The sequence below is a fragment of the Lactuca virosa genome, chromosome 8, assembly GCF_052849685.1.
Source record: "Lactuca virosa cultivar CGN04683 chromosome 8, Lactuca_virosa_CGN04683_v6, whole genome shotgun sequence".
Lineage (NCBI taxonomy): Eukaryota > Viridiplantae > Streptophyta > Magnoliopsida > Asterales > Asteraceae > Lactuca > Lactuca virosa.
Window position 1 is genome coordinate 267,362,728 of NC_136433.1, and position 144,179 is coordinate 267,506,906.

The window sequence follows — 144,179 nt, forward strand, 5'->3', positions numbered from 1 at the left end:
CTCGCCCAGAATCACCAATCCTTCCCCACTTGGGGTCCGAACTCTCACTAGCTTCTGCTCGCAGTTGATCATTGCCCCATTGGGGCTGAACCAATTAATACCCATGATAATCTTATTCCCTCGCAGGGGAATAGGGACTAAATCCACGGAATACTGCTCATCGAACAACTACAGTGTACATCCTCGGTTAACCCTCGCGACCCAAACGGCCCTATCATCCGCAATCTCTACATCAAGGGGGTAGTCCAGCTCCCCCGGAGCTCCAACAAATCGCTTGCTAAGCGCGAACGATACAAAAGATCGGGTAGCCCCCGAATCGAATAATACTAGAGCAGATATACCGTTCACTAAGAACGATCCTATAACGAAACACATAAACATAAGCGACAAATCAATATAAATAAAAAGATAAGGAGAAGATACATACATGTCACAACATTGGGAGCTGCACATGCCTCCTCTACTGTCAGCTGGAAGGCTCTGCTCTTTGCCACAGATGCCTATGTCCGGCCCTGACGGCCGTCGGTAAACCTCAATGTAGCAGGAGCGGGTGCCGCCACCTATCCTGTTGCTGCTAAACTTGAGCACTAGGTTCTCTTGTGTCCCCTCTGATTGCACTGGAAGCAAATCAGATCAGATACTCTGGTAGTGGTGGTAGTAGTACAATCACTGCTGACATGACTAGTCCGGCCGCACATAAAGCAGCCTGAACTACCTGCCATGCATGTAGCCTCATGCATCTTACCGCACTTGCCATAATGGTTGCGTACTTGTTGGCTCCCCGATCTGTGATCCGAGACCTTATGCTTTTTTCCCGAACTCCCTGTCTGAATGCCATCTGGTTTCCTCTTCGTCTCCATCTCCAAATCCAGCTCCTTCTCCCGAGCCCTCGCTATCATATCCTCCAGCGTCTTGCAACCGGATCGGCAAACAAAATGTTGGATATCGCTCCTCAACATCTCATGGTACTGGGCCTTCTTCATCTCCTCATTTTCCACATACTGCGGAACAAGAAGGGCCCTCTCCCTAAACATGGCGGTGATCTCGGCCACCGTCTCCGTAGTCTGCTGGAGGTCCTGCAACTCCCATGCCAGCTACTGCACATCAATCACTGGTGCAAACTCTGCCCTGAACCTGGTCGAGAAATCACTCTAGGTCATCGCATCGATAGCGCCATCATCTCCAATAGCTCGTCCAACCTATTCCCACCAATCACGCGCCCTGTCCTTTAGATGGCAGGAAGCAAGTCGGGCCTTGTCCCCTTCGGGACAATGACTGGTGCGAAAGGCGTTGGCGACATTCGCCAACCACCTGCAGCTAGCAATGGGGTCCCTAGCCCCATGGTAGTCTAGATCTCCACAAGCTCGGAACTCCCTAAACGTTAACGTGTGCATCCCCGTCATGGCCGCCATCCTAGTGCGGAATGCCCCCGGCCTCTTATCTAAGATCTCCAAAATACACTCCTTGACCGTACCGAAGATCACAGGAGTCTGTTCCATGATACTGCGTGTGATCTTAGAAGAAATGAACTCCCTCATCCAGTCATTGAGATGCCCGACTCCAGAGCCGGCGCCCGATCCCTCGCCGGCTCCAAAACTGCCAACTGGTCTAGTGCATAGCGTCACCATACTAAAAATACACCATAACAATCATCATAACTCGAGGGATCTCACACACTAAAAGTTCCCCAGTTTCATCTCAGCCTTCCTTGACTCGAGTACGGATCCTCTGCTTTCAGTAGTACGGGCCCATACTACCTTCCACATTTATCCGTACTTTCCTCAAGAATTGCCTTGACTCCACCAAGTCCCTTTCACTACTACTGCTCTCATTGCTAATCTTATCCTAGGCTTACACTAGGGTAATCTCCGACACACTCTCCGCCATCAGCTACATAAGAAGTCCTTGCTACCTTTTCCTAACTAGCTCGCGAATAGCATTACATATTACTAAGACTAGATAATTCTTCAAATGAGAGGTCTCTCCCTACAATGGTTGGACTCAAACGAGAGCTGTGCAATAGGGCTAAACCTAACCTTCTTAAATTATTTAGTCCTAGTAATATCTAACTTAGTGTATTCGTTTACTAGTTGGTTAAAGATGGCTAGAACTCCTAAAAGCACAAAGCAAGCAACATTCAAGCATTGAGTAATCAAAACCAAGCATATCCTAATCAGGCCATCATATCACTGACAAATCAGTACTAGCATGCAGTTCAATAAGCTCATACATTAGGCATACAAGGCATCCTTCCTAGATCCTTAGCCCTAATCTAGCATGCAGTTCACATATTCACAATTCATATCATAACATAAACGTGTATGGGTAATTTGGGAGAACTTACTTGAGCTCGGCTGATTGCATGCACCACACCCTTTTCTATTTTAAAATTCCTTTTTATAAGAATAATTTCCTTTTGAAAACTTTCATACCAAGTTCTCAGTTTGAGTTCAGACATACCTAAGAGTGTACCCGACTCTCTCAAACCAAGGCTCTGATACCAACTTGTAACACTCATAAAATATGGTACCAAAAATTTCATTTTTAAATTATAAACAAACCATAGTTATTAAAATCATCTCATCAAAACATAAGTCATAGTATCTCAAAACTTCATAACCGGCATATCCATACGTTTATATGTCAAATATATCAGAGTAAACATCCCAGGCTAAAACATCATGGTGTGTGCAATGCAGTCATCTCGAGCTCTTCCCTTTTCTACCAGAAGTACCTCAAACCAAAACTGAAAACTTTAAGCACGAAGCTTAGTGAGTTTCCCCAAACTACCACATACCATACACATAATCACATAATCATATATAAACATATCGTGGGCCCCTCCCGGTTCCGGGCATCGCCCGACATCGAGCAAAGATCAGTATACATATAACCATATCAACAAATACATATAGAATACTCACATAACATAAGCATATAACCATTCCTTGGGCCCCGCTCGACTTCGGACCGTAATCCGGAAAGCATACAAACATTCCTCGGGCATTGCTCGGCATCAGACCGTAATCTGGAAACATACAAATACAGACACATGCAAGAATCACGAAGACATCAAGCATACAAACATTCCTCGGGCACCGCCCGACATCGGATCGAAATTCGGAAAGAATATAAACATACATCAGGCACCGCTTGGCATCGAACCTTAGTCCATAATACACACAGTCATAAATATGGGACGGCATTGGTGCCTTCGATCTGTTCATACAGGAGGAATACTCACCTGAATGCTGAATCTCTTGGTAATAAATTTCTAGCGGCTGCTCTAAAGACTCCCCCGAGCTATCAGTACAAAATAACACTTAGTCAAAACCCAATAATCCTTCTTAGGGTAAAATTACCATTTTACCCCTTATCTAATTTGGTCCATGCCTAAAGCCCAAAACCATAACATGAAAGGCCCAATACTAGGTAGACTTCCCAAGCCCACTAATGGCCCACCATTGGCCCAATTTTCTAAATTGGGCCCAACCCATCTAATAGGCCTTACCCTAAACCCAAAATGAGATATAGTCCGATAAAGCCCAAAATGATGATCCACTAAGGCCCATAGTAGTAAAGTCCAAGAAAATAGCCCAAGGAAGCCCACTGATGTAACGAACGCAGGGCGTTCCCTTGTGGAACGCTGAGCATTCCTCACCAGTCAAAATCGCGAGCCCCAACTGGAACGCAGGGCGTTCCCAGACCTTACGCAGCGTGTTCGCGTCCAGATTCCAAAAACCGGCCATTTAGCACTTAATTCTTGATCCATGCTACCTAAAACGTAGATCCAAGCCATTTAGGACCTCTAGAACTATAAAGTCACGGACTAGGTGACTTTGCATGCCCCTAAAAGCTCCAAACTCCAAAAATGGCATTCTTCTTCCATGAAAATGGCCTTGTCTCATGCATGAACACATCAAGACCTTCAAGATGGCAACTTTCTGTCTTAGGGACTCAGTTAGAACCAAGGGTGGCAACCCTAATCCTAGGAAACGTATTTAAACCAAAAAGCTTCATCCTAGGGACCAAAAAGGTCCATAAAACCCAACACAAAGATCTAAGCAAATAAACACCAAGTTCAAAGCTTTATACCTTATATGAGTGCCAAATGTTGATAAGGTTCTGGATCTATAAGCCTTTGATCCATTGATGATGCTTCAGCAATGGCCACCTTCCTTCAAAACACCAAGATGCACTCCAAAATGGTCTTCTAGGCTCAAAACACACAAACAAGGGATTAGGGTTTCGTGGCATCTGCTTAAGGGTGAGAGGGTGACTGGACTTTAGGGCATAATGTTCTTTATATATAGGTTAACCCTAAATTTTAGGGTTTACACTTTGCGCGTGAAAGCAGTGCATTCCCCAGGGGAACGCCCCACGTTCGGGCTCCGCCTCCAAAAATCCAAAATTGGCAGTAACGGTCCCTCCTTTCGTCAAACTTGCAAACATAAGGTGCAAAAGTAGTAATTCAACATATACGAGACCAAAATATAAATGATACCTGGACTAAGAATTACAAAATGGGCCCACCAAGGACCAACCCTAACTTAAGTTCAAAATGGCAAGCCCAACACAAGGGTCCAAGACATACATATTCCTCTGACCAAAAATCCCCAATACAGCAAGCCTACAACCAAGACCCAAACACTTAAGGCCCAAAAATGAGATTTAGCCCAGAAAGCTGTCACACCCCGCTAAAGCGGAAATACGGGGCGTGGCAGTACAAATGGTCTCATAGCAAAAGTTAGAAGACAACACCAACCATAGTATTAAAAGGAATTACAATGTACAATGACTTTGAACAACTTTTTAAAATAAATTACAATGTAGTTAAAAGTCAACACATGCAAATGCTCCTACAAGTGTTTTGTCTCTACGTGCCTTTTACTAGATGATTCCTGAAAAAGCATGTAAAACGAGCGTAAACTATAAAAATAGTTGGTGAGTACTCACAGATTAAAAATAATATTGGTTTTATGAATCGAAATCAAAGTTTTGATAAAAGTTTCCATAAATAAAAATATATTGCAAAAATGAATAAATAAGTTTGCATAATCAAAGTTCGTTGTCAACATGAGTTATAAAGTACGTTGCAAAAATGAGATGCAACATTCATATCCTCAGGGAAATAAAGTTTGTTGCTAAAACGCGTAAACAAGTTTCATTGCTATAATGAGCAATCAAATTTGTTTCTACAAGGAGCAAACAAGTTCATTGTTATGACAAGTAAATAAGTTTCCACCCCAAAACATAAAAACCTAAAATAGGGGGAGTCGTGAATACTCACAATGCATTGAGATGATGCAAATGGTGCCTTGAACTACATTCCACTTGTACCACTACCAATTCCTACAATAATGATATACACTAGTGAGTCTCTAATCGAAATCTAACACTAGTATACTTACTACTACAATAGAATTGTGCCAATATTGTGTCAATATTTAATATTGTTAAGTTACAAACATTTTTCTATAAAATTTAGATTTCTATGAATCAATTTGTTGTATAACAAATTCAAGTGGAATTTCTCATTATTGAAATGTTAAAATTTAACATTTTTGGAGGTGTTCCAATGCTTAAGTATTTAAAAACTAAGTCAATTTAGTTCCAAAATTTCTCAAACTTTGTATTTCAGTTTCAACTGAAGTCGAAGATGTTAAGATAAATTTTCTTGTATTTTTGATTTGTCTAACTTCAGATTTTGTTACTAACGGTATTAAAAGAGTTCCAGATAAATTTTCTTGGATTTCAGATATGTATAGCCATTTTTCTTATATTTAATTATCTTCATAGATAAAAATTCATGAAAAACAGCAATCAGTTAAGAAAATTCTCCAAACTTGTAAAATCATTGATATGTAATATATATAATCTGGGAAAAATATAAAAATGTATTTTCAAACAGTTTAACATGATTTTTCGTATTTTTGTGTATTTATTCTATCAAAATAGAGATAAAAAGAAAACAATTTAAGAATTTCCCCAAACATTTTGTACTAATGTTATTAGACATACAAAATCTGGGAAAAATAAAAAAAGCTGGTTTCCAGACAGTTTAGATATTTTTCTTTATTTTATTCAATTAAATAAACATTAATTCGAGAATAATTATTAATCAGTTCATGAAAATTACAAAACTTTTTTTAAGCTTTATATACAGTATATATAATCTGGGAAAAATACCAAAATTGGTTTTCAAATAGTGTTTCCCGATTTAATGATTTTTGTGCGTTTGTTTTAGTAAAAATGAGGAAAAATAGAAAACCGTATGTAAAATTTACGAAAATTGGTTTTCCACTTTTATTAAATATATATCAGCTAGGAAAAATGCCAAAGGTGAATTGCATATATGGGAGTCTGATTTTCATAATTTATGTGTATTTAATAAATAAGAATTAGAATAAATAGTAAACAGTTAGGATAATTCTTGGAATTTTTTAAAAAATTATTTGATGTTGTATATAATATGGGAAAAAAATCAAGAGTCATTTGTAAACAGCGGAGTCCGATTTTTGGATTTATGAATGGTTAATCTTAGGAAAATAGAACAAAAATAACATACAGAAGAGAAAAATCATCTAACTTTTTTCATAGCATCCTAATGTAATATAAGATTTTTTGGTGACTTTTCATCAATTTTGGATGAGTAAAACTATTTTTCCCGATTTTAGTCCATTATAAACACACAAATCATGGAAAAATATAAATACATTATGAAAAATACCCAAAATATATGTTCTAGGTATGAAACATGACCTAGAAGAAGCGAAAATTATTAAATGCTCTTTTACTATCTCAAAAATATGTTTTATGATTTATTTGTGTTAATCATAAAGAAAACTAAAAAGCATATAAAACCGTAACAAAAATTGATGAAATTCATGAGAGATTTTGTATTTGACTTTAAGGGTCATCCACGAATTTATTCTGGATTTATGGACCTCGGAAAGTATTTTATATGAATTATTGCTCTATTTTCTTGCAATAATTATAATAAATCGAGAAAAATGAATTATTTTCTGAAAATTTACAGATCATATTATTTTGTTAGTGGGATTCTGGGAAAAATCGTATTTGATCATAAAACGAATTTTAGATATTTATTTGAGAATAAATCATTTATGAACATATTTGAATGCTTTTAACAACAAACTTTGATCATCTAGTATCTAAGCTTGAAGATCTTCACATGCATATTGGGTTGAAGCCCATTCATGAGTTTGAAATGTTTTAAAGTCGTTTTTGAAAGAAAACTTAGGGTGCATGTGGTGTTTTTCCACCAAAACGTGTAGAAAAGTGCATTTCCTTGAATTTGACTTAGGTTTAGGTCATGGGACTTTACCGTCTACAACATGCATGTTGTTTTTGGGTGAAATTCTACCACAATCATCATCAAAAACATGAGTAGGTACAAGTGTTCATGATTTTACAAAAGAATGGAGTAGAAGAAGGAGAAAGTGCAAGAAAAATAGTAAAACTTGAAGGAAAAATGAAGTAGAAATCGATTATACCTTCAAGAACACCACAAGATGGTGAAGATTTCGAGTTTAAGGAGTGTTTTTGGGTTCATTTTCTGGAAAAAATTCGTGAGTTAGGGTGAGGGTGAGAGAAAATATGGTGGTGTGTGTGAGAGAGAGAGAAATGAGAGAGATGAGAGACGAGTGTGGGAGTGAATAAATTGATTGAGTGTTTTTGGGAAGAGATTTCTTGGGAGGTGGAGGCCGACTTTAAGAGGGATTAGAGAGGGGTTTAAGAGGCTTTTAAAGCTTTACTTTTGATAAATATGGCCTCCTAATCATTTTTATAAAAATCATCTTTAGTTTTTATAAAAATCATCTTTAGTTTTTATAAAAATCATCTTTAGTTTTTACAAGGTTCAATTGTATTTTTTTTTTCTTATAAATTATGGGTAAATGTCAATGACTTAATTTTTATTTTCCTTGATTGAATTTTCATAATTTTAATTATTATAAGATAATATTATAAGGTTCATAATACTTTTTATAAAAACTTTAAGGTTAAAGTTTATAAATATGAGACTTCAAACTGTTTCAGAGTTTCATAACTCTTATTCAAGCTAGAAATACTGTTTTTAATTTATTTTTATCGGTTTATTGGCATTCTATGTAGTGGTTTCGAGATTCAAGCAAAATTGAAGAATCAAGTATACTAGTCCTAGTTTTCTACTTTGAATTAAGATCCTACGAGACTCGAACCTAATTTCTAATATTAGGTCAAATGTATGATATGTCTACATAATTCATGAAACTATGTTCGAGTCAAAGAATGACCCGAATATAGATAGTCATTACAGTTAAGTAGTTGTAAAATTCATATACCAATGTGAAATCTAAGTACACTATCCTTCGATTCTACTTGTTTCCTAGTTTTTAGTAGGTTATAACTTAGCTTCTAGTTACTAAATGTAGTATGTGTTATGCCTATACATGCAACTAAGTTTATTCAAATCTAGAACTAACTCGAATTTTGACGGTTGTCACAATCTCCCCTGGTTGAAAGAATTTTGTCCCGAAATTCAATTCGTTACGCATTCTATTAGAACTCAGCCGAATACAATTGTATAATTAGAGAGATGGTAACTTGAAGAGCTCTTTGATTATTTTGGGTTAATTCCTCAAGGGAAGAGCCCAACTATTTAGCTATAATCAAATTAGTGTTTCATTAATTCGAGTTCTACAGTCTAGATTGTGGGAAATTTGGTTCATGGAATCATGATCCAACCATGGCGACCTAGACAAAAAAGATTATCTAATTAGATATTATCTGAATTAAGAGAGCGTTATAAGTTTTGTTGAAGAAACAAGTGCATTGAACGTTAAGTCCGCATTGATCCTTAAGTCGCGTTCTAAATCAGCAGTAAGTGTAAAAAAAATTCCCGCCTGATAAAGAAGAGATTAGGAACAATTTGTTCACTTCCAGGTTGGCTACTAAATCTGGAAAATATATATTCCAAAATAAGAAGGGGTAGCACGAATGATAGAGAAGCGATCAAGGGTAAGTTTCTAAAGATACGTACTAAGGGTAGGTAACGAAGCTTTGGTACATCTCAAATGTAAAGGCTATTTAAGTGTCGTCTACAAAATAAATTACGAAATGACCAAGGATTTCCGAAGATATATTTACTACTATTGTAACTCTTGCTACAATAAAACCATATTCGAAGAATATATATAATCAGAGAGTCATTGTTGCAAATGGAGGCGATGAAAGTTTATGATATTTTAAATCACATTATCAAGATAGCATTTTCAGTGTTTAGAAACGATAAGTAATCTCACTATTATCAAAATGTGTAATAATTACAAGAAAATGAAGATACATTTGTGGCGATCAAACGCAGTAGTAAAATAATACAAGATTAATTAAGGTTAAAGGTTTAACTCGTCATTAAGGGAAGTGGTAGAGAAATATTTATATTACAATTTTTGAAAAAATTCCAATTGTTTAAGTCAGGACAAATTCAAGTTTACGAGTAAGAATATTTATGAAAACAAGGTTGAGAGTTTAGGAACTCACTGAAAATTACAAAGTAGAATGCTATTTTAAGAAAGGTGTAAAAATGTCGATCTTTGAAAATACTGCATTCTTAATTCAGTGATTCTACAAAAACAATCATTTGAAGGATAGATAATCGTAAAATTTAAAACTTTATATGTTTTTAAGAAGAAGAAACATAAGAAAATATATCATTCACATGTACTTTCCGGTTTTAGAAAATTGATAAGCACAAGGGTATTATTCTTGTGTATTAATTGTAAGGAACGTACAATGAAAATTACATTTTAAATCAAGTTTCCGACTTTAGAACGAAAGAGGAAATGTAAATAAGGATCACTTGTTTACATTAGATTTCAAAATAAAAACAAAATGTATAAGATAAATGGCGTATTTGAATACATCAAAGTTGACTAAATCGAAATCATGCCTCACGACTGTACGCACATTAATCGCTCAGATTGATAAGAGTAGACTTTTAGTCTGTATGCATATGAATATGGTACTAAGGGAAGAAAAATAGACAAAAACATGGTTAGACCATGTATTATGTTATTATTATGGGTGTGTGAGATCTCAAATCAGAAGGAGAGCAAGAAATAAAGTTTGAGGAAAGAAAATGAAGGTAGCAGCGGCAATGATTGCTATTGTTAAACTTTTAAGATCAATAATTGTATGTGGATTTAAAACTTAGGTTGAGATATATTTCAAACTTCAATCCTTGATGTATGTTGATGATTAAATAGAAATGTAGAAGTTTTAAAGTGTTTCCTAAAATCATGAGTTATCTTATTAAGTTAAACTCCATATGTGAAAAAGAATAAACACTAAAACTAGTAATTAAAAATATGACAATTTGACTTTTTATAATGGAGTCCAACTGTAACACCCGCAGATTCGGGCTAGTCAATTTAAGGACAATGAGCGTCAAAAATACTTTTTTAATGGAAGATTATTTAGAAGGAGTAATCTTAACTAATTTGTAGTATATGTTACAAGGATTCCGTAAATAGAAGGAGTAATCATGGAAGATTATGACCCGTCGAAGTTTCGCGACAAAACCGGCACGACACAGCGCGACGTAAATAGTGAATTTACGATAGAGCGATATTTGGCCTTAGCGATCTAAACGAAAGTCTTAGAATACGTTAAACCGAGAGAGTGCATAAAAAGAACGCCAAAATCTGACTTCGTATGTGGAGGTTATGATTTTTCGAAGTTTCGGCTTAGCAGTATGCAGCCCGAGATTCGAATAATAGATCGAGCGGTTTTTAGCCGACACAACCTAAACGAGAATTGAAGATCTCGTTAATAGTAGCATAATGATAAAAAGACAGACAAAAACGGACATCGGATGAAGAAGTTATGAAATTTTAACGGACTTTTCCTGTCCCGGCCCGTTAAAAATATAATATAATATAATATTAAAAATAAATACAATTAGCTGACGAAGTCTAAATGAAAGTTGTAGAGCATAATCTCACCTACACGTGGATATAAATAACGTCAAAAACGGAGCTCGTATGCGAAAGATATGGATTTTTGAAGTTCGGAGCACAAACTTTGAGAATTTGACTGCATTCACGACGTAAACACAGTGTTGACGACGTGAACTCAGTGAACGACACCTTTCGAGCCTAGAAGACACACGGAAAGCCTAGGGGATGACCAGGATCAAAATTCACGAAGTGAATATACCTGGTTCATGACGTTAAAGTCGAATTTTCAGCCTATAAATAGAAATCGAGCCCTCCGGGTTTATGTTACCAATTCTCATTTCTCTTTCACTTTAAACACTCTTTTAGCCTACTTTTAACCCCCCGAAGTCCCGGTCTCGTCCCTAACACCCGAAGCAAGTCCCGACGCCCCGAAGATTCCGAGAAAAAGAGTTTTCGAGCCGAAACTCTGCCCGCGTGAAGCCCGGTTTTTGAAGAAACATCCCGGTTTCATCGAAGAATATTGTTTTAAGGGACGAAGCGCTGTCCAATCGTCATCTTATCAAGTGAGTGTATAGTCACTTTCATCTTACACATAGATATTAAGTGTTTTATATAAAATACGTGCTATGTGTATATATGTTGTTTGTTTATTTGAGATAGATGTTGAATGAATGTTTTATACATGGTTAAAATGATTTAAAATGTATATGTATTTTTATCTACAAATATGTTGGGTAAAACATGGGTAGATGAAAGAATGTTTTATACAGATTTTTGAACTTTATATGTATTTATATCTACGAATATGTTGGATAAAACATGGGTAGATAACGAATGAGGGATGAAAGACAGAATAGATGTACGTTGGTAGCTATGGATTTAGTATCGTATAGATGTACGTTGGTAGCTATGGATTTAGTACCATATAGATAAATATTTATAGCTATGGAATTAGTATCTTGGCAGCTATGGACTTAGTGCTTGTTGTATAAATCTTGGGCAGCGATTGTGACATCCCCAAATTTCTCGGCCAGAAAAGACCAATTTAGGTTATGTTTTTAAAATAAAATCAGAGTAATTTTCCAAGATATGTTGCGGAATTTGTTCCCAAAAGAAAATATAATAAAAATTTATCAAAACATTTCTTAAAGAAATATATTTTCCATTTCAAAACAAAACCTCGGGATGTCATGTTCCGATACAGATCAAAAGCATAAAAAATATATTATAATCCTTACAACATTTATTTACATCTACTGGTCTATAATCCAAAATCTCTCATTAAGTCATCCAACTATACTGTACTAAATTCATAGCTACTAACGTACATCTATACCGTACTTTTATCCCTCATTCTTTATCTACCCATGTTTTACCCAACATATTTGAAGATAAAATATATATACATTTTAAATCATTTTAAACATGTATAAAACATTAATTCAACATCCATCTCAAATAAACAAACAACATATATACACATAGCACGTATTTTATATAAAATACTTCATATCTATCTGTAAGATGAAAGTGACTATACACTCACTTACAATTCTCTCCCCCTTAGGATGATTCCGTCCCCAGAATCACACATCAGCAAACAAATGCGGATAGCAACTCATCATATCACTCTCCGTTTCCCAGGTGAGATTTGGCCCATTCGAATGTTTTCATCGCACAAGCACTAAATCGACCATTTTGCGTCGCAACTTCTTAGTCTTACGATCAACAATTGCCTCTGATTCTTCAATTAACCTCTTACTTTCATCGAATCTTAATTCAAAATTTGGAATTCCGTTGGGAACTTCTCCCGTGAACTTCTTCAAATAACACACGTGTAAAGTGTTATAAATACCATCTAGTTCTTCTAGAAATTCTAGCTTGTAAGCTTGGTTCCCAATCCTCTGAAGAACCTTCAACGGTCCAATAAACCTTGGACTAAAATTTCCCCGAACCACGTAACATACCTATCTTAGTCGGACTCAATTCGATATAACCTCTAGGGTCGGAATATCAATCATCTTCTTAGTTATTACCGAAACAATGGTAATGACACACTTCAATAAAAACAAAATCAATTACTAGCTCCTTGGTAACCTCGTGACTTTCCCTGATCCAAGTGCGAGTCCTGTGCTTCCAGTAGTATAGGCCTCTACTACCATTCACACGTACTCATACTCGTCCTAAGTATTGTCTCGCAGTTCTCCAAGTCACCATACATGGATTTCACATAGTCATTAAATACATCAGATAACAAAACCAGGGTTTATATTATTTCTTGAAATGATTACACAGAGTTTCAAGTTTACCCTATACTACGCCTATAATAGGCTACACCACATGTTACTAACTACATTGCTACTTTATGTCTTGATTTTAGGAATATAAGGTCCTTACTTCTGATCCCTTGTACTTCCATCTGCTTCATCAATGATCATTTTGGAATGCCCTTGATTTTGGTTTTGGTGGAACATTGGGCCTTGCTGCCTCTTTCTTCTTTGGGCAGTCTTTCAAAATGTGCCCTTCCTCGTTACATCCATAACACATTCTCTTGTTGGACGGACACTCGTTGGCGTAATGCCCAGTCTTCCCACACGTGTAGCAGGTCACCTCTTCGCTACATTTCCCGAAGTGCTTCTTTTTGCACTTCTCGCACCATTTTGCTTCGCCTCCTCCTCCTCCAGACTTCGAGAATTTTCTTTTCTCGTTGGACCCTGAAGTTCCTTCAAACTTTCTTTTATCGCCAACTTCAATCTTGTTGGCGGCTGTTCCATTAATCATATCTTGAACAGACTTGGAAGCCCAGATCGTTGCCTCCAAAGTAAGTGCTTGACGCACTGGCATTGCATACTCCCATGGAAGTCCCTTTGCGTACCTGTCTATTTTCGTTAGCTTATCTGGGACAATACGCAAAGCAAACTCCATTTTGTCTGTGGAGTTATTAGTGTATTCATCAATGGTCATACTTCCCTTCTTCAACGTCAGGAATTAGTTTTATAGCTCAAGCACATTTTGGGCCAAGTAGTACTTGCGCTTGAATTGCACCAAGAACTCTGCCCAAGTCAGTTGCAGTGGCTCATTAAGGCATAGAGTCTTCCTCGAAGTGTTCCACCAGCGAACAGCGCCACCTCTGAACTGACGCACCGCAAATAAGGTTTGTAACTTGCCTTGACAACCACATGTCATGAAAGCCAATTCCATTTCCGAGATCCAATCCATTACTCCGACGGGATCTTCTTTTCCAGTAAAATTTGATGGCTTGCAAGTCATAAAGTCTTTATACTTGGATCCATTTCTCTTCACTCCATCATCATGGTTATTCCTCCTAACCACAAGCGGTTCAGTTTGATCAACAAATCTACTATAATTTCCTTCCTCAGACTGATCATCATTGAGTTTAGGTTGTTCAACAGCCATTAAAGGTTCATTCCTGTTGTTCAGCAATATTTACCTTATTTCCTCCCTTTGATCAGCCATCATTTTCTGAATCATGGCTCGTACTCCAGCCATGGTGATGGGTTCTGGTGCAACTTCTACCACAGGCACCTACTTAATCACTTGTGGTTGAGGTTGCTGATTTCTATTTACATTTCCAGCTCCACTTCGGGTTCTTGCCATTATGATCTATACGCCAAATTAGGTGAATTTAAACCTTTATCCACGACAGGTATTTAAATTCTCCTTATCACTTCGAAACGTTACATGTTAGTTCTAATATCATAATTGTACGCTTAGAATCCTACACACATCAGGTTTTTCAGATCCGGTCGGCAACAGACCATAGATCCGAACAAATAATATCATATATGGCAAACATATAACATTGTTGGGTATTTTATGTTGCGTCATGGGCTTATTTTTGTATGTCTGGATTGGGCTTTTCCATCCGTGATTATTATGTAGGGTTAAGCTATAAATAGTGCATGCATGTATGCATTAGATACGTTCTTGATTATTATTCTTATTGTTTTGTAACCCTAAACACCTCTACAGTCGAAGTTCTTAATCGAGCTCTTCTGAGCTGTTAATGTTTAATCATTCGACATCAGTTAAACCATTCTTGTGTTCATCATTACGTCCTTAATTGTTTTTCTGCTTAGAATCTATCGATCCTACTAGAACTTTGTTCTAACAATTGGTATCAGAGCAGGAGACTGTGTGATCAATACACATTCCTTCTGTGTTAAGAATTCTTTAGGGTTTCTGCTTTTATCGAATATAAAGAAGTCGTCTTCTTCCTGTCGACGGTAACTCTTGTGTTTGATAAAACCCTAATCTCAAATTTACAGGTCTATTCTAGTGGTTCTAAGGAAAGGCTCACCATGTCTCACGAAGATTCTCAAACTAATCCTGTCAACATCTCTAACAACATTGGATCCACTACAAGGATTCCCATTCTTTACACTCAAGACTACGAAGTATGGGCGCATCACTTTGAAGATTACGTGGTTGGATCTGAAGATAATGGTTATCTCATCTGGGAAGCAATCACACTTGGGCCGTTTGTCCACTCTGGAACGAACACGACAGTGAAGACTCAAAAAGAATATAACAAGCTTGTGGCGGACGTAGATAAGATGCCTCAGGATGAAAAGGACAAGTTGTTATGTAATGTGAAAGCCATGAGAATGATCAGATTCGCATTGCAATCTGACACTTTTCGGTTAGTTGGTTCATGTACCACGGCTAAAGAAATCTGGGATAGACTAAAAGAACTCTACTCAACCGATGAGAATCTGGAACACTCCATTCAAACCTTGTTGCTCTCAGAATTTGGTGTTTCGAACAGAAACCGGAAGAGAAGCTGATACAAACCTTCGATCGCTTCAACCATCTCCTTAGCAAGATGATCAAGCATGGAATCAAAAAAATTGATCGAGCAAAAGGTAACTTTCATGAACGGTTTGAGACCAGAATGGATGGCAGTGGTTTCAATAGTGAAAGCTCATGAACAATTCAAATCGTACTCGCTAGCGAAACTGGTGGGTATACTTAAATCCCATGAAAGTGTGGTAACCAAGGAGGCGAAGGTAGTCTTTGGCATTGGATCGTTGGCCCTTGTCTCAAAAGGCAAAAGTGTTGCAGAAGAAGAGGAGGAGTCAGATATGTCTGAGTGTGACCTTATAAGCGAAGAATATGCTATGATGGTCACCAACCCAAATAAGTTTGCAAGAAAGAAGTTCCCTGCCAATAAGAACCGAAATTGGCAAGGAAGTTATAGTTCTGAGAAGGTGAAAGAAGAAACGAAGAATTCCTCTCAGAAGGATGACAACAAGAAGGAAAGCAAGCTTGCATGAGACTCTGGATTCGACTGCAATTACTGTCATGGCAAGAACCACTTTGCCAAAGATTGCATGCTGAGGAAGATGGATGAGAAAAGAGATGGTGAAGATGATGAAGCATATTACATGCAAAAGTTGAAAGAAATCAAGAAAAAGAAGGCAACTAACAGTTCAATGAACGCCTTAATTGTGCAGGAAAACATGGATGAAGATGAGTTCGGTGGCGTAGAAGTCTGGTCAACCGATTATGAGGATGAAGAAGTAAGAAAGCCCACACATGGAAGAGCTTATGTGGTGAGGGATAATGGTTCGGGTGGAAAATGCTTGGTCACAGCTAGTGGACCAACCGAAAGTGAGTGCAAGAAGCCGAACCTGACTGAGGACAAGTGCTTTGCAGCCAAGCCCGTAAGTGAGAAGATCGACGACTGTGATCGGCTGATCAAAAAGGTACAATCCATCCTTGAATCGCTTAAAGTTCCAGTAACAATTTATGAAGAAGAATTAAATGAATTAAAATTTAAATTTTCTAACTTAAGTAGTGTTGCAGAAGAAGAGGAGGAGTCAGATATGTCTGAGTGTGACCTTATAAGCGAAGAATATGCTATGATGGTCACCAACCCAAATAAGTTTGCAAGAAAGAAGTTCCCTGCCAATAAGAACCGAAATTGGCAAGGAAGTTATAGTTCTGAGAAGGTGAAAGAAGAAACGAAGAATTCCTCTCAGAAGGATGACAACAAGAAGGAAAGCAAGCTTGCATGAGACTCTGGATTCGACTGCAATTACTGTCATGGCAAGAACCACTTTGCCAAAGATTACATGCTGAGGAAGATGGATGAGAAAAGAGATGGTGAAGATGATGAAGCATATTACATGCAAAAGTTGAAAGAAATCAAGAAAAAGAAGGCAACTAACAGTTCAATGAACGCCTTAATTCTGCAGGAAAACATGGATGAAGATGAGTTCGGTGGCGTAGAAGTCTGGTCAACCGATTCTGAGGATGAAGAAGTAAGAAAGCCCACACATGGAAGAGCTTATGTGGCGAGGGATAATGGTTCGGGTGGAAAATGCTTGGTCACAGCTGGTGGACCAACCGAAAGTGAGTGCAAGAAGCCGAACCTGACTGAGGACAAGTGCTTTGCAGCCAAGCCCGTAAGTGAGAAGATCGAGGACTGTGATCGGCTGATCAAAAAGGTACAATCCATCCTTGAATCGCTTAAAGTTCCAGTAACAATTTATGAAGAAGAATTAAATGAATTAAAATTTAAATTTTCTAACTTAAGTGGTAGTCTCATGCAAACTCGCTTAGCGAATTCTAACCTAACTGACCAACTCAGCAGGGTGTCTTCAAAGAGTGAGGGGCGAAGGATGTGGATTGAGCTGAAGGAGACGGAGTTAAATAGGGCTAGGGATGAAATTATTTATTTACAAAGAGACAATTTAAAGTTTTTGAAACAAAGGAATGTTTTTTGTTTAATTGTTAAACGCTTATATACAAATATTGCTCAGTTGCACTTAATTTGTGAAATAGGGAAAAAGATTCATAAGATGATCTTACCCTTCCTTGAATTTAAGGAGGATGAGGTCATCGCTGAATGTGAATCCATAATGTCCTCAGAAGAAACATCCATCACTTATAAAATCAGACCAGACAAGATTAAGACCTTCATTGACTCTAAGGAACATAAGTGTATGCTCAAAAATCTTTTAGATGAAAATGATTGGTTAAAAATGAAGTCCGAAACCATTCAATCATTTGACTCGTCTAACGCCAAATTAATTTCAGAACATAAAATGAATATAGAAAACACGTCTGAATTTGATGAGGAAAGTGAGATGAGAGAAATCTCGGTAGAAGACGTAGTAGATTGCTCTGAATTCACGAAGAGCAAAACCGAAAGTGAGAAACCCCTCATATCTGAAAACTCGGTTGAATACGCTCGCCTGTCAAAGGACAAGCCACAAAAACTCAAAGAGAAGGCAATGGTATATCAAAAGGTTCAAACTGTGCCCAATCAGGTATATGTTGTTACAGGGGTCACTGCAAAAACAAACAGCAGAACTGAAAAACTTGGTAGACGAAGACAACGCTGAAGGATGTGATGATTATTTCTGGTCCGCTCCTATCGATAATGCAGATGAAACCATCGGCTTATCTGAGCAAACTTCTGTTGGATTAGTGTCTAACTCCATAACTATAATTGGTATGTACTTGACCCGACTCGGCATGGTCCATTTGGGTTGCATGGCATCGGAACATTTGGATAGACCGTTTATGAGGAAAAGACATTTTGTGACATATTAATATATTATAAGTTCTAATATATTAATATGAAATCATGTTATTTAATTAGTATTGATCAAGAATTAATTTGGACTTAATTTAGTGATCAAAAAGAGACTAATTAAATATATGGGGATTGATTGTGTAAATCATTCATTCTTATATATGTGGGCTTATGATCCAAGATTCCTTTATGTTGGGTTTAACCCATGTGTTGATCCATGGATACTCCATGGAGGTTAAAACCCATGGAGCATAAGGAATGGGTAAAGTCATGAGTTACATGGTGTAACCCTAATAGCCACACTATATAAGAACCCCTTTAGTTCAAGAAATTGGCACTAGTGATACATATTTTGAGGGCTAGCCAATTTGAACATGTATGTCTTCTTCTCATGGTTATTCCAAGAGTTCATGATGTTGTGTGAACCATTTGAGGTGTCACACTTGGGGCACTAGGCTCTCAAGCTTCATGGAGTCAAGCAACAACAACAAGGTATGTATTCTATCTATTTTATTATCCTAGTATCAATGTTTTGGTATGCTAGCAAGGATAATACCTTGGATAATCATATTTGCATGTATAATAGAGAAAACATAGATCCAAGGTATTTAGGGTTGCATGTACACTTAGGAGTGTTAGAATGCTCAAAACCCATCAGTGGTATCAGAGCCTAGGCTTGTTTTCAATTATACTTGATGCAAATTGCTGAAAAATGCTGAAAAAGTCGAATTTCGGGCATTCTGGGCACTGTACTCGCCGAGTCCACTGATGAACTCGCCGAGTCCATGAAGAAAATCATCCTACTCGGCGAGTAGGTTGATACACTCGACGAGTAGGAGCCCCAGACAACATATTTTCGAGGTTTTTGGCTAGAAATGGACTAGGAACATTACCCTAAGCAGTTTTTGAACTTATAAACTTGTTTTTGATGTGGTAATGCTCATACTAATCCAATTTCAAAGATAAATGTCAATAGATTCATGTTTTGTATTAGTTTAGTGATTAGGCTAATTACATGAAAAAGTTTGATTTGAATTATCTTGTTCTTATGAGTTGCTTAGATTAATAGAAAAGTTAATTGATTATGTGTTTTCAATCCATTTTAATCTAAGATTTGATTCTAAAATGTGTTTTTGTAACTTGTCCTCAAGTTATATGAAAAGTCACATTTAAGTTTCATAAAACTCATAAAAGTTGGTAATGGTTACAAAAATGAAGAGTCTTGTCCTCAAGTGATGGAGGTTCAAGAGTCACTTCATTAAGTAATAAAATGTGTAACCTTAATTAATTCCATAAATTACAAAATAAAGAAAAGTTACTTTCTTTTATTAGTTTAAAGTCTTCCATAACTTGTCCTCAAGTTATGGAACTTGAAGAGTTTTTTAATTAAAACTAATTTAAACACATAAGTTATGGAATTAATTAGTTTTGAATAGTTTCAAAACTTGCCGTCAAGTTTTGGAATTTGAAAAGTTTCACTTATGAATACTTTATTTCCAAGTTAGCCCTTAGAATTTTAAAAGTTAAAATTCAACCCTTATACTATTATTATAATTTTAATTATATAGATATGTATAAGATAAAGTCAATCTTACCGTTAGTAGGCCTCATTCATGAAGCCGGTCTATAAGGGGGGTATAAGGTTACTGCCTATAAAATGGCAGTTTAATGGGTGTCCATTCTCACCCACCGCTTCCTTGACTGGTGGAGGGTCGTTAGCCGAACGGGTAGGACAAAGACTATAATTCTCCCTTCATTAAAAGTATTAATTATAAATACTAAGTAACTAAACATTTATAAATTCCCAATCTTAGTTACTTAGGAAAATGTGAATTTGGTGCTAGCCCATAAAATTACACTTTGTACCTTACCAAGTCGTTAGTGGAGCGTGTGTGGTTAACCGGCACACTAACATGGACTACCAAGAGTGGCAAAGGGTAACTTAACTTTATTATAGATCGGTGGAGCGTGTGTGGTTAACCGGCACATCGATTAGGTAATATTGTTGAGGGTACCAAGTCAATTTGTATGGTTATTCACACCTTGTTTGTGATCCTCGGCATCCCAGTCACAAACTTGAGAGGGCACAATCGAGATTCAAACATGCCATTGAAAGTTCAATGTATCTCAAAAGATCTAGGAGTTTCAAATCCAATTAAAACTTAATTATATTTCATTTTTCTATGGTGGAAATTGGTAAATCGTCATTTACCTACCTTTAACTATTTTATAACTTGGATTACGGCATCCCTCTTCCAGTTATAAATAGGTTATTGGCTCCTAGCCTTAATATTTCATATTGGGTGTTATATTAAGGACTCCAAATCAACTATCTTGAATATCTCCCAAAAGATGATCTTCCCAAATCTCTTGAAACAAGCTTTCCTAGATGTCCTATGGAAATCATACTTCTTTCACCTCCTCCAATTATTCTCCCTAACCCACAAGTTCCTGAAAAGTTTAAGGTCACTCAAGCCCTATTGGTAAGCAAAGGTCTATGTGTGATCACATCTTGGAGATGTAGTCACATATTGACAAGCCGGGAGAGTTGGGTGTCAAAGTCTAGAGGAAGCTGATGATCAATCACTTTCTAAGTCACATAGTGAGTTCCTTTGGGACTCCTATGAAACAGAATATGACAAGACCTTTAATGATCTTATCTATTTGCTAAGATCAACTTCCTAAAACCATATGGACCTTGACAATGATGACATTGGATATCCAGTAAAGCTCTCTCTTCCCAATGGAAAGGGATCGGCCATAGTCAACTCAGTTGACCAAATGGTAAAGAGAAAGGCTAAGTCTGAGATAGTCCCATTATCAAGGGTCCATCGCCAAAGAAAGGGGCATTGGTTGTGAAGCTGCCAAATTTACCTAAGGATGTTAAAGTCAATAAGTTTGATTCTACTTTGGGTAAAGTCCACTATCTAACTCTGATAAGTTTCTATTATGAGATTCTTGATACATGATGTGACTGGGTCACATGTTGATGTTTTAAGAATCAAATAAAAAGTGAAGAAACTTAAAGAAAGAATATGCTGAATCTGATGGCATAGAAGGATTTCTATCGCATAGTTTGAAGATCGGATTCTTGAGCTACTTCTTAAGAGTTATGATATATTGCTTAGGAATAAATAACAACAAAGTTTTCATGTGCTTTTGCATTGTAAGGATAGTTTTTCCGCAAAGTTTTAAAATAAAAGGTAAATCTTTTGATTTTATTTATTTTAAAATATCCTTACAATGGCATTTGTGAAAAACTGTGTTGCTTATAAGATTCCATTAAGAGCAAGAGTGGAAATATGAATTTGATTCTTTCATTTGTGGTAGTGTCTAAATTTACCAAATAAGGAAAGATTCTCATCACCTAAGTTTCAATTGGATAGAAACTTGGAATCATGCAAGTTGTATAGCATGATGAATAAGAACTTTCAAGCATTGGAAAAATTAAGACTAACTACTTGTTCACATGGATGTGTGAGTAAAGTAAAGGATCGAGTACACATTCTTGTGCACTGATCAAGCCCACCACAAATAATCGTTAAGACTATTCGTCATTATTTACTAAAATTCAGTATATATGGTTATACTTACAAGCTTAAGTGTAATTCTGAGACATTGGAAAAGATTTCAATGTATGGCAGAGCGAATAAGAAGAATCAACTTAGGCAGAAAGATAAAAGTTTCTCAAATCTGAAAGGATGGGAGAGTACTTTAGTATCATGTTATATAATCATCTTAATGATTAAGAGACCTTATCACAATTCATCCTCTAAGTGCATTCTGGTAGCTAAGAAGAGGAGCTATGAATTGTTGAAGTGGTTAAATCAAGAAGATGATTTATACTTCGTTCCAAAAACAATTCTTAGAGTTATACTCTAAGATTGTAACATGAGTGACATGTCCTAAAGAAGGTTTAAAACACTTGTCAAATGTAAGAGTAAAAGTTTTCTACTCTTGTACATTTGAAATTGGTAAGTTGTGATGTTTTTGGATAAAACAAAGACCAACTAAGGCCAATTGTGTGAAGTGTTTGTCTTGATTAGAATCCACACTATCTCTTGAATATTAGACAAGAGAGTCTTATATGTCAAGAGGACAGTGGGAGTCTTAAAAGGTCTTGAAAGTCTCAAGAACTAATCAAGAGTAAAATCTGAAGTTCTTCACTAGTACACGACTTGAGGTTTATAACCTATCGTGTCGACATGTCTGTGCCTATTCAAGTTGGCTTTGCATAGAAGTTCTGAGAGTTCTCAATTGGTTGCACAGCTACTTGGAAGCAATGGCAGGCCCTTGAGCTGCCAAATGGCAAGAATTTAAGATTGCACGAGTTTAATCCATATAAGTGTGGATTTGTCAGTAACCTTGTCTTGTGATTATGGTTTTGACAAAATTCATATGGATAGGAACTCATACACCATAAAATCTAAGTTTCATAAGGTTTCTCTCCGATTCATGAAAATGATGGTGAGGAAACGCTTTCAGTGAGTAGATTTTATATAGATAGCAATTGTGATATTTGCATTCTCAAAGTCCTTAGTGGAGCGTGTGTGGTTAACCGGCACACTAACATGGACTTGTGAGAAGTGGTAAAGGTATAAACAATCGAGACTATGATTACGGCATCCCTTTTCATAGTTCTTAAAATTGTTTAGACACACCTGTGAGCTATCTAAGATAAGGTGTATGATATTGATAAAGTTTTATCAAAGGAATCTAGTATCAGAAATCTGAACTTTGGTAAGAAAGTCAATAAAGTATTGATTTCTAGAAGTCCAGCTGATTTCTGATTACATGTCAAAGCTAGTGGGAGCATGAGTGTTATGCTAATAATCATCATGTTAGTGGGAGCATGATAATTATGATAAAGATTGCAAGTCAGCAATGTTAATTATAGAAAACAAAAGTTTCAATTCGTGAGGCTGCAGGGGTTGGAAAAGTTGTTTTGCTATAATTAAGGGAGAGGAAATTATACTTCATTTCAATTCTAAAAGCTTAGATTGAGATTTTAATCGTATTTAGTCAAGGATATATATATGAATTTCATGTTGGAATGGCTCAACATAAGGAAATTCTATATATGGGTCCATTATTTGCGTTCTAAAATTCGATTATGATTACGGCATCCCTTTTCATAATCTGATTTATGAGAACTTGGCAAATAGAAATGGAAATGTTATAGCAAAAGAATGGTTTAGTCTTTATGTGAGACATCATGACTCGTGTCCCATATGCTTCGGATATAGGATCGATTTCATGTGCTATATTCATCCTTTCTAAAATTTTCCAAATGCCTGGGGCATCAAGAAGGGAAAAGGTCTAGAACTGGATATGACTAAAAGGATTAAGCAATTGTCGAGGACAATCTAAGGTTTACCAAAGATTGGTTGCTCAAGGACAGTTGGAAGTATAGTGATAATTCTGGAAGGACCATATTGACATAATCTGTAAGGAGGCAACTCTTGTTCAGAAGTGATAGTCAAAATGGAATATGGAAATGTTTCAAAGTTGGAAATTATTCAATCTGTGTAAGATTAGGTAACTTAATGCAAGAAGGATATTTCCAAGGAGCTGAACTCCTTTGGAATGCTCTGTAATGGTTGTTGTCAAGTCTTTCTGACTCTGTGCATAATCATTAAAGGAGGATCAATGCATATAAGTTTAGAATCTTACAGATCTCAGTAAATGGCATGAATTTGGAATTCTTGCATTTGCAGTAACGATTTGGGACTGTGAAAGAGGATCATTGGAGTTATGTTCAATTGATCTAGTTCACAAAGTGAGGATCATAGACAAACATAGTATGCATACTTGGTGTATGGCATGACTAGTGTTTAGAAAACATAGTGTACATGCTTGGAGCATGGGACAACTATTGTTTTAAATTCAAGAATAAAGTTGATAGCTGTAACAGTATACAATGAATAATGTGTAATCATATGGTGATAAATAAAAGGTGTTTTATTTATGTTCATAGGTTTTGATACCATATTAGATTCTATTATTCTTGTGTTTCATTTTGCATGTTTTGACTTCCAGAATAACTAGGTCGTTCTTCCTGATTGACTAAGTTATTCAAACTATCCACAGTCGGTCATATGTTGGAAGTAGATATGAATCAAGACTGTCATGGGTTGGCTTGTAGAGGTCTAAGATGTTGGACAAGGGGCTACAACACTCATGAGTGCTCATAAGTTCTGAGTATTGGAATCAACCCGCTCTCATTGGAATCACTTCATGGATTTTATCACGAGTGATCATGAGACGATAATATCTTATATTCTTCAAACTTAGAGATATGAGTTGTTACTATGAGTTGGTTGTACATTGATTGCATGAAAACGCATTCTGTAACTCGGTGTTATAAAACATGCCTTTGTGTATGATTCAACAAGTAGTAGAACAAGCCATATGAGTAAAAGTTTATCCATTCCTTTTACCTTCAGGATAAAATCGATATATGTGGGCCCCTCGATGATTTGATGATGACAAATGGAAGTGCTCGGCCGAGCCAGGACTGATTTGATTTGTTCAATTAGTCAGTCGTCATAAATCGGAAATCGGGAAACAACAAATGGACAGAGAGAATGATTATAATCCATGTCTCAGTCCATATGATATCTAGAATGGAGGAATATATGATCCCTTATCTAATGGACAAGTCATTGACAAAGGTCAGAGTTCGACAGCGACTTTTGAGAGCTACGATTGCCAGTTGGTTCCTGAAGTCATACGCAATAATAGTTTTAGACTTATCCAAGTGGGAGACTGTTGGATTAGTGTCTAAGTCCATAACTATAATTGGTATGTACTTGACCCGACTCGGCATGGTCCATTTGGGTTGCATGGCATCGGAACATTTGGATAGACCGTTTATGAGGAAAAGACATTTTGTGACATATTAATATATTATAAGTTCTAATATATTAATATGAAATCATGTTATTTAATTAGTATTGATCAAGAATTAATTTGGACTTAATTTAGTGATCAAAAAGAGACTAATTAAATATATGGGGATTGATTGTGTAAATCATTCATTCTTATATATGTGGGCTTATGATCCAAGATTCCTTTATGTTGGGTTTAACCCATGTGTTGATCCATGGATACTCCATGGAGGTTAAAACCCATGGAGCATAAGGAATGGGTAAAGTCATGAGTTACATGGTGTAACCCTAATAGCCACACTATATAAGAACTCCTTTAGTTCAAGAAATTGGCAGTAGTGATACATATTTTGAGGGCTAGCCAATTTCAACATGTATGTCTTCTTCTCATGGTTATTCCAAGAGTTCATGATGTTGTGTGAACCATTTGAGGTGTCACACTTGGGGCACTAGGCTCTCAAGCTTCATGGAGTCAAGCAACAACAACAAGGTATGTATTCTATCTATTTTATTATCCTAGTATCAATGTTTTGGTATGCTAGCAAGGATAATACCTTGGATAATCATATTTGCATGTATAATAGAGAAAACATAGATCCAAGGTATTTAGGGTTGCATGTACACGTAGGAGTGTTAGAATGCTCAAAACCCATCAACTTCGTGGAGGGTAAAAGGAAGATATGTTGCTGAACCCATCAACAAACCCTCAAGTTTTGACAAACCAAGCACAAGTGGAACAAAAGAGATACCTGAAGAACCAAAGAAAATACTGAATGTTCCTTCCAAGACTGCAGAAACTCAAAAGGAGAAGCCAAAATCAAGCTTTAATATTCATAAATCTCAAAAGCAGTTGGCTGAACAGAAACGCCAAAGAAATCAGAGACACATGAAAAATCTGAATGAGCGAAAACGGTATTGGCAATCTCAAAACCCCAACTACGTTCCTTCCAAGAAAGAGTTAATTGTCAAAGAAAAGGAAAAGCCAAAAGAAAAAGGAAATTTTAGTCCAAGCTCCTACTATGCTAAAGCTCAGAACCGAACGTCTAGTTTCGGTCCCAACACCAAAGCTCAAAACCAAACGTCCAGTTTCGGTCATAATGTCAAGACTAACAACCGAATGTCTAATTTCGGTCCTTCCTTTTACCAAATAAAACCAAACTCAGGAAAGGACATCAAAGAAAGGGAAAGCTTGATTCAGATTCCGATTTCAATAATAAGAAAAAGTCAGCTAACCCTAGGACTAACAGGAAAATTCCAAAACCATCTAACAACAAACCATCTGAAACACAAAAATCTAAATTAGATAAAAACAAAATCAAAGGTGTATCCCTTAAGTTTCTTGACATTATGAACGCAAGGGAGAGATGTATCCCTTAAATCTAAGGAATAGCAATCCAAAAGGGTTCTGTTGAAGTCCGAACGCAAGGGAGAGATGTATCCGTTAAATCTCAACCTAATTCGAGGAAAACCAGCAATATGCCTGCTGTCAAAGGCGAACACTGATGAAAGCTGGTTGTGGCATCGACGCCTATCGCACCTAAACTTCAAAGACATTAATAAGTTGGTGCTTGGTGATCATGTTCGAGGCCTTCCTCTTCTCAAGTTTGATAAGGAACACCTATGTGCAGCATGTGAGATGGGAAAACAAAGCAGAAATAGCCATCCTACACGTATCAATACAAAGATTGTTGAAGCTATTTAACTTCTGCATCTTGACCTATGTGGACCTTCGGCTATCGAAAGCTTCGGTGGTAGTAAGTTCATTCTTGTCATAGTAGATGATTTTTAACGCTTCACCTGGGTTTTCTTTCTTAAACAGAAATCAGACGCAACTCCCAAGATGAAGACGTTCATCAAGCAAGTGGAAGTGTAGCTGCGAAAGCTGGTGAGGAACATTAGAAGCGACAATGGGCTTGAATTCAAGAATAAAGATTTTGAGGATTTTCTGGCTGACAAGGGGATATCTCACAACTTCTCGGCTCCCTATACACCACAGCAGAACGGAATTGTTGAAAGGCGAAACCGTTCTTTATGTGAGGCAGCCAGAACTATGCTAAGCTTCGCTTCTCTTCGGCTATATTTCTGGGCTGATGCAGTTGCAACCACGTGCTATACTTAGAACCGATCATTGCTTAACAAATGTTTCTCCATCACTCCGTATGAGATTCTGAACAATCGAAAGCCCAACGTTAAATTTTTCCACGTATTCGGTTCAAGGTGCTTCATTTTCAACTCGAAAGAGAACCGAAACAAGTTTGATGTCAAAGCCAATGAAGGAATTTTTCTTGGCTATTCACTAACTTCAAAGGCATACAGAGTTTTGAACAAACGCTCCAAACGTATTGAAGAAACATATTATGTAACCTTTGACGACAACTACATGAAGAAAGTTCAAAGGAGCGAAAGTGCCTTGGGGGAAATATTTCCTGAATCAGGACAAGTCTCGGTTCCCATTTCCAACTTGTATGAAGAGTACATTAGGCTATTTGATGAACCAGAGAAGGCTATGCACTCAGAGGCGAAAGCAACAGATAACAAAATCGACAATCTAAAGAAGATCATTGATGAAGCTGCCAAAGAAATGGAAAATGAACCTCCTAAACCAACTGGTGGTCAACCCTCAACTGACCCTCCAAACAACGGCTCAAAGTTCAAGGGGGGTGGTTCGTCTGCACCTAAACCTATCGTTCTGTCTCTCGGAGGGGAGAATCCAACTCAAGCCTCAACCCATAAAAGTCCAGTCGAGGGGGAGAATCCAACTTCATCCCCAACCAATGATAGTCAAATCGAGGGGGAGAATCCTGCTCCATCACAGGAGGAGAATTATGAACCTGACAAGGGATACGCTTCGCCATTTGAGGGGGAGAATGAGAATACAAATGACGAAGGCGATCAATCAAAACTTGAAGAAGAGGTAAATGCGGAGTTGGATCCAGCCTATGACCCAAATTACCCTCCTCTAACGAAATGGACTAAGGATCATCCCAAAGCACAAATAATTGGTGAATCATCTGAGTGAGTTCTAACACGTTCTCAGTTGAAAGCGAAACAAACTGCATTATTCTCTAATGTTGAATTCTGTATGTTTAATTTGTTTGTCTCCAAAGTCGAACCGGAGACTGTTAATGTTGCACTTGATCACTCTGATTGGATACAAGTAATGCAAGATGAACTCCATGAGTTTGAACGAAATCGAGTTTGGAGGCTGATTCCCACTCCAAAGGATGCTTCAGTGGTCGGCTTAAAATGGGTCTTCAGGAATAAGTTGGACAAAGAGGGAAACGTTATACGAAATAAGGCTCGGTTGGTGGTGAAGGGATATTGTCAAGAAGAAGGAATAGACTATGAGGAGACCTTCGCTCCTGTAGCAAGGTTGGAATCAGTTAGAATCTTTCTAGCATATGCTTCTCATAAAAACTTCGAAGTTTTCCAAATGGATGTAAAATGTGCTTTCTTAAATGGAGAACTAGAAGAAACGGTGTATGTTGAGCAACCACCTGGGTTCGTGAACGAGAAATTCCCTAATCACTGATATGTGTTGGATAAAGTTGTATATGGTCTGAAGCAAGCACCGAGGGCCTGGTATGAAACTTTAACTTGCTTTCTGAAAATGTCAAAATTTAAGCAATGTTCGGTTGACCCAACCTTCTTCCGAAAGAAAGAAGGCGAACATCTAATGATAGTTCAGATTTATGTCGATGACATCATCTTCGGCTCCACGAATCCTAGCTTAACGGCTGAATTTAGGAAGTTGATGGAGACTAAATTTGAAATGAGCGCAATGGGTCCGATTAATTTTTTCCTTGGTTTGAATATTAGACAGGGACCAGAAGGTATTTTTATCAACCAGGAGGCCTACACAAAGAACTTGCTGGCAAAGTTCGGTATGACGGGAGATTCGAAAGTGAAGGTTCCTATGGAATTTGGCACTAAGTTAACACCATCTCTGGAAAAACCTGTTGTTGACATAACACTATATCGTCAAATGATAGGGTGCCTTATGTATCTAACAGCTAGTAGACCGGACATTATGTTTTCTGTTTGCTATTGTTCCAGGTTTCAAGCAAGTCCTAGAGAACCTCACATGGTGGCAGTGAAAAATATTTTCCGTTATCTGAAGCGAACCTCATCTTTCGGTCTCTGGTACCCTGCTAGATCTGGATTCTTTATTCAAGCTTTTTCTGACGCCGATCTTGGAGGATGTGGTCTGGACCGAAAGAGCACAACTGGTGGATGCCAATTCCTTGACGGTAAACTTGTTAGCTGGCAGTCCAAGAAGCAAACATGTGTGTCTCTTTCAATAGCCGAAGCTGAGTACGTAGCTGCAGCATCCTGTACCTCTCAAGTGATTTGGATACAAAGCCAACTAAGAGACTACAGACTAAGTATGAAGAAAATACCTCTCTATTGTGACTCAGAAAGTGCGATAATAATATATCACAATCCAGTGCAACACTCAAAGACAAAGCATATTGCACTGAGATATCATTTCATCAAGGACCATATAGAAGATGGGAACGTGGAAGTACATTTCGTTCGGTCCTCTGATCAACTAGCTGATATATTTACTAAAGCCTTACCAGAAGCAAGCTTCAATAAAATTTTACAAGGTTTGGGAATGATGGAAGCAGAGTCGGTACCGAACCCTCAAATCTCTCTCTAAATTAGACAAGCGAAATAGAGTGAACGCTCGGTCTATTTCGGTTCCGGATTTTTCGGGAACCGAAATGAACCGAACGCTCGGCTTATTTCGGCTCCATAATTTTCGGGAACTGAAATGAACCGAACGCTCGGTCTATTTCGGCTCTGGACTTTTAGGGAACCGAAATTAACCGATCGCTCGGCTTATTTCGCTTCATTCTTTTAAGGTTTGGTTTCGGCTGTAAATTTTGTTTTATTTTTTTTAAGTCTGTTTTTTTGTTACTCTATTTTCACTTTCATTTTTTTTTAATTTTTTTTAGGAGTGTTTTGTGCTAATTTCTTTTACTTTTATCTTTCTGTTTTTATTATTTTTCAGAAAACTTCAAAAATCCAAAAAAAAAAAATTTTGTTTGTTTTGTTTGTGTGGTTTGTTTGTTTGCTTGTTATTTTTACTAGGTCCCAAGTACATCAGTGCAACATAATTGGGCGCTAAGGCAGGTATGATTCCTTTCATAAGAACTAGTTAAGTGTCCCTAGAAACATGTTACTGCATGTCGACCGAAGCCTCTAAGACTAAGAGAAGGCCTTAATGATACGATCTATACCTATCGTTTCTTCCCAATCAGGCTGTTAAATATACTCAAGTCTCGAGCTACCTTACTCTTCTCACAAGAGTTAAGAGTTTTCTGCTTTGTCACGTTTATATAGCAGAGGTACTTTTGGTTCCTTAACCACCTTCCTAATATTCTCCATCAACTTTCGGTTCACCACTGTAACCCTTGAGACTCTCAGCTTTTACCACAGAGGTTTATGGTTGCATAAAATATGTGTTTATGATCTTAGATACGTACACCACGTGCTGAGTGAAACCCAATATCCAGCACCAACAATGAATTGACGGTGAATCTTAATATTCAAGCTCTTACTTGTTACCTAACGAAATCTCATTTTATTTTTGAGCGGTCTTTTATGAAATTGTCTAACACCAAGCGAAATAGACAAGCGAACGCTCGGTCTATTTCGGTTCCGGATTTTTCGGGAACCGAAATGAACCGAACGCTCGGCTTATTTCGGCTCCATAATTTTCGGGAACTGAAATGAACCGAACGCTCGGTCTATTTCGGCTCTGGACTTTTAGGGAACCGAAATTAACCGATCGCTCGGCTTATTTCGCTTCATTCTTTTAAGGTTTGGTTTCGGCTGTAAATTTTGTTTTATTTTTTTTAAGTCTGTTTTTTTGTTACTCTATTTTCACTTTCATTTTTTTTTAATTTTTTTTAGGAGTGTTTTGTGCTAATTTCTTTTACTTTTATCTTTCTGTTTTTATTATTTTTCAGAAAACTTCAAAAATCCAAAATTTTTTTTTTTTGTTTGTTTTGTTTGTGTGGTTTGTTTGTTTGCTTGTTATTTTTACTAGGTCCCAAGTACATCAGTGCAACATAATTGGGCGCTAAGGCAGGTATGATTCCTTTCATAAGAACTAGTTAAGTGTCCCTAGAAACATGTTACTGCATGTCGACCGAAGCCTCTAAGACTAAGAGAAGGCCTTAATGATACGATCTATACCTATCGTTTCTTCCCAATCAGGCTGTTAAATATACTCAAGTCTCGAGCTACCTTACTCTTCTCACAAGAGTTAAGAGTTTTCTGCTTTGTCACGTTTATATAGCAGAGGTACTTTCGGTTCCTTAACCACCTTCCTAATATTCTCCATCAACTTTCGGTTCACCACTGTAACCCTTGAGACTCTCAGCTTTTACCACAGAGGTTTATGGTTGCATAAAATATGTGTTTATGATCTTAGATACGTACACCACGTGCTGAGTGAAACCCAATATCCAGCACCAACAATGAATTGACGGTGAATCTTAATATTCAAGCTCTTACTTGTTACCTAACGAAATCTCATTTTATTTTTGAGCGGTCTTTTATGAAATTGTCTAACACCAAGACATTTCTACCCAAAAAGATCCAGTTTGTTTTGTTTTTGAGATTTTTATAATATCTTTCGTCACTACAAATAATATCCAGCCTACTTGTTCAACAGACTATATCGGTCTCACAAGTACTTCATCCAACATTCGGTCTTATGTTGAGAATAGATGTTCGGTTGAAAATAAGCCACCCATAGACTATTATTTAAAAGATGCCTTTCGGTGTTTCTTTATAAGCACTCGATCGTATTTTCTCGGGAAACCAAGCAAGCACTTCAAGTCTCTCTTGACTTTGAAGGAAGCGATTCTTGCCCGGAATCATCTGCTTTATGTCTTCTAACAGACATCACTCACATCCTATACACATTTTGCTTTATTTCTTTATCTTTTGTCACACTATTGCACGAAAATTCTTTGTGATTTTCCAATATTCTGGTTGCTGTTCCTTTGGTTCGTTTATTGTTTAAATTTTGGAGCAACAGTGGTTATCCTAATTTTTGGAGGGAAGATGAATTTCAAACGACAAATTGTGGATAAGATTTTGGGCGCGTGAATTTGAACGGTTCCTAAAACCACGCGTGCTGACGTATACCTAGGAGAAACCAACCTGTCACATCGCGCTTTTTCAGGCGACGTTTCAGTGACCACATCATTATCATGAAGATTCTTTCTCTCTCCTAGCAACGGTATATAAAGGGTTTCTAATATCATTTGTCTCTTTTACCAGCAACAAATTCTCTCATTACACAAGGCGATTTGCAACTGTTCATCTTCTTCCTTACCTCAACAATGGCAAATTCCTCATCTGCTCAGGATCAAACGGGTTCGTCCTCATTGCTCTCGATCAAACCAAACCAGAACATGATCATTCAACTCAACCCTTTTCTGTATGATTCATACATGCTACAAGTTATTGAATGCTTGAAGTACTCTCCTCTGGTTCTCGCATTCACACAGGTGGAATCCGTCCCGATGTCTCTCTTATCGCAAGTCTACACTACTGCATCATATGACAAGAACAAGGAGAGGATCTACTTCCAAATCTTCTCTCACAAGGCTTCGATTTCAAAAGGACGATTATGTTCGCTATTTCGGCTGGCTATGGATTCTTCTGTTATCTCACCCGTCTTCATCACCACAACCCAACTCTTTACGATGCTCTACGAGATGGGATACACTGATGTTCTTACCACAGTAACCAAATTTAAGAAATCGTGCTTGCCTCCGCAATGGAATGGGTTTCTAACTCTTATCAACAAGGGTTTAGCGGAGAGGGTTGCTAGGTCTGATGGTACCAGTAAGGGTTTTCTGACCATTCTCTATGGTCTTTACAATGGACTTAACCTCGATTATGGGTCCATCATCTGGTCGCAACTGGTGCAAAGTCTCAACACCTCGACGAGGCACTCTGAAATCTCCTGTGGTCGTTTCTGGACCATCGTCACACGGAGAGCCATTGACACTTTACAAATTCCGATAATGAAGGATGCTTTAGTCGCTTCAGTGGCCACTTTCCATACGAAGAAGATCATCTTCTCCGATGCCTCCAAATTCTCTCACAACGGTTCTATTCTTGAAACGATGTATCGATGTGTGTCAGTCGAAAGTAACGTTATGGCAGACTACCGAAAGCTTCCTCCCAAAGAACCGAGAGTACTGACTCCTGAACAGCAAGTTGCATTAGATGCTGTGGAGAAGCCAGCCAACCGAGGCAAATGGGCCAATACCAAGAAAGTAACAACCGAAGGTCCTTCGTCCAAGCCTGCCAAGTCTAGAAAACGAAACGCTGAAAAGGGTGATTCTTCGGCTAAAAAGAAGGTTAAGAAGATGGCAAAGAAATCCAAACGTCCTTCTCCTTCAAGCTCAGAAGATGACGAGGAGCGAACGGCAGACGAGGAAGAGGAAGTTCAGCGAGGCAATACACCTCCTCGTTCTCCAACTCCAACTGAACCACTTCAAGATAAGATTCCTACTCCTCCTCCATCTCCACCGAGAACAACTGTTTCAGTTTCGGTTGCTCCCGTTCCAACACCCACTACATCTCAAATCCCATCTTCTGTCCCACTACCACCACCAGTTAGTACCATACCCATCTCTACAACTCCTCTACCACCACCTATATTTTCAAACACAACTACCACAACCACACCTACCACCACAACAACTGAAACTCCAGTCAGAGTCAACGTATCTGATACGGGGGCACATCCTGAAACCGAACCTCCAGTTACTTCTAAACCTCTTTCACCCTCATCTTCATCAGATTCTGGTGCTAGTCTAGGAGGTGATAATGTTGAGTTTGATTCAACTTATTATAGTCCCTATCGGCTTCCCATAGATGAAGATGAAGAGACTCCTGTCACACGCCAACAGTTGCAGAGCATTGATGACAAGCTTGATCAATTGCTTGCCTCTTCCAAGTCCTATAACGATGTTGTGCTCAAAGCTTTTCTTGACACAACTCTTGAGCAGTATACGGGAGCTATTGACAGGTCTACACAAGCAGTTGAAGCATCTACTTCTTCTTGCAAGAAGGCCACTACAGAAGTAACAGAACTTGTTCACAGTTCTCAGATTTTTCTTGAATCCCTCAAAGGCCATGCTGATTCAAATGCTGCCAAAGTGAACGCTTCAGTTGATTCTTTATCCAAGTCACTTCAAGAGGAGCAAGCTAAATTTGAAGTTGTTCGTTCTTCTATTCAGGCTGAGAACACTTCTCTCATTAGCTTAGTGACTTCTCGCCTTGAAACACTCCAGGCTGATTTAGCTAAGGAGAGTGCCTTAAAAGAAGAACTTGCACGCCCAGCCTCCACTATTGAAGTCCAAAAAGTTCAATTGGCTAAAGCTGAAAAGGAATTTTCCTTGTTGAAGACTGAGCGAGCTGTATTCAGGAGCTGTGTTGGTGATGTAAAGACTATGCTTACAGATCTTCTAAGTGCTCATGATCCGATCCTTACTCTGACCATCAGGAATCATTTGACTTCCAAACTCCTTCCTGCTCTAGCACTGCTACATGAAATGAAGGGTGTTTCGGAGAGATTCGTACCTCCAAAACAAGGGGGAGAAGGTGTTCAATCTACTCAACCGAAGGTTACTGTTAAAACTGAATCTACTCAACCGAAGGTGGTCAATGTCAAAACCGAACCGAAGGGTAATGAAGCTTCGGGTTCTGGTACTCAAGATAAAAAGAAGGGTCTGGATGATGATAGTGAAGAAGAAGAAGAAACAATTGCCGAAGCCCTGAAAAGAAGGAAAAGGGATAAGGAATTGGATGAAACCCTTCGGGTTACAAAGGAAGCGGAAGAAAGCGAGAGAGAGAATAAAGAAGAGCAAGATGCCTTGAATTGCAAAAAGGCCTTGTTTCCTCTTTGGACGAGACAAACGCTCATCAAAGAAGCAATAGAGTTTCCTAGCGTATACTGGCTGGAACCTGTAGCCTCTTTTGATTGTGAGAATTCAAGGGACTCACAGTTCGATATGCCTATAACACGAAAGGCATTTATTTTTCATTGCTTTGATTCGACTGTTCAAGTTCCCTCCCCTCATCCTAAAGTTGATCGTGAACTCATCGACTTTTATCTCAAGTTTGGTCAGCCTCAGTACTTGACATGGAGTGCTCAGAAGATTATTACTGTCAAGGTGCTGAAACCTTTGCCTGCAGGGAAGTTTATTAAAGTCAGTTTCAAAATAACTCGAGGTTCAGCAAACTCGGTTTCGGTTATCTCCCTGGCAGATCTTCCAAACTTGAATCCTCATGATTGGATCTTGTTGTTTAATATTCTGCTCACTAATGCGAGAGAATATGAGCCGATCCTGGATCATTTGAAGAGGATGTTGGCTTCTTATATCCATGAAGTTGCTGTAATGGATCAAGAGATTGCGAAAGTCTTGAAGAAGAAACCCACTGTCAAGCCAACTGAAAAACCTGGAGATGTGAATAAAATGAAGATGGTCCAAATTGATTCAACACATCTTACAGTGATGTTTACAAAAGGTGAAGCTAATCGATTTCTTTTTGCTCTTGTTGATAAGAATATGTTCTCAACAGACTGCTTGAAGCATATCATCAATATCATCCATCGGTGCAAGCAGAATTCTGATGCAGACAAGAAGAACTTCACAGACATGCTTCGGTGGTATATCACGTTTCGTCATACTCTTTTGGCCATCATACCGAAGGTGTTTAAGACTGTCAAGAAGTCTTCAGTAGCTCAACCGAACTGAGCTTTCGGCTCCATTGACGCAAAGGGGGAGATTGTTGGGTATTTTATGTTGCGTCATGGGCTTATTTTTGTATATCCGGATTGGGCCTGTCCACTCGTGATTATTATGTAGGGTTAAGCTATAAATAGTGCATGCATGTATGCATTAGATACGTTCTTGATTATTATTCTTATTGTTTTGTAACCCTAAACACCTCTACAGTCGAAGTTCTTAATCGAGCTCTTCTGAGGTGTTAATGTTTAATCATTCGACATCAGTTAAACCATTCTTGTGTTCATCATTACGTCTTTAATTGTTTTTCTGCTTAGAATCTATCGATCCTAGTAGAACTTTGTTCTAACAAACATTTAGCACATAAAAGCATTTTAGGTATCTTTCCTAAAATATACTAGTGCTCATGTCATAAAATATGGTAGACACTCATCTCACGATCATCACTTAGCATTCTAAGTTTAAGTCTAGAAATCCTACAAATTCCTAGTTCGCTTAAACTAATGCTCTGATACCAACTGTGACATCCCCAAATTTCTCGGCCAGAAAAGACCAATTTAGTTTATGCTTTTAAAATAAAATCAAAGTAATTTTCCAAGAGATGTTGTGGACTTTGTTCCCAAAACAAAATATAATAAAAATTTATCAAAACATTTCTTAAAGAAATATATTTTCCATTTCATAACAAAACCTCGGGATGTCATGTTCCGATACAGATCAAAAGCATAAACAATATATTATAAGCCTTACAACATTTATTTACATCTACTGGCCTATAATCCAAAATCTCTCGTTAAGTCATCCAAGTATGCTCATGCCACTACCTGTAATACAAGAAACTGAGTGGGTCAGGCTTGGGAGCCTGGTGAGCATATAGGGTTTTCAACCCACAAATAATAAATTTATTAATTTCATCATTCAACAATAAATTTATTAATTTCATCAACCAAAAATAATCGTGATTACCCATTCCCGTTATTCTCATTTTATGTCCCTAAAACAACTGTCACAAGGGGCCTAGCCTAAGGATTTTCATCACGGTAACAACACTGCTTCGGGGGTTCCTCAGCAATTTATGTCAAATAAGGCAACCAATGGAGTGACAACACTGATTTCCTCAGCAATTTATGTCAAATAAGACAACCAATGCGGTGACAACATTTCTTTCCTCCGCAATTTATGTCAAATAAGGCAAACATCGGGGTGACAACATTGCTTTCCCTCAGCAATTTATGTCAAATAGGCACGAAGTCACATCGTCGCCAAGGTTTATACAAAGTACATCTATACTGTACTAAATTCCTAGCTACTAACGTACATCTATACCGTACTTTTATCCCTCATTCTTTATCTACCCATGTTTTACCCAACATATTTGAAGATAAAATATATATACATTTTAAATCATTTTAAACATGTATAAAACATTCATTCAACATCCATCTCAAATAAACAAACAACATATATACACATAGCACGTATTTTATATAAAATACTTCATATTTATGTGTAAGATGAAAGTGACTATACACTCACTTGATTTAACGATAATCGGGCAGCACTTCGTTTCCTAAAACAATCGTTTCTAATAAAACCGGGAGTTTTATTGAGAAACCAGGCTCTGCGAGGGTTGCGCTTCAAAACCGAAAAGATAAATTTTTCCGGGTCTTCGGGCACTTCGGAACGTATTTTGGGTGTTTGGTATAATACCGGGGCTTTGGGGGAAGTTGGAATTGAAGAAATATGGGTTTAGGGGTGTAAAATGGCAATTTTCCAAATTATCCCCGGGAGGTCTCGCACCCTTCTATTTATAGGGGGAGGCTTCGGACCGAGGGGGGCAGGTGGCAGCAACTGGCTTGCATGCGAGGCTCCAGGTGGTTCGTGCGAGGCTCGGACACGCGAAGGGGCACGCGTGGCACCTCGGTTGGACCAACCCTTCAGATGCGAGGGAGTGCGACACACATTGCCATCTGCTCGGTTGACTCATCAGATCGGAACACGGGGCGGACACGGGGCGAGATCCGGACGAGGGTGACGTCGCCGACGTTGTGCCATGCGAAATTCCTCAGTTTTCGTGTTTTTTTCTTGATTTTTGAGCCAAAACTTCTAAAATCCATAACTTGCGCATACGGGCTCCGTTCTTGACGTTCTTTATATGCACGCGTAGGTAAAATTACGCTCTACAACTTTCGTTTAGACTTCCTCGGCTAATTTTGAATTTAATTTTAATATTATTATTTTTAACAGACCGGGACAGGAAATCTGTTAAAAATTCATAACTTCTTCATCCGACGTCCGTTTTCGTCTGTCTTTTTACCATTGTACTACTATTGACGAGACCTTCGATTCTCGTTTAGGTTGTATCGGCTAAAAATCACTAGATCTAAAATTCAAGGTTTTAGCTGTCTACTGCTAAGCTGAAACTTAGAAAAATCATTATTTCCTCTTACGAAGTCAGATTTGGGCATTCTTTTTATATATACTCTCGGTTTAACGAACACTACGACTTTAATTTAGATCACCAAGGCTAAAAAGTAGTTTATCAAAAACTCACTTTTTACGTCATTTGGTGCCGTGCCGATTTTGTCGCGGAACTTCAACAGGTCATAACTTCTTCGTTATAACTCGGATTTCGGTATTCTTTATATATCCGGAATCCTTGTCACGACTACTACAACTTTCTTAATAGATATCGGCTTTATCTAATATTTATTTTCGACGCTCATTTTTATTCTTAATTAATTAAATCCTAACAATTAAGCATAAAAAACATAATCCACATAATAATCACATAATTCCTTTTTATTTCTTCAAAATGAGTTACAAAGGTTGACCTAGACTATATCATCATTAATGTCTATCCTAGAAACACGGGTATTACAGCGATGGACTTCGCGTCTATTCCTTTGGTTACCTTGGCAGCTATGGACTTAGTGCTTGTTGTATAAATCTTGGGCAGCGATGGACTTCGTGCCTATTCCTATGGTCACCTTGGCAGCTATGGACTTAGTGCTTGTTGTATAAATCTTGGGAAGCGATGGATTTCGTGCCTATTCCTTTGGTTACCTTAGCAGCTATGGACATAGTGCCTGTTGTATAAATCTCGGGCAACGATGGACTTCGTGCCTATTCCTTAGGTCAATCCTTAGGAATGAAGGATAGATGATTCTTAGGGTAGATCCCTAAGATTAAAGAAGATAATGGGGATGAGTAATTGGGTTGATTGTTTGATGGTTAAATATAATAATTATATTATTGTGGGTTGAAAACCCTATGTACTCACCAGGTTTACAAACCTGACCCACTCAGTTTATTTGTATCACAGGTGTCGATATGAAGCTACTTTATACTGAGAGATTTAAAAGAGATGTAGATCACTAGTGTACATGAATGTAAGGTTTGTTTATGCTTATGTTTCAGTATTGACGACGACATCCCAAATGTTTTAAATGAATAAAATACATTTCTTCGGAAATGCTTTGATAAAGTATTTATCATGTATTTTCTGGGAACAAATTCCGCAACATTTTTATTAAAAGGGTACTCTGATTTTTATAAAGCATAAACAAAATCGGTCTTTTCTGGCCGTGAAATTGGGGATGTCACACCAACAATGGTTAAAACAGATAAGGTAAAGACTCAATAGATTTAGAAGAGTAATTATACATTGTTGAAAGCGCGTCACTGGAAATTTAAAAGCGAACACTAAGTTTTACAAATGTTGTAAATTTTAGAAACTTTATAGATTATAAAACTAATTTGAAATAATATAAACAAATAAGGTTGTTTTGAACTGTAGGCATCAGTGATGTCTTGTAAACACATTTGGATTAGAAAGTTGTAAAAATACCATGTTGGGTTACAAGAAAACACATTTAAGTAAACTACAATGCCTAAATGAGAAAGTGGTCAAAAGAGTCAAAACAAATGTGGTTTGAAGATCCGATGAAGCTTTTACACATAAAATGAACTTCAATGTCATATGTATATGTTTTGTAGCATAGAGTTTAAACACTATTATAAAAGAAAACGTTTCTAAGTTTTTTCGAAAACATGCTAAAATGGTAATCAAGGTTTAAAATGGTTTATATGCCCTTAAAACCGCATCTATCCATTGAAATGGATTTGAAATGAAATTGAAATAGCAAGGTAAAAACCATTATTGGTTAAATTGAGTTTTTAAGAAAAGTGTTAAGTTAAAGCAAGTTATCAAAAGATTTTCGCGAGAATATGACGTACATTGTTAGGAATGGTCTAGTAAGTTATATGAAGTGGTTATAAAGTATTTTACCGATAATAAAATAACTTTTCGATGGAAGATTAAGAAGTAAGGAATAAGTGGATTAGTTGAGCTGATCGTACGTAAATACTAAGGCGAGTATAAGGCGAGTAACGATGTCTTTTCCCCAAGATAAAGGACAATAAAAATTGTTTGTAAAACGTTTTATGGTGTCAATGCAGTTTCGCTGCCTTTTATAGTGGTCAAAAGTTAAGTTATTGGTTAGGCGTCTGACGCGCGGCGTAAGAGGATGTAATCATTTGTAATGATAGGAATGTCAGTAATGTCGATAAGGCTTAAACGAATGTATGAAAGTTATAAGGTTCAAAGGAGGATTCGAAATTTGTAGGAAGGATTCGTACAACGAAGTAGTGCAATGTTTTATTGGGCATGAAAATTTAAGGTTGAAGGTTGGTTAAGAATCATGTTAATAGTTTGAAAAGTGTAAGATGATGGAATACTTAAGAAGATCACTAGTGCACATGGGGGGTCTTGAACGAAGACTTGTAATTTTTTTCCGTAAAGGGGATGGTTTGTGCTTTAATACAAAGTAAAGATGGTAAGGTAAGAATCGCCAAAGTTAAGGTTTTGGGTCAAAGAGATCTCCTATGTTAAGTTTTAATCTCGAGGTGGAAAAAACCTAGAGCTAAATCGTAGCGTAGAAATAAGGTCTCACATGTGGGTTACACCTGCGTATCTCCTCGTGAGTCGAAATCGGGAATGCTCGCCAATGGTATCCAAGTGATTACTAGTGGTGACTCATCTACCTCCTTACACAATGCTTCAATTCTCATCCGTGTCGGTATCCGAATGCTTTCCTACTTGTAACTCTAGTACGAAGACGATGAAGAGGTATTGGGGAATAATTGGTATAGGTTTCAACTTAAGATTATTACTAGTGTCTATCTAGCTACTAACCTTACATCTAAAGTCAATAGCTACCGAGGAATACTCATTAGCAGTACTAAGTGGATTGCTCCTAGAGTGGCTAGTGATATAACCTAAGTGGTTAACTGCACTTAGTTTCTAAGTGTACGTAGATGAATGCCTGTAATATGCAATGCCCATACGCACACCGAAAATTTTTGTTTTTCAAGAGTTTAAGTTGAAAATCGTTTTGAACATAATTCTACTATAACTGTTTCCAGCCTCGCATTAATTTTCCTTAATTAAGCATAGTTGGCCAGACTATACTTAATTAAAGTCCAATAATGCGTACTCGAATTAGTTATACCAGTAGTATGTTCAGTATTTTAAAAACGTTTTGAAATTTTTTGGCTATAGCTGTGGTCCTCCAAAGGAAAAACGGTATTCTCTATAACCTTCGGCTCTGAAACCATTTCTATCACACCCCGCTAAAGCGGAAACACGGGGCGTGGCAGTACAAATGGTCTCATAGCAAAAGTTAAAAGACAACACCAACCATAGTATTAAAAACAATTACAATGTACAATGACTTTGAACAACTTTTTAAAATAAATTACAATGTATTTAAAATTCAACACATGCAAATGCTCCTACAAGTGTTTTGTCTCTACGTGCCTTTTACTAGATGATTCCTGAAAAAGCATGTAAAACGAGCGTAAACTATAAAAATAGTTGGTGAGTACTCACAGATTAAAAATAATATTGGTTTTACGAATCGAAATCAAAGTTTTGATAAAAGATTCCATAAATAAAAATATATTGCAAAAATAAATAAATAAGTTTGCGTAAACAAAGTTCGTTGCCATCATGAGAAAGAAAGTATGTTGCAAAAATGAGATGCAACGTTCATATCCTCATGGAAATAAAGTTCGTTGCTAAAACTCGTAAACAAGTTTCATTGCTATAATGAGCAATCAAGTTTGTTGCTACAAGGAGCAAACACGTTCATTCTTATGACAAGTAAATAAGTTTCCAGTAATAAAAGTTCGTTGCTATAATGAGAAATAAAGTTCATTGCTATAACGAGAAACAAAGTTCATTGCTATAATTAATAAACGAGTTTGTATGTATATGAACAAACAATGAGTTCACAACCAAGCCTATGAATGAAGCCCTATCAAGATCTATGCTTATCGTTCCATAGATTACATGGTATCATGCACTCCAGCAATCGGGCGAGTGAAGAGTTGTCAATTTCTAATAGCGTTATCCATAATGACCATTGGCTCAAAGAGTTAATGGTTGGATTAAAGTGTAAGGAAACGGACTTAAGAAGATAAGGCCTCATGTTTCAAGTTGCATAAACATACATAGCGAAATATAGCAAAATATAGCAATCAAGTTTGATATAAATCAATTTAAATACAACAAACAATAAATGGTTTTTGGACATGCTTTTCCACCCCAAAACATAAAAACCAAAAATAGGGGGAGTCGTGAATACTCACAATGCATTGAGATGATGCGAATGGTGCCTTCAACTACATTCCACTTGTACCATTACCGATTCCTACAATAATGATATACACTAGTGAGTCTCTAATCGAAATCTAACACTAGTATACTTATTACTACAATAGAATTATGCCAATATTGTGTCAAAATTTAATATTGTTAAGTTACAAACATTTTTCTGTAAAATTTAGATTTCTATGAATCAATTTGTTGTATAACAAATTCAAGTGAAATTTCTCATTTTTGAAATGTTAAAATTTTACCATTTTAGGAGGTGTTCCAATGCTTAAGTATTTATAAACTAAGTCAATTTACTTTAAAAATTTCACAAACTTTGTATTTCAGTATCAACTGAAGTCAAAGATGTTAAGATAAATTTTCTTGCATTTTTTATTTGTCTAACTATTTTTCACTATTTTAATTTCTTGAATAACCATAAAATCATGAAAAATACTAAACAGTTAATAAAAATTACCAAACTTTAGATTTTGGTACTAACAGTATTAAAAGATTTCCAGATAAATTTTCATGCATTATACAAATGTATAGCCATTTTTCTTATATTTAATTCTCTAAATAGATAAAAATTTATGAAAAATAGCAATCAATTAAGAAAATTCTCCAAACTTTTTATATCCCTGATATGTAACATATATAATCTGGGAAAAATATAAAAATGTATTTTCAAACAGTTTAACATGATTTTTCAGATTTTTGTGTATTTATTCTATCAAAATAGAAATAAATAGAAAAACAGTTTCAAAAATTCCACAAACTTTTTGTACTAGTTTTATTAGACATATAAAAGCTGGGAAAAATAAAACAAGTTGGTTTCTAGGCAGTTTAGATATTTTACATTGTTTTATTCACTTAAATAAACATTAATTCGGGAATAATTATTAAACAGTTAATGAAAATTACAAAACTTTTTGTAAACTTCATATACAGTGTATATAATTTGGGGAAAATACCAAATTAAATAAATTGGTTTTCAAATTCTGTAACACAATTTTATGATTTTTGTATGTTTATTTTAGCAAAAATGAAGATAATTAGAAAACAGTATGTAAAATTTCCCAAACTTGGTGTTCCATTTTTATTAAATGTATATCATCTGGGAAAAATGCCAAAGGTGATTTTTCATATATAGGAGTCTGATTTTCATAATTTACGTATATTTAATAAATAAAAATTAGAATAAATAGTAAACAGTTAGGATAATTCCTGGAATTTTTTTTAAAATTATTTGATGTTGTATATAATATGGGAAAAGTATCAAGAGTCATTTGTAAACAGCGGAGTCCGATTTTTGGATTTATGAATGGTTAATCTTAGGAAAATAGAACAAAAATAGCATACAGAAGAGAAAAATCATCCAACTTTTTTCATAGCATCCTAATGTAATATAAGATTTTTTTGGTGACTTTTCATCAATTTTGGATGAGCAAAACTATTTTTCCTGATTTTAGTCCATTATAAACACAAAAATCATGGAAAAATTTAAATACATTATGAAAAATACCCAAAATATTTTTGCTGGGTATAAAACATGACGTAGAAGAAGTGAAAATTATTAAATGCTCTTTTACTATCTCAGAACTTGGTTTTATGATTTATTTGTGTTAATGATAAAGAAAACTAAAAAGCATAGAAAACAATAACAAAAATGGATGAACTTCATGAGAGATGTTTATTAACTTTAAGGGTCATCCACAAATTTATTCTGAATTTATGGACCCCAGAAAGTATTTTATATGATTTATTGCTCTATTTTATGGCAATAATTATAATAATTCGAAAAAAATGAATTATTTTCTGAAAATATACAGATCATCTTATTTTGTTGGTGGGATTCTAGGAAAAATCGGATTTGATCAGAAAGGGAGTTTTAAATATTTATTTGGGAATAAATCTTTTATGAACATATTTGAAAGCTTTTAAAAACAAATTGTGATCATCTAGCATCTAGGCTTGAAGATCTTCACATGCATGTTGGTTTGAAGACCATTCATGAGTTTGAAATGTTTAAAAGTCATTTTTGAAATAAAACTTAGGGTGCATGTGGTGTTTTTCCACCAAATCGTGTAGAAAAGTGCACTTCCTTGATTTTGACTTTACCATCTACAAAATGCATGTTGTTTTTGGGCGAAATCTGTCACACCCCGCTAAAGCAGAAACACGAGGCGTGGCAGTATAAAGGGTTTCATAGCAAAAGTTAAAAGACAACACCAACCATAGTATTAAAAATCATTACAAATTTACAATAAGTTTGCACAACTTTTTAAAAGAAATTACAACGTATTTAAAAGTCAACACATGCAAATGCTCCTACAAGTGTTGTGTTTCTACGTGCCTCTTACTAGATGATTCCTGAAAAAGCATGTAAAACGAGCGTCAACTATAAAAATAGTTGGTGAGTACTCACAGATTAAAAATAATATTGGTTTCAAGAATCGAATTAAAAATTTTGATAAAAGTTTCCATAGATAAAAGTATATTGCTAAAATGAGTTTTCAAAAATCGAAATAATATTCGTTGTTACAAGGAGCAAACAATTTCATTGCTAAAACAAGTATATAAGTTTTCAGTAATAAGAGTTTGTTGCTATAATGAGAAACAAAATTTGTTGCTATAATAAGCATAAAAGTTTCGTTGCTAAAATAAGTATACAAGTTTCATTGCTAAAAATAAGTATACAAGTGTCGTTGCTAACATGAGAATACAAGTTTCATATGTGCTTAAAGATTCGTATGTGCATCAAGTTTCCATTCATGAGTTCACAACCCAAGCCTAATGACCGAATCGTGCCCTATTGACTACTATGTGTATCGCAAACATAGTGTATAAAATGGTGAAATGCACTCAAGCGAATCGTGCGAGTGAGGAGTTGTCTACCTCCTGATAGCGTTATCCATAATAACCATAGGCTCAAAAGAGTTAATGAGTTGTGTCTAGAGATTCTAGGGACTTAACCGCGATACAGTCCTCATGAATTAAAGTAACATACACATACATACAAAATATAGCAACCAAGTTTTATACGAGTCAAAATAAATACAACGAACATAAAAAGTTTAGGACATGTTTTTCCACCCCAAAACATTTAAAAACCGAAAATAGGGGAGTGGTGAATACTCACAATGCATTGAGATGATGCAAATGGTGCCTTGAACTACGTTCCACGTGTACCACTACTGATTCCTACAATAATGGTATTCGCTAGTGAGTCTCTAATCGAAATCTAACACTAGTATACTTACTACTACAATAGAATTATGCCAATATTGTGTCAAAATTTAATATTGATAAGTTACAAACATTTTTCTGTGAAAATGAAATTTCAATGAATCAATTGTTATATAACAACTTAAGTGGAAAATTCTCATTATTGAAATGTTAATATTTAACATTTTAAGAGGTGTTCTAATGATTAAATATTCAAAAGCTAAATCAATTTAGTTCTAAATTTCCCAAACTTTGTATTTCAGTTTTAATTGAAATCAAAGACCTTAAGATAAATTTTCTTGAACTTTTGATTTGTCTAACTATTTTTCACAATTTAATTCCTTGAATAATCATAAAATCATGGAAAAATAGTAAATTATCATGAAAAATTCTTATAATTTTTGTGTAACTGTTTTACAGTGTACATAATCTGGCAAAAATATTAATATGTGTTTTCAAAAAGTTTAACACAATTTTTCTGATTTCTGTATATTTATTCTATAAAAATAGAAATAAATAGATAACAGTTTCAAAAAATTAACAAAACCTTTTTTACAAGTGTTACTACACATACTTCAGCTGAGAAAAATATAAAAATGGATTTCTAAACTGTTTAACTCAATTTTATGATTTTTGTACATTTAAGTGTATTAAATCTTGAGAAAATAGAAGAAAAATAGCATACAAAAGTTAAAAATCATCAAAAAATTTGTGTATCATCATAACATATTATAAGAGTTTCTGGTAAATTTTCATGAATTTTGGATGAGTAAAACTATTTTTCCTGTTTTTAATCCATTATAAACACCAAAATCATGGAAAAATAGATATAAATTTTGGAAAATTCCCAAAATATTTGTCTGAGTCTTAAATATTAGGTACAAGCTGCGAAAAATAAGAAATAATATTTTCACATTCCTTAAAGTGGTTTTATGATTTATTGGAGCTAAATAAAAATAAAATTAAAAACCATACTAAATAGTAACAAAAATCGATGAAACTTCATGAGAGATGTTTTTTAACTTACGGGGTATTGCACAAATATTCCCAGAATTTATTTATAAGTGTAAGTATTTTATATGCTTTAACACTCTATTTTCTTATTATTTTCTTGTAAAAATAAAGAAAATATATATTAAGCTGAAAATTTCCAGAATGCATCTTCAAACAATTTAATAACAATGAAAAATTGTTTTCTTATTTTTGATGTAGAAAAACATGCCTAAAGGCTCAAGCAATTATAGAGAAAACTTGATTCTTGTGATTTTGGTAAAGATTATTGATGTTACTTTGAGAATTTTTGCAATATGTTCCAAAGACTTTTGAATCAAGATCTTTTTATACCTCTTAATAAACGATGTTAAGTGCTCAAGTTAATTTTTCCTTGATTTTTAGTGATGAATAAGACCTTTGAACATGCAATACAAAACTAGTATTCACAAAAAAGTGCTGATTGAGCAACAGTTTTGTAAAAATTGATAAAAATCGAAATATTGGAATTTTCCAGTGAGGTCAGATGGGTTTGAAAGCTAACTCAAAATATTATATTTCAGAAAACGAATCTCGAATTTTGGTTAAGAAATGAGTGACATATTGTAGTTTAAAGTAAGGTAAAGAAATCTGGCAGATTGCATGCATGATGATTGGTTAGAAAAGTGAGTTTTCATCATTTATTTGAGTAAATCTTTTGAAATATTTTAAAGATGTCATGATAAACTTATATTCTAGTCATGTTTCCAGAGATCAAAAGATTAAAACTGATCAAAATGTATACATGCATTTATGATCAAAATTTTGTTTCTCAAAAACTCTTAACTTGAGTTTGATGTTTTAATTCTTAAAATCGATTTTTGCACTAAGATCATGAACATGCAACCTTGTTTGTCATACATGCATGGTGTTGAAACACATCCATGATGTTCTAAAAACCATTTTAACAAAAAGAAAACAAGTTTGAAGAAGATGAAGAAGGAGAAGAAGGAGAAAGTATAAGAAAATAGCAAAACTTGAAGGAAAAGTGAAGTAGAATGAAAGAAAATTTCGGGATTACCTTCAAGATTACTTCTAATGATGAATATCTAGAGTTTAAGGTGTGTTCTTGGAGCCATTTTTCTGTAAAATTTCGTGGTTAGGGTGAGGGGAAGAGAGAAAATGTGATGGTGATGAAGAGTGTGAGAGAGAATGAGGAGGTGAAGTGTGGAGAAGTGAGAAATGATTCAAATTTTGGGGAAGAGAGATAATGGGAGAGAGAGGAATAATTTTAGGGGGGGGGAGGCTCCCTCTCTCTTGTTTCATTTATAAAAATTCAAATCTTTTATAAAAATATCTAACTTTTTATAAAATGTGCACCTTAACCTAGTTTTTATGCATAAAACTCTTGATTTTTGACTTATAAATCAAGGGTAAATGTTAATAACTAAATCTTTATTTTTCATTGATTGTATTTCATAATAATTATGATGATAAGATAATATTATAAGGTTCCTAATTATTTTTATAGGATTTTTAAGGTTAAAGTTTATAAATATGAGTTTTTAGGGCTTTTAGGGGTTTTATGGTTTTTCGGATTTTGCTAAACTTTAGATATCAAGGTAAATTGAATCTTTGAGACTTCAAATTATTTTTGTGTTTCCTAACTCTTATTCAAGTTAGAAATAATGTTGGCATTCTATGTAGTGATTCCGAGATCCAAACGAAATTGAGTAATCAGGTATACTAGTCCTAGTCTTCAACTTTGACTTAAGTTCCAACGAGACTAGAACCTAATTTCTACCACTAGGTCAAGTGCATGATGTGTGTATATGATTCATGAAAAGGTTTTCGAGTCAAAGAGTGACCTAAATATGGATATTCACTACAGTTAAGTAGTTGTAGAATTCACATATCAATGTGAAATCTAATTATACTATCCATTGATTCTAATTGTTTCCAAGTTTCTAGTAGGTTATAACTTAGTTTCTAGTTACTAACTCTAGTATGTGTCATGCCTAAACGTACAACTAAGTTTATCAAATCTAGAACCGACTCGAATTTTGACGGTTGTCACAGTCTCCCCCGGTTGAATGAATTTCGTCTCAAAATTCAATTCGTGACGTATTCTATTAGAACTCAGCCGAATACAATTGTATAGCTGGAGAGGTGATGACTTGAAGTGTTCTTTGATTATTTTGGGTTTATTTTCCTCAAATGAAGAATCCAATTCTTTAGCTATAGTCAATTTTGTGTTTCCTTAATTGGAGTTCTTTCGTCTAGATTATGGAAAATTTGGTTCATGAATTCATGATCCAACCATGGCGACCTAGTCGAAAAAGATTATCTAATTAGATATTATTTGAATTAAGAGAGCGCTATAAGTTTGGCTGAAGCACTAACTACATTGAGCGTTAAATCCGTATAGATCCTTAAGTCGCATTCTAAATCAACACTAAGTGTAAATTCGCCGCCTAATAAAGAAGAGATTAGGGACAATTTGCTCACTTTCATGTGGGCAACTAAATGTGGAAAATATATATTCCGAAATAAGAAGGGGGTAACACGAATGAAAGAGAAACAATCGAGGGTAAGTTCCTAAAGATAGTGCTAAGGGTAACCAACGAAGTTTTGGTTCATTTCAAACGTAAAGACTATTTAAGTGTCATCTACAAAATAAATTACGAAATGATTTAGGATCTTCGAGGATATAATTACTACTACGGTTCCTCTTACAATAATAGACCCATTTTCGAAGAGTATATATAATTAGAGAGTCATTGTTGCAGATGGAGGCAATGAAAGTTTATGATAAATTAAATCACATTGTGTAGATAACATTTTGAGTGCTTACAAACGATAAGTAATCTCACTATTATCAAATTGTGTAATAATTCCAAGAAAATGAAGATACATGTGTGGCAATCAAACGAAGTAGTAAAATAATAAGGAGATTAATCAAGGTTAAAGGTTTATGTCTTCAATAAGGGAGTTTATACAAAAAAAATATTTAGATTACTCTTTTGAAAAATTGCATAATTTTTTTAGGCAAGACAAATACAAGTTTACGAGGAGTCAGAATAATTATGGAAACAAGTTTGAGAGTTTAGGAACTCACTGAAAATTGCAAAGTAAAATGTTATTTTAAGAAAAGTGTAAAAATGTCGATCTTTGAAAATAGTGCATTCTTAGTTTAGTGTTTCTACAAAAACAATCATTTAGAGAATAGATAATCGTAAAATTCAAAACTTTTAATGTATTTAAAGAAAAGAAAAACATAAGGAAACATATTTTTCACATTAATTTCCGAATATAGAAAATTGATAAGCAAAATACAATGAAAATTACATTTTAAATCAAGTTTCTGAATTTAGAACGAAAGAGCAAATGTAAATAAGGATCACTTGTTTATAGAGATTTTAAAATAAAAAACAAGACGTATATGATAAAAGGCGTAATTGAATATATCAAAGTTGACTAAATCAAAATTATGCCTCACGACCATACATGTATTAATCGCTCAAAACGAAAGGGTAGACTTCTAGTCTGTATGTGTACGAACATGATAGGAGGAGAAGCAAAATAGACAGAAACAAAGTTAGACAATGTATTATGTTACTATTATGGCTGTGCGAGATCTAAAATCAGAAGGAGAGCGAGAAATCAAGTTCGGGGGAAAGAAAAAGGAAGGTAGCAGCGGCAATGATTGCTATTGTTAAAAATTATAAGAACAATACCTATAGGTAGACTTAAAACCAGGTTGAGATATATTTCATACTTCAATATTTGATGTATGTTGATGATTAAATAGACATGTGGAGGTTTTAAAGTGTTTGCTAATAATTCATGAGTTATCAATTAATTTAAACTTCGTCTGTGAAAAAGTAAAAGCACTACAACTGGTAATTGAAAATCTGATAGTTTTGACCTTTTAGGCTTGAGTCCAACAATGGTGAAATCGGTTAAGGTAAAACTCGGTATATTTAAAAGAATAATTACATTTTGTTAAAAGTGAATCACTGGAAATTTAAAAGTGAACACTAAGTTTTCAAATGTTTTAAATTTTAGAAACTTTATAGATTATAAAATTAATTTGAAATAAAATAAACAAATAAGGTGTGTTTTGAAATTTAGGCATCAGTGATGTCTTGTAAACACATTTTGATTAGAAAGTTGTAAAAATACCATGTTGGGTTACAAGAAAACACATTTAAGTAAACTACAATGCCTAAATGAGAAAGTGGTCAAAAGAGTCAAAACAAATGTGGTTTGAAGATCCGATGAAGCTTTTACACATAAAATGAACTTCAATGTCATATGTTTTAAGTTTTATCATAGGGTTTAAACACTTTTATAAAGAAAATGTTTCTAAGTTTTTCGAAAACGTCCCAAAATGGTAATCAAGGTTTAAAATGGTGTATATGCCTTTAAAAGCACATATATCCATTGAAATGGATTTGAAATGAAACCGAAATTGCAAGGTTAAAACCAACATTGTTTAAATTGAGTTTTAGATAAAAGTGTTAAGTTAAAGCAAGTTGTCAAAAGTAAAGTTGGTTGTTTTTAGCGAGAAATATGGCTTACATTGTTAGGAAAGGTCTAGTAAGTTGTATGAGGTGGTTATAAAGTATTTTATCGGTGATAAATAAAACCGATGAAGCGAAATGACTTTTCGATGGAAGATGAAGAAGTAAGGAATAAGTAGATTAGTTTAGTTGATCGTACCTAAATACTAAGACGAGTACAAGGCGAGAACCGACGTCTTTTCCCCAAAATAAAGGACAAGAAAAATTGTTTGTAAAACGTTTATGGTGTCAATGTAGTTTCGTGGCCTTTTATAGAAGTTAAAAGGATATGCTATGTTAAGTTGTAACCTCAAGGTGGATACAACCTAGAGCTAAATTGTAGCGTAGTAATAAGGTCTCACGTATAGGTTAAACCTCCATGTCTCCTCGTGAGTCGAATCCGGAATGCCCGCCAATGGTATCCAAGTGATTACTTAGAAACGACTCATCTACCTCCTTACACGATGCTCCAATTTTCATCAGTGTCGGTATCGGAACGCTTTCCTAGTTATAACTCTAGTACGAAAACGATGAAGAGGTATTGAGGAATAATTGGTATAGGTTTCGACTTACGATTATTACTAGTGTATATCTAGTTACTAATCTTACATCTAAAGTCAATAGCTACCGATGAATACCCATTCTTAGTACTATTGGCATTGCTCCTAGAGTGGCTAGTGATATAACCTAAGTGGTTAACCTAGCACTTGATAAGGGACAAGAATATTTCTAAATAAAGGCATTGTTATAAAAGTGCACTTAGTTTCTAAGTGTATCTAGATGAATGCCTATAATATGCAATGCCCGTACGCACACCGAAATTTTTTTTTTCAAAAGTTTAAGTTGAAAATTGTTTTGAACATAATTCTACTATAACCGTTTCCAGCCTCAGATTAACTTTCCTTAATTAAGCATAGTTGACCAGGCTATACTTAATTAAAGTCCAATAATGCATACTCGAATTAGTTATACAACTAGTATGTTCAGTATTTCAAAAACGTTTTGAAATTTTTTGGATATAGGGTGGTTCTCCAAAGGAAAACCGGTATTCTCTATAACCTTCGGCTCTGATACCATTTGTGTCACACCCCGCTAAAGCGGAAACACGAGGCGTGGCAGTGTAAAGGGTTTCATAGCAAAAGTTAAAAGACAACACCAACCATAGTATTAAAAATCATTACAAATTTACAATAAGTTTGCACAACTTTTTAAAAGAAATTACAATGTATTTAAAAGTCAACACATGCAAATGCTCCTACAAGTGTTGTGTTTCTACGTGCCTCTTACTAGATGATTCCTGAAAAAGCATGTAAAACGAGCATCAACTATAAAAATAGTTGGTGAGTATACAGATTAAAAATAATATTGGTTTCAAGAATCGAATTAAAAGTTTTGATAAAAGTTTCCATAAATAAAAGTATATTGCTAAAATGAGTTTTCAAGAATCGAAATAATATTCGTTGTTACAATGAGCAAACAATTTCTTTGCTAAAACAAGTATATAAGTTTTCAGTAATAAAAGTTCGTTGCTATAATGAGAAACAAAGTTTGTTGCTATAATAAGCATAAAAGTTTCGTTGCTAAAATAAGTATACAAGTTTCATTGCTAAAAATAAGTATACAAGTGTCGTTGCTAACATGAGAATACAAGTTTCATATGTGCTTAAAGATTCGTATGTGCATCAAGTTTCCATTCATGAGTTTACAACCCAAGCCTAATGACCGAATCGTGCCCTATTGACTACTACGTGTATCGCAAACATAGTGTATAAAATGGTGAAATGCACTCAAGCGAATCGTGTGAGTGAGAAGTTGTCTACCTCCTGATAGCGCTATCCATAATAACCATAGGCTCAAAAGAGTTAATGAGTTGTGTCTAGAGATTCCAGGGACTTAACCGCGATACAGTCCTCATGAATTAAAGTAACATACACATACATACGAAATATAGCAACCAAGTTTTATACGAGTCAAAATAAATATAACGAACATAAAAAGTTTAGGACATGCTTTTCCACCCCAAAACATTTAAAAACCGAAAATAGGGGAGTGGTGAATACTCACAATGCATTGAGATGATGCAAATGGTACCTTGAACTACGTTCCACGTGTACCACTACCGATTACTACAATAATGGTATTCGCTAGTGAGTCTCTAATCGAAATCTAACACTAGTATACTTAATACTACAATAGAATTATGCCAATATTGTGTCAAAATTTAATATTGATAAGTTACAAACATTTTTCTGTGAAAATGAAATTTCAATGAATCAATTGTTATAATATTTCACCCTAATTTACGAAAAAGTCCCAAACTAAAATGGGTTTATGAAAAAGTACCGATTACCGGGAAAAATGACGACTTGACCCTTTTTTTTTTCCGGTTTATCGGTTTCAATACTTACCCGGTTTCATTAAAGTCCCATTATTTTACCATAGTTTTCAGTAAAGTCCCATTATTTTATCATAATTTGGGACTTATTCGTAAATTATGGTAAAATAATGTGACTTTATTAAAACCGGGTAAGTAATGAAACCGGTAAACCGGGAAAATAGGGTTAAATCGTCGTTTTTACTGGTAATTGGGACTTTTTCGCAAATAAATTTTAGTTTGAGACTTTTTTCATAAATTAGGGTAAAATATTGAGACTTTTCCGGAGATTTCCCTTATTGAAATGTTAATATTTAACATTTTAAGAGGTGTTTTAATGATTAAATATTCAAAAACTAAATCAATTTAGTTCTAAATTTCCCAAACTTTTTTTTTTCAGTTTTAATTGAAATCAAAGACCTTAAGATAAATTTTCTTGAATTTTTTATTTGTCTAACTATTTTTCACCATTTAATTCCTTGAATAATCATAAAATCTTGGAAAAATAGTAAATTATTATGAAAAATTCTTATAAGTTTTGTGTAACTGTTTTACAGTGTACATAATCTGGAAAAAATATTAATATGTGTTTTCAAAAAGTTTAAGACTATTTTTCTGATTTATGTATATTTATTCTATAAAAATAGAAATAAATAGATAACAGTTTCAAAAAATTAACAACACCTTTTTTACAAGTGTTATTACACATACTTAAGCTGGGAAAAATATAAAAATGAATTTCTAAACTGTTTAACTCAATTTTATGATTTTTGTACATTTATGTGTATTAAATCTTGAGAAAATATAAGAAAAATAGCATATAGAAGTTAAAAATCATCAAAAATTTTGTATATCATCATAACATATTATAAGAGTTTCTGGTAAATTTTCATGAATTTTGGATGAGCAAAACTATTTTTCCTGTTTTTAATCCATTATAAACACCAAAATCATGGACAAATAGATATAAATTTTGAAAAATTCCCAAAATATTTTTCTGAGTCTTAAATATAAGGTACAAGCTGCAAAATAATATTTTCACATTCCCTAAAGTAGTTTTATGATTTATTGGAGCTAAATAAAAAAAAATTAAAAACCATACTAAATAGTAACAAAAATCGATGAAACTTCATGAGAGATGTTTTTTAACTTACAGGGTCATGCACAAATATTTCCAGAATTTATTTACAAGTTTATGTATTTTATATGCTTTAACACTCTATTTTCTTATTATTTTCATGTAAAAATAAAGAAAATATATATTAAGCTGAAAATTTCCAGAATGCATCTTCGAACAATTTAATAACAATGAAAAATTGTTTCCTTATTTTTGATGTAGAAAAACATGCCTAAAGGCTCAAACAATTATAGAGAAAACTTGATTCTTGTGATTTTGGTAAAGATTATTGATGTTACTTTGAGAATTTTGTTAACATGTTCCAAAGACTTTTGAATCGAGATCTTTTTATAACTCTTAATAAATGATGTTAAGTGCTCAAGTTAATTTTTCCTTGATTTTCAGTGATGAATAAGACCTTTGAACATGCAATACAAAACTAGTATTCACAAAAAAGTGCTGATTGAGCAACAATTTTGTAAAAATTGATAAAAATCGAAATATTGGAATTTTCTAGTGAGGTCAGATGGGTTTGAAAGCTACCTCAAAATATTATATTTCAGAAAACCAATATTGATTTTTGGTTAAGAAATGAGTGAGATATGACAGTTTAAAGTAAGGTAAAGAAATCTGGAAGATTGCATGCATGATGATTGGTTAGAAAAGTGAGTTTTCATCATTTCTTTGAGTAAATCTTTTGAAATATTTTAAAGATGTCATGATAAAATTATATTCTAGTCATGTTTCCAGAGATCAAAAGATTAAAACTTATCAAAATGTATACATGCATTTATGAACAAAATTTTGTTTCTCAAAAACTCTTAACTTGAGTTTGATGTTTTAATCCTTAAAATCGATTTTTGCACTAAGATCATGAACATGCAACCTTGTTTGTCATACATGCATGGTGTTAAAACACATCCATGATGTTCTAAAACCAGTTTAACAAAAAGAAAACAAGTTTGAAGAAGATGAAGAAGGAGAAGGAGAAAGTATAAGAAAATAGCAAAACTTGAAGGAAAAGTGAAGTAGAATGAAAGGAAATTTCGGGATTACCTTCAAGATTACTTCTAGTGATGAATATTTAGAGTTTAAGGTGTGTTCTTGGAGCCATTTTTCTATAAAATTTCGTGGTTAGGGTGAGGGGAAGAGAGAAAATGTGATGGTGATGAAGAGTGTGAGAGAGAATGAGGAGGTGAAGTGTGGAGAGGTGAGAAATGATTTAAATTTTTGGGGAAGAGAGATAATGTGAGAGAGAGGAAGAATTTTAGGGGGGGGGGGAGGGAGAGGCTCCCTCTCTCTTTTTTCATTTATAAAAATTCAAATCTTTTATAAAAATATCCAACTTTTTATAAAATGTGCACCTTAACCTAGTTTTTATGCATAAAACTCTTGATTTTTGACTTATAAATCAAGGGTAAATGTTAATAACTAAATCTTTATTCTTCATTGATTGTATTTCATAATAATTATGATGATAAGATAATATTATAAGGTTCATAATTATTTTTATAGGATTTTTAAGGTTAAAGTTTATAAATATGAGTTTTTAGGGCTTTTAGGGTTTTTATGGTTTTTCGGATTTTGCTAAACTTTAGATATCAAGGTAAATTGAATCTTTGAGACTTCAAATTATTTTTGTGTTTCCTAACTCTTATTCAAGTTAGAAATAATGTTTGTAATTTATTTTTATCGGTTTATTGGCATTCTATGTAGTGATTCCGAGATCCAAACGAAATTGAGTAATCAGGTATACTAGTCCTAGTGTTCAACTTTGACTTAAGTTCCAACGAGACTAGGACCTAATTTCTACCACTAGGTCAAGTGCATGATGTGTGTATATGATTCATGAAAAGGTTTTCGAGTCAAAGAGTGACCTAAATATGGATATTCACTACAGTTAAGTAGTTGTAGAATTCACATATCAATGTGAAATCTAATTATACTATCCATTGATTCTAATTGTTTCCAAGTTTCTAGTAGGTTATAACTTAGTTTCTAGTTACTAACTCTAGTATGTGTCGTGCCTACACGTACACCTAAGTTTATCAAATCTAGAACCGACTCAAATTTTGACGTTTGTCACAAAATCCTACCACCATCATCATAAAAAACATGAGTAGGTGCAAGTGTTCATGATTTTACAATAGAATGGAGTAGAAGAAGGAGAAAGTGCAAGAAAAATAGTAAAACTAGAAGGAAAAGTGAAGCAGAAATCGATTTTACCTTCAAGAACACCACAACATGGTTAAAATTTCGAGTTTAAGGAGTGTTTTTGGGTTCATTTTCTGGAAACATTTCGTGAGTTAGGGTGAGGGTGAGAGAAAATATGGTGGTGTGTGTGAGAGAGAAATGAGAGAGATGAGAGAAGAGTGTGGGAGTGAATAAATTGATTGAGTGTTTTTGGGAAGAGATTTCTTAGGAGGTGGAGGCCGACTTTAAGAGGGATTAGAGAAGGTTTTAAAGCTTTACTTTGAATAAATATGGTCTCCTAATCATTTTTATAAAAATCATCTTTAGTTTTTATAAAAATCATCTTTAGTTTTTACAATGTTCAATTGTATTTTTTTCTTATAAATAAGGGTAAATGTCAATGACTTAATTTTTATTTTCCTTGATTGCATTTTCATAATTCTAATTATTATAAGATAATATTATAAGATTCATAATTATTTTTATAAAAACTTTAAGGTTAAAGTTTATAAATATGAGTTTTTATGGCTTTTAGGGTTTTTGGAGTTTAATAAATCTTTGGATATCAAAATAAATTGAATCTTTGAGACTTCAAATTATTTTAGAGTTTCATAACTCTTATTCAAGCTATAAATACTGTTTCTAATTTATTTTTATCGGTTTATTGGCATTCTATGTAGTGGTTTCGAGATTCAAGAGAAATTGAAGAATCAAGTACACTAGTCCTAGTTTTCAAATTTGACTTAAGTTCCTACGAGACTCGGACCTAATTTCTAATATTAGGTCAAATGTATGATGTGTCTACATAATTCATGAAAAGATGTTCGAGTCAAAGAATGACCCAAATATGGATAGTTATTACAGTGAAGTAGTTGTAGAATTCACATACCACTGTGAAATCTAAGTACACTATCATTCGATTCTACTGGTTTCCTAGTTTTTAGTAGGTTATAACTTAGCTTCTAGTTACTAAATGTAGTATGTGTCATGCCTATACATGCAACTAAGTTTAGTCAAATCTAGAACCGACTCGAATTTTGATAGTTGTCACAAAATCCCACAACGAGATTACACGGGGTGTACCTCCCTGGTACGCTCAACGTACAAGCAAATCCTAATCGGGGAACTTGAATCAATACGTGGGGTGTACTCCACCTTACGCGGGGCATACCGCTCTGGTCCAAAAACTCGAATATTAACTTAACCACTTCAGCCCAAAGCATCCAAACCTTAGGGAAGCTTCATTACAAGTCCCTAACTGATAAAGTTGGCGACTTTATCAGTTTACATGTATTAATGGGACCCAACTTCCAAAAATAACTATTAAGACTCTCTTTAATCATCCTAACACATGCATGGAGAGGTCTAGATGACCAAGTTCTCATTTTTATGAATCAAGACAACCCAATACACTTAAAAGGACAGGGGATTTTCTCTGAAGTTCACCAAACTCACAAAGTTCCAATCTTGGGACATAAAACCCTAAAAATGGACCCAAAACAAGAACTAGCATAACAATGAGCAAGTTTGAAACTTCATACCTCTGGAAAATGCATCAACTAGAGTAGAACTCAGATACAAAAGCTAGAAGCACAATATATCCTTCCTTTAAGTGTCCGTATTCACCAAAAGCTTCACAAGAACACTAAAATGAGCTACAAACACTCACACAAGATATAGGGACGAGATTAGGGTTTGGGGGAGGTTGGAAGCTGCTAATGAAAGAATCTAGAGCTCATAAGGATGTTTAAATAGTGCATAAAACCTAAAAATTAGGGTTTGACACTCTACTCATTATGTTGGGCGTACCCCCAGCCTACACTGGGCGTACTCACCCCAGGCACGTACCCTCCTCCATGAACACATGGGACTCCACTTGCAAACCTTTTTCATTAAGGGCCAAAACTGCTAAATATTTCAAATTGCCATAACTTCCTCATCTTAGGTCCGTTTCCAACGAACCTTATATCCACGATAAGGTGAAGAGAATCCCCATGCTTCTAACGACACACCATAGCCTTAAAACTTCCCGAACAAAACCCATAATCCTAAAAAGACCGAGCCAACGTCTTTACCGATACTCTTGGGCTCTAAAGCACAACCCGAACTCTTTTATCACACAACCTACCTTATCCATATCCAAAAGGGCCTAAACCTTTCTCCTTTGAAGCCTCAAAACCTTCTCATATCTAGATTACGACCTACGAGCCTTAAATGACAGAACGATCCGAAACAGGATGTTAAATTCTCCCCCACTGAAATTAGATTTCGCCCTTGAAATCACTCCTTACTGACACTCAGATCAAACCAAACAACCAAAGAAGCGCAACCGAAAATTCGGAACATAAAACGATCTTTCCAAGACAACTAAACCCAAACAACAACCCTCAACCCAAATAAAACGAACCTTTCGTCGTTGTAGAACCACTTCAGCCTCTCCAAAACCTGGAATTCATATTGGTCTGACTCCCCGACAGGCCGCCCATGTAGAAACATCACCATGTCAATCCCTCAGCGAATAAAAGACCAAACAAAACACTCGCAACCTTGATTATCTTAAGGAGACTAATGGAAATAAGTCGTGAAAAAAAGAATTAGCTGCAGAACACCCAGGCCCGACATACCATTCGATCTTGACTAAAAATAAAAAGAAACGGATGGGTCAACTCACACCGAAGATCAACCACCGATACCGCTATCCGAAACCATCTAAAGAGTGAACCTCAATACTCTTCCATCAGACACTAAAAGAATAACATGCCGACCCGAAAGGAAACTGAAACTATACAATATGTCTGACCTCTCATAAGACAGAACCATTCCGATACCAAACCCATGACGATTATGCTCCGACCTCAAACTGAATGACTATGACCGACCAGAACTATCCACTGATATCCGCACACATAAACCGCACCTAAATACCAAGGCTCAACACGAAATCCGAATACAAAATCGTCTCAACCAACAGAGGTATCTCAACCAATCAGATTGCACTCGTAACCACTAAGTTCGCTTCACTCCAAGCAGATATTACCAACCGCTCTGTAGTCTCACATCACCTCTGACCTCTGTCGCCTACCACTTACTAATTCCATGTGTGTTGTGGTCTTCCCCCAGCCAAACGAACTGACCCACCCAAGTCTGATTAATCGGATGAAATCCATCTGAAAGTCCGAAATCTGAACTTGCCAATCCTCTATAGAGATGGAGCCAAACTCAAATACAAGGGTCGGATCTAACAACAAAGTTGAAATCAACCATCAGCCCTGAATCCTTCAACTGACACTTTTGGCATTCGCGCCCTATAATCCACATCCTTCTGAAAGGAAGCCTCACCCAACACCTATAATTTCCAACTCAAGATCTCACCCATATCCAACCCGATACTCAACTCATGACCCGAGATCCACAAATCTATGCGTGCATTACACCTCAATCCTTCTGATTTATGACAACCCCTCCTTAATTCGAGATATAACGGTTCCCGACCATTGCTGAGACTACCACTCTTGCACCTGGTCCAGCCCCCAGGTTCCCAAAGACTCGAATGGCAAGGCTACTCAGCCTAAGAACCCATCTGCGTCACATACTAACCCACGAATGCCACGGAACCCCGTGGTCTTACAACTCTGCTTCACCGACTTGTGAATGCTACGACACCCTGTAGTCTTACAACACTCCCACAATCTCATTACCATACCATCACCATACTGAGTTTACTAAACTAATACTCTACGACTAGACGACAGTAGGTGCACCCACCCATCCAGATTTAGCACTTACTACTCCCGACGAAGATTGTTGCATACAAAGCACTTTCCCTCAATATAAATTCACACCATTGTACAACCCCATCTGATGACAAATGATTGATAAATCTACAACTGAAATATATAGATAGTCGTTTCGATGCTCCACTTGCCATCAAAATCTCACGATAGCTTTCCACGACCACTGGTCTTCAACTTATGTAGCCCAAACCTTTGAGGTACCCAACTAATTAATGAAGAATGGAAAAATCATCAACGATTGTGAATGCATTGACGACATCCCAAAACCCCAACATTACTGATCAAAACCCACGCGAAACTACACATCTCGACTCTGTAGTTCATTGACAAATCAACTACCGCCCTTCCTGGAGTATAGATAGCAATATATACGTTGAATTGGAAAATCTCTCAACAATCGAAACTTGACCTCAACGACCCAACCGCCTCATAATTCGAACATTGGCGAACCCAAAAGAAATATTGACCACAACAAGATTCCTGACCAATGGCCACTTGCCGTGAGGACGATCATTCATTCATGTGCATATACAACATGCATCATCTCGTTTTGCACCGCGCCTTGACCACATCCATACCCAAATCTCAAAAACACGGACCACAGATCCCTATAACCTAATCTTCTGAAGCCGCAACTCGAACAGATCGAAGATGCTTTCTACAGAATACTCAGCCCTCCCCCACTTAGGGTTCAAACCACCGCCAGTTTGCATTCCAAACAGACCACAATATAAACTGGCTCATCAGATACACCATACCCGACTATAGGGACGCACCACACCACACTCGATGACTTTCCAGAAAACACCAATTAACTCTAAGTATTCCGAATCTCAGACGGAGACCTCGGATACTTCCCATTCTAACTGCCTCCAATCACCGAGAATCTCATACAATTACACAACCAGATATTTCAACAGTCCGAAAATAGCACCGACTCCTTATCTGGGAATAATGGACTATCACACACTTCATTCTCTGAATCCTCAACCAACACCCCATCGCATGATTCAAAATAGGTACAGGAGACCTCTCCCTCACGGTCGATTCGCGGTATAGGCTACGAGGGTCATCGCCCCGGGATACTCCCCATGATTACCTAGAACTGTTGGTAGAATGCACCTTACCATACTTAATTGAGGCATATCCTTGTCCTCGTCTGTCATAGTCCACACTGATGACTCTCTTACGACATAAGAAGTACCTCAAGGCACTCATACCACAGAATCCCATTGGTGCAAATACGACAAGTATCTGGTATCTCATGGGGTCTTCCTCCAAATTCTGTAATCAGAAGTTCACTCATCCTTCCTTCCAAAATGGAAAGTGGGAATAATATAATCCTCGTCAGAGAAAATGACATCACAATCCTGATGGGTTTTGAGCATTCTAACACTTCCTAAGTGTACATGCAACCCTAATAACCTTGGATCTATGTTTGTCTAATTATCATGCAAAGTTGAATTCCAAGGTTATATTCCTATCTAGCATACATGGGGAACATTTTTAACTTGAATGAAAGATAGAATAACTTACCTTGTTGTTGATTATGATCCTTGAACCCTTGTGAGCCTAGCACCCCAAGTGTGATGCCTCAAATGCTTCACACAACACCAAATGCAAAGGAGTAAACTTTGAGAGAATCTTACACTTGCAAAATTGGCTCTAGCCCTCTTGTTTCTTAGTGTCACCCGATTTTGGTGGAGCATGGGTTCTTTATATAGTGTTGACACATCTAGGGTTACACCATGTAAACCCTAATGTGTCATGACTCTTCATTTCCATGACCCATGGGTTTGTAACTCCCATGAAGCATCCTATGGGTTTAACCCAACTTGATAATCCATGGAGCCTCTTAGCCTACTATACAAGTTATGCATAATTTACATAATCAACCCATATATTTAATTAGTTATCTTTTGATCACTTAATTAATTCTAAATTAATTCTTGATCAAACTAATTAAATAATATTATTAATATATTAGAACTTATAATATATTAGTAATCCACAAGTGTTATTTCTCTCATTTAGTCTATCTAGTTGCATGGTGCCATGCAACCCAAATGGACCATGCCGGGTCGTGTCAAGTACATACCAGAAATAGTTATGGACTTAGACACCTTATCCAACAGTCTCCCACTTGGATAAGTCTAATAACTATAACTGCAATACTTCAGGAACCGATCAGCAATCGTAGCTCTTTCAAGGTCTCTCGGAACTGAGAAGATGATGATACGCCATTTAAGATAAGTGATCATATAATCCTCTGTTCTAGATATCAGCCGGATAAATACATGGAACAATGTCTTACTTATTGTCCAGCAGTTTGTTTCCCGATTTCCGATTTGTTTGACAAAGAACTTAATTGAACACATCAACTTAGTTTTGACCGGGCCCGGTACATAGGTCAAAACAAAATCATCGAGGGGCCCAGATATCAACTTCTAATCCAAGAAGGAACAGATAAACTTCGACTTCATATGTTTGTTCTACAATTCATTGAATTATACACAAGAGCACGTTTTATAACATCGAGTTACCAATGCGTTTTCGTACAATCAATGCATAACCAACTCATAAGTAACAAATCATATATCTAGGTTTGAAGACTTATATGATATTACCGTCTCACGATCACTCGAGATAAATTCCATGAAGTGATTCCAGTGAGCGTGGGTTGAGTCCAATGCTCAGAACTTATGAGCACTCATGAGTGTTGTAGCCATGTCCAACAACTTAGACCTCTGCAACCAATCATGACAGTCTTGATTCATACCTACTTCCGACATATGACCGACTGTGGAGGTTCGAATAATATGATATACCAAACATAATTATTCTGGAAGTCAAAACATGCAAAAGAAATATAGTAAACGATCGACAAGAGATAGCAACACTTTACTCATAAATAAAACACCTTTTATTCATCATCTAATGTCAATTACACTTTACAAATTTCAAAGTTATCTAACTACTAAATCTAATATCATCCTTCAGCCCTATGCTCCGAGCATGCTGGAGATGCTTAACCCGAGTCAGTCCCTTCGTGAGGGGATCTGCTGGATTCTCATCCGATGATACCCTCTTTGCCACGAGGAGTCCTTCTTTTATTCGATGTCTGATGAAATGGTATTTTCTGTCAATGTGTCTGGATCTCCCATGATCCCTTGGTTCCTTGGCTAAGGCAACTGCACTTTCACTATCACAGAAAATTTCCATTGGCTCTTTAATAGCTGGTACAACTCCAAGGTCTCCAATGAAGTTCTTCAGCTATATCGCCTCCTTTGCTGCCTCGCTAGCTGCTATATACTCTGATTCGCAAGTTGAATCAGCCACTGTCTCTTGCTTGGAACTCTTCCAAGAAATTGCTCCTCCGTTTAAGGTAAAGACCCAGCCTGACTGAGAGCGGAAATTATCCCTATCAGTCTGAAAGCTAGCATCACTATACCCTACAACTCTCAAGTCTTCACTCCCACCGAGGGTAAGGACCCAGTCCTTAGTCCTCCGTAGGTACTTGAGGATATTCTTTACCGCAGTCCAGTGTGCCTTGCCAGGGTTCCCCTGATACCTGCTAACCATGCTCAAAGCAAAGGCTACATCAGGTCGAGTACACGTCGTAGCATACATGATCGATCCTACAGCCGAAGCATAAGGTATTCGACTCATTTCTGCTATCTCAGCCTCAGTACTAGGGCTTTGTGTCTTACTCAATCTGGCGTTACTCTGGATGGGTAACTCTCCTTTCTTGGAGTCCTGCATGCCGAATCTCTTCAGCACCTTATCCAAGTAGGTACTCTGACTAAGTCCAATTAGTCTTTTACTCCGGTCTCTCAAGATCCTTATCCCTAGAATATAGGCAGCTTCTCCTACGTCCTTCATAGAGAAACACTTCCCAAACCAGGACTTAACTTCCTGCAGAGTTGGGATGTCATTTCCTATGAGTAGTATGTCATCCACATACAATACCAAAAAACTAACTATACTCCCCCTAGCCTTGACATATACACAAGATTCATCTTCACTCCTAGAAAAGCCAAATTCTTTGACTTTCTCATCAAAGCAAAGATTCCATCTGCGAGGTGCTTGCTTTAACCCATAAATGGATTTCTCAAGCTTACAGACTCTATTAGGGTACTCTGTATTGACAAAACCCTCTGGCTGACTCATGTAAACATCCTCAGCCAACTTTCCATTAAGGAAAGCGGTTTTGACATCCATTTGCCATATTTCATAGTCATGAAATGCAGCTATGGCTAACAGAACCCTAATAGACTTAATCTTGGCCACTGGAGAAAAGGTCTCATCATAATAAACTCCCGGAGTTTGTGAGAAACCCTTTGCAACCAGTCGTGCCTTATAAGAGTGTACATTAACATCCATGTCGGTCTTCTTCTTGAAGATCCATTTGCACCCTACAGTCTTACGACCTGTACATTCTCAACCAAGTTCCAAACTTGATTGTCTTACATGGACTGTATCTCGCTGTCCATTGCCTCTTTCCACTTGGCTGACTCAGGGCCTGCCATGGCTTCCGCGTAACTGTTAGGTTCATCCAGACCTATCAGTGTCTCATCACTGATAAGTGTATCACCTTCCGCAGTAATATGGAATCCATAGTAATTCTCAGGTGCATTCCTAACCCTTGTGGAACGCCTCAGAGGTACAGACTTGTCAATTGGCTCAACAGGAGTTTCCTCCTCAAGTTGAGTGCTAGGGTTTGAAGTTCCTTCACCACTTGACTCTTGAATTTCTTCAAGGTCAACTTGCCTCCCACTGTCTCCTTGGCTTATGAACTCTCTCTCTCTCGAAAGAAAGCTCTCCTAGCTACAAAGACCACATTCTCACTAGGTCTGTAGAAGAGGTAACCAAAGGATTTCTGTGGGTAGCCAATGAAAATACACCTCTCACTTCGAGGTTCGAGTTATCATGAGTCTCGCGTCTCACGAAAGCCTCGCAACCCCAAATCTTAATGTGGTCTAGTTTGGGTACTTTACCAGTCCACATCTCATGAGGAGTTTTGGCAACTTTCTTTGTGGGAACTAGATTAAGGATATGGACGGCAGTCTCTACGGCATACCCCCAAAATGAGATTGGTAGCGAAGCTCGACTCATCATGGAACGAACCATATCCAACAAGGTTCGATTACGCCTCTCAGCTACACCATTCAACTACGGTGTCCTGGGGGTGTCAATTGTGAGACAATCCCACATTCCCTAAGATAGTCGAGGAACTCTGAACTAAGATACTCACCACCTCGATCGGATCGAAACATCTTAATGTTCCTGCCCAATTGATTCTCGACTTCCTGTTTAAACTCTTTAAACCTCTCAAAAGTCTCTGACTTATGCTTGATTAAGTAGACATATCCATATCTACTGTAATCATCAGTAAAAGTCAAATAATAACGATTAGCATCCCTTGTGGCATGTTTGAAGGGCCCACACACATCCGTGTGTATAAGATCCAACAAACCTTCACCCCTCTCACAAGAACCTGTGAAGGGTGACTTTGTCATTTTTCCAAGTAAGCATGATTCGCAACTATCATCTGACTTTAGGTCAAATGACTCCAATACTCCATCCTTTTGGAGTTGGCCTATGCGTTTCTTGCTTATATGTCCAAGACGACAATGCCATAATGATGCTTTATCCAAGTTATTATCATTAACAGAATCAATACACAATACATTATTTCCTAAGTTATCAACCACATATACAATTTCATACACACCATCACAAGGTAATGCTTTAAAATAAAGAACATTATTAAAGAAAGCATTAATCGAACCAACTTCATTATCAAATGAAAAGGTGAAACCTTGTTTATACAATGCATGAAAGGAAATAATATTTCTTGCCATTTCTGGCGAATAACAACATTTATTCAAATCTAAACTAAACCCACTACTTAGCGATAAAGTATAAACTCCAATCTTTGTGACAGGTAAAGCTTTCCTATTCCCCATGATTAAGTTTATTCTTCCATGCTCCACATTCTCACTTCTTCTTAGTCCCTGCAAATCAGAACAGATATGAATACCACAACCGGTATCAAGGACCCAAGAGTTAGAATGGGGTGAGTTATTAGATAAGATAGTGTAAATACATGCATGGTTGGGTTTAATTTTCCCATCCTTCACATCTTGCTGGTACTTTGGGCAGTTCCGCTTCCAATGTGACTTTTCATGGCAATAGAAGCATTCAGCCTCTTTAGGGTCAGAAGAAGGAGTGACGAAACCTTTCTTGGTTCCACTTGAAGAAGAGCCATCAAAGGTCCTAGCCTTGGTACCCTTCGAAGAGCTCTTCCTCTTCTTCCCTCGACCTTTCCCGATTGCCAAAACCGGGGCGAAGTTTGGAGTAGGAGTGTTAACAACTGACTTACCCTTAAGACCTGTTTCTGCAGTCTTGAGGAGTCCCTGAAGTTTGCTGAGTGTGACCTTTTCCTTATTCATGTGATATGTCATGCGGAATTGATCATAGCACGATGGTAAGGAGTGCAAAATGATATCTATTGCAAGCTCCTCAGGGAAGTTCACATTAAGCTTCAGCAACCGATCCACATACCTTTTCATTTTCTGCATGTGGCTCGTGACGGATTCCTCGTCCTTCATCATGGTTGTTATGATAGAGCATATGATTTCATACCACTCTTGTCGTGCACTTTGATGGTATCTTTCCATCAGATCTTGGTGCATTTCAAAAGGGTAGAAGTCCTCATAGGACTTTTGGAGTTCCGCTGTCATGGTGGCCAACATGATGCATGCCACTTTTGTAGCATCCCTTTCATGTGCCCGGAAGTCAGCGATCTCCTGGGGAGTTGCAGTGGTCTCATCAATCTCCTTAAGCTCTTTGTCAAGGACATATTCTTTGTCCTCGTTGCGGGTAATCATCCTGATGTTTCTGATCCATTCATTGAAGTTGGATCCATCAAAAATGACTTTCCCACACAAGTTCATAAGGGTAAAGGATCCATTAGGATTAGAGCCAGAAGCAGCATTGTTTAAAGACATCTGAAAGAAGAGAACAAGATGAGTTTAGATATTAAGAGAGTCCTTAATAAAATACCCAAATGTAATATTAAGGCTAGGATCCAATCACAATATATTATAACTTAGAAGAGGTATGCCGTAATCCAAGCTATAACATATTTGAAAGGTAGGTGAATGACGATTCACCAATTTCCACCATGAAAAACGAAATATAGATATTAGGTTTTTAATTGGTTCTTAGAAATTCCTAGATTCTTTTGAGATTCAATGAATTTTTTTTTCAAAGGTATGTTTCAATATCGAGTGTGCCCTCCAAGTTTTGTGACTGGGATACCGAGGATCACAAAACGAGGTGTGAAGTAACCATGCAAATCACTTGGTACCCTTAAAGTTTATCACTCAATCGATGTGCCGGTAAACCACACACGCTCCACCGATACTATGATAAACCTTAAGTCACCCTTTACCTACCTTGTTAAGTCCAAGTTAGTGTGCCGGTTAACCACACACGCTCCACCAACGACTTTAACAAAGTGTAAAGTGTAATTTCATGGATTAGCACCTTATTCACATTTTTCCTAAAGTAACTAAACTTGGGAATTTAATAAAAGCATTTAGTTACTTTATAATATTCATCATACTTTTAATGAGAATTTATAAGTCCTTGTCCTACCCGTTCGGCTAACGACCCTCCACCGATCAAGGAAGCGGTGGGTGAGAGTGGATACCCATTAAGTTGCCATTTTATAGGCAACAACCTTATACCCCCCTTATAGACCGACTTCATGAATGAGGCGTACTAGCGGTAAGACGACTTGATCTTATACATATATATATATTAGTAACTTATAATATTATAAAGTATAAGGGTTGAATTTTAACTTTTAAAATTATAAGGGTTGGAACTAATGTTTTAATCAAGACTTTACTTGTTCCAAAACTTGAGGGCAAGTTTTGGAAACTTCAAAAACTTTTCATTTCTTATAACTTATGAATTAATTGAGTAATAAAAATGAAGACTCTTCATTTTATAACTCTTGTGTTCTTTTAATGGCTTTAATAAAAGTGAGACTTTTGGTTTTCCATAACTTGAGAACAAGTTATGGACTCCATTAAAACACATTATGATCATGAATTAAACTACCATGAAGGTTACAAACAATTCCTATGATCATCTAATCTTCATAAGTTCAAGAACATGAATATGAACACTTTCAAGAATCAAAAATTACACTTAAAAAAAACTTGTAATTTTGATAATTGCCATTGTAAATGGATTAGCATAAACATTACACCATCTAAAACAAGTTTTAAAACATCAAAACAGTTTAGGGTAATGTTTCTAGTCCATTTCCAACAACAAATGTGCAAACTTTCATACGAGCAGAACACAGAAAAACGATTTTTTTCAAGCAGTTTGTACAAAAAGAAAAAACAACAAACAAACCTAGGCTCTGATACCGCTGATGTGTTTTGAGCATTCTAACACTTCCTAAGTGTACATGCAACCCTAATAACCTTGGATCTATGTTTGTCTAATTATCATGCAAAGTTGAATTCCAAGGTTATATTCCTATCTAGCATACATGGGGAACATTTTTGACTTGAATGAAAGATAGAATAACTTACCTTGTTGTTGATTATGACCCTTGAACCCTTGTGAGCCTAGCACCCCAAGTGTGAGGCCTCAAATGCTTCACACAACATGTATGCCTTGTTGTTGATTATGATCCTTGAACCCTTGGTGGAGCATGAGTTCTTTATATAGTGTTGACACATCTAGGGTTACACCATGTAAACCCTAATGTGTCATGACTCTTCATTTCCATGACCCATGGGTTTGTAACTCCCATGGAGCATCCTATGGGTTTAACCCAACTTGATAATCCTTGGAGCCTCTTAGCCCACTATACAAGTTATGCATAATTTACATAATCAACCCATATATTTAATTAGTTATCTTTTGATCACTTAATTAATTCTAAATTAATTCTTGATCAAACTAATTAAATAATATTATTAATATATTAGAACTTATAATATATTAATAATCCACAAGTGTTATTTCTCTCATTTAGTCTATCAAATTGCATGGTGCCATGCAACGCAAATGGACCATGCCGGGTCGGGTCAAGTACATACCAGAAATAGTTATGGACTTAGACACCTTATCCAACAAATCCATCGGCCGATCACTCAACTCAGGCTGCAATCCTCAACAACACACCACCGCCACTTCCTTTTTGAGTCCTGCAACTCCAAATTGCACCTCAACGGTCAAATCCCTCGATACCTACAATCAGTTTCCTCGTAAGGTCTACTTCATTCGAACCTGACCACCATGGCCCTCGGGCCCAACAATCACCAGACCCACTCTTAATCTGAATAACCATAGCTGGATAACTGGTAAGGACGGAATGCAATTAATCATGGCACCCAACCATGCTATCTACTCTCACTCTTCTACTTAGAACCCCTGGAATTCTCCTCGACTCGAGTATGGATCCTTTACTTTTAGCAGTACGGGCCCAATACTACCTTCCACATCTATCCATACTTTCCTCGAGAATCGTTCCAAATTTTCTAAGTAGCTACTCAACTCCACTATCGACCAATCTAATTCCACATACCCGCTCACCAGCGAATACTCACCGCTAAAAAGCACACTCATCGGAATGAAAATACTCCCTAGGCTCTCCTAGGATTCCCTACACTCCTTTCCGCCTTCAGTTGCAAAAGGAACTCCCTTTAATACCTACTAACTACTTTCCGATTACAAGTACATGCTACCTGCACTAGATAATTCTTCGACTGCAAGATCTCACCCTACAACGGTTAGACTCAACAAAGAGCTGCACAATAGAGCTCAATCTTACCTTATAAAATTATCCGATCCCTACAACATGCAACCTAACGTATTCGAATATTAGTTAGTCGATATTAATGGAAGTCTCTAAAAGCACAAAGCAAGCAGTATTCTGGCATCAAGCAACCTCCATCGGCAGATAAAACCACTCTAGCATACAACCCCAAATGCTCTATCCACAACTTAAAAGGCATCACCGAACTCGGTCAATCCTATCTCACAACTCCTGGAGATATCTAATTATAAGCATGCAACACTACTAGCTCACATAACAGACATAAAGGCATCTCTCCTAAGCAGGCACACTAGCATGCAATACTGAGCATATTCCTATCCCTAAACTAGCATGCAATTCTACCAGCTCATAATAACAACAACACATAATGAAGTAAGGGTATTTTGGGTAATCATCGCTCGGGCTCTGGCTGATTGTACACACCGCTTCGGACGTGCTTTCAAAACTCTTTATTTTCTTTGGAAATTTGTGTGATGAAAAATAATTTCTTTTGAAAAGTTATCAGCTCCTCAGTTTGAGTCCAGACATACCCGAGGGTGTGCCCGAATCCCTCAAACCAAGGCTCTGATACCAATTTGTAACACATCAAATTTCAAGACAACTTTTTCATTTTTAATTCACCAATCATTACTCAAAAATTTGAGTTATCACATAAATTATAAGTTGTTATCAAAACAATATCAGAGTAGCCCAAAATCCACAAGATCTCATAAGCCGGCGAATGTATACAATCATGCCTCCACCTTTCCGGAATCTACAGAAGTACCTGAAACACATTTAAATCAACACGGTAAGGACGGAGCTTAGTGAGTTGCCCAAAATACTACATACATAAATATTAGCCTCTCATGGCTAAATCTCGAAAGGGACCCTCCGGTTATGTGTCTCAGTGAAGACCATCCTATCTCACGTCTCGATATGACCCTCCAGTAATAACTCAATAAATATATAGAATCATATAACAACATAAGTCACAAACACAGGATGCATAATAAGACATATCACACTATAAGCAAATTAGACCCTCCAGTCAATAATGTAGTAAGACCCTCCGGTCAGTAATGTAAATAAGACCCTCCGGCCAATAATACAAATAAGACCCTCTGGTTAATAACACGAATAAGACCCTCCGGTCACACATACATTACCACACATGTAAGTATAGTGAGAAGACTCACCTCGGATGATGAACAGATCCTACAACTGCTATTGTTGTAGACCGGACCGTGACATTGAGCCAAACTCACAACTAAATCAATTAGGATCTAAGACCAAGCCCCAACACATTAAGTTTAAATATGGACTACTAATCCGACTCGCAAGTAACCCAAGCCCATTGCTCCCACCAAGGCCCAACCCAAACTTAAGTTCCAAATGGCCAACCCAACACAAGGGTCCAAGACATACATATTCCTCTGACCGAAAATCCCCAATACAATAAGCCCTAAACCAAGACCCAAACACTTAAGGCCCAAAAATGAGATCTAGCCCAAAAATCCCACAATGAGATTTTGCGCGGATTAACCCCCTGGTACGCTCAACGTACACGCAATTCCTGATCGGCGAACTTGAATCAGTATGCGGGGCGTACCGCTCTGGTCCAAAAACTCGAATATTGACTTAACCACTTCAGCCCAAAGCATCCAAACCTCATGGAAGCTTCATTACAAGCCCCTAACAGAATAATTTGGAAACTTTATCAGCTTCCAAGTCGTAATGGGACCCAATTTCCAAAAATAACCATTAAGACTCTCTTTAATCATCTTAACACATGCATGGAGAGGTCTAGACGACCAAGTTCTCATTTTTATGAATCAAGAAAACCCAATACACTTAAAAGGACAGGGGATTTGCTCTGGAGTTCACAAACTCACAAAGTTCCAATCTTGGGAGATAAAACCCTAAAACTGGACCTAAAACAAGAACTACCACTACAATGAGCAAGTTTCGAACTTGATACCTCTGGAAGATACATAAACTAGAGTAGAACTCAGATCCAAAAGCTATCCTTCCTTCAAGTCTCCTTCTTCACCAAAAGCTTCCACAAGAACACTAAAATGAGCCACAAACACTCACACAAGCTAGAGGGATGAGATTAGCGTTTGGGGGGAGGTTGGAGGCTGATAATAAAAGAACCTAAAGCTCATAAGGATGTTTAAATAGTGCCCAAACCCTAAAAAATAGGGTTTGGCACTCTGCTCATAACGTTGGGCATACCCCCAACCTACGCTGGGCGTACTCACCCGAGGAACGTTCCCTCCTCCATGCACGCATGGGACTCCACTAGCAAACCTTTTTCATTAAGGGCCAAAACTAATAAATATTTCAAATTGCCAAGAACACCACCTTTGATTCTTCACCTCAGCACCATCGACCATCAAACGAACCCAATAACACCCTTACCCCTCTATTTCAACCACCACCAAATACCTTAGTGACCTTCATCCTCCACCAGATATCACCACCACGACAGCCGAGCAAAAAAAATCACCCAACATCACCACCTTCTTGATTAGGGTCTTCCACTATCAAACAACACCCACCTCAAACCACTAGAAACACCATAACCAACAGAACCATCAAACCAAAACCTTAATACAATTTTCAATGCATTATACCTTTCTTCATCTCCAACCATTTAAACCTGCAACAAGAATTCGATCACATCCATTACCCTTTAGTTATCCATCAACTACTAAATCTTCCATAGACCTTGGCCAAACTGGACTCCATCACCAGAGATCGGAATCAACATCTTCACCTGAAATTTAAAAAAAAAATAGAATCCAATTTTCAATGCGTTATAACCATAATCAATTGGTCTTCAAATTTTTATTACCCTCAACAACATTGTTGATCTATTCAGAGTGAGCAAAGGGGAATCCAACCTAATTCTTTCAGCATAAAGATCTTAAGATACACACTCACACACACACTGGGAGGATCGATTGGGTGAGTATATAGAAGTGAAACTAGGTATCATGATTGTTTCAAAACAAGGAGGAAGGATGGCACTAAAATCGAAGAAGAAGGAAGTTGCAATATTGATGGGTGTAATCAATTTAAAAAGAAGGAAAGAAACACATAAAGAAGGGCTCACTTTCATTTTCCTGTCGCCGCAGTTGCCAAAATCACCAAAAAATGCATCTTATGGTTGGAAACCTACAACAAGTCATTAGGACGTAATATGGACAAAACCAACAAGTTAACTGGTGTATATTAAAAAATATATTAATGAATAAATGTTGTAATGCTTGATATTTCCCAAGGTAATATTTATTTATTTCTTTCGGGTTCATTAACTGTACTCACTTGGACTTGAATCCATTGGATCCTTATTATTTGGGCTTAAGGGTGCCATACGCACGACGTACCACCCTATGTACGCGTAGCGTACTAGTAAGAGATTATTGTGCATGCCATGCATGTACGCGAAGCGTACTAAAGAGTACGCCCATCATACGCATGCAGTCCCCAAAAACTAAATTTTAGGGTTTGAGCCCTATATAAAGAACATTATGTCTTGAAGACCAGCCTCCCTCTTATTCTTAAGTAGCTCTTACGAAACCCTAATTCATATATTGTGTGTTCTTGTGCTTGGAAGTCCTTTTGTGAGCATTCTTGGTGTTTTGATTCATTCTCCAAAGAATTGAAGGTTGAAGCAAGGTTGTGGTTCAAAGGAGAAGTTATGGATCTGGGATTGTTGCTTCATTTTAGACCTTTTCAAGGTATAAAGTCTTAAACTTGCCTTATGGATGCTTAGATCTTGAGTTGAGTTTTGACCTTCTTTGTTCCAAAGAATGAAGCTTTATTGTTTAAAGTCGGTTCGTAAGCTTAGGGTTGCCACCCTCTATGTTATGGGAGCCCCTAAGTCATAAATTTGCCATCTTGGAAGTCTTTTAGCATCTATGCATGAGTTTTGTTCCTTTTTAAGGAAGTAGGTTGTTATATTTCAAGTTTGGACCCATTTGGGGGCATGCAAGCCGCCAAGTGATCGAGTTTATAGGCTAAGACCCTTTAATGGACTCAGATCCGTGTTTGGAGATTCAGATCTTAAGGGATTAAACTCTTTTTGGGATTATGGCTTAACAGGAGAGTACGTTGGGTGTAAACGCCCGTACGTGCAGCGTACACGCCATGCAGGCTTGTACGCTAAGTGTAGAGCTGAGTACGCCCCACGTACTTAGTGCATTTGGGCTGCTGCCTTTTGGGCCTTAGTTTGGGCTATTTTCTTAGGATTGTGCATTGGGCCTCAAATGACCATCTGAAATCGACTCTTTGGGTTAGGAAAACCTTTTTGAGCCTTGGGTTAGGGCCATATGAATAGATTGGGCCCAATTGGAAACTAGGTCGTATTTTGGGCCTTGTGAGATTAATTATCTCTTTTGGGCCATTGGTTATGATCTAGAGTTTCTTTTTGGGAAAGGGTTGTGGTTAAGTGATTTAGATCCCGAACTTAATTAGCTTTTACTTTTCAATTGATAGCTTGGGGAATCGTACGACTAGCAGTCGGGGATCATCTGTATCATTCAGCTTTGCGAGGTGAGTTTCCTTATCGGGTTTAGTGGGTCGAAAGCACCAAGGCCGGCCCATGCTTACATTATGTTGTTAGTATGCTAGCTGTCTTCGTGACTCTTGCATGTGATGTGTTTATATGTTTTTCCGATTCAAGGCCCGATGCTGGGCGGGGCCCGATGGATATCTGTATGCTATGTAGCTCTGTGATTATTGCATGTGTATGTATTTATTTGATATATGTTATTGTATGTTGGGCGGGTCCCGTTTTACCGAGCTCAGCTCGATGCCGGGCAGGGCCCACTATTTGTTATCATAAGATTGGTATGTGGTATTTTGGGGGAACTCACTAAGATTTGTGCTTACGGTTTTCAGTTTTGGTTTCAGGCACTTCCGGTAGCAAAGGAAGAGCTCGGGATGACTGCACTGCTTACACCATGATGTTTTTGACTGGGATTTTACTTTGATGTTTTTGATATGGATGTTTTGGTTTATGAACATGATTGGATGTTTTGATAAATGTTGTTTTATTAATAAATTTAAAACGAAATTTTTTGGGACCATATTTTATGTATGTTACAAGTTGGTATCAAAGCCTTGGTTTGAGGGATTCGGGCACATCATTAGGTGTGTCTGAACTCAAACTAAGGATTTGGTGGAAATTTTCAAAAAGAAAATAAATTAAACAAAAAGGATTTTTATAGGGAAAGGGTGTGGTGCATGCAATCAGCCGAGCTCAAGTAAGTTATACCAAAATACGCATGCATGTTTATATATGATATGAATTGTGAAATGTGAATCGCATGCTAGAGTAGGGCTAAGGATCTAGGAGAGATTCCTTTGTATGCCTGTTATACGAGCTTACAGATTTGCATGCTAGTACATATCAGTCAGTGATAGGATGACCTGATTAGGTCATCCTCAGTTTTGTTTACTGTATGCTCGAATGTTGCTTTCTTTGTGCTTTTAGGAGTTCTTGCTAATCTCAGCTACTTAGTAAGCAAATATGGTAAGTTATATATTATGGAAACTAAACAATTTCAAAATATTAGGCTTAGATCTATTGCGTACCTCTTTTCTTAGGATTGTGCATTGGACCTCAGTTGGCCATCTGGAATCGACTCTTTGGGTTAGGAGAACGTTTTTGGGCCTTGGGTTAGGGCCATATGAAGGGATTGGGCCGAATTGGAAATTGGGCCGTAGTTTGGGCCTTATGAGATTAATTATCTCTTTTGGGCCATTGGTTATGATCTAGAGTTTCTTTTTGGGAAAGGGTATGTTAGGGGTGAAAGGGTCTTTCACCCCAGTGAGTGCTTGTGGTTAAGTGATTTAGATCGTGAACTTAGTTAGCTTTTATTTTTCAATTGATAGCTCGGGGAATCGCAGGACCAGCAGTCGGGGATCATCCGTATCATTCATCTTTGCGAGGTGAGTTTCCTTACCGGGGTTAGTGGGTCGAAGGCACCAAGGCCGACCCATGCTTACATTATGTTGTTAGTATGCTAGTTGTCTTCGTGACTCTTACATGTGCTGTGTTTATATGTTTTTGCGGGTCAAGGCCCCATGTTGAGCGGGGCCCGATGGATATCTGTATGCTATGTATCTCTGTGATTATTGCATGTGTATGTTTTTATTTGATATATGTTATTTTATGTTGGGGGGTCCCGTTTTTTCGAGCTCAGCTCGATGCAGGGCGAGGTCCGAAGCCGAACGGGGTCCTGTATAGTTGAAATGTCTTGTAATATGTCGAAGTCTGTGTATTTGTCTATTTTGTATGTTTTCTATGTATTTTCTAAGGCTTCTTTTAACGAAGCATAATATCCAGCCTTAGTATTTTTTGTACTTTCAGCCTCCTATAAATAGGAGCTGAACATAGAGTTGAGAGTAGAGTTTTCCCATTTTTACTATCATTTTGTACTCGTGTTCATTAGAAGTAATATGAGCTGAACCAGATCTTATTTACTTTGTGTGCTCATATTTCATTTTTTTACTCTGATTTGATTCTCATACTCGGTTAATCACAACTACAATTGGTATCAGAGCAAGAATCAATACTGCGAAGATCTGATTTTCAATTGAATCTCTAGTTTTTGAATCGCGAGTTTGTCTCAAAAGTTTCCGCACTGTTTGATTATGAAAATTATCTCCGATCTACAGTTTTGATTTGATTCTGCGTTTGAATTGTGTAATCGAGTAATCGTTTTTGAGTTTCTGATCAATTCATTCACTCAATTTCAAATTTCTTCAGGTTCTTGTGAAAAATCTCATCCGTACGTTAATGGAAAATTTCAACATTAACACGATGTCTTAATTTTCTCATCTGTTAGGATATTCTTCGAAGATTCCTATCTTGATTCCAGAGTACTATGATCGGTGGGCTAATCGAATGGAGGATTACTTGAACGGATTGGACGAGGAACTTTGGAGCTGCATTACAAGAATCGCTCAACCTCCATCGAATGTTCAACATATTGGATCATCTGGATCAGCACCTGCAGTTACTGATCAATCCACCAGGCTGAAGAACAACGAAAAGTGTTGTTTGAGAGATTTGCAAGGTGCCTTGCCACCTGTTGTTTACAATTACATCCGTAGTTGCAACACTGCAAAGGATATTTGTAATACTCTTAAGGAATAGTATCAGGGAAGCGAGAAAACGAAGATAAATTCTGGTAAGCAGTGTCTTGTGGAGCTGAAAGAATTCAGACAAAAAGAGAATGAAATGATTGAAGTTTACTATGATCGTCTTAATGAACTGATCTATAGATGCAATCGTTATGGAATCACAAGGTCATCAATGGAGTTCAATCTCACTTTTGTGATGGGACTTGGTAAGGAGTGGAGAAGTGTCAACATGATGGTGAAGAATCAACAAAGCTTCGATACTTCATCTCTAAATGATTTGTATAATTAGTTGAAAACTCACAAAAGTGAAGTGAATGAGATGGCTGAAGAGTCGAAACTGAGTTTGGGAGGACCTTTAGCTCTTGTTTCGAAAGTGTCTGAGAAAGAAGCTGTTGAGAAAGATGATTCTGATGAAGAAGGCTTTCTAATGAATTCTGATGATGAAGTGATTGCTTTTTACTCGAACAACCAAGTTAAAAGGTTTTTCAAGAAACCTTTTAATACCAAGGTGAAGCAGAGTGATGTGAAAGGAAGATTCGTTAATAAGTCTGTGGGTGAGGAGAAGAAGAAATTCCAGAAGAATGATGTGAAGGAAACTGAAGACAAAATTGAGAAGAAACTTAAGGGAGATTCGGGCATTGACTGTCATTACTTCAACGGAGCAAATCATTTGGCTAATGATTGTATGCTTCGTAAGAAAGAAGAGAAAAAGAATACGGTCAAGGACGAAGCCTATTATGTTGAAAGATTGGAAGAAGTTCATGCAAAGATGAATGGGTTGTCTTTAGTTGTACAAGGCGAAGGTGAGGAGGATGGCACGTATCAGATCTGGTCTTCAGGGTTTGATGATGAAGAGATGCGTAATCCAACGCATGGGGCTATGTTCGCACATTTTGAAGAGGATGAGGATGAAATGGTGTTTGGTTGTTGTTTCATGACCAAATCAGGAGACAAATCACCGATGACAACGAAGGTACGTGCTATTCTTCAGTCTTTTAACATTCCTTTACAAGCTTATGATTCTGAAATAATTGCATTTGATGATACTGTTGCTTACTTTGATACAATTGTGGTGTCTGCTAGTAATTAAGCTAAGAAACTGAACATCTTGTTGCTAGAGACCCAAACATTGCTAGATTCGAAACGAAGCAGAGTAGAGTATCTGGAATTGAAATTGAATAATGTGAATAATGATAGGGAAAGTCTAGATAATGAGGTTCGAATGTTACTTCCTCAGCTAAACATTTACTGTAATTCAGTAAAAAGATTATATGCTAAATTGACTTCATTGCATCATTCATCTGACATTAGCAAAGAACAACATAGGAAATTTTTGCCTTTTCTTGTTTTTGAAAGAGAGAAAGTTGATAGTTTGTCCTATGATTGTGAGAAAACCATAGCAGAATTCGATAAAGTGCCTGATAATCGATTTGCTTATGGTATTGTTAAGATAGACGAATATTTGAATGCTGATGAACTTGTTGAGATAGTGAATGATACTTTGACAAAAAGTGAACAAATCAAAATTTTGAAAAGAACTGAGAATTCGAAACATGACTCTCAATCTAATTTTGCTGATATCGATGATAATTTTGATAGTTTTAGCAAAATCAGTGAAATTGAGGAGGAGGAAAGTATTGATTGTTCTCAGTTATCTGTCATTAATGTCACATTTAAGTCAAAAGGTAAAGAAATTTGTAATGATTCGATGGTTGAGGATGACACTGATAGACCCTCTACTTTGAAAGTTTGTAACTTTGATCATGTGAGTGTAAGAGACAGTCAAACAGATAGTAGTGATTATGAGAATGAAGAAAGAGTTTCGAACAATTCTGAGCCAGAAAAGAATGTTTCGAATGAAACATCCATTCCACGAGTTGTTGTTGATCAAGTGTTTGGAGATACTGAAAATTTCGACAAAATCTTATCTGACAAAGGTGCTCATTATTTGGAAACAAATATAGTTTAGTATCCAAATTTTAAGTGTTGAGATGATGTTGTATTTCCTAATCAAGTGGTTGTCACTACTGGAAATGTTGAAAACATCAAATCGGAATTCAACAAAATGGTCGAAGAAGATAACAAGAAAACATCAGATGAAGGATTCTTTTCAAACAAAGCACTGTTGAAAACAATCTAACAAAGAATTCGTATATTTTTCAAAGACAAAAACCACAAAGAAAATGGGTTGATAAACAAGAAAATACAAAAGTGATTTTGAAACAAGAATCTAATGAACCAAATGAGAATGTCAAACTTAATTCAAAAGAATTTAAGGATCTTGTTGACAAATTTTCGAATGAAAAAGGAATATCGAAAAGACAGGCACGGAAGAAATTTTTTTGGCAAACAGTGTCAAATGAAAAGCAATCAAATATACCAACCACGAAAATGTCTGAAAATGAGGTGTCTAAATCAGTACAAACAAGGTATTTAACTCGTTCGGATAAAAAGGAGAATCCCGCTCAACCAGCTTCGTCTGATTATCAAAATAATTCAACGAAGTTTTCAAAATCAACATCTTCAAAGACTTTTCAAACAAATGTGCAACAAAAGAATTTTCATTCACAAAGCCAACAAAAGTTTTCAACATCAAATTCATCTTTTCCAAAACCAACAAACGATCAAAACCGATTTTCTTCAAATAGAACAAATCGAAATTTTGCTAATGTTTGTCAATTTAAAAATGTTAGAAAATTTGATAATGTTCGAAAATTTGACAATGTTCGAAAATTTGAGAATGTTCAAAACTTTGACAATGTTCGAAAATTTGACAATGATCTAAAATTTGACAAAGTTCGAAAATTTGAGAATGTTCGAAAATTAGAAAACGTTCGAAAGTTTGCAGACAATCAAACATTTGTGAATGATAAATCCAAAACATCTGCAAAGTTTACTCCACAAAAACCAAATTTTCCGAATCCATCCGCACACAAAGCCACTAAAGTTTCGTACACAAAAGGTTCGTCTGGGGTGGAAACAATAAATTATTGGCTTGAGGAAAAAGGGAAAAAGTATCAATCGGGAAAGTTTTCTCAACATCAAATCAAGAAGGCCTATGAAGGGTATTGGAATGATACTTCATCTGGAAGTTCATCTTCGAAAGAATCAAATGCTCCAGTTCAAAAATGGCAACCAATCTCAAAGGACAAACACACTGAGAAGCATAAGCAGAAAGTCAGTGAAAGTCCAAAACTATTGAAAAATTATGTTTCGATATCTTTAACTGATGATGTTGACTTAATCGACACTTTCAAAACCAAAGTTCGAAATTAGGCTTTAGATTTTAAATTTCATTCACTTTTTCAAACTAATGACCAAGGACCCAAAAAGCCTTGGGTACCTAAGTTCTTTTAATATTTGTAGGTACTGCGTGATGAGCAATATGATGAGAAATGGTACATTGATAGTGGTTGCTCACGTCACATGACTAAAAGGAAGGAGAATTTGCGTGAATTTAGAAGTTTGGAAAATGCAGGAGTAGTGAAGTTTGGAAATAATCACAAGTGTCAAGTTAAAGGTTATGACAAAGTAACGAATGGGCAATTTATAGTGAATCGTGTTGCTAATGTTGAAGGACTTAAACATAATTTGATAAGTGTTTCACAAATAGTTGTGGGCACTGGCAATCAATTTGTGTTTAACGAAGAAGGAAGTATCATCTCGAATGTTGAGACACACGAGGTATTGTTGAAATAAAAAAGATATGGCGATATGTTCACTCTTGACATCAAACCTATTGTTGGGAAACCCTTAGTTGGTTTACTTTCGAAAGCTTCATCTGAAGTTAGCTGGTTGTGGCATCAACGTTTATCTCATTTAAACATTCAAAATCTGAATAAGTTGGTGGTAGAAGATCTTGTTCGAGGTTTACCTGTTCTAAAGTCTGACAATGATACTTTATGTGCAGGTTGCGAACAAGGAAAACAACATCGAAAAGGACATCCAATTGTCATAGATTAAAAAATTGTTGAACCGCTAGAACTTCTTCATATTGACCTTTATGGACCATCAACTGTTGAAACACTCAAAAAGAAACGGTACATTTTGGTTATTGTTGATGATTTTTCACGATTTACTTGGGTGTATTTTCTCAGGTTAAAATCTGAAGTCGCTCAAACAATGATTGAATTTATCAAGAAAATTGAGACAAGTCTGAAAAGGAATGTTCGTAAAATCAAAATTGATAATGGTTCTAAGTTTAAAAACAATGTGCTTGATTCGTTCTTAACTGAGAAAGGAATTTCGCATAATTTCTCAACGCCATCTACACCACAACAAATGGTGTGGTTGAAAGGAGGAATAGGTCTCTTTGCGACGCAGCAAGAACCATGTTGACATATGCGAATCTTCCTCAATATCTATGCACAGAAGCAGTTTCGACAGCATGTTTTATTCATAATCGATCCTTTATTCATCGTCGTTTCAGTATAACTCCGTATGAAATCATAAATAACCGAAAACCTAATGTCAAATTCTTTCATGTGTTTGGTTGTAGGTGTTTTATCATGAATCTCAAAGATAATCTTTCGAAATTTCAAGCTAAGGCTGATGAAGGAATATTTTTGGGACATTCAAATAATTCGGTTTAATATAGAGTGTTGAATAAGCGAACAAGAAAAGTTGAAGAAACGTTTAATCTCACTTTTGATGATTACTATGTGAAACAAGTTGAAAAATGTTTCGAACAAAAACCAATTCTTAATGAATCAAATGATGAGTCTGAAATTTATCATTCATCTGAGTTTGATTATGATTTACTTTTTGGTGTTCCAGACACGGCTGTTGATGCTGCAGTACATGCTGCTCATAATCAAACTCCTGAAGCTTCAAAACATACTGATGATTAGACAATCACATCAGATACGACTGCTAATGGCGAAAGTATGCTAGATGCTCAAGTGGAGGGGGAGCACTTGAATATACCTTAAATTGTGGAGGGGCAGCATCCTTTCGAGGGGGAGAAGAGCAGTATGAATGATGTTTTCGAGGGGGAGCATCGGAATGAAAATTATGTCGAGGGGGAGCATAATGATACTGAAACAATAAATCTTGATGAAACGATGAATTTCATGAACTAAATGATAGTAATTCTGTTGCAGGATCTGAAAATGAAGAAATGTACGAAGATTCACCTTTGGACTTTGATCCAACATATCCACCATTGGAAAAGTGGACAAGAAATCATCCAAAAGAACAAGTCATTGGGAATCCACAAGATGGAGTTTTGACTAGAGCTCAAATTCGTGCAAAGAATGAGGTACTGAATGCTCGACAATAATTTTTCATGTTTAATGTTTTCATTTCGAAAATAGAACCAAAGACAGTTAAGTTTGCAATGGAGCACTCAGATTGGATTGTAGCAATGCAATCTGAACTTGCTGAGTTCGATAGAAACAAGGTTTAGAGGTTAATCCCTAAACCTGAAAATGTTTCAATTGTCAGATTAAAATGGATTTTCAAAAACAAAACCGACAAGGATGGAAATATTGTTTGAAATAAAGCAAGATTAGTTGTTAAAGGATATTCGTAACAAGAAGGTATCGATTAAGAAGAAATCTTTGCCCCTGTCGCAAGACTCGAGGCTGTTCGAATATTTATGGCTGATGCAGCTCCCAAAGATTTTGATGTTTATCAAATAGATGTGAAGTGTGCTTTTCTCAATAGTGAACTCGAAGAAACAGTTTATCTTAAACAACCTCCAGGTTTCATAAATGAAGAATATCCTGATCATGCTTATATTTTAGATAGAGCAGTATATGGGTTAAAACAAGTACCAAGAGCCTGGTATGCAACTCTTACCAGTTTCTTAAAACAATCAAAATTTAAACAAGAATCAGTTGACCCCACATTATTTCGAAAGAAAGTTGGGAATCATCTAATGCTTGTTCAAATTTATGTCGATGATATTATTTTTGGCTCTACTGACCCTGCTTTATCTAGTGAATTTGAATGTTTGATGAAAACCCAATTTGAAATGAGCATGATGGGTAAAATCAATAATTTTCTTGGTTTAAACATTCATCAAAGAAGAGAAGGAATTTTCATCAATCAAGAAAAATATACCAGGAATTTGCTCGAAAAATTTGGAATGAAGAATAGCACGAAGTTAAGAGTACCAATGGCGGTTGGAACAAGGCTAACACTTTCGTTAGACACACATGCTGTTGATCTTACTTTATACAGGAGGATGATAGGTTCATTGCTTTATCTTACAGCAAGTTGACATGATATCATGTTTTTTGTATGTAATCGTGCTAGGTATCAAGCAAATCCAAGAGAACCACACTTGACGGCAGTGAAAAATATTTGTTGTTATCTCAAGGGGACAATTTCTTTAGGATTGTGGTATCCTTCGAAATCAGGATTAAGCATTTTCAGATGCATATCTGGGAGGATGTACACTTGATCAAAAAAGTACAAGTGGAGGATGTCAATTGTTAGATGGGAAGATTGTAAGTTGGCAATCGAAAAAGTAAACTTGTGTTGTAACTTCTACTGCAGAAGCTGAGTACGTTGTAGCTGCTGCTTGCACTTCGCAAATCATATGGATCCAGAGTCAATTGCGTGACTATGCAATTAATATGAAAAAGATTCCATTTTATTGTGATTCACAAAGTTCTATACGCATTTGTGATAATCCAGTACAACATTCGAAAACCAAACATATTGCACTTCCTTATCATTTCATTAAAGATCATGTGGAAGATGGCAATATTAAAGTTCATTTTGTAAAAAAAACTGTTCAGCTGGCTGATATTTTTACAAAAGCATTGGACGAAAAATCACTTGTTCGAATTTTAACAGGATTGGAAATGACTGTAGCAAGTTCGGTTCCAGGACTACTTTCGAAAGAATAACAAAGAAAGAAGATGAAAAAGTGTCGATTCATAGGCATTATTGAATGAGTCAGAGGTGTGTACTATTAACCATTCAGAGGTTACTGTTCATATTAAGCGCTTCAACACGCTTCGTTTTTGACATCTGGGAGAGAAAAGTTTTGTTAGTTTGGTACATTCTTCAGTTTTCGTTTATTTTTTAATTTCGAAATATTGGAAAAACCAAAAATATTTTCGTTAATTTGTATTCTTTTCGAAAAATCAAAAATACTAAAAAGATTTTCTTTTGTTATTTGTTTTAATTTTCGAAAAACTTAAAAACACAAAAATATTTTCTTTCTTTTCAAAAACATAAAAGACCAAAAAGTTTTTTGTTATTTTGTATTTTGTCTTTTATTTCTTAGTGCAGATTCCAAGGAAGTTTTACAAGGGTCATGCTTGCGTTTCTAGCGTAAGGTAGATTTTCGACACTTTGTTCTAGTTAGAATGTCCTTAGAAGAATGCTGCAGCATGTCGACCCAAGCCTCCATTGACTCAATGTGTGATTTCGAAAGCCTTAATGAAATTTTTCATTACGAAAATTTCTTCCCAATTAGGATTGCATTCACATTAGTCTACTGAGCTACCTAACTCTTCTCAAATGAGTTAAGAGTTTTGTGTTTGGTCCAAGCATAATAGAGGTATAATTGAATTCGTGAGACAACCTTTTTCATCTCAAACTTCTAACACATTTCATACACAATGACGTATGTACAAGAGGTCATTGATCAAACCAATCATGACTTAGACATATCACAACTCTGTGTTTATGATCTTGATTCATGAGGCCGTGATGAAAGTGAAACCCAATTTTCTAAATTTTTAAGGAATTGACGGGGAAATATGTTCCAGATTTTCATGAAACATTTGTTTCAGTACCAAAACTTTCGAAACTCCAAATCATATTTAATTGTTTTGCGTGATCTTGATCAAATAGTCGAAACCCACGATATTTGTTACCCAACAGGATCCAGCTCAAAATTTTTCTTGAATATGATTTCCGGGTGAGTTTCATTTGAAATTCGAAGTCACTTTCAAATTAATCCAAAGCATACTTGTCAATGACTACACTGGACACACAAGTAATTTCTGTTACAATTACTCACCTTATGTTTAGGTTGATATGTAACGGAATTTTATAAGCTACCCACGAAGCCATATAAAAGAAGCCCTTCGATACTTCTCTATAAGTATTCGATTGAAATTCACGGGAACATACACAAGCTGTTGATTATCTCTCTTGATAATTAACGAAGCAACCTTTGCTCGGGGTTTAATTTCCTTTGTGTCGAAATTTTATTTTTCGACATCACAGATCCCAAATTTTCGTTAGTTTTCTTGTTATCTTATTCTCTTGGCACACTGCACTCACGAAATCCTTAGGTTCTGAGTATTACCAACTCAGGCTGATGATTTCGACAGTCTGGCAAATGACTTCGTCTCTACTCCCAAAGACGAAAGAGCCTAATCTCCATGCTGAAGGTTTTCGATCTTATTCACTTGGTACTCACGAACAGTTTGATGTGACGGTTTGGCAACGTGGCCCGACTTTCAAGGAACTGTATCTGACATGGCACGTTTAACAGCTAGTGGTACGAATTTCAAGGACAGACATGGCTTACTCTTTCAAGAAAACGTTTGGAATTCAATAGGGGTTACATATAAAAGGAAATTGTTATCTCCTTTTATAATTATGCGTTCAAATTCTCAGACGACCAAAAAGCCTTAAATTTCTCTATTCTTCAAGATTTTCTCAAAACCCTAATCAATGGCTGCAAATCCCACCAACACCAATCACGATGCCTCATCTCAACCACTTATGAAGATTCAAAGCACCAACTATCAGGTTGAAGGAGATGTGTCAATGTATCCTGAAGAACTCAAGATGCTTATTGTTGCTCTTCAACATTCAGGTCTCGCAACTGCGACTTTTAATGCTTTTGAAGTCCCGTTCTCATGGTTATCAATGGGTGGTTCAACTGCTTCTTTTAGCAAAGCCACTGATGTAACCACATTCAATCTGGTGAAGGAAAAGCAAATTCGACTCACGAAGAAGTTGTTTACTCAAATCTTGGTAATTCTAAATTCCCCTCCATTCTTTAAACCTTTTGCAGATCAAGTTATGTTCATGTTTAACGAGATGGGTCATCAACCACCTCTCGTTAAGATCAGTGATTTCAAGAAATCTGGTCTTCCTTGCATATGGAAATTTTTGTTTGGGATATACCTTCGTTGCTTAACTGGGCGAAGTGTAGGGCTTGACGTGGGGAAGAATGGAAGTCTATGCTATGGTAGCAAGGTTATACTATGATCTAAATGTTGATTATGCTACTCAGATTTGGAAAGAGTTTATCAAGAGCCTGGAAAACACGAATGTGGTAAAAGGAATTTCGTGTGCACATTACTGGAGTTTGGTTCTTAAGTATGTATATGAGAAAGAAGGTGTTCCAATTCCTGCTGATTAGGCAAAGGCAAAATTCGTGAAGTATCATTTTCCAAAGACTGTTGCTGATGATTCAGAAGTGTTCCTAAATGTTGCTCGAATTCCTGATGGGATGTTGAAGAAAGTTGATCCAACAAATTTTGTACTGGTGGCATACTTGCAACATGTTAATCCTTCAGTCGAAACTGGGATTTTGCTGAAAATAAATGATGAAGGTTCATCCAAGAAGTCGAAGAAGTCAAGGAAGGTTCCTGAAGAGGTTGTTGTTCAAGAAATTCCCAAGAAACAAGATAAGACTAAGTCTTCTAAGAAGATTGCAATTGAAACTGAGAAGCCTAAGAAAAGGTTGTTCCTGACTCTTTGAGGGAATTGATCCCTTCGAAATCTGGTGTATTCAAAAGATTAAGGAATTTATCTTTTAAGAAACGAACTTCATCAAAATATCAATCTCCAACTATTCGCAAACCTTAGCTTAACCGAAAAGGAGTGAAAGTTCGTGAGATTCCTGCACCAGTTTCATCATCATCCAAGAAGCGAAGAGATGAGGATATGGCGAAGCAGATCAACAAGAAGAGAAAGAAACCAAAGCCGGTGGTTCGTGAAGAGTCATCAGATAGTGAGATCGTTCCTGAATCACCTTTGGGTTCGAATTCCCCAAAAATCTCACAACCACTAATCCTTAAAAATGTTTCGTTGCCAACAACAACAGTTACACTTGAAATTGTTGTACCCAAATCAGTTCCTGAGAAGGTTCCAATTTCTCCAATTGTTGCAAACGTATCTAATACGGATGCACCTGCTGTGGTGAATGTTGATCCATCATTTCAAGGTATTCCTACTACATCTTCTTCTGAACCTATTTCAAGTACTTTTGTTTCACTTCCACCTTTTATTAAACCCGTTTCCACTACCATTCCTTCACCAACATTTGATCAAGTATTACAACAACCCTTCACTACACTTTTCCCATAACAATCCACCAATCCACCAAAACCAAATTCCGATGATGAAACAGACGGAGGAGGTTTCGGAGGAACATTTGCTGATTTAGAATTTGATTCCGAAGAGGAGAACATCCCTGATCATATGTTGATGTCGGGGAAGCAGTTCAAGATTCTGAATCGCAAGCTCAATTCTATTCTTCAATCACAAGCTGATTCTGGTGCAAAGAATTCAGTTTCGGGAATAGAGGTTGATGTTATGTTAAAGGCTATGGAGCTTCGAATGCAGAAGCAATTGGATGTAATGGATAAAAGTAACGAATTATGGGTCAAAGCTCAGACTGATTCGTTCAATTCTGCACTTAGAGATCTTCGTTTGACAGCAAAAGAACGACATGTTCTTTTTGTTAAAGATGTCAAGACAGTACGGGAAGATGTCAATCGAAAACTTGAGGAGCTGAAGGTTGAAATTACCAAAGAACTGAATGAGCTTAATTCCAATTATTCGACAATCAGAACGATTGTTGAATAGTATCAAGCTTTAACTCCCAAGTGTGATGCAAAAGATACAGCAGATGCTTAGAATTTCGACAAGATGGGTGTTTTACTTGGTGAATTGAAACAGTTAGTGTCGAAACCAGCTCCAACTTCGTTTTTAACTCCTGATTTTTTAACTCAGAAGTTACATAGTTTGGATCAAGCCATTCAGAAGGCTGTTGCTCCCATTTCGAAATTTGCCAACATGTTGCATGCTGGTGCCCCTCCTGTTGTCATAGGGGTGCAAGGGGGAGAAAGGAAAATTCAAGAAGGCAAATCTTCGAAAATTACAAAAGAGGTTGATAAGCCGAAAAAGATTGAGAAGATTGTTATTACTGCTGGTGAATTAACGAAAGTTGTATCTACTCAAGTCACAATACCTATAGTTCCAAAAGTGAATATAACAGAAGCCATCAAGAGAACAAAAAAACCAATAGTGAAAAGGATTATGTTTGGATCAACAACTGGAGGAGGAAGTTCAAGTTCTTCTAAACCAAAACCTTATGAAGATGATGGAAAAGGGAAGGGGATTGTGAATGAAAAATCGAAAAAATAGAAGAAGGCTGAGAGAGAAGCTGAAATGGAGAAACAAAGACATATTCAAAGCATTATGAGGCTTCGTGAGAATGATCCACCTGGTATGGATAAGGGAGATCCAAAGAAGTTGCATAGTTACGAAAACATTATGGGAAAGGAACAAGAAGAAGCGTGGTCACTCATCAAGATCAACAAGGTGTTGAGTATCACGAAAGATGTAATGTTTGAGAACATGATACAAAATTTTCGTTATCATGTTGTTAGAGAGCAAACAATGTTGCATGTGATTTCTCGATAGCATATTTTCCTCTCATGAACTTGAATGATCTTATTCAAGTTGCATTAATTCTAAAAGACATGGATGCTTCTCAACTTCAAGGATCTGACAAGGAAATTTTGAGACTAGGTCTTGGTCATATCAAAATTTTCTAAGACAATTATTATAATTGTCTAGCCTTGACTGATGTTGAAATGTCAACGGCTCTTCGGAAGGAAGTGAAAGTGGCTATGGAATTGTCGAAGGCTCAAGCTGAACTGAAGAAATATGCTGATGGGGAGATAAGCTTAAAGCCTTTCGGATTGGTCTTTGCAGGAAAAGACAAGAATGACAAAGCTAAGAGGTTTTTATTCCAGTCTTCAGAGATAGAAAGATATACTACTTCACAATATACGAACTTCATTGTTCGTATGAATAATTGCAAGAAGAATAATGATGTAGATAAAGTTGAGTTAAGGAAGGTGATGACATGGTACTCGGAGATACGAAGGATGATGCACTTTGCTGCACAAAGGGGGAGATTGTAGGGTCGAAATGTCTTGTAATATGTCGAAGTCTGTGTATTTGTCTATTTTGTATGTTTTCTATGTATTTGCTAAGGCTTCTTTTTAACGAAGCGTAATGTCCAGTGTTAGTATTTTTTGTACTTTCAGCCTCCTATAAATAGTAGCTGAATATAGAGTTGATAGTAGACTTTTCCCATTTTTACTATCATTTTGTACTCGTGTTCATTGGAAGTAATATGAGCTGAACCAGATCTTATTTACTTCGTGTGTTCATATTACATTGTTTTACTCTGATTTGATTCCCATACTCGGTTAATCACAACTACAGGCCCACTATTTGTTATTTTATGATTGGTATGTGGTATTTTGGCGGAACTTATTAAGCTTCGTGCCTATAGTTTTCAGTTTTGATTTCAGGTACTTCCGGTAGCGAGGGGAAGAGCTCGGGATGACGACACTCCACACACCATGATGTATTTGACTGGGATTTTACTCTGATGTTTTTGATATGGATGTTTTGGTTTATGAACATGATTGGATGTTTTGATCAATATTGTTTTATTTATAAATTTAAAACGAAATTTTTGGGACCATATTTTATGTAGGTTACAAGTTGGTATTAGAGCCTTGGTTTGAGAGATTATGGCACATCCTTGGGTGTGTCTGAACTCAAACTAAGGATTTGCTGGAAATTTTCAAAAAGAAAATAAATTTAAAAAAAAAGGATTTTTTAAAGGGAAAAGGGTGTAATGCATGCAATCAGCTGAGCTCAAGTAAGTTATCCCAAAATACCCATGCATGTTTATATATGATATGAATTGTGAAATGTGAATCGCATGCTAGAGTAGGGCTAAGGATCTAGGATAGATGCCTTTGTATGCCTGTTATATGAGCTTATAGATTTGCATGCTAGTATGGATCAGTCAGTGATAGGATGACCTGATTAGGTTATGCTCAGTTTTGTTTACTGGATGCTCGAATGATGCTTGCTTTGTGCTTTTAAGAGTTCTTGCTAATCTCAACTAGTTAGTAAGCACATATGCTAAGTTATATATTATGGAAACTAAATAATTTCAGAAGATTAGGATTAGCTCAATTGCGTAGCTCTTGTCTGAGTCCAAACCGTTGTAGGGAGAGACCTCTCATTCGAAGAATTATCTAGTTTTTGCAATATGTAATTGTATTCGTGAGCTAGTTAGTGGTGGTTATCATGGGTTCCTTCTGCAGCTGATGGACATAGTGATCAAACGATCCAGACTCTGGAGGATATGCTTCGTGCATGTGTATTGGATTTTGGTGGGAGTTGGGATACATATCTTCCGTTAGGAGAATTTTCATATAACAACAGTTATCACGCTAGCATAGATCGACCTCCCTTCGAGATGCTCTACAGGAGGAAATGTAGGACCCCGATTTGTTGTGGCGAGGCCGGTCAGCGAGTCATAGGGGGTACCGAAGTGGTACTTAAAACTACTGAGATGATTCAGCAGGTCCGAAGCAGGCTCCAGAAAACTCAGAGTCAGTAGAAAAGCTATGACGACTATCGTCGGTCAGACTTGGAGTTTCAGGTGGGGGATATGGTTCTCCTGAAGGTGTCAGATTGGAAATGTGTGATCCAATTCAGAAAACGGGGCAAGCTGGGCCCCAGGTACATCGGTCCGTTCAAGGTTTTTGCTCGGGTGGGACAGGTTACTTATCGTTTGGATCTTCTAGCAGAGCTCAGGCAGATTCATAGCACCTTTCATGTCTCTCAGCTGCGGAAGTAATTAATGGATGATTCCGCAGTTGTACCCTTGGAGGACATTCAGGTGGATGACCGCATGAATTATATAGAGAAACGGGTAGCAATCTTGAAAACCTTGAGGAACAAGGTTGTGGAGCTGGTGAAGGTGCAGTGGCTGCACCGCAAGGGGTCTGAGTGGATTTACGAGCCCGATGAGGAGACGAGGGAGAAATATCCGGAGTTCTTTGGGGCGGCGGACTTCGGGGACGAAGTCTGAGTCAAGTGGAGAAGAATTATAACGCTCGATATTTTCCAAGGTAATATTTATTTATTTCTTTCGGATTAACTAATTGTATTGACTTAGGCTTGGATCCATTGGATCCTTAGTATTTGGGCTTAAAGATGTCGTATACAGGGCGTACCACCATATGTACGTGCATCATACTAGTAAGAGATGATCGCACATGCCATGCACGTACGCGCAACGTACTAAAGAGTATACACAACGTACGCGTGTAGTCCCAAACCCTAAATTTTAGGGCTGAGCCCTATATAAAGAACATTATGTCTTGCAGAAGAGCGTCCCTCTCACTCTTAAGCAGCTCCCATGAAACCCTAATTCATATATTGTGTGTTCTTGAGGTTGGAAGGCCTCTTGAGAGCATTCTTGGTGTTTTGATTCATTTTCTAAAGAATTGAAGGTTGAAGCAAGGTGGTGGTTCAAAGGGGAAGTTGTGGATCTGGGATAGTTGCTTCATTTTAGACCTTTTCAAGGTATAAAGTCTTAAACTTGCCTTGTGGATGCTTAGATCTCTTGAGTTGAGTTTTGACCTTCTTTGGTCCAAAGAATGAAGCTTTGTTGTTTAAAGTCGGTTCCTAAGCTTAGGGTTGCCACCCTTGGTGTTATGGGAGTCCCTAAGTCAAAAAGTTGCCATCTTGGAAGTCTTGTAGAATCCATGCATGAGTTTTGTTCATTTTTAAGGAAGTAGGTTGTTATATTTCAATTTTGGGCCGATTTCGGGGCATGCAATCCACCAAGTGTTCGACTTTATGGGCTAAGATCCTTCAGTGGACTCAGATCCGTGTTTGGAACTTCAGATCTTAAGGGATTAAGCTCTTTTTGGGATAATAGCTTAACAGGAGAGTACGCTGGGCGTATAAGCCCGTCGTACTCGGTGGATTTGGGCTGTTGTGTTTTGGGCCTCGGTTTGCGCTCTTTTCTTAGGATTGTGCATTGGGCCTCAGTTGGCCATCTGGAATCGACTCTTTGGGTTAGGAAAACGTTTTTAGGCCTTGGGTTAGGGCCATATGAAGGGTTTGGGCCCAATTAGAAATTAGGCCATATTTTGGGCCTTGTGAGTTTAATTATCTCTATTCGGCCATTGGTTTTTAGTCAAAGTTTCTTTTTGGGCAAGGGTATGTTAGGGGTAAAAGGGCCTTTTACCCCAGTGAGAGCTTGTGGTCAAATGATTTAGATCCCGAACTTAATTAGCTTGTATTTGTCAATTGATAGCTCGGGGAATCGTAGGACCAACATTCGGGGATCATCCGTATCATTTAGCTTTGCGAGGTGAGTTTCCATACTGGGTTTAGCAGGACGAAGGCACCAAGGCCGGCCCAGGCTTACATTATGTTGTTAGTATGCTAGTTGTATCCATGATTCTTGCATGTATTGTGTTTATATGTTTTTCGGGGTCAAGGCCTGATGTCGGGCGGGGACCGATGGATATCTATATGCTATATATCTATGTGATTATTGCATGTGTATGTGTTTATTTGATATATGTTAATGTGTGTTGGGCGGGGCCCATTTTACCGAGCTTAGCTCGATGCCGAGTGGGGCCCGATGTCGGACGGGTTCCGAAGTCGGGTGGGGCCCGATGTCGGACGGGGTCCGAAGCCAGGTTGGGCCTGCTATTTGTTATTATATGATTGGTATGGGTATTTTCTCGGAACTCACTAAGCTTCGTGGTTACATTTTTCAGTTTTGGTTTCTGGTACTTCCGGTAGCAAGAGGAAGAGCTCGGGATGATTACTCTACACACACCATGATGATTTTGACTAGGAATTTACGGTGATGTTTTTGATATGGATGTTTTGGTTTATGAACATGATTGTATGTTTTGACAAATGTTGTTTATTTAATAAATTAAAAACGAAATTTTTGGGACCGTATTTTATGTATGTTACAAGTTGGTATCAGAGCCTTGGTTTGAGGGATTCGGGCACATCCTCAAGTGTGTCTGAACTCAAACTAAGGATTGATGGGTTTCGAGCATTCTAACACTCTTATGATGTACATGCAAACCTAGAAACCTTGGATCTATGTTTTCTCTAATATTCATGCAAATTTGATTTTTCCAAGGTTCTCATCCTAACTAGCATGGCATGGGGTACTTGTAATATAAAACTAGTAGAATGACATACCTTTCTTGTAGCTTGGATTCCTTAAGACCTTGTGAGCCTAGCACCCCAAATGTGATGCCTCAAATGTTTCACATAACACCACAACTCTTGGAATAACTTGAGAGAAAAACACTTTCACTCAAAATCGGCTAGCCCTCCTTGCTCTTGTCTTAGTGGCCGATTTTGCTTACCATGAGGTTCTTTATATAGTGTGTCACATGTAGGGTTACACCATGTAAACCCTAATGTGCATGGCTTTTCATTTCCCCCATGATCCATGGGTTTTAACCTCTATGGAGCATCTATGGAGCACCTAATGGGTCCAGCCCAATCTAGTGAATCATGGACCATAAGCCCACTATATAAGAATGAATGATTTACAAATCAATCATCATATATTTAATTAGTCTCTTTTTGATCACAGAATTAATTCCAAATTTATTCTTGATCAATACTAATTAAATAATATCATTTCATATTAATATATTAAAACTTATAATATATTAACAAACCATAAGTGTCATTATTCTCATTTTGTCTATCCAATTGTTATGATGCCATGCAACCCAAATGGACCATGCCAAATCAGGTCAAGTACATACTAAATATAGTTATGGACTTAGACACCTTATCCAACAGTCTCCCACTTGGATAAGTCTAATAACTATATGTATGACTTCAAGAACCGACCAACAATCGTAGCTCTTTCAAACTCTCGCAGAACTAAGATGATGCGCCATTTAAGATAAGTGATCATATAATCCTCTGTTCTAGATATCAGCCGGACGAATACATGGAACAATGTCGTACTTATTGTCCAACAGTTTGTTTACCGATTTCTGATTTGTTTGACATAGAACTAAACTGAACACATCAACTTGGTTTTGACCGGGCTCGGTAGATAGGTCAAAACAAAATCATCGAGGGGCCCATATATCGCTTCTAATCCTCCAAGGACTTGAAGGAACATATAAACTTTGACGCATATGCTTGTACTAACTACTTGTTAAATCATACACAAAAGTATGTTTTATAACATTGAGTTACCGATTCGTTTTCGTACAATCAATGCACAACCAACTCATAATCAACAACTCATATCTCTAGGTTTGAAGACTTATATGATATTACCGTGTCACGATCACTCGAGATAAATTCCATGAAGTGATACAAGTGAGCGAGGGTTGAATCAAATACTCAGAACTAATGAGTACTCATGAATGTTGTAGCAACTTTTTCTATGTTTAACATCTTAGACATCTACAAGCCCAATTCATGACAGTCTTGATTTATACCTACTTCCAACATATGACTGACTATGGAGAGTTTGAATAATCTAGTTATTCGGAAAGTCAAAACATGCAAAGTGAAACACAAGAATAATACTAATCCTATATGGCCCCAAACACCTTTGAGAGTAAATAAAACATCCTTTTATTTAAACACCATATTGATTACACATTATTCATTGTATAATGTTTCGATCAACCTGATACTTTAATTAAAACAATAATCATGCCATGCTCCAAGAATGCAGACTATGTTTGTCCAAACAATAGTTATGCCATACTCCAAGTATCCACACTATGTTTGTCTATAATACTTACTTTGTGAAATAGACCAATTGAACATGATTCCAATGATGCTCATTTCACAATCCAAATCCTTATCGTAAATGTAAGAATTCCAAATTCGTACCATTTACCGAAATCTGTTATATTCTAAACTTATATGCATTGATCCTCTTGTAATGACAATGCACAAAGTCACAAAGACTTGTCAACATACATTACAGAGTATTCCAATGGAGATCAATTCCATGGAAACGAAGTCTCAAATTCAAAGTACATTCCTTTCAACATCCTTCCCGCTTTAAGTTTTTCTAATATTACACAGATTTAATGAATAACGTTCACCTATGGAAAAATTTCCATATTCCATTTTTACTATCACTTCTGAACAAGAGTTGCCTCCTTTCAGAATATGTCAATATGGTCCTTTCAAAATTAGCACTATACTTCCAACTGTCCATGAGCAACCAATCTTTGGTAAACCTCATATTGTCCTTGGCAATTGCTTAATCATTTTAGTCATATCCACTTCTAGTACTTTTCCCCTCTTAATGCCCTAGGCATTTGGAAGATTTAGAACGGATGAATATTATAGCACATGTAATCCATCCTATACCCGAAGCATATGGGACACGATTCATGACGTCTCACATAAAGACATGATACTAGACCAGCCTTTTGCTAAAATATTTTTAATTTGCAATGTTTTCATAATTCGACTATGAAGAGCGATGCCGTAATCATAATCGAATTTTGAGAACGCGATATATATAAAATTTCCTTATGTTGAACCACTCCAACATAAAATTCATATATATATATATATATATATATATATATATATATATATATATATATATATATATATATATATATATATATATATATATATATATATATATACTTGACTAAAGATGATTAAAATCTCAATCTAAGGTTTTAGAATTGAAATAAAGTATAATTTCCTCTCCCTTAATTATAGTAAAACAACTTTTCCCAATTGAAACCTTTTGTTTTCTATAATTAACATTGCTAACTTGCAACACTTTTCATAACTGATTATGCTTCCACTAGCATAATAATTACTATTAGCATAACACTTACGCTCCCACTAGCTTTGACATGTATACAGAAATCAGCTGGACTTCTAGAAATCAATACTTTATTGACTTTCTTACCAATGTTTAGATTTCTGTGACGAGATTCTTTGATAAGACTTTATCAAAATCATACACCTTTCCTTAGATACCTCACATGTGTGTCTAAACAGTTTTTAGAACTATGAAAAAGGATGTGGTAATGATAGTCTCAATTTTTTAGACCTTTGCCATTTCTCACAAGTCCATGTTAGTGTGCCGGTTAACCATACACGCTCCACTAACGACTTTGAGAATGCGAATATCACAATTGCTATCTACTTAAAATCTACTTAGTGAAAGCGTTTCCTCACCATCATTTTCATGAATCGGAGAAAAACCTAATGACACTTAGATTTTATGGTGTATGTGTTCCTATCCATGTGAATTTGTCAAAACCATAATCACAAGACAAGGTTAGTGACAAATTCAAACTCATATGGATTGAAATTGTTCATTTTTAATTTCTTGCCACTTGGCAGCACAAGGGCCTACCATTGCTTCCAGGTTATTATGCAACCAATTGAGAACTCTCAGAACTCATAGGTAAATCCAACTTTAACTGGAATGGGCACAAAAACTAGAATATGTCAACACGATAGGCTATAAACCTCAAGTCGTGTGCTAGTGATAAACTACAGGTTTTATTTTTGATTAGTTCTTGAAACTCTTTCAGGATCTTTAAGACTCCCACTGTCCTCTTGACATATAAGACTCTCTTGCCAAGAACAATTCATTGACAAACAAATATTCAAGAGATAGTGCGGATTCTTATCAAGACAAACACTTCACATAATTGGCCTTAGTTGGTCTCTGTTTAATCCAAAACATCGCAACTTACCAATTTCAAATGTTCAAGAGTAGAAAACATTTTACTCTACATTTGACAAGTGTTATCAACCTTCTTTAAGATATATCACTCAAGTTACAATCTTGGAGTATGACTCTAAGAATTGTTTTGGAACGAAGTATGACTCATCTTCTTGATTTTACCATTTCAATAATTTGTGACTCCTCTTCTTAGCCACAAGAATGCACTAAGATGTCCTTAGAGGATAAATTGTGATATAGTTTCATTAAGATGATCATAAAACATGATACTAAAGTACTCTCCCATCTTTTCAGATTTGAGAAACTTTTATCTTTCTGCCTAATTTGATTCTTCTCATTCGTTCTGCCATACACTGAAACTTTTCCAACGGTTCAGAATTATACTTAAACTTGTAAGTATAACCATATTTACTAAACTTTAGTAAATCATGATGAATAGTCTTATCAATCTTTGTGGGGGACTTGACCAGTGCATAAGAATGTGTACTCGATCCCTTAGTCCTTCACTTGACTCACATATACATGTGAACAAGGAATTAGTCTTGATTTTCCAAAGATGAAAATTCTCATCCATCATATAATACAACTTGCATGATTCCAAGTTTCTGTCCAATTGAAACTTGGGTGACGAGAAGCTTTCCTTATTTGGTAAATTTAGACACTACCACAAAAGAAAGAATCAAATTCATATTTCCAATATTGCTAGAAACATACAAACATCAATTTTTCATAAATGCCATTGCAAGGAGATATGATAAGATAAAACAAAATTTTATTTATTTATAAAATGCGGAAAAAAGAACTTTTTCCTTACAATGCAACTTTAAATGAAAACTATGCAATTACATATTTCCTAGCAATCTATCATAACTCCGAAGCAGCAGCTCAAAAATCCCATCTTCGAACCATGCGACTGAAATCCATCTTCGCGATCAGATTCATCATGCTCTTCCTTTAAGTTTTCTTCCCTTTGCTTGATCCTGCTAGACATCAAAATGCAACCTAGTCACATCATGTATTAAGAATCAATAATTAGAAACTTACCAGAGTTAGATAGTGTACTTACCTGAAGCAGAGTCAAACTTTTTGATTCTTCCTTCTCTTAGATCTTTCAGGTAGTTAGGGCAGCTTCGCAACCAATGCCCCTTCTCTTTACAGTAAAAACATATAGACTCTTTGGGAATGGTACACGACACTATCACAGACTTAGCCTTTCCCTTTACATTTTGGTCAACCGGGATGACTAAGGTCGATCCCTTTCCATTGGGAAGAGAAAGCTTTTCCGGGCTTCGAATGTTACCATTATCAATGTCCATGGAAGTTTGAGAAGTAGATCATCCACCCAATTTTACTTTTCCAGTGCGCCAAAGCATTTCTGATTTAGCAGCAACAAGCAAATAAGTAAGATCAATAAGGGTCATGTCGTGGTCTGTCATATAGTAGTTCTTAATGAACTCACTATACGACTCAGGAATTGATTGAAGAACCTAGTCAACAGCCAACTTCCTTGAGACTTCGACAACCAACACTCTTAGCCTGTCGATATGTGACTTCATCTCTACGACGTGAGAACACACACACCTTCTATCTTCATGGTTCATTGCAAGTAGGGCTTGAGTGACCTTGAATTTTTCAAGTATTTGAGCTTGTGGTTCAGGGACAATAATTGGAGGAGGTGGTGGAAGAGAACTATGATTTCCATAATCCAATCGTGGGACATCATCTTCATTTGAAAAGCTTGTTCCAAGGGATTTGAGAAGACCATAATTGTCTGAACCAGACATCTACAATGGGAGAAATTCAAGTTAGTTGATATAAGTCCTTAATACAACACCCAATATGAAATATTAAGGCTAGGACCCAACACAATATTTTATAACTTGGAAGAGGGATGCCGTAATCCAAGCACTAAATTTCATGGGTACAAAGTGCAATTTCATGGGTTAGCACTAAATTCACATTTTCCTAAGTAACTAAGATTGAGAATTTATAAGTGTTTAGTTACTTAGTATTTATCATTATACTTTTAATGAAGAGAGAATTATAGTCATGTCAAACCCGTTCGGCTAACGATCCTCCACTAGTCAAGGAAGCGGTAGGTAAGAGTGGACACCCGTTAAACTGCCATTTTATAGGCAGTAACTTGATACCCCCTTATAGACCGGCTTCGTGAATGAGGCCTACTAACGGTAAGACTGACTTGCTCTTATACATACATACATACATACATACATACATACATACATACATATATATATATATATATATATATATATATATATATATATAACTTATAATACTATAAAGTATAAGGGTTGAATTTTAACTTTTAAAACTCTAGGGTTTGGAATTAAAGTTTTGAGTAAATTACACGAATGGTCCCTATGGTTTGGGGTAATTTGCACGCTTGGTCCCTACAGTTTGTTTTTTTTACGCGCTTGGTCCCTATCTTACCTAAAAAGAATATTATTTAAAAATGGAAAAATTGTGAGGTAGGTAAGGGAAGGTGAGGGGGTGGGGTTTGGGGTGTGTTTATTTAAATATATTAAAAACTGAAGGCCAAAATAGTCTTTTTAGGTAATACAGGGACCAAGTGCGTAACAAAAAACAAAAAATAGGGACCTTCCGAGTTAAAAAATTAAGTTAGAGACCAAACGTGTAAATTACCCTAAACCATAGGGACCATTCGTATAATTACTCTAAGGTTTTCTAAAGTGACTTTACAAATTCCAAAACTTGAGGGCAAGTTTTGAAACTATTCATAACCTTTTCAACTTCATAACTTATGAGTTTAATGGTTTATTAAAATGAAGACTCTTCATTTCATGTAACATATGGTTCTTTAATGACTCTTTAAAGAAATGAATTTTGTTATTATATGATTGGTATGGGTATTTTGGGGGAACTCACTAAGCTTCGTGCTTACATTTTTCAGTTTTGGTTTCTGGTACTTCTATTAGCTAAAGGAAGAGCTCGGGATGATTACTCTACACACACCATGATGATTTTGACTAGGAATTTACGGTGATGTTTTTGATATGGATGTTTTGGTTTATGAACATGATTGTATGTTTTGACAAATGTTGTTTATTTAATAAATTAAAAACGAAATTTTTGGGACCGTATTTTATGTATGTTACAAGTTGGTATCAAAGCCTTGGTTTGAGGGATTCGGGCACATCCTCAGGTGTGTCTGAACTCAAACTAAGGATTGATGGGTTTTGAGCATTCTAACACTCTTATGGTGTACATGCAACCCTAGAAACCTTGGATCTATGTTTTCTCTAATATTCATGCAAATTTGATTTTTCCAAGGTTCTCATCCTAACTAGCAAGGCATGGGGTACTTGTAATATAAAACTAGTAGAATGTCACACCACCAAACCTGAACGGCGGAAACGTTCGGGGGCGGAGGACGTCATATTCAGTATCATAACAATTGAATAGTAAAGAAAGTACACACCACCATACCATAGATTTGAAAAGTTTACATGATTGTATCTATTACATGTTTAAAAGTAAAATACAGAATGATGAATTCCAAAAGATGATTATAACGCAAGAGCGTTAATCTCCAAAAGTAGTTGTTAACCCTGCTTAGCGGTTTCCTGAGAATACAAGTTATTTCAAGAAAACGTGTCAACAATTAACTTGGTGAGTTCATAAGTAGTGTTTTGTGAAAATGTATGCCATTCGAAAGTTCGTGTATGTTTTCCAGAAAATCTGATATTTTCTTATGAGCATATGAAATGAGTATGAATGATTGTTGTATAAATCGGATGTACTTGAACCAGGAAAATCCTATATTTTCCTAAAAGTGAAATGCAGTCTCAAATGACCAAGACCATACCCTGTAAGCAACTATGACATGCTCAAAAAGAATGATGTATAGTCTTATTATAAAACAAAATTATAAGAAGATTTGTATTTGAATGTGAAAAGAACTGTATCTATTACTTTTCCCGTGAAAACGTAATACCATAATAATTTTCTGTCCAATGAGTTTTCATAACCGTACTATCATAATTTGCCTGTAGCGACGTTCTTCAGGCGTCGAAATGTTATGACACTTGTCACCCCGGGGACTGTAGCTAACAGTTAGGGTGCGGGATCATTAGTCCCGTATAGATCTATACACACTTGTCACGTTCTCCGGACAGGAGATTCTGGTTATAAAACAGGACTTCTAGCGGTACCTTAATAGGTATAGTGAAGATGAATGACTCACAGATTCTCAATTAAGTCACGTATTAAAATGAATATGTTTGTTCCTGAAATGATTACCCTTTTTCCATAATATAGACAAAGGCATAATTAAGAGGTGTATGTTCTTGTATGTATAAGAATGGTATAGTGAAAATGGTTACCCTTGATATGATGCAAACGTATAAATAAAGACTTATAATATTTATAAATAAGTTTCATCCCGAGAGGGTAAAGTAGTGTAAGATGTTTTGCATGTTAACAGATCCATATGATAGTCATGAAATGAACATGAAATGTATAACTAAAGATAGATGTTTTCACACTGGATTAACCGTGTGTTTAATTGTATCCCCCCCCCCCCCCCCCCCCGCTTAAAACTGTTTAAAAGTGTAGAAATAGGGGTATGAAATCACCTGATTGAAGTGGTGGTTTGAAGAAGTTGAGATTAAAATCGAGCAAAACTTCGACTAGAAAAGCTGATTTATCGGGAATCCCAGGAACCTCGGGAGCGTAGAACTTCCGTCGTGTGTTAGAGGTGTTACCGGGTCTTCGGGGTGGTTTAGAGGGGCTTGAGCGATGTTTCGAGGTGAAAGAAATGAGAGAAAATCAAACGATTCCGGAAAGCTTCACACCCTTTTTATAGGGACGACTGACTCCTCGTACGCAGGGCGTTCCTGCGAGGAGCGCTGGGCGTTTCGGAGCGCAGGGCGTTCCTGGCTCGTACGCAGCGCGTTCAGCAGCATCTTGACGTCATCGGTTACCTCAGCCTCAGACGGAGTACCCTGATGTGACCCGGAGCGACGTGGAAGAACCGAGACCTAGCCTTGCAAACGCAGGGCGTTCCTTCGGACCAGCCTCGAGTTTTGTGTCCAGAACTTGAAAAATCCGTAACTTTCTCGTACAATCTCCATTTTCGAAGTTCTTTATATCCACGCGTAGGTGGGAAAATACTCTAGAACTTTCGTTTAGACTCCGTCGGCTAGTTTTGAGTTTATTTTTAATATTATATTTTTAACAGGCCGGGACTGGAAAAGTCCGTTAAAAATTCATAACTTATTCATCCGATGTCCGTTTTCGTCTGTCTTTTTACCGTTGCACTACTATTGATGGGACCTTTGGTTCTAGTTTAGGTCGTGTCAGCTAAAGATCCCTCGATCTCTATTTCGAGTTTTTAGCTGTCTACCGCAATATCCGTAACTTCGAAAGATCACAACTTCCTCATACGAAGTCAGATTCGGGCGTTCTTTTTATGTATGTTCATGGTTTAATGATATCTACGACTTTCATTTAGATACTTAAGGCTAAAAAGTATTTTATTGGAATTTCGTATTTTATGCTTAACAGTGTTTTACTGGTATTGCCGCGGATCTTCAATTGGTCATAACTTCTTCGTTACAACCCGGATTTTAGTGTTCTTTATATTTTTGGAAATCTTGTTACGATATCTACCACTTGGTACATCCCAATTATGGTTGATGAACAAATCATTTTTGAACTAATTTTTTTTTGCTGGTGTTACATAGAATGACATACCTTTCTTGTAGCTTGGATTCCTTAAGACCTTGTGAGCCTAGCACCCCAAATGTGATGCCTCAAATGTTTCACACAACACCATAACTCTTGGAATAACTTGAGAGAAAAACACTTTCACTCAAAATCGGCTAGCCCTCCTTGCTCTTGTCTTAGTGGCCGATTTTGCTTACCATGAGGTTCTTTATATAGTGTGTCACATGTAGGGTTGCACCATGTAAACCCTAATGTGCATGGATTTTCATTTCCCCCATGATCCATGGGTTTTAACCCCCATGGAGCATCTATGGAGCACCCAATGGGTCCTAGCCCAATCTAGTGAATCATGGACCATAAGTCCACTATATAAGAATGAATGATTTACAAATCAATCCCCATATATTTAATTAGTCTGTTTTTTATCATAGAATTAATTCCAAATTAATTCTTGATCAATACTAATTAAATAATACGATTTCATATTAATATATTAGAACTTATATATATTAACAAACCATAAGTGTCCTTATTCTCATTTTGTCTATCCAATTGTTATGATGCCATGCAACACAGATGGACCATTCCAAATCGGGTCAAGTACATACTAAATATAGTTATGGACTTAGACACCTTATCCAAGAAGGATTTGGTGGAAATTTTCAAAAAGGAAATAATTTTTTTTAAAAGGATTTTTAAAGGGAAAAGTGTGTGGTGCATGCAATCAACCAAGCTCAATTAAGTTATCCCAAAATACCCATGCATGTTTATATATGATATTAATTGCGAAATGTGAATCGCATGCTAGAGTAGGGATAAGGATCTTGGAGATATGCCTTTTTATGCCTGTTATATGAGCTTATAGATTTGTATGCTAGTACGGATCAGTCAGTGATAGGATGGCCTAATTAGGTTATGCTCAGTTTTGTTTACTTGATGCTCGGATGTTGCTTGCTTTGTGCTTTTAGGAGTTCTTGCTAATCTCGGCTAGGTACTAAGCACATAATCTAAGTTATATATTATGGAAACTAAATAATTTTAGAAGGTTAGGCTTAGCTCTATTACGCAGCTCTTGTATGAGTCCAACCGTGGTAGGGATAGACCTCTCATTCAAAGAATTATCTAATTTGTAATATATAATTGTATTTGTGAGTTAGTTAGAGGTGGTTAGCATGGGTTCCTTCTGCAGCTAATGGACATAATGAGCGGACGATCCGGACTCTGGATGATATGTTATGCGTATGTGTATTGGATTTTGGTGGGAGTTGGGATATGTATCTTCCATTAGCGTAATTTTCGTATAACAATAGTTGTCATGCTATCATAGATCGACCTCCCTTCGAGATGCTCGACGGGAAGAAATGTAGGACCCCAATTTGTTGGGTCGAGGTTGGTGAGCGAGTCATGGGGAGTATCGAATTGGTACTCAAGCCTACTGAGATGATTCAGTAGGTCCGGGGCAGGCTCGAGACAGCTCAGATTCAGTAGAAAAGCTATGACGACAAGTTCCGTTCAGACTTGGAGTTTCAGGTGGGGGATATGGTTCTCCTGAATTTGTCACCTTGGAAAGGTGTCATCCGGTTCAGGAAACGGGGCAAGCTGGGCCCCAGGTACATCGGTGCGTTTAGCGTTTTGGCTCGAGTGGGTCGTGTTGCTTATCGTTTGGATCTTCCATTAGAGCTCAGTCAGATTCACAACACCTTTCATGTCTATCAGTTGCGGATGTGTTTAGTGGATAATTCCGCAGTTATACCCAAGGAGGACATTCAGGTGGATGACCACCTGAATTATATAGAGAGACCGATAGCAATTTTAGATCGGAAAATGAAAACCTTGAGGAACAACGTTGTGGAGCTGGTGAAGGTGCAGTGGCTGCACCGCAAGGGGTCTGAGTGGACTTGGGAGCCCGGGAAGGAGATGAGGGAGCACTATCCGGAGTTGTTCGACGCGGCGTATGTCACACCCCCAAACTGGAACGGCAGAAACGTTCAGGGGCGGAGGACGCCATGTATAGTATCACAATAATTGTATAATAGTAATCAAAGCAACAACAACCATTGTATTGATAATATATAGTTTACATTGTATTCAATTAACATATGATTGACTCCAAAAGTAAATAGCAACACAATGACTTGAAGCTACTATGCTGCGTCTTCTCGAAACCTGTGCGTATACCTGTCTACTAGTTTCCTGAGAATACAAGTGAATTTGAAAGTGTATCAACATTTAAGTTGGTGAGTTCATAAGCATTCCGTTTTAGAAAATAAGTTCGTTGTTCCTTGAAAATGTTTGTGTGTTCTTTCAGAAAATCCTATATTTTCTTAGTAAAATGGAATGTATTCTTAGGCCTTAGGACCAAAATATATGTGTTTCTTATGCTTGAAGAATAAAATATGATGCTTTGAATTTATATAAGTAATGTAACCCTTATTGGTCCGTACTATGGTTCCTCAGTGTGTACTAGTTATATATAAACAAATATCAAACGAACAGTTGATAGTGTAATTCTACGCTAAGCCCACAACCAAACAAGGAACAAGAAGTAAGGCGGAAATCACACATTGCACTGCCTATCAGATATTATTTATATATAACCCTAATGTATAAACTAAGAAATCATAGTATCAACAATAATGGTCCTAAGCGAAGAGTAAGTAATCGTATTTGTTTCCAGAAAGTTGAATTGTAAACTGTTTTCTAGTAAAATAATGATGTTTATCCTGAAAAATCTTATATTTTCCATAAAACCGAATTGTAGTCTTAAACGTTCCAAAAACAAAAAGTATATGTATAATTGCCATACTTAATTTAATGATATGTAGTTTGAAAATATATCATTACGTAAATATTTAGTTAATGCTTATTGTGAGTGTTCATTAAAACCATGCTAATATGACTAATGTCCTGCACGACGTTCTTTAGGCGTCAGAAAGTTATGACATTTGTCACCGTAGACTTGTTGGTCTAACTGTATCGAACAACTGAGGTATGGGGTTGTCAATCCCGTATAGATCTATACACAAACTAATGCTCTCCCTCCAGGAGACTCTGGTTATAATTCAGGATTGTAATGGGTACCATGTTTGGTACAATGAAGGAGTCGCTCACAATCTTGTATTAACTAGTTTACATAAACTGTGTTGAAGTTATCTTTTCCTTGTTATCGTATGTATTATCCTTTTATAGTATTTACAACATATAAAATAATCATATTTTTATATAATCATTCCTTTGACCCAAAAGAGTAAAATAACATGAATGTTCCCCAAACTATACCTCTTATAGTTTAAAAGTGTATGTTTCGATGAAATGGTAAAACTTTAGTATTTTTAACAGCTTTATACGTAAGAGTTTATAAGTTTGGTAGTAACGAGTTTAGCATTTTTGCGTAAACTATATTTAAAGTACATGAAAACATAATAAACGATTTATGTTTTTAAACACAAGATTTCTTGTGTTTTACTTGTATCCCCCCCTAAAACATAGAAAAGCGTGGAACAATGTGGGGGTATGAACTCACATTGAGTGGTTGATGTGTGTAGTTGAAGTGATAAGATAAAGGTTTTGAGCCTAAAACAATTGGAGTGTTTGATGAACTCTTGAAGATTATGATAGCCTAAGGTTGTCAACAAAATAATGTGTAGAATCACTAGCGAAACTCGAAATACTTACAAGGATCTAGGGATGATACATGGAGAATGTTGAGCTTGAACGATCCTATGTTTGTTCTTGAGAAGGTTTTGAATTATTTTTTAAGTGAAGTGAGGGAGGGATTTTTGTGACAACCCAAAATTTTTTATCTAGTAATGTCAATCAATCCAATCAAAGCCTAGTACACTTAAGGATTGAGTGTAGGGTTGTGTCAGCTGAAGTTCATTGAGTTGTAATCGAGCCGAAAACTCCATCACTTCGAGTTTATGGCCGTAAACTAGAGATTACGACCATAATCTCTTGGTGATCGTGAACTACCCCCCATTTAGGAGAGTTTGCTTCATTTTCCTTCATTTCTCCAAGTCGTAGCCGCAAACCGTCGATTCTCTCTCAAGTACCATCAAGGGAATCCATCATTTCTCTTCAAAAAAGTAAGTTATTCATCCGTTTTACTAGTTAACTTTCTTGATCATATGAATCCTACGAATCACATTCTCGAATTCATCACTTTTCCTTCAAGATCTTCAAGTCTTCATCTTTTCCAAGAACACCAAGAACACCTACTTGTTCTTGGGCCTTGAACACCCCTTCAAGCTTCCAAATCGTAAGTATCCTTTCCATGTACTTGATATTCCTTAGAAACCCTTGAAATACGTCCAAGAATCAACCAATTTAGCTTTAACACCAAGAGTTTATGACCATAGATTCTCCCTTGGCCGTAAACCCTTCTCAAGATCATCTTTGGCCGTAAACTCAAGCCATTTCATGTGTTGTCCGTAAACTTCTTTGGCCGTAAACACCCATGGCCGTGAACACCTTGGCCGTGAACACATATAGGCCGTAAACACATATTCCTTTGGCCGTGAACTCTCTTTAGTCAATCACATGTGATTGTAACACTTCATTCCAAGTGTTTCCTAGTCCCTAAGGTTGTTTCATTTCATGTTAGTTGTTCTAAACACTAATTACATGCCTATATATGCCTTTATATGTCATTTAGGACTCGTTTGTGTCACGGGAATTCATTCGTGGAACTTCTCATCCTTACGCGAATCATCAATTGAGTCACCCACATAAGGTGAGTTTAAACCTCTATAATCAATCTTTTAAATGTTTTTAATGCTTTTAAGGGGGGAATGCAAGTTGAACACAATGTTAATTGTGTAAATGTTTATCTGTGTTAAAGACCATTTCAAAGGATTTCTTATGCTTTTATAAGTGATCAAATCATTTCAAAAACTCTTTTAAAGTTATGTTACTTTGTTATTTATAAAACTCTATTTTTAAAGTACAATCATAACTCAGTAGATAATTGAGTATTTTCTACAAATCAAAAACAGTTCAAAACAGGCATGCTAGTAAACTATAATAGGTATAGTTTAGGGGTTCAGAACATACTATACACTAGAACAGAAGGAACATGCTATACACTAGAACAGAAGGAACATACTATACACTAGAACAAGGAGGAACATACAATAACAAGAACAGAAAGGAACATACTATAACAAGAACAAGATAACAATAATGTGAAACTACTACTTCACGGCTTACCAATATACTTGTTAGGTCGCGTTTTGTAACCAGAGTCTCCTGGAGGGAGAGCGTGAATTTGTGTATAGATCTATACGGTATTGATGATCCTACACCTTGTTGCTAGCTACAGTGGGACATGCAGGTCTACGGTGACGAATGTTATACCATTTTCGACGTCTTCGGAGCGTCGTGTTTCATACTAGTCAATTCAAGCATGGTTATAACCACATCACATTTTAACCTTAATTAACAAACTGGGTTTTTTAAGTTAGTTTGTGTTTCAGTAGTTACTTTATATAGTATTACTGAATACTATCATTTTCCCATTACATTCATATAGTGATCTTCTCACATAAAAGGTAATGCAAACTATTTTCTACTAAAGAACGTCTTAAACTTGGGAAAACTTACATCATTACAAAAGACAAACAGAACAGTCGAGTCTTAGTACATTCAGTTAGAAGGGGGCCTATAATGCTAACTTTATGATTCCTCGGTAGATACATCAGGGATATATATTAATCGGGTTCGGTACACAGTAGAATGTGTGTTTTCCGCTTCATTTCCTGTTCCTTGTTTGGTTGTGGGCTTAGAGAAGATTCACCCAGTCTACTATCTAATCGATCTTAGCTATATATATATATATATATATATATATATATATATATATATATATATATATATATATATATATATATATACATATATATATATATATATATATATATATATATATATATATATATATATATATATATATATATATATATATATATATACATATATATATATATATATATATATATATATATATATATATATATATATATATATATATATATATATATATATATATTCCATGTACACCAAGTAATCATAAGTAGTACCAGGTATGGGTCAGGTCATCGTATACAAATTCAAGATACTGTTTTCTAGTACAAAAACATACTTTTCAGATAGAACATTTAGTAGACTAAACTATAAACTTATCAGTAAAGGTTTAATTCATTTTATTAAACCAATATAACTTAAAGGACCTTTGGTGGTTAATTCTATAATACCTTAGTTTAACATCAAGGTTATATATAATTAATATCTGATAGGTAGTTGGATGTGTGCTTCACACAATTAACTATCCGTTCGATATTAGATTATATATAGCTAGTATAAAATAAGTGATTATAAAAGAAACTGTTGTGGTTACCATTTTTACTAAAGGAAATACATGATTTTCTTAAAGAATGTTTTCATCTAATATAAAGAACTATTACAGTTACCTACGTTGATACCAAATGAATACGCCAAGGTTATATACAATGAAGATCTAACAAACAATGGGATGTGTGTCTTTCGCCTCATTTCATGTTCCTTGTTAGGTTGTGGGCTTAGGACAGATGCACAAAATCAATTGTCTGTTTGATCTGGTTTCTATATAACTTGTATGTGACAACCCGAAATTTCTATTATGTGCAACCATTCACTTCAATAGGAGTCAAAACTGTTTCTGCTAATTTTCAAGTTTTTTGGAATAAGTTTGAGTATTTTAATATTAGTACTTCAAGAGATAACAGGAGAGAGGATGCCCTAGGGTTTATTGTGCAACAATATTATTCCAAAACTCCAAGAGTATGGAGTTTACGGCCTAAACAAAGGTGTTTACGGTCGTAAACCCTAAATTGGGAGTATATATATGACACTTAGTCATTATTTACCATTTTTCACAAATTCAAGATCCAAACTCAATTCTCTCTCAAGTATCATCCAACAATTCTTCAAGATCTTCAACTTGTAAGTGTTTCTAGCCCTAATAAGTTGATATATTACTTAATCTAGTGATTTAACACACTTCCATCCGTGAAATCATTCCAAAAGGTTAGATCTTCAAGTTTCACCAAGAACACCAAGAACACACACTAGTGTTCTTGGACTTTTAGCACCTTTTAAAGCCTCTATCTTGTAAGTACTTCTATCCTAGAGTATAATAAGGCTTGTTACACTTCTATACATCAAGAAAACACCAAGGAAACCAAGGATCAAAGGTGTTTACGGTCCAAGAACACCTTGGACCGTAAACCCTAAAAAGGGTGCCAAAGGGTGCCCTAGTTCCTTCTAAGCATTGGAAACTAGCCTAGATCCCTTCCTTAATGTGTTTAGGACTGGAAAACATCAAAAGACCATAAACCATAGGGGTTTACGACCGTAAACCCTAGGAGAAGTGGTCCAGGGACCGTAAACTCCATTTAGGAGTGAAATGGTGCCCAAATCTCTTCCTAAGGCTTATACTTCAAGTAGAAATGCTTCTAAGGACTTGTAAAGCTTCAAAACACAAGATGGTCAAGGAAACATGAGTTTACGGCCGTAAACGCATGGGTTTACGACTATAAACTCATTGAGTGAAGGTCACAAAACCGTAAACCCAAGGGGAGTTTACCCTTGAACCCTAAACTCAATATCAATGTCCTACAACACTTAGATGCAATCCTTAGCACTTATAACACTTATAGAAGGTGTTTAACATGTCCTAGGATGTCTTAACTTTGTTAATTAGTTGTTTCAAGACTAATTGGATACATATACGTGTTATTTTATGTTAACTAGGATCATTGTGTGTGTACAAGTCTTCACTTGACACCTAGCAATCCGATATCATCAGCTCATCCAAACCACTCACTACAGGTGAGTTCATACCCCTTAATTAACCTTTTAAATGTTTTTAAATGCTTTTATGGGGGGGGGGAATACAAGTTGAACAATTATAGTTATTACATCAATCACATGTGATTAATAACTACCAAACAAGTGGATTTCTTACTTTTCAAACTATGTTACCAAACTGTTTTACTTCAAACCGTCTTACAAACTCTTTTACATGTTAAATACTTTTACTTAAATTCTTTTAACTTATATTCTGTGTATCTATATAGATATACTTATATAAGTAGGATTGAAAGGACTTAGGACTGATAGCCCACCTTAATTCCTGTTCCTTGTTTGGTTGTGGACTTAGGGCATTCAGGTTATTTGTCCGAAGGTCGTTTGAATCCAAGTTATATATCATGTATATGTATGTAGATATAAAAGGTTACTTCTTTCATTCAGTTCAATGCCTTTGGGTAGCAAAGGTATACAAACATGTTCATATACACAAACAACATTACTAGTAAACTATAATAGGTATAGTTTAGGAAGATACTATTACTAGAACAATGAAACATACAATGAGTCAGTTCATTCATGAGTAATACATAGTGATGAGAAACAAAAATAATACATAGTGATGAGAAACAAACATAATACATAGTGATGAGAAACACACATAATACATAGTGATGAGAAACAAACATAATACATAGTGATGAGAAACAAACATAATATACAGTGATGAGAAACAAAACATACAAGCTAGACAAAGAAGGAACACACAATACAGCTAGCACATACATATACATATACATATACATATACATTACATACAGTTATGTGAGCCACTTAACGGGGGACATGGCACTACCTGTCATGACCCGTTTTGTATCCAGAATCTCCTTAATTAGGGAGCGTATGAGTTTGTGTATAGAACTATACTGGATTGACTATCCTACACCTCGATGCTCGCTATAGTGGGACTTGCAAGTCTACGGGTGCCAAACGTCATTTCTTACGGCGTCTTACATCGTCGTTTTACTAGAGTCGGTAGCAGCATACAGGCCGATCACATGGTACTTTAAATAACAATTTGTTTAAAGTAGTTAGTACAACAGTAGTTACTTAATACAACACTACAGTACTATTTTATTTTCCCTTTACATTTACTTTGTGATATTCACACAATAAACAATAATGTAATAACTATATTTTTGGTTAATGATAGTCAGATTTGGGAAAATACACACTCTTACAAGAGACACACACACATACACTAGATGCCTTGGTAGAAGGCTACCTTTAGTAGGAAACATAGGGCTTTCTAGGAGAGTTCAAACAAATACAAACTTTTACAAAACTTATACATTACAAACATCTTACAAATGCTTTCATACAAACACAGACACTAATATACTTATGATCTCACCAGCTTTAAAGCTGATAAACTCTTTCAAAATAACTTGTATTCTCAGGTCACCAGTAGACAAGTACCAGTTCCAGGTTCTGAGAAGATGGAGCTCGTTCAAGACTCATCTTTTATTTTTGATGTATATTTTTGGTGTCTATATAACTTGACATAACACACTTGTATGAAATTATATTATTAATGCAATGGATGATGTTGTTGCTTGTTTACTACTTTGCATTGTTGTGATACTGAACATGACGTCCTCCACCCCCGAACGTTTCCGCCGTTCCGGTTTTGGGGTGTGACAGATTGGTATCAGAGCATTGTTTATAGTGAATCGAGTGTATCAACCCATAAAAGATATACGAACTATAAACACAACGGGATTAAAATACTCTGATAAAGAGTTTATACTTTTAAATAATAAAATATTTAACTAAGTATACATACCTGCATTCATACTAAAATCAGTGTCACTAGGACAGAACAAAAGTATTGTGATTGTTGGACAGCACAAGTAGACATAGAGACATATGGTCAACCCTGGGAAGATGTAGCCTGATCAACTATATTATCCGAGGAGTGATTAGCATGTGCCTAAGTATGGTTGTGAGGTTGCAACAAGTCTAAAAACTTACCAACACTACTACAATGAGAACAATAGAACATAACATAAACTTAAAATACTATAGGAGTATTTTGTATTACTATAATTGCTTATCTAAGAACTAAAAAGGCCTTTATTAGTATGTCAATGGTTGTTTAGTGGATACACTAAGGTTATATGTGCTAGGATGTCATAGACTTAGAATCTGTGATCTTCGGTTTACTTCCTGTTCCTTGTTTGGGTGTGGGCTTAGAGTTAGGGTCACTATTTGAAGGTCTATCCTGTCTTGGTTACATATAATTAGTATGCACTAAACAAGTGTTGAAGTAACTGATAAAGATCATCTTATAATTATCTAATTAGTCCGTCTATTTAGTTATTTCTTTATCCCTTTTCTCGGGTAGACAACCTGGCTGGATTCTATCCGCACGGCAACTTGTACCTCCCTAACCAAGGTAATGATGGAGGGTTTGAAGAAGAGCCAAAAAATGATCACCCAATCCCTATGGATGGTCACCAGGCTGAAGGCTTTGCAGATGATTCTGACTCCGAGCCAGAAGTTGAGAACCTACCCCCGATGGCTCTTGTTCCAAATCCTAACCCTCGTCTGGCTTTTCAAGACCCGACGCCTCCGTGGGTGGAAAGCTTGGAAACATGGAGCCAAGGACAGGATCAGCCCATGCCATTCAATGGAGACCGAAGCTTTTATGACCTGAGCGAAGGGAGCTCAGCAGACAGAGTCTTGCCAATCCTGGTCCGCAGAGTGGCCCGAAATGAGATTGAAGGCAGGACAGCTCTCCATCAAATCACGGAAGTTGTCACCAATGCAAGAATGCATACCCTCCGCACCATTCGTCTGGAAGATGCTCGTGACAGATCCAGAGTAGACCATGAGACCCTACAGCAAGAGCTAGCCGAAACTCGAGCTGAAGTCATAGAGCTCCGAGTACGCCAAAAGGTGTACGAAAGGCACCTAATTGATATGGAGCGCCAACTGGCTGAACTAAGGGTTCACCCAAGGGATAACCGTCCCCAGTAAGAGACATTCTACCTTTCTTTCCCTAGTTAAAAGATTAGTCTTCTTAGCTATGCTCTAAGTACTACCTTTCTAAGTAGCTAACTTTGTACTGTAAGTACCTTCTAGTTAGGCCAGTATGCCGTCAAAACTTTTGTTACCTCGTATAATATGTAAGACCTACTCCAAGGTCATTTTTCCCAAGCGTATTACATCTTAAATATCAATGATTTTGACAGTCGGCTAATTTCCGTGTCACGCTTTGTTCAAAAACTTTCATCATACTATAGTTGCAGTCTATCTAAAACCCACTCTAGTCAAGTTATTGGACTAGGGTAATTTAACTCGGGGATCATTCCCAATTCTCTTTCGAAGGTTGGATCATGTTATCCACCAACCAATGGAACCCCGGTTTGAACGACAAACGTCTTGTACCCATTCTATGAACTTACTCCTACCCTGTACTATGACTACATCATAGGGGTATAGGTCAAACCCTCGAGAACATACTTCTACTCTTTTAATGAGCGATCAAAATACATCTAGGTTCAACCATAATCACTCACGAACTCATTTTCTTTTCATGTAACAGAATCATGTCGCCAAAGAAAAGTAAACAACCCATCAGCCAAACACCAACTCTTCAGATTGATGCAGCCACCTTTCAAGCTGCAGTCATAGCTGCCGTGACAGCTGTCATGACTCACCTAAACGCTAACAATGCAAATTTTAGCGGGATGGGTATCAATAATTCCAATCAAAGTAACAACCAAATACATCAACGAGTATCAAACTACCACGACACTCCGAATCTCAAACCCAAGAGTAATAAACGAAAAATCTGGGATAGATTTAAAGGCAAATCACCTCAAGGCACGAACAAGAGACCACAACCTGTGGCAGCCTTCGCAGCCACGACGTCTGTAACTCCTACTACCATCCCTACTAGTATCCCGGTTATTCCTAACCCAGCCAGACAATATGCTGGAAACCTACCGAAGTGCAATAAGTGCAGCTTCCATCATCTACGTAGTTATCGTCTGTTGCACTGCAATAACTGCAACAAAGACGGACACGCTAGCACCTTCTGCAGGACAAGGATCCAACACCTTACTTCAACCACCAATGTCGAAATTTCTCGGATATGCCATCTATATGGCGTAATGGGACATTTCAAAAGGGACTGCCCAACAGAGAGGGGTGATGGGGGAACAGGTGGAATTTGACCCCAGAACAACGAAAGACAACTAAGGACCCTACTATAGTGTAGGAACGCTTCCAATCGCCAGTATTTTATATGCTTTCAAACTGTTTAAAACTAGTGCAACTCGATTCGTATCTTTTGCGAGATCCCGTCAGTAAAGGGATCCTCGTGCTCCGTATACTTGTCTTTTGTAGTATACCTTGTTCGCAGCAGTAGTCTAGTAGTTAATCTAAAGTGCTGTAACTCTGTTAAAAATTGCACTTTCGTGTTTTGTCTGTAACGCCGTTATGATCAAATCTAGTGCCTTTATTTCCGAGTGATTCCTATATTATCATACAACTTGAGTCAATTCGATCCACACAATACCAATTTCGTGCGCGCATCTCTTTCACGAAATCGCCTTTCTAGCGAAGCAGTCATTCTAGAACTCCGTAGTACTCATGCATAGACTGCCTCATGTTTTCTAGCTTTCCGAAGAAACCTCAGAAAAACCTCCTCGGAGTACCACTCGTACAGTACGTCAAGTTCAGTACAAGGACCCTTACGGTTGATCTATCCCTGAAGAATGTATACACAAGGGTAGTATATAATCAAGGTTCTACAAGTTTAGAATTGATGATTCCACTTTAACTTCTTTTCCTTGTTTGGATGTGAGCTTAAAGGAGAATCATTTATTCGACTACCTTTTCAATCTTAATTATATACGACTCGTATACATGAGACTGTGATTGATGAATCATGTATGACTTCTAATATGAACTTCAGGACGGAGACTACTCAAGACTATGAGTGATCGTGCCGTTATGCGAACAAACCTAGAACCCAACACGACTCCTGTAACCAGATCGCCCTACAGTCTAACACCTACGGAGATACAAGAACCGTCCGGACAACTTAACGACTACTCAGCAATAGAATTGGAAGACCGAGCTCCTCACCATGGAGAGCTCTGGTCTTATTCTTCAAGAAGGTAGACGGATTGTATCGTAAGTACATCAACTATCGGAGACCTCACCAAGATTTCCATTAGAAATCATTATCTCTGCCTCGCATAGATGAGTTGGTTGACTAACCGCAAGGAACGATGTACCTTTCAAAAATGGACCTGAGATCCGAATATCACCAGTTGCGAGTATTAGAGAAGGATGTCCCAAGGACAATCTTCCGAACTCGATGCGGACGCTACAAGTCCGTAGTGATACCGCTCAGATAGGACCAATACGCCCGTAGTATTCATGAACTTAATGAATAGGGTACGCCATTACTACTTGGATCAGTTCGTCATTGTCCTTGTAAATGACTTACTTATCTACTCTCGAAGTAAGAAGGGAATCATAAAGAGCATCTACAACAAACCATGGAAACAATACGATCAGAGAAGCTTTACGCGAAGTTCTCTATATACGAGTTTTGGAATTGAAGAGTCAAATTCCTAAGACACACCATTAGTGATGTGGGAATTCTTGACGACCCTTTCAATTAATCAAAACCGTTGAGAATTTGTCAGCACCGAAGACGCCGACGGGAATTCGCCAAATTCTAGGTCTCGCTGACCTACTGTCGTAGTTCATTTAGAACTCCTCGCAAATTACGGAACCTCTTGCGACTTTGACCCAGAAGGGAGCGGGCCTTGACTGGGAAGAGAATCAAGAGGAAGAAACCTTTGGAACTCTAGGTGAGAGACCAAATTCTTTTGGAAGTCTCACTCTGGGAAGGCTTGATACGCTTCGGAAAGCGTGGAAGGCTAAAATCCAAGATAGTTAGGACCTCCGAGATTCTTGCCAGAATCGGCCCTGTAACTCACAAATTCAACCTACTCGCGAACTCAGTAACGTACATTTTACCCTCCACGTCTCGAACTTGAAAAAGTACTTTTCCGTCAGGACTCTTGTAATCCCACTCGACGAGATCGAGATCAACGAGAGCCTCACCTTCGTGGAAGAACCGTAGTGACCATGGACCGAGAGGTCAGAAGAACGATTCAGAGCAGCTTCCCATTAGTGAAGGTTCGCTGGAATGCCAACCGATGACCTGAATTCACTTGGGAGCGTGAGAATAAATCGATTAGGAAGTATCCCCACTTCTTGTCTTGATTATTCATGCCTACTCCTTTACCTAAATTCTAATTTCGGGACGAAATTCCTTCTAGCGGGGGGATGATGTGATAACCTGAAATTTCTATTCTGTGCAACCATTCACTTGAATAGGATTCAAAACTGTTTATGCTAATTTTCAAGCTTTTTGGAATAAGTTTGAGTATTTTAAGATTAGTACTTCAAGAGATAACAGGAGAGAGGATGCCCTAGGGTTTATTGTGCAACAATATTATTCCAAAACTCCAATAGTTTGGAGTTTACGGCCTAAACAAAGGTGTTTACGACCGTAAACCCTAATAAGTTGATATATTACTTGAGTATCATCCAACAAATCTTCAAGATCTTCAACTTGTAAGTGTTTCTAGCCCTAATAAGTTGATATATTACTTAATCTAGTGATTTAACACATTTTCATCCGTGAAATCATTCCAAAAGGTTAGATCTTCAAGTTTCACCAAGAACACCAAGAACACACACTAGTGTTCTTGGACTTTTAGCACCTTTTAAAGCCTCTATCTTGTAAGTACTTCTATCCTAGATTATAATAAGGCTTGTTACACTTCTATACATCAAGAAAACACCAAGGAAACCAAGGATCAAAGGTGTTTACGGTCCAAGAACACCTTGGACCGTAAACCCTAAAAAGGGTGCCAAAGGGTGCCCTAGTTCCTTCTAAGCATTGGAAACTAGCCTAGATCCCTTCCTTAATGTTTTTAGGACTGGAAAACGTCAAAAGACCATAAACCATAGGGGTTTACGGCCGTAAACCCCAGGAGAAGTGGTCCAGGGACCGTAAACTCCATTTAGGTGTGAAATGGTGCCCTAATCTCTTCCTAAGGCTTATACTTCAAGTAGAAATGCTTCTAAGGACTTGTAAAGCTTTAAAACACAAGATGGTCAAGGAAACATGAGTTTACGGCCGTAAACGCATGGGTTTACGACCATAAACTCATTGAGTGAAGGTCACAAAACCATAAACTCAAGGGGAGTTTACCCTTGAACCCTAAACTCAATAGCAATGTCCTACAACACTTAGATGCAATCCTTAGCACTTATAACACTTATAGAAGGTGTTTAACATGTACTAGGATGTATTAACCTTGTTAATTAGTTGTTTCAAGACTAATTGGATACATATACGTGTTATTATATGTTAACTAGGATCATTGTGTGTGTACAAGTCTTCACTTGACACCTAGCAATCCGATATCAGCAGTTCATCCAAACCACTCACTACAGGTGAGTTCATACCCCTTAATTAACCTTTTAAATGTTTTTAAATGCTTTTATGGGGGGGGGGAATACAAATTGAACAATTATAGTTATTATATCAATCACATGTGATTAATAACTACCAAACAAGTGGATTTCTTACTTTTCAAACTATGTTACCAAACTGTTTTACTTCAAACTGTCTTACAAACTCTTTTACATGTTAAATGCTTTTACTTAAATTCTTTTAACTTATATTATGTGTATCTATATAGATATAGTTATATAAGTAGGATTGAAAGGACTTAGGACTGATAGCCCACCTTACTTCCTGTTCCTTGTTTGGTTGTGGACTTAGGGCATTCAGGTTATTTGTCCGAAGGTCGTTTGAATCCTAGTTATATATCATGTATATGTATGTAGATATAAAAGGTTACTTATTTCATTCACTTCAATGCCTTTGGGTAGCAAAGGTATACAAACATGTTCATATACACAAACAACATTACTAGTAAACTATAATAGGTATAGTTTAGGAAGATACTATTACTAGAACAATGAAACATACAATGAGTCAGTTCATTCATGAGTAATACATAGTGATGAGAAACAAAAATAATACATAGTGATGAGAAACAAACATAATACATAGTGATGAGAAACACACATAATACATAGTGATGAGAAACAAACATAATACATAGTGATGAGAAACAAACATAATATACAGTGATGAGAAACAAAACATACAAGCTAGACAGAGAAGTAACAGACAATACAGCTAGCACATACATATACATATACATATACATATACATTACATACAGTTATGTGAGCCACTTAACGGGGGACATGGCACTACCTGTCATGACCCGTTTTGTATCCAGAATCTCCTTAATTAGGGAGCGTATGAGTTTGTGTATAGAACTATACTGGATTGACTATCCTACACCTCGATGCTCGCTACAGTGGGACTTGCAAGTCTACGGGTGCTAAACGTCATTTCTTACGGCGTCTTACATCGTCGTTTTACTAGAGTCGGTAGCAGGATACATGCCGATCACATGGTACTTTAAATAACAATTCGTTTAAAGTAGTTAGTACAGCAGTAGTTACTTAATACAACACTACAGTACTATTTTATTTTCCCTTTACATTTACTTTGTGATATTCACACAATAAACAATAATGTAAGAACTATATTTTTGGTTAATGATAGTCAGATTTGGGAAAATACACACTCTTCCAAGAGACACACACACAGACACTAGATGCCTTGGTAGAAGGCTACTTTTAGTAGGAAACATAGGGTTTTCTAGGAGAGTTCAAACAAATACAAACTTTTACAAAACTTATACATTACAAACATCTTACAAATGCTTTCATACAAACACAGACACTAATATACTTATGATCTCACCAGCTTTAAAGCTGATAAACTCTTTCAAAATAACTTGTATTTTCAGGTCACCAGTAGACAGGTACCGGTGCCAGGTTATGAGAAAATGGAGCTCGTTCAAGACTCATCTTTTATTTTTGATTTATATTTTTGGTATCTACATAACTTGACAGAACACACTTGTATGAAATTATATTATTAATGCAATGGATGATGTTGTTGCTTGTTTACTACTTTGCATTGTTGTGATACTGAACATGACGTCCTCCACCCCCGAACGTTTCCACCGTTCCGGTTTTGGGGTGTGACATTGTATCCATTTAGTACTCATAGAATGAATTTTAGAGTCATTTTACTTTCGTTCATCATATTAGAAAATATAGGATTTTATGGAGGAACATGAGAAATTTTCTAAAAGAACTTACAACTTACTTTACATCACTAAAACACATATGAACTCACTGTGACAAGCCGAAATTTCTAACTTGTACATCCTTCATTTTTATCAAAGTTAGCCTCGTTTTACGATTTTGTAATGCAGTTGTGGGTCTATATGAGTGTTCTAGGCTTAGTACAACCTAGATATGAGTCTTAGAAAGGGTTAGAATGTGTGTAGCATATTCGAAGGCCTATCATAGGCTATGATTACAGAGTGTATACTCCCAAGGTTATATATAGTGAGGATCTCATAGGCTAAGAATGTTTGGTTTCGCTCTACATCCTTTTCCTTGTTTGGATGTGGATATGGGGTAGTATCACATATTCGAAGGCCTATCAGATCTAAATTATATATGATTTGTGTACACTATGTAAGTGTAGCCGAACTCGATATGGATCACCCAGTAAAACGTTTTAATAATCTCTTAAGATTCTTTAGACATTTCCATTCTCGCACAAACCCCTTTAGGAAGCCTTATCCACTCCAGTAACCAGCAACGGAGTCGATAAAGACCCAGAAGAGGTTCATTAAGAAAGATTTCCAAGTAGGAAGTAAACGAACAATGATGAGGCTATTGAAATCACCTTGTGCCTATACCTTTTAGGGACATCGGTGGGAAATTCGCCTGAACTTCTGAGATTCCAGTCATCCATTATGAAGTGATGACACTCAGAGTCAGAAACGGAAGTAAGGCGGAGCAGAAATTCAATATGTCTGCGAGAGCAGAGAACTCTATATAGATACCCGGAGGAAACCAACGCTTATTCCAGTCAAGGATAAGAGGTGGACAAAGGGAGCCAATGCATGGAGCCCGAGAAGTGTTTATACCTCCTTAACGTCATGCTAATAACCCATAAAATAATACAACTTGGTGAGTTAGTGATTACACTACTCACACTATGTGCTAGGCAAATCGTCTTTCCCGTCGCGATTAATATAAATAGATCGGATCACAAAACCTCGATTGAGAGTGTTTAGACATAATTTTTCATGAGCCTTTTCTTCCGTGATCTTCGTTCCGAACTTCTCTCAAATCTTTTCAAAGCCGGAGAGTTAACCTCTCCAATATAAAGATAACTTAGTAGGAACGACACCCATTTTATGGCTTTCCGATACACTTACTCCTACTCTGTTACCCGGACTGCATCATAGGGATGTAGGTCGACGCTCAGATTACCATAAATCAAGGTACGGGAAAATTTATGCCTATCATAGTAAAGAAAGATACGTCTACGTTTAACCATCGTTCCTCATCAGCTTGTGTTCCTTTTCGTGTAGGAAAAAAAACCATGCTTCCAAAGAAACGTAACCAACCCGCTGGTAAGACACCGATTCTTCAAATCGATGAAGCTACGTTCCAACCTGCAGTTTCCGTAGCCGTAGCAGCTGTCATGGCTCACCTGAATGCTAACAATGCCAATGTTAGCAGGAGCCCTATCGAGAATCCCGATTATAACAATGGACAGCACCAACCAACACCCGTGTGCACAGCCACCCAAGAACTCAAACCTAATCCACTGAAAAGAAACTCTGAGAACGAAGAGGGAAGTACCTCGACCCAAGGACCTTCCAAAGGGCAACGAGCTGAAGTGGTCAATGCCTCTGTCAACCTTTCTGCCTCAACACCAAGAATACCATACCTAGGAAACCTCCCCCGCTGCAGCAAATGTAACTACCATCATCATGGTACCTGTCGAGAACTCTTTTGTGTTAGGTGCAACATGAAGGGGCATACCGCTCGCTTCTGTAGAACCCCGGTTGAGTTAATTACATCAACCACCAATGTTGGGACCAGTCCAGTATGCCACCTATGTAGTGAAATTGGGCACTTCAAGAGGGACTGCTCAATGGAAGGAAATGACAAGGACGCAGGAGGAGTTTAACCCTAATGCCTAGGGGAACATCAAGAACCCGGTAGAATGTGGGTACGTTTCTCAATCCTAAGTAGCTAACCGAAAACTATAATTAATCAATTCTAATTGTAATTACTCCTTCGTTAAGGCGAAAGTCGCATCACTGTTATAAAACTTGAAAACCCATCAGGTAAAGCTATGATGGCTTAGCATATGCGTTAAGGCCATGTATAATTGGGATTAATAGACCACGAGTGAGTGATGCTGCCTTATTTCCTGTTCCTTGTTTGGTTGTGGATTTAGGGCGGAGTCGCTCAGTCAACAATCCTTTTGATCTTAATTATACATGACTAGTGTATACTAGGCGGTTATAGAGAGGCCTCGTGAGAAATCCGTTCATGAAAAGTACATTATTCCGAAACACTAAGACCCCTAGAGTTCAACGTCAATCATGATGGTCCAAGTATCCACGATAGTGATACCCTTGACGAAACCCGGGACGCTAAGAACTTGTGTGCCCTGTACAACACATGGCCCTATCGATCTTCATACCATATCGTGTCGATGATTGTAAATTTCAACACTACCGTCAGTCATGGCTTGACTTGGTTCAACCATGCGAGAATTCCTGGCGCTTTGTAAAAGAACTTTCACCATATCCTGTGCATCGAATAAAGGTTCTTTCAAACCGAATAAGGAAAACCTAATGTGAACCGTCAGTCGTCTCTCTTATCCAACCTTCAGAAGTAGCCAGGAGAAGGGTACCACGCACTATTAACCAACCCCTCCGTAGACATTAAAACCAGAAGCGAAAGGCACTGCAGATATTCCGGAAGACAATAACCGCCCGAGGCCTACTCAGTAGATCCCCCAGAAAGACCATTACCACCGCACAACCAGGTTCATGAACCAAGAGAAAGAACTCATGGGATTAACTTACTACTACTGAGTATATGCATTAGAGTGGTATATGATTTAGATCGATAAGATTTAAGATGGGTGCTTCCTCCCAACTTCCTGTTCCTTGTATGGTTGTGGGTTTGGGGTGGGGCCACACATCTGAACATCCTGTCAATCTCAATTATATATGACTTATATATACTGATTAATAGTGATTGAGCCGAGTATGAGGTCTATCATGAACCTTAAAATAAAACACTTCATCATATACCCATAGGAAGGGAACTGAAGTCAAGAGAACAATTGTGGGTTGAACTACTAAAATGACTACAAATTCGAAATTTGTTATCATCCCGGTCAAGCCAATATAGTAGCTGACACCCTCAGTTAGGAAAAGTAACTCAAATCGTAAGAGTCAAAAGCATTGACTACGACCATCCATTCACGCCTGATCCCACAAATTAAGCATCTCAGTAGTGAGCCAAGAAACCTGGAAAGCTGTGACAGGTTAAACCCTGAGAAGAATGGATGAGGAAATTAGAGGTTCTGAGTGGCAGAGTCTTATGCCATCTAGATTTAATCTAGATAGAGAAACTCGATAACATCGGAAGAGTACTTGCAAGGGATGCTTGCATTACTCAAGCACTTCGTTCAGCCAGATACAGACGAGAAGTGCCTAGGTCGGAAAGAGTTGTGACGGTGCCTCGTCATGCGAGAAAAGTTACCGTCGCCCTATAGATGATAGTCAGCATTCACCAAAGTTAATACTAGGATGCTAAGAACTGCATGATTTCCTCCACGACCGGGAATACTAGATTAAAGTAGGCAGCAAGTTGCGTTAAGCTTTATAACCCAGGTCATAAAGAGATTGTGGACTCGACACTAGTCTAGGTGTTAGTCGACGGGTTATACAAGATCACGCGCTTCCTACAAACTAGAGGAAACAAACACATAGGAGAATGGAGCATGGCTTAGAGAGTTGTTAGACTACTAGGTGTTCCAAGGAACATTATCTCTAAGAGATAGTAGAACCACCTCCCGAGATAGTCAATCACTTAAGAAAATCTCTAAGGGCGAAGGTAGCCCTGATCAGAGACTGCTATTCAGGAAACAGCGAACCGAATGAGAGAACGATTCCTTCTGATTAGGGATTATGTTGTGAAAGCATCTATTAGACTATGATGAAAATTGGAGTTATCTAAGCATCATCTGGTAAAACCCTCTATCATCCTGACGTTGAGATATTCCGTTAGAAACACCTCATGAGCCGAGAGTGCAGGTCCTTTCTGCACTGGGTTGAGGTAGATGCCACGCAACCAATAGATGCCAGCATATAGTCAGTACCTTCAATGATCCAGAAAATCTCCGAAAACCAACCAGTAGGAAATACGAATCCGAATACGACCTGCGACTCTTAGGAAGCAATCATGAGGACTACACCTTGAGTAAGAGAACTTTTGGAACCTCAGAATGGTGATCACGCCAAGTGATGATCTCACCATGGAAGTACATTATGTTTTGGGTACAGAAACGTTCCATATTCCAAAGAACTGAGGACCATCAGAGATTCTTGATAGAATTGGCCCAGTATCTATCAGACCCAAACTGCTTTAGGGATTCCATAAATTCCACCCTAACCTGTCCACGTCTCAGCAGATGAACCGGTAGTACCCGACAAAACTCTCACCATTTTCTCGATTTGATCCATGGAAACTAGAGCCACGTCTGTTAAAGGAGACGGGAGAAATCTAGCTCAGTAAAAAGGGAACCGATGAAACCTTATCCCGTGTGGTCCAGAGATCGAAAAAGAAACTATACCTCGTAACGAAAATTCGCTAAAACTCAGTATGGACCTAATTTCCATAAGGAACGGGCGGATCAACTAGAGCATGAAGTGTCCACATCTTTCGCATCCATCCTTGAGTGTTCGTTAAGATTCTAATTTCGAGACGAAATTCCCTCTAACAGGGGGATGATGTGACAACCCGAAATTTCTAATTGTACATCCTTCATTTTTATCAAAGTTAGCCTCGTTTTACGATTTTGTAATGCAGTTGTGGGTCTATATGAGTGTTCTAGGCTTAGTACAACCTAGATATGAGTCTTAGAAAGGGTTAGAATGTGTGTAGCATCATTAATTTGGGCGAAACACACCCAGCATGGTGTGTGCGGCCACACACCTGAGTGTGCGGCCAGCTAGCCGCACACAGCCAACCGCACACCCTCCCAACCGCACACCCAACCCTATATATTGGAGGATACCCCCTTCATTCACTCTTTTCCCATTTTGGCTCTACTCTACTTTCTCTCACTACTTTCTCTCTCTAAAAACTTCATCCAAGAACACTCTAAGGGCCTCAAAAACGGGAAATACTCCATCTTTCAGCTTGTTATAGTGGTAAGACACATTGATCTAAGCTTAAAACTCATAGTGTTCTTCGTGTTCTTCATCCTTTAAAGGTGTACGGCCGCACACCTTCATAAGGTGGCCGTACACACCTTAAAGGTCTCCAAAGTGAAGAGTTTGGACTTCATTCACTAGTAGGACTTGGAATTAGCACCAGAACGCCTCAAAATCGACATTTCGGGCACAAATGAGGAGTGTACAGTCGCACACTCCTGCGTACGGCCGCACACCCCTATGTACGACTGCACACTCTTGTGTGCAACCGCACACACATGCTGACCGCACACCCTGGCCGTACACCCGGCCGCACACACATAAAAGTCGAGTTTGGTGGCCTTACACTCAAATCTAAGGCCCTACACTCATTTAGGGACTTCAATAGGTGTTTGTAACACTTAATTCTAAGTGTTTTCATGTCCCTAAGGTGCGTCCATGTGTCCTTTAGTGGTTATATACCCTAAGTGTATTCACATATGTGTTATTACATGTTAAACTTGGATCCGTTTGTGCTCACGACTTCATTCGATACCCGGTGATCCTATATCAATCTTTCTTTCGAGTTACTCGATTCAGGTGAGTTCATACCCCTTAATCAACATTTTTAAATGATTTTAAATGCTTTTATGGGGGGGGATACAAGTTGACCTATAAAGTTATTATATCAACCATATGTGATTAATAACTGTATAGCAAAAAGATTTATGCATGTTAAACTGTTTTATCCAGCTAAAGGTTTCCAAATTTTGTTTTCAATTCTCTTTTAAAGTACCAAAATCTCTTTTAAATTACCAAGCTTTTATCAAAGTCTTTTAAACTTATATTCTTGATAGAATCATGTCTATCTAGATATAGTTATATAAGTAGGGTTTGAAGGACTTAGGACTGATAACCCGCTTTATTTCATGTTCCTTGTTTGGTTGTGGACTTAGAGTATCCGGTTATTTGTCCGAGTGTCGTTGAAGTCCTAGTTATATATTATGTATATCTGGTTAGATGTTAATACTCTTATTCCAGTTCAACACCTTTAGGTAGCAAAGGCATCTAGATAACCTCTCGAGTAAACTATAATAGGTATATTGTAGAAACCAACCATAACTTTCATGAAGGAGAACTTAGTTATATCTATATTCTAAGAACTTGTACTTATAGTAAAAAGAAAAGTATATAGAAATCAAAACACGAGATACATCCTCATGACGCGGATTTCACCGTTGTCGAGTGGTAACCAGAGTCTCCTGGAGGGAGAGCGGGCATTGTGTGTATAGATCTATACGGGACAGACCATCCCACATCCTGACTGCTAGGTACAGTCCCGGCCGACCAAGCCAAGGGGTGACAAATGTCACATTCATTTCGACGCCAGCAGGTCGTCGTGTTTACATCCGTCAATCAGTATGGTTACGAGTATCTTTACATTTACCTTATAATTCATGGCTTTAAGGTAATAAGTATTATCACGGTATTTTCTACATCTGAAACCATCATAATATATTTTCCTAGTTATATACTAGGCCTCATATTAAACCTTTAAACTGACCTACTTAGGATTAAAGGTTAACTTAGACTCTCCAAGGCGTATTGTTCACTTAATTCCGCCTGGAGTCTGTATTTCTTTCACTTAGACTCTCCGAGGTGTATTGTTCACTTAATACCGCCTGGAGTCTGTATTTCATGCACTTAGAATTTCCGAGGCGTATTGTTCACTTAATACCGCCTGGAGTCTATACTTCATTCCTTTAGACTCTCCGAGGTGTATGTTTCATTCGATACCACCTGGAGTCTATCTTTTATTCACTTTTAGTCAGCAGCGTTACTGCTGAGGTAAGATAGTATTTTCCCTATTACTTTTTCTTGTGATCTTCTCACATATTCCTTAAAGTATAAACTATATTTTGATAATAATAGTTACCTTTGGGGGAAATTACTCCTTAAACATAAAACAATTGGGTCTTGGTAGAAGACTACTTTTATTAGAAAATATAGGATTTTCTGGAAAGAATTCTAATACTCTGTAAACTCAAATCACCATTATCTAGTGAGATTATTTTGAAGAAAAACATGTATTTATACCAATGTCATTAACTACTTATGAACTCACCAGCATTAAAATGCTGATACTCGCTTTCAAAATAACTTGTATTCTCAGGTCATCAGTAGACAGGTACACTCCGGGAGCTTTTGCGAAGTCAGCCTAGTACCAAGCTGCAGCTTATGTTATTTCCTATATCTACTTTTGATGTTGTTGTTAAATGTAACCTATGTAAAATTACTACTATTAATGCAATGGTTGTTGTAGTTTGATTACTATACTGCATATGTTGTGATACTTGACATGACGTCCTCCACCCCAGAACGTTTCCGTCGTTCCGGTTTTGGCGTGTGACATTCACCAGCTTAAATGCTGATCTACTCTTTCAAAATAACTTGTATTCTCAGGAAACTAGTAGACAGGTGCGCGCACCGGGATTAAGAAGATTGAGCATAGTAGCTTTATGTCTTGTTTTGTTATTTACTTTTGGAGTCTAACTTTTGTGAATCGCATACTTTGGAAACACTTTAATATTAATGCAATGATTGTTTGTTACTTTGATTACTATGATGCATGTGTTGTGATACTAAACATGACGTCCTCTGCCCCCGAACGTTTCCGCCATTCTGGTTTGGGGGTGTGACAGATTGGTATCAGAGCATTGTTTATAATGAACTAAGTATATCAACCAATAAAAGATATACAACTATAAATGCAATGGGACCGAAGTGCTCTGAATAAAAGTATATTTTAAAATATAAGAATATTCTTATAAAAATATATGTACATGCTTATACATATATACATACTAGAACAAGTATCACAAGAAGAACAGAACATAAGTATTGAAAGGTTGAACACTGCGATCAAACCTGGACATTTATTTATTCATATCTTGGATCAATATAGCCTGATCAACTATATTCTTTTGAGATGTGACTGACATGTGTTTGGGAGTGATGTAGTATTGCAACAGTCATAAAACTTACCAAATTCTATTCAAGAGATTTCTAGATCAGAACATAAAGTTGAAATATTATAGGAATATTTTATGATACTATAAGACAACAACACGTTTAAAACATACCAAGTTCATTACAAGAAAATACTATAGGAGTATTTTAGGCACTATAAATAACATATGTGAAAATTTAAAAGACCCTTCTGGTAGGTCTATGATTCCGAAGGGTATACTCCCAAGGTTTTATATAATTGAGATTTTATAGACTTAGAATTTGTGATCTATGCTTCACTTCCTGTTCCTTGTTTGGTTTTGGTTTTGGACTAGTATCACTTATTCGAAGGTCTATTTAATCTTAAATTATATACAACTTGTATACACTGCGCAATTATAAAAGGACCCAGTCAGGATCACCCCATAATGTTTCACGTAACCTCATAGATTATTTAGACACTCCCATTCTCGCACGACAAACCCAGATATGTGTAACCACTCAATCTTAGCAGTCAGCAGAGGAACAAAAAGAGATTCAAGAAGAGTTTTCCAAGGAGGGATCAGCCGAAGAAACTAAAACGTCCTATGCGTCACACTAATAAATAATAACCTTGATTGACTTAGTGAGCTAGTGAATACACTACTCACATTATGTGTTAGGATTATTCCTTTTTCATGCAGCCAGTAACAGTTATTCAATTCCCAGAGATTCATACGAGGATAGCCACTTCTGATTCATAAAGTTTATTTTATATAGACTCCCTTTATGAATTGTTTCCAGAACCCTATGAAAGTCAGAACTAGATACATTCAGAACTAGGATAACGTAGTCTTTCAGCTATCGGCTTATATCCACTGTTATGGACTTATTTCCATCTCATCTTTGTATTCTTTTTAGCAAGATGCCTCCTCGTAGATCAAACAGGCACACTACTCCGATAAATCCAGTTCAAACTCCGCTACCTCCTCCATAATTCGATCCTGCTGCTCTCCAAGAAGCGATATCAGCCGCAGGGGCATCTGCTCTAACTCACATCAGCGAAAGTGGTGCCAACGGAACTGGTAGCGGTACCCACTTAACCAACCCCGAGGTTACCCACGGACCCCCACGGGAGTGTTCGTACAATGACTTCATGAACTACAAACCCAAATCCTTTAATGGAAATGGGGGAGTCATTTCTCTGATGCGATGTTTCGAGAAAACAGATTCGGTCTTCGCAATCTGTCTATGCCCAAAAGGGAGCAAAGTTAAGTTTGCTGCCTGCACCTTCTCTGACAGAGCCCTAACATGGTGGAATAGCCATGTTAGGTCACTGATCCAATCATTGGCTAACTCAATAGGTTGGGAGAACCTAAAAGAGATGATGTTGGAAGAATACTTCCCAACGGGCGAAGTTCAAAAGCTGGAACAAGAACTATGGGAGCACACCATGGTCCGCTCAGATATAGTGACCTACATTGACAGGTTTAGCGACCAAGCAGCACTATGCCCTGAGATGGTTACCCCGGAGAGCAAGAAGATAGAAAGGTACATCTGGGGTTTATCTACCCCGATTCAAGGAGATGTATTGTCTTCTAACCCAACTATATTAGATAGCGCCAAACGCCTGGCCCAACGACTCATTGACCATGGATTCCGCCATGGCGTGGAGGTCCCTGTTCCAGAGCCATCAAAGGGAGGGGACTATAAAAGAAAGTCCGGGAACAAGAGGAAGGAACGAACAACATTGGAAACCCCGCAAGAGCAACAAATGGGTACTATATACACCGCCACAACACCTGCTACTCCAACACATGCCAGTCGATATGCTGGAACTCTCCTGAAGTGTGATAGTTGTAACTACCACCACACTGGAGTATGTCGGGAAATGCAATACCTGAATTTCCACAGGAAGGGGCACACGTCCGGTTCTACAGGGCACCAGCACAACCGATCGCCCAAGTCCTCGGAGTTGAAATGAACCATGTCTGCTATGGTTGTGGTGAGATTAGGCACTACAAGTGGGACTGCCCGATAACGAAGAACTCGGGCATGGACGGACGAATTCTGATGATCACCGTAGGAGAATCTACCCCAGAATCACCAGCAAGCAGCGGTACGTCTTCGAAATAAAGTAATTACTCTAAAATTTTAATTTTAATTTATATAAGATTAAAATGTGGGGAAAATTTAAAAGTAATTATAATAACTCAGTCATCTAAGCAAGTTACAACATTCATAAGAGAACTAAAGATCCGTGCAGGTGAACGATGATGGCTTAGTATGTACATCAGGGTTGTGCATAGTTGAGATTTTCCAGACTAAGAGTGAGTGATTCCGCCTTACTTCCTTTTCCTTGTTTGGTTGTGGATTTAGGGCAGAGCCACTCAGTCGACCGTCTTATTCATCTTAATTATACATAAATTGTATATGCCAGACGATCATAGAGGTACCGAGGAGGATCATAATATAAAGTATCGACACTAGTTATCAAAGCACTCCCACTGTTAGTACTCGCTCATCTCGGTACGATTTTTGGCAGTGGTATTATCAAGGAGAAAACTTAAAGCACTCGAAAGTCTACACAGAGTACATTGTCGAGCACACTCATAATACATCATCGTATAACAAACACTTCTTTCAAATCGGCCTAACTTTTGTTTTGGAAAAAAGAGTCTGTGGTCATCATTCGTCATGGATTGGCATGGTCCTCACCATACTAATTTCATATGTTTGGAAATTCCATCGCCTTGATCGTCAAATTCACGAAACCCTCGTCATTCGTAACGACAACCCAACCTAGACCACAATATTGTCTCTTGTCATCTAAACAACGAAATATTCATGCGAGGAGTACATTGCCTTCCGAATCCTTGCCATCATATATTCATCAGACCTTCCCGAACTACCACTCGTCCAACAGATCAAGTTCAAGCACAGAGGCTAAGGACGAGTACAACCCACCTATCACTATTAAGTGTATACGTGAGAGTGGTGTATAATTATGATTATGCAGGTTTGGTATGTGTGTTTCCGCCCTATCTCTTGTTCCTTGTTTGGTTGTGGACCTGGGGCAGATTCGCACATCCAACAGTCTTACTAATCTTAATTATATATGACTTGTATACACGAGGTGATGGTAGATGGACCAAGTATCAATATTATCATGGACGTCGGGGTAAAGATGCCCAGGTCTACGAGTGAGTATTCTGCCAATCAAAGAAACACAACCCCAGGAGTACTGCTAAGAAAGCTAATTTCGAGACGAAATTCCATTTAACAGGGGGATGATGTGACAACCCGAAAATTTTTATCCAGTAAAGTCAATCAATCCAATCAAATGTCAGAGTTTTTTTTGCTATCTTTAGCCTTGTTAGGGGTCATTCTAATGAGTTCTAGGCCTAGTATACTTAAGGATTGAGTGTAGGGTTGTGTCAGCTTAAGTTCATTGAGTTGCAATCGAGCCGGAAACTCCATCACTTGGAGTTTACGGAGGTAAACTAGAGATTACGACCGTAATCTCTTGGTGGCCATGAACTACCCCCCATTTAGGAGAGTTTGCTTCATTTTCCTTCATTTCTACAAGTCCTATCCGCAAACCCTCCATTCTCTCTCAAGTATCATCAAGGGAATCCATCATTTCTCTTCCAAAATATAAGTTATTCATCCGTTTTACTAGTTAACTTTCTTGATCATATGAATCTTATGAATCACAATCTTGAATTCATAACTTTTCCTTCAAGATCTTCAAGTCTTCATCTTTTCACCAAGAACACCAAGAACACATGCTTGTTCTTGGGTCGTGAACACCCCTTCAAGCTTCCAAATCGTAAGTATCCTTTCCATGTACTTGATATTCCTTAGAAGCCCTTGAAGTACATCCAAGAATCAACCATTTTAGCTTGAACACCAAGAGTTTACGGCGATAGATTATGCCTTGGCCGTAAACTCTTCTCAAGATCATATTTGGCCGTAAACTCAAGCCATTTCATGTGTTGGCTGTAAACTTCTTTGGCCGTAAACACCCATGGCCGTGAACACCTTGGTCGTGGCCGTGAAAACATCTAGGTTGTAAACACCTCTTCCTTTGGCCGTGAACTCCTTTTAGTCAATCACATGTGATTGTAACACTTCATTCCAAGTGTTTCCTAGTCCCTAAGGTTGTTTCCTTGCATCTTAGTTGTTCTAAACACTAATTACATGCCTATAAATGAGATTATATGTCATTTAGGACTCGTTTGTGTCATGGGAATTCATTCGTGGAACTTCTCATCCTTACACGAATCATCAATCGAATCACCCACATAAGGTGAGTTCATACCCCTATAATCAATCTTTTAAATGTTTTAAATGCTTTTAAGGGGGGATACAATTTGAACACAATGTTAATTGTGTAAATGTCTATCTGTGTTAAACACCATTTCAAAGGATTTTTTATGCTTTTATAAGTGATCAAATCATTTCAAAAACTCTTTTAAAGTTATGTTACTTTGTTATTGATAAAACTCTATTTTTAAAGTAAAATCATAACTCAGTAGATAATTGAGTCTTTTCTACAAATCAAAAACAGTTCAAAACAAGCATGCTAGTAAACTATAATAGGTATTGTTTAGGGGTTTAGAACATACTATATACAGTAGAACAGAAGGAACATACTATACACTAGAACAAGGAGGAACATACAATAACAAGAACATAAAGGAACATACTATAACAAGAACAAGATAACAATAATATGAAACCACTACTTCACGGCTTACCAATATACTTGTTAGGTCGCGTTTTGTAACCAGAGTCTCCTGGAGAGAGAGCGTGAATTTGTGTATAGATCTATACGGGATTGACCATCCTACACCTTGCTACTAGCTACAGTGGGACCTGCAAGTCTACAGGTGACGAATGTCATACCGTTTTTGACGTCTTTGGAGCGTCGTGTTTCATACTAGTCAAATCAAGCATGGTTATAACCACATCACATTTTAACCTTAATTAACAAACTGGTTTTTAAGGTAGTTAGTGTTTCAGTAGTTACTTTATACAGTATTACTGAATACTATCATTTTCCCATTACATTCATATAGTGATCTTCTCACGTAAAAGGTAATGCAAACTATTTTTTAATAAAGAAAGTCTTAAACTTGGGAAAACTTACATCATTACAAAAGACAAACATAACAGTTGAGTCTTATTACATTCAGTTAGAAGGGGGCCTATAATGCTAACTTTATGATTCCTCGGTAGATACATCAGGGATATATATTAATCGGGTTCGGTAGACAGTAGAATGTGTGCTTTCCGCTTCATTTTATGTTCCTTGTTTGGTTGTGGGCTTAGAGCAAATTCGTATACACCAAGTAATCATAAGGAGTACCAGGTATTGGTCAGGTCATAGTATACAAATTCAATATACTGTTTTCTAGTACAAAAACATACTTTTCAGATAGAACATATAGTAGACTAAACTAGAAACTTATCAGTAAAGGTTTAATTAATTTTATTAAACCAGTATAACTTAAAGGACCTTTGGTGGTTAATTCTATAATACCTTAGTTTATACATCAAGGTTATATATAATTAATATCCGATAGGTAGTTGGATGTGTCCTTTCCGCCTTACTTCCTATTCCTTGTTTGGTTGTGGGCTTAGGGCAGATTCACACAATTAACTATCCATTCGATATTAGATAATATATAGCTAGTATAAACTAAGTGATTATAAAAGGAACTATTGTGGTTACCATTTTTACTAAAGGAAATATATGATTTTCTTAAAGAATTTTTTCATCAAATATAAAGAACTATTACATTTAACTCCGTACGTAACAAATGAATACGTCAGGGTTATATACAATGAAGATCTAACAAACAATGGGATGTGTGTCTTCCGCCTCATTTCTTGTTCCTTGTTTTGGTTGTGGGCTTAGTACAGATGCACACAATCGATTGTCTGTTTGATCTAGATTCTATATAACTTGTATCCATTTAGTACTTATAGAAGGAATTGTAGAGTCATTTTATTTTCATTCATCATATCAGAAAATATAAGATTTTCTGGAGGAACAGGCGAACTTTTCTAAAAGAACTTACAACTTACTTTACATCACTAAAATACTTATGAACTCACCAGCTTAAATGCTGATCTACTCTTTCAAAATAACTTGTATTCTCAGGAAACTAGTAGACAGGTACGCGCACTTGGATTCAGAAGATGGAGCATAGTAGCTTCATGTCATGTTTTTTTGTTTACTTTTGGAGTCTAACTTTTGTGAATCACATACTTTGGAAACACTTTAATATTAATTCAATGGTTGTTTGTTACTTTGATTACTGTGATGCATGGGTGGTGATACTAAGCATGACGTCCTCCGCCTTCGAACGTTTCCATCGTTCCGGTTTGGGGATGTGACAATTTTTTAGAGAGTATGAGTTAATCAGAAACAACATGAAGGAGTGGTGAGGTTTAGTTATGATAACATTATTCAAATAAGAGGAGTAAGGTGGATGTGAAGTTTACTTTGAGGGCTGTTGGTTGCTTCCTAGATATACGTTGGATATTATGTAGAAACTGTGAATTGTATGGGAAATAGAAATGGGTATCACATATTAAGGTCAACCTTATCTACCGGAAGCATTGTTGGAGAATTCACTTTAGTTTGCGGCCATAAAGAAGGTGTTTGCTGCCAACTGTGACCAAAATCCCACATATATACTCACAAAAGAGTGATATCGGTCCTAATGGACCTTAAGGAATAGATTTAGGTCCCATAAGTTTGGGTTTTCGGCCCTAATGGGCTTTAGGTAATCTGTTTTTGGTCTTGGCTAATTCCTTGAAGGTGATTTCGGTTCTATAAAGTTCTAACATTCTAAAAATCGAAATATTTAAGTAATATACAATAACATGCATATAGATTAATTACTTGGACTTGTGTTCACTCCTTTGAGTCCTTGATGGCTTGATGACTTCATTTGCCTTTCAAAGGTTCATTACAACTTGGCTATCACAAGTGTATATAAATATGAACTTGTATAAGCATGCTCTGTTGGTTTTCAAAGTTCCATTGCATCAAGTTATGTTGTGAATTCACTTATGCTTGGTTAGGGTTTAGACCTTGTTGGTTTCAAAATTTCCCAGTTGTGACATCATTCCCCCGTTAGAGAGAATTTCGTCCCGAAATTAGAATCTCTGAGTGGAACCTCTGTGGTTTGGGAAAGGTGTAGGTTTGGTTTACTTGTCTTCGCTCATTCGAATGGTAGCATGTCCACTCGTAGTACTAGGCAGCATCGTCCTGAAGTTCTTGGTTGGACTCATACCTGGTTCATCTATTATTGCCACGTATATACAAGTCGTTATAATTAAGATTGATAAGACGGTCAGATGGGTGGCTCTGCCCTAAATCCACAACCAGACAAGGAAAAAGAGGTAAGGCGGAGACACACATCCTAAGTCCGTAGAATCTTAATTATATACCACCCTCGCGTATACACTTAGTAGTGACAGGTTACCCGTATTTGTCCCTAGCCTCGGTGCTTGAACTTGGCTTGCTGTATGAGTGACATTCCTGAAAGGTCTGCTGGAAATACTTTAGGAAGGTTTCGGAAGGTATGGTACCCCTCGCATGGGTACTTCTGAGTTTTGAAGCGAGAGACGATTCGGAGGTTCGTTTCGGATTTATCAGTATCGATGGGAAAAAGGGTTTCGCTAGTCGGTCGGTTAAGGCGAAGGGTCTTTTCATTACATATGAAATTGGTATGGTGAGGTTCAAGCCAATCCATGTCGAATGACGACGTCGGAACTTCTTATAGTAATAGGTGTTATGTCGATTAGGAAAAAGTGTTTGTTAGAGCGATAGTGCATTCTATGTGTCTGTTTTCAGTGCTTTCGGTTTATCCTTGTTGTTACTACTGCGAACATTTTGTACCTCGTTTAGCGAGTACTAGCAGTACGAGTGCTCCGATTATTAGCGATGAAATTTCATAATATGATCCCTACCAGGTCCCTCTATAATCGCTTGGTGTATACAAGTCATGTATAATTAAGATTGATAAGACCATGGACTGAGTAACTCTGCCCTAAATCCACAACCAGACAAGGGACATGAAATAAGGCAGAGTCACGCACTCTAAGCCTTTAAAATCTCAATTATATATGACCCTAATGTATACACTAAGCCATCATAGCTCACCTGCAATGACCCTTAGTTTTTATAAGAATGATGTGTTTTTTCGGACGAGAGAGTAATTTATTACTATTTATTAAAAATTTAAGCTTTAAATAATTTTGTTGGGAAAACGTACCGCTATTCATAGGTGATTCTGGGAGGGTCTCTCTTTCCGTGATCATCAACACTCTTCCATCCCCGCCAGAGTTCCTTGTTATTTGACAATCCCTCCTGAACTGTTCATTTTTGGCACACCCGCAACAGGTCAGGCTTATTCCAATGTCGGGGACCGGGGAGATTAGTTGTGTCGGTGCCCTGCAAAAGCGGGCAGTGTGCCCCTTCCTGTTGAAATTTTTGCAGTGTAACTCTCGGCAGGCTCCATAGTGACAGAAGTTGCACTTGTTGCATTTTGGGCGAATCCCAGCATATTGTCTTACTAGTGTTGGTGTGGCAGGTGTTGTGGCAGCTTCAGCAAAAATCTGTTTTTTCTTGCAGGGCTCTTGAGTTGGTTGTCCCTTTTTCTTACTCCCAGACTTTCGCTTATGTTGGCCCTTTTTTTCGTTCAAGAACAACGGTCATCACCCCTTGGCGGACCCCATGATCTACGAGTGTTTGTGCTAGACGTTTGGTATTGTCAAAGGTAAGTGGTTTTGCAGCTATAACGTTCCCTTGGATCGGGGGAGTTAGTCCCCAGATGTATCTTTCCACATTATTACTTTCTGGACTGACCATCCCGGGACACATAATAGCTAGATCACTGAATCTGGCTGCGTAAGCAGCAATGTCGGAGTCTTTCATCGTCAGACTCCAGAGATCTTGTTCTAGATTTTGTATTTCGCCCCTCGGGAAGTACTCTTCCATCATCATGGCTTTTAAGTTCTCCCAGCCCATTGAGTTAGCCACTGCAAGGGTCAGTGACCTGACAAGGCCATTCCACCATGTAAGGGCCCTGTCAGAGAAAGTGTAGGCAGCAAACTTCACTTTGCTCCCTTCTGGGCACGCACATATTTCAAAAATCGACTCCGTTTTCTCGAACCATTGTATTAGAGTAATGACTCCCCCGCTTCCACTAAAGGATTTGGGTTTACAGTTCATGAAGTCTTTGTATGAACACTCCCTTGGGTGTTTGTGGCTTTCTCCATGGTTCGAATTCTTAGCACCACTACCCGCCCCACTGGCACCACTTGTGTGGATTTGAGTAATGGCGGCTATCACTGCGACTGTTACATCAACCTGAAAGACAGCAGGATCGTACTGTGGTGGTGGCGGCGGTGGTGGATTTGTTGTCGTGTTGTGTTTATGTCTGATATATCTACGAGGCGGCATCTTTCTGTCATTGAGTTTAAAGATGAAAGGTTGGTATGGTATTGGTGGCGGTTATAAATTGAATGTCATAAGAACTAGGTTATCATAGTTTTGTGTGTATCATGCTCCGAAAGTGTTTTTGTAAAAAATTCATAACAGAAGTCTATGTGAAAATAAACTTATGAATTTTTAATAGTGACCACCCTCACTAAAATTCCGTGACTTGATTTTCAGTTATTAGTTGTGACGAAAGACGTTATAAATCAAACACATAGTGTGTGTAGTGTAATCACTGACTCACTAGGTTATACTAGTTTCTTAGTTATTAATGTGATGCATACGGTGCTCAGCCACCTCGCATGTCTTGCGAGCGCTTCTCTCTGTCTGATTCCCTCTCGAAATCCTCCTCCTGTACTCCTTCTGGTTCTTCCTCGATTCCTCTCTTGGTTGTTTGTGATGTCTAGGTGTGTCGTTTGGGCAAGAACAGGGGTGTCTAAAGAATCTATGAGGTAAATAAGTTTTATTTTTATGGGGTGATCTTTACCGAGTCCTCCTATAATCACGCAGTGTATACAAGTTGTATATAACCAAGATCGAATAGACCTTCGAATAAGTGATCCTACTATAAGACCACAACCAAACAAGGAACAGGAAGTAGAGTGAATCACAAATTCTAAGTCTATAAAATCTTAATTATATATAACCCTGGGGGCATACACTCCGCAATTATAGACCTACCAGTAAGGGTCTTTTAGTTTTCACATAGGTTATTTATAGTACTTAAAATACTCATGTAGTATTTTAATTGTGTGTTTGATTCTAGAGCTTCTTGGTATACCAAGTTGATAAGTTTTTTAGACTTCTTTTTATTGTATAGTATCATAAAATACTCCTATAGTATTTTAAAATTTATGTTTGGTTCTTGTGTTCCTTTATATGTAGAGTTTGGTAAGTTTTAGACATGTTGCAACACCACAATCACTCCCAAATGCATGTTGGTTGTATCTCAAATAAATATAGTTGATCAGGATATATTTATCCCAAATATTATTACATAACTGTCTAGGCGTGACTGTAGTGTCAACATCTAAATACTTTTGTTTTGTTCTTCTTGTGATACTTGTTCTAATATATATATATATATATATATATATATATATATATATATATATATATATATATACTTTTATACAAATACTATTATATTTTAAAAGTGTTTCTCTTGGTCAGAGTGTTTTATCCCATTGTATTTATAGTTGTATATCTTTTATGGGTTGATATACTTAGTTCACTATAAACAATGCTCTGATACCAATCTGTCACACCCCCAAACCAGAACGGCGGAAACGTTCGGCTGCGGAGGACGTCATGTACAGTATCACAAAAAAATGTATAATAGTAATCAAAGAAACAACAACCATTGTATTAATAACATAGAGTTTACATTGTATTCAATTCACATATGATTGACTCCAAAAGTAAATAGCAACACAAAGACTTGAAGCTACTATGATCCGTCTTCTCGAAACCTGTGTGTGTACCTGTCTACTTGTTTCCTGAGAATACAAGTGATTTTGAAAGTGTATCAACATTTAAGTTGGTGAGTTCATAAGCATTTTGTTTTAGAAAATAAGTTCTTTGTTCTTTTAAAATGTTTGTGTGTTTCTTCAGAAAATCCTATATTTTCCTAGTAAAATGGAATGTAGTCTTAGGCCTTAGGACGAATATATATATTTTTCTTATGCTTGAAGAATGAAATATGACGCTTTGAATTTATATAAGTAATATAACCCATATTGGTCCCTACTATGGTTCGTCAGTGTGTAATAGTTATATGTATAAACAAATATCGAACGGACAGTTGATGGTGTGATTCTGCCCTAAGCCCACAACCAAACAAGGAACAGAGGTAAGGCGGAAATCACACATTCCACTGCCTATCATATATTATTTATATATAACCCTGATGTATAAACTAAGAAATCATAGTATCAACAATAATGGTCCTAACCGAAGAGTAAGTAATCGTATCTGTTTCCTAAAAGTTGAATTGTAAATTGCTTGCTTGTGAAATAATGATGTTTAATTATCCTGGAAAATCCTATATTTTCCATAAAACCGAATTGTAGTCTTACACGTTCCAAGACCGAAAAGTACAAGTATAGTTACCATACTTAATTTAATAATACGTTGTTTTATTCATAAGTAGAACTAGCTGAAGACGTGTTTGCACTGTAACCATATGTGATGTTAATACCCTCCTATGATCACTTTGTACATACGAGTTATATAAAATCGAGATCGAACAGACAGTCGAATGGGTGATTCTGCCCTAAGCCCACAACCAAACAAGGAACAGGAAATAAGGCGGAAATCACACATTCCACCGTCTACCAGACATTATTTTTATATAGCCCTGATGTATATACTAAGTAATCATAGAGTAAATACCCATTTAAGACTGTTTAAAAATATATCATTACGTAAATATTTAGTTAATGCTTATTTTGAGTGTTCATTTAAACCATGCTAATATGACTAATGGTCTGCATGACATTCTTCAGGCGTCGCAAAGTTATGACATTTGTCACCCTAGACTTGCTGGTCTAACTGTATCGAAAGCTGAGGTCCGGGGTTGTCAATCCCGTATAGATGTATACACAAACTCACGCTCTCCCTCCACGAGACTCTGGTTATAACTCAGGATTTTAACAGATACCATGTTTGGTACAACGAAGCACTCGCTCACAATCCTGTATTAACTAGTTTACATAAAGTGTGTTGAAGTTATCTTTTCCTTGTTATCGTATGTATTATCCTCTTATAGTATTTACAATGTATAAAATAATCATGTTTTTATATAATTGTTCCTTTGACCCACAAGAGTAAAATAACGTGAATGTTCCCCAAACTAAACCTATTATAGTTTAAAAGTGTCTATTTCGATGAAATGGTAAAACTTTAGTATTTTTAACAGCTTTATACGTAAGTGTTTAAAAGATTGGTAGTAACGAGTTTAGCATTTTTGCATAAAACTATATATAAAGTACTTGAAAACATAATAAACGATTTATGTTTTTAAACAGAAGATTTATTGTGTTTTACTTGTATCCCCCCAACAAACATAGAAAAGCATGGAAAAATGTGGGGTATGAACTCACCTTGAGTGGTTGATGTGTGTAGTTGAAGTGATGAGATGAAGGTTTTAAGCCTTAAACACTTGGAGTGTTTGATAAACTCTTTAAGATTATGATACCCTAAGGTTGTCAACACATAATATTTTGTGTAAATAGGATGAAATCAACAAAATAATGTGTAGAATCACTAGCCAAACTCAAAATACTTACAAGGATCTACGGATGATAGTTGGAGAATGTTGAGCTTGAACGATCCTATGTTTGTTCTTGAGAAGGTTTTGAATTGTTTTCTAAGTGAAGTGAGCGAGGGATTTTTGAGAGAGTATGAGTTAATTAGAAACAAGATGAAGGAGTGGTGAGGTTTAGTGAGGATAACCTTATTCAAATAACAGGAGTAAGGTGGATGTGAAGTTTACTTTGAGGACTGTTGGTTGCTTCCTAGATATACGTTGGATATGTGAATTGCATGGGAAATAGAAATGGGTATCACATCTAAAGGTCAACCTTATCTACTGGAAGCATTCTTGGGGAATTCACTTTTGTTTGCGGCCATAAAGAAGGTGTTTGCTGCCAACTATGACCGAAATCCCACATATATACTCACGAAAGAGTGATTTCAGTCCTAATGGACCTTAAAGAATAGATTTCGGTCCCATAAGGTTGGGTTTTCGGCCCTAATGGGCTTTAGGTAATTTCTTTTCGGTCATGCCTAATTCCTTGAAGGTGATTTCGGTTCTAGCTTCTTAAAAGAAAATTGATTTCGGTCCTATAGTGTTCCTAAGAAGTTGATTTCGGTTCTATAGTGTTCCAACATTCTAAAAATTGAAATCTTTAAGTAATATACAATAACATGCATATAGATTTATTACTTGGACTTGTGTTCACTCCTTTGAGACCTTGATGGCTTGATGACTCCATTTGCCTTTCAAAGGTTCATTACAACTTAGCTATCACAAGTGTTTATACATATGAACTTGTAAAAGCATGCTCTCTTGGTTTTCAAAGTTCCATTGCATCAAGTTATGTTGTGAATTCACTTATGCCTGGTTAGGATTTAGACCTTGTTGGTTCCAAATTTTCCAAGTTGTGACATCATCCCCCCGTTAGATGGAATTTTGTCCCGAAATTAGAATCTCTGAGTGGGAACTCAGTGGTTTGGGAAATGTGTGGGTTTGGTTTACTTGTCTTCGCTCATTCAAATGGTAGCATGTCCACTGGTAGTACTGGACAGCTTCCTCCTGAAGTTCATGGTTGGACTTATACCTGGTTCATCTATCATTGCCTCGTATATATAAGCCGTATGGGTGAGTCTGCCCTAAATCCACAACCAGACAAGGAACAGAAGGTAAGGCGGAGACACACATCCTAAGTCCGTAGAATCTTAATTATAAATCTTAATTATATACCACCCTCGCGTATACACTTAGTAGTGACAGGTTAACCGTATTTGTCCGTAGCCTCGGTGCTTGAACCTGGCTTGTTGTACGAGTGGTATTCCCGAAAGGTCTGGCGAAAATACTTTGGGAAGGTTTCGAAAGGTTTGGTACCCCTCGCATGGGTACTTCTGATTTTTTAAGCGAGAGACGATTCGGAGGTTCGTTTCGGATTTATCGGTATCGATGGGAAAAAGGGTTTCGCTAGTCGGTCGGTTAAGGCGAAGGGTCTTTTCATAGCACATGAAATTGGTATGGTGACGATCAAGCCAATCCATGTCAAATGACGACGTCGGAACTTCTTAGGAAAAAGTGTTTGTTAGAGCGATAGTGCATTCTATGTGTATGTTTTCAGTGCTTTCGGTTTTATCCTTGTTGTTACTACTGTGAACATTTTGTACCTCGTTTAGCGAGTACTAGCAGTACGAGTGCTCCGATTATTAGCGATGAAATTTCATAATATGATCCCTACCAGCTCCCTCTATAATCGCTTGGTGTATAAAAGTCATGTATAACTAAGATTGATAAGACCATGGACTGAGTAACTCTGACCTAAATCCACAACCAGACAAGGAACATGAAATAAGGCGGAATCATGCACTCTAAGCCTTTAAAATCTCAATTATATATGACCCTAATGTATACACTAAGCCATCATAGCTCACCTGCAAGGACCCTTAGTTTTTATAAGAATGATGTGTTTTGTTCGGACGAGAGAGTAATTTATTACTATTTATTAAAAATTTAAGCTTTAAATATTTTTATTGGGAGGGTCTCTCCTACGGTGATCATCATCACTCTTCCATCCCGCCAAAGTTCCTTGTTATTGGACAATCCATCCTGAAGTGTCCAGTTTCGCCACACCCGTAACAGGTCTGGCTTATTCCAATGTTGGGGACCTGGGAGATTGGTTGTGCTCGTGCCTTGCAGAAACGGGCAGTGTGCCCATTCCTGTTGCAATTTTTGCAGTGTAAACCTTGGCAGGCTCCATAGTGATGGTGTGACAACCCGAACCACTTTCCGTCATCGAAAGTTAAATCCTGATAAATAAAAATTTCAAATTTTATTCATTTTGTCTAATTTGTAAGGTTTGAGAACAACATACATTATACGAACCTAATATATATGTGTCGGGACAAAAATCAAGTTTTTCATCAAAAATCGGCTAAGTCTCGTGCATTCCGGAGTTTA